The sequence below is a fragment of the Anarhichas minor genome, unplaced genomic scaffold (assembly GCF_050575085.1).
Source record: "Anarhichas minor isolate MPS153535 unplaced genomic scaffold, ASM5057508v1 ptg000074l, whole genome shotgun sequence".
NCBI lineage: Eukaryota > Metazoa > Chordata > Actinopteri > Perciformes > Anarhichadidae > Anarhichas > Anarhichas minor.
The window spans coordinates 3,731,472-3,875,650 of NW_027466520.1; the positions used below are offsets into that span (position 1 = coordinate 3,731,472).

The window sequence follows — 144,179 nt, forward strand, 5'->3', positions numbered from 1 at the left end:
TGGGCACAGCGCGAGGAGATACACCCCCTGCTCCCCGGTTACAATGATTGCATCAGCAGCGTGACACTGTATAATGAGCACAGCCGCGGTCCACTGCTCAGAAGAATACAGTAAATACACTCCCTCTCCATTGTGTTCGGTGCTGAGCAGCTGCATGTTACCACTGCTGACGCCTGCACAGCGGCTAATTACAAGTTAGCAGTTGTATATATATATTTGATTATATATATTTATATTGTGGGGGGGGATCAAATTGTGTTGTTGCTTTTGAAATCAAAATATATACACGAGCCAGTGTTTGTTTTCTGGACCGTGCTTCACATTCTGCATTCAGAATATGGCCTTTGTGCTCAATTATCTTATTCAATAAGTAATGCATTTTAATATCAGCAAATGCTTTTAGCTAAGCAAATAATGATAGTGACGTATAATAAACTAATATTAAAGGAAATTGGTACCACGGGATCATTGAGTAATAGACCACTAATTAAGCTTAAAGGCATTATAAAACATACGATAATTGAGAGATGAAAAAGTATTAGATATTAATGATGTGATACTATGAATCCTTCCATTTCATAACTGCAATATTAAGTGGACACGAGCATGTTTTTCTTCTCATTACCAATCTTGTACTCAAGAACAATCAATTGATCTACTGTATTAGATTTGTTTTTAGTACTCATAATTAATGTAAATGATAAAGAAGGAAATACATTTACAGCATGGCTCTAGTTTTTGAAGTGCTACTTTAAAGATCAGATCAAAACTCATGAAAACAAAATACAAGATATATATTTGAATCAATAGGAGATATCAGTTAATAGGAGCTGAAATGCTGTTAATCATCAGAGAAGGATGAAGTTCTCTGAACTGTCTCCGTTATAATCTGTGCCAAATCGCTTTGACAGTGAAGCTGTTTATCAATGTGACACGATGACAACAAAACTCACTTCATGAAACCGTTTAGTTATTTTTAGCACAGCAGGGTACAAAATAAATACAAATTTCAATAAAATGACAACAATAACAATGTGAGGAGAGATATGCATTTCATTAGAACTCTCTAAGAGCACGTAAGCGCTCCGTAAAAGAGGATACATGTGTTCTCCTTGCGGGGATTTAGAAACAGTTTTTGCAGTCCTGTAAAACATCATTAAAGGAAGTTTGACTACTTAATGTCAGTCTGCTCAGTCGGTACCTTACACAGTTACTACCTTTGCTGTTCAGGGCTGCACTCAGCTACTTGTTGTTGCCCTCCACCTCCACGCGGACTTTCAGGTCAAGCAAATAAAATCCTTTTATTTATTTATTTTTTGAAATGCTACGTAAACTTTTAGACTTTGGCGCGATAGCGATTGACTGATCCGCCCATGGCTTCAAGCATTCATCATGAAGCCATTTTTCAGTCTGTCCGTGCTCTGTGGAAAACACCTGCTGATTATCAATGAACCAATCACAAGCAGGGGAACGTTTTTAGTTGGTTCAGTTTGTGTTGCTAAAAAAAAAATGTGGTCTGTGTTGCCAAAGCAGCGCTGGATGTTTTGAAAGTTGTAGCATTGTGAGTTAGCCTCGACCTCAATATGCGTCGTTAAATATCTACATATAATGATAAAGCATTTGCTTGTCCTGCAGTTTAATCTGCTACTGTACCTATCATTTGTGATATATCATATAACAGCAATCCTCCTATTTTACAATATGTTCATCCAAAATTAGACATCCTCCATTAACTGGGAACGTTTGATTGCTGGAAAATCCATTTTAAAAAGTAGCGCCTTCCACCAGCTGAGGCTTTGTTGAGTGCTGTGTGTATCCAAAAGTGTCAAGTCAGTGAGGTAATATAAAACAAGACGTTATCAACCTAAAAAAAGTGTCCATGAACACAGATTTAGCTTTATGTTGCTAAATGTTTTTCCATGATGCCCAGATAAAGTCGAAACTCCTACTTTTCAAAGCTGAAGCTTAGCATCTTATGGCACCACAAAGGTCTCAGGTTTTTCACTTTGCATCTGTCAGAACGATCGGTTCTGTCTGTCCTGGGACTCCGGGGCCAACTTAGTGACTGTAAATCTTTTAAATGGCTGGCATCCTCCTCGGGTTGTCAGGAGGCTCAAATAAAAACACCTTCACTTCACACAGAGTCCGTTGTATTATATATTGAAAAGCACCTTGGAAATAGAACTCCTCGCGTTGGACTTTATAATGTGCTGTGCTATTTTCCAGCTGCTGCTGCTGCTATTGTTAGGCTTCTTTCTTTATTAGTGTTATTTGTGTTTGGTCGAGAGAGATTCTGCTGTCACTGTCAGTCATCAGCAGAAGGCACAATGGGTCCTGACAGATGAAAGAAGCAAATGAATTCCGATATTAGAATCTGAAGTGTTACCATCTTGGCGTGAGCGGGCTGCATTCTTGGAATCTGCTCATTGCGTCGGAAATGCGTCCAAATCTGGAAGATGAGCAAATCAACAACAACAAAAAATGAACAGGGAACTAGTTTGTTTGTTATTTTTTTATTCAATCATTCTACGGCACATAAATAGCATCAGCATGTTTCTCAAAGCCGTGTGATGTCGAAGTGGGAAGTTTTTCAGATATTTCAAATATTCCCTTTAAATGATTTCCTCTAGTGTTGCTTTTGTGAGGAAACAGTTTGAAGATGATTTGACATATTCAAACATCCTGGCACAGGAATGATTTTGTTATGCTTTATATCAACAGATACAAATTCCCCTCATTTTGTTGGGCAAGAAGAACAAGAAGAAAAGTGGAAAATGTCTCTTTTTGGACTTCATCCTTCCTTCATTCTGCTTAGCGATGATGTTCCCGGTTAAGGCGATGCAGCTGATGTGGGAGGCCGGACGTAGCTTTGTGAGGCTGAAGCTGCCGTTTCCGTTGTCACCAGGTTCCTTGTTGCAGCCGATGAGGTGGCAAGTGAAGGCAGCGAGGCTTTCACTTTCTTTTAAATAGAAAGTCTTGATAGTTTTGCGTGGAGATTTAACAGGAATATAAATCAATTCAAACATTCAAATGTGTCCTTCATGTTGTCTGAGAAAGACCAGTACGATGACGTGAATAACTACCGTATTTCCGAATGATGGAATAGTAAAACCACTTATACTCAAAGCGGTAATTTCATCAAGATATAAAGCCTTGAGCTGATTCCCTCAGAAATGAATACAAAAAATTATTATAAAGGGCTTTGCTTTGGACTGTGTAGGTTCAAACCTAATAATACAAGCCTAGAATAGAGCGGCTTCAATTTGATTTAAGTCTGAATACGCTTTTTCTTTCATTCTTCCTCATTGAATGTCAATTCAGTCTTCATTTTCCATCTGTACTAAATCAGTGTTAAAAAAAGAAACTGTCCTTGAACTGTTGAGCTTTCTACCTTTGTGGTGCAACTGTTTGTTTTCTTAAGTTAGCAGGTATAATCATGAAATCCCATGATATCTACTTCATTAATTATGGATTACTTGTCTACTTCTACATAAAATGTGAATTGTTTATTCGCTTTCTTGTGGTCACCGGCAGGAATGGGCTGTGCCCCCCCTGTTTTTATGCTAAGCTAAGCTAATAGGCACCTGGCTCTTGCTTCACATCTAGTATACAAACATGAGTAGTATTGATCTTTTCTTCTCAGTCACTGCAAAAATAAAAGAAAATAGGTGAATTTCCCAAATGTCAAACTATTCCTTTAGGCCTTATTGAACACATAAATTCCCCTCGCAAAAAGTTAATGGGGGCCGACAGGCAGCCTGTGCAGACAACAATCAAGTGACATTATCACAGAAGCCATCAAAATGCGTTTGTGGCAGAATCGAAACCTTAGTAATTTAGTGTATGGTGGGCATTAGATTGTTTTTTTCATAAATCCATTAAAGTGGAGTGAAGAATGAAAAAAGATATAATAACACGGCAGCATCTGCAGTAACTCAAATCTGCATTCAGTCTCAATAATGGAATTTGAAAGAAAGCCCTTGGGAGATTAGGGATTCCCCTTTGCCAACAGATGTTTGTGAAATGAAAGAGTTTCAGAGAGAGGAGGCCAGGGGGGGGGGGGCAGGGCAAGAAAACAAGCAAAGTGTAATCTTGAGATGGAGGGAGAATGTTTGGATTCTCCCCGCATTTGCGCGGTGGGGGCAAGAGGACAATGGATGAGGCTGATTTCTACATTCTAAATGTGCAAAGCAGAGGAGCGCTGCATCAGGATCAGGACTTAACAATGTCGCCTCGCTTTTTATCTCGCCGCCACACTCTCCAACGGACCTGCTGGAATTGACTCGCAGTCTGTTATTCCCAAACGCCCGCATCACAAACAGCTCCCTCTCATTCAAGTGCGGCTCCATTGCTACTCGAAATATGCTCGAAATTCAAGTATACATTGCTATTATATTACTTGGCTTGTGTGACACTTGCATCATAATTTAGTTTACACAGGGCTTGCCATTTTATCACAGTTAAACTTGTTTTTTTTACGGCAATAAAATGCCAGTAAAGTTCACTTTGCGATAACCCTGGAAGGCCAACTCTGACCTTCAGCTATGATAAAACATCACGCAACACAGGAATCTGAGAAAGAAATGACTTCAAGATGGGGAGATACAATCTTCCATTCGCCCTCTGCACAAATTCAACTAAAAGAACACTTGTTAAAGACCTCCACTTTATTGGACCCGAGCTGTCACATCTGATAAAGCTCACTGTAACAAGAGTGGGCGACCCAGGGACAGCAAGGAGACCGGTGAGATTGGTTGGTGCCAAACTTGTGTGACACCAAAATGCACCTTTTAACCAGATGATCATTTCCAAGCTGAAAAAAAAAGAAAGAAGTTCCAGCCTCAAAGGCAGCAGAGCCCGAACTTGAACAATATTATAGCTCTTTAAAATCAGCTCCAGACGACAGACTTTGCTGCAATCTGGGAGCAACATTCGCCTGGAACACCTTGGACTTTAATGATGGCCATGAAACCGCAAATGAGCAAGTGAAGTCTTCCAGTGTGGAATCAGGAATGAACACATTAGCGTGCGCTGACAGATGAGTCTTAATTGTTACCTCTGGCAAATGGGACTTCACACAAGAGAACAAAAGCTCTCCTCTCAGCGCCCTGCTTGATGCAATGTGACGATGACCTTGCTGCAATGCACCCTCCGCAAGATCCTTAAGAGTTTATCTTGACAGACTCCCGAAGACTGTCTCTCAGGTGTCGCACTGATAGACCAATTCATTTAACTCTGTCACGATCCGGGGCTTTAGAGGCGGCTGCTTGATGAATCCCTATTGTTCCTCTGCCTGTCTGGCTTTTTGCACTCCTTGAGGGGAATCTACATTACTGTTTCAATAGGCTAGACTATTACCACGTAAAAAAGAAAAGAAAAGCGGCGCCATTTCCAACGAACATTGTCTTCCTTGTCCATTGTGCGATACCATGGTAACAATGACAATACACACTTACTGGATGAATGAAACGTTGCTCGCTTGAAATCCTCAGAGCTTATTGATTAAATAAGTTTGTGTTATGTCTACATGTACCATCAGCTGATCAAACACAGAAACCTTAAGTCTGTTTATATATTTTTTTACCATATTGCATTGATTAAATGTACCGCCATTTAGCTTGCTGCCACTAAACTTCATAGTGAAATGAACTTCATCGTTAAATGACAAAATTGATATCTCTTATGTCCATACGCTAAATGTAGAGCTACAGCCAGGAGAAGGTTAGTATAAAGACAGGAAACGGGAGGAAACAGCTAGCCTGGCCTATCTTTTGAAGTACCATTGTCTGTTTAAGGTAAAGAAGGAAAATGGCACGCCATGCCGGTTAATGACAACGGATGGCCTGCACTCCAAATATGCCTGTGGTGAGGACTGGTTTTCTGGTCCTGTCTGACTTTCTTACGAGCTCCTCTCTTGTTTCGGTTGGGCTGAATCTGAGAAGGTTTCCTTATGATGCGCTCTCTCTGGTCTCGAAGCAAAACAGATTTTTGCTCCAGTTCCGCTTCGGCTCCCACGTGTAAGGAACGTAAAGCGACGTCCAAATGATGTAAATACTGCCGCAACACAGCTTGGCTACTGGTTCTTCTACACAATGATACAGAAAAAATATAAAAGATTAAAGATTATACATTTCTGTCTTGTTTGGCGATATGTATCGTTATATCGCCCAGCCCTATCTTGTTTGATTAAACTGCACAAAAACCTGAACTCTTACACATCACTGCTTCCAGTCAAGAAATACAACTTTACCCAGCGTTTGCTGTTTTCCCTTGTTTCCAGACTTTGTGCTAAGCTACCATCCAGCGGCGGGTTAGTGTAGCTTAACATAGACAACAAAGACTGGAAGCAGGGAGCGCATGGAGTTATCCTCGCCCTGTCCAAAGGAAACAAAATCCACCTTCCAACTCCTCTGAAGCTCATGAATTATGTCATATATGGGTTCTTGTTTCCCTCCGTCTTTATACTAAGTTAAGCTAACTAGCTGCTACCTATAGCTTCATATTTACCCTGCAAACATGAGAGTGGTGTCAATCTTCTCATCTATCCCTCAGCAGGAAACCGAAAAAGCCTATTCCAAATATTGCCAAGCTAATCCTTCATCTGTTGTCTTCTTTACCTTCTCACCACATTGAATGCAGGAGCATGACAGAGGAAATCAAAATAACCTGCAAGAGGATTCTTGTAGCAGAAGACATTAACCAACTGTGCAAAGAAGGTGTGAGAAGAGTAACAGTGGGGAATTTGTATTCTCTGCTTTATTTTTACATTTCTAACAAAGGTATAACTTAAAAAAGGTAGAGGAAGTGTTCCTCCAAACACACACAGGGCATGTTAGATGCTCAGGTGGGTGAAAACTGTTAACTCCAATACTCTCGGACCATATTAGAGCTAAACAATAGAGATTGCCCTCTTGCCCGGGGCAAGTTAATTGCCATGCCGGCTAGTAAATCTAGCAACTCGCATGATCGGGCATGTGGTTAAGAAATAATCAAACGCATCGTTTTTTCTTGAGCTGATAATGGAAGTAGCTAAGGAGTGAACCAGCTTGCTTCCCCCCTCATCTCTGTTGAGAGTTGCACGTTCACGGTACTGATCAGGTAAAAGAAATGGCGGCGGGTAAAGACAACGTTTTGACCTGAAGCGCAAGCAAGCGTTTAAATTATCCTGTAAACAGGAGTTTAGTTGGGTGGCATTAGAAGATGTAGGCGAAAGTCCAGATTAATTGAATGAATAGAGACCAAACATGGCAATTAACAAAGGTCTTTGTTACCATTTGATGTAATTTGTCTGTTGAAGGGCAAGTCAAAATATACTTAGGGTAAGTAGATTTCTGATATAAATGTTAAACCCTGCTCATGATGGTGGTAAACTTCACACAGAATTGCTTTATATGAAAGGATACCAGAGGGACGAGAGAAATACAAGATCTAAAGCCCTGGTATGCCCTGGTATGTCCCTGCTGTTTGAAATTTCCAGACAGAATTTCCAGACTTTCCTCACTCTGTCACCGACCCTTCCGCGTAATACGTCAACGAAATCGCCACAAGTGGTTGCATCTGACTGTGCACACTCATTCCGAGCAGCTGGACAACCTCATTGCCAGGCGGGGCGTGTGAGAGTGGTGTGGAGTGGTGTCGCCTGGTTCAGGAGTAGGCATGTGGGTGTTAGATGAGCCATTGATCCTTCCCAGCAGGCTTTTCCACCAGGCGATTCCTTCCGCCCGCACGGCCCCCTCCCCCATTCCATTGACTTTCTGCCATGACGTTCCGCTGTCACAGCAGAACATTTAATGATCCTCTGATGGAGTAACATCACATTTATCATTTGCCGGCAGATGTGACAGGGCGGAATGTGAGGGGCGAGCATAGGCCAAAGCTAAAAACAAACAATACAAGCCGGGTAGAGGAGCTGCACTCTGACTGACAGTGGAAGTAATGCAGGATAAAGTCCCCAAAATGACTGCGCCAAAGATGTCTTCGGCAGGAACCCAAAGAAACGACAGCGAGGAATTACATTTTGAGGGGAAAAAGTCGGATCAAGGCCTTTACTTGATGGTGACGTCTCCTTTTGCTTTCCCAGTTGGCCTGTAGAAAAGCGACATTCGGCATTGAGAGTATGTAGCATATATTTTAGCCTAGAGGAATGGATTAGATGATGTGTTTATCTGCTATAACCTACGCTGCAATTTTCTGCCTTGTCTCTGTAGTGTAAAGTAAAAAAGTGTGAAAACAAGTATGGAAGCTCATCTGAAGAAGCCTTGAAGACTAGCACACTTCAATGCCAAGAACATTGGTTCTTTATTTCCACAACGATAATTACCTTTTTGCCCACAGTAGGACACGCTAACCCGATGTACCAAATAGTTTGTTACACAGAACCATCTGAGAAGCAGTAAAGGTTTCGAGTACCGATACCCAGCCCTAGTTCTAATACAACTGATGCTATTGCAACAGCAATCTAATTTATGTAATTGTAATCTTTTCGGAAAGACAGCAACATATTTGTAATTATTCGTACCTTATGGCAAATATGTATGTAAGATACATTAAGTTACTTCTTTGTGTAAAAAACATTGTCAGTTTGTCCCGGCTTGTTACGGTACCACTGCAGATATATCAACAGTCGGTATCTGTATTTTACAAAAAGCTTCAATATAATAATTTCATGACCTGATCATCATGATATGAGGATCATGAAATGTAGGCTATGCTCTGTGTGGGAAGCACGTCAAATATGATAACAGCTTTCAGGTGCCGTAAACTTCCATTGGAATGGTATTGAACGAATCACTCAGTTGGTATCCGTATCACTTTAAAGGTACTGGCATTGTTGGCGTCGTTATATTTTAATACCCAGTATCAGAACTAGAGAGTATGTCTTCATTGAACAAAAGGCTAGAACGCCACAGAAAGCTTTTCTCGATAGAAAACATGTTTTCACTCTTTCTTCTCCCAACTGGCTTCACTGAGAGTTTGATTGACCGACGGCTCATCCAATCACCTGCCACATATTGTTTTATAAGTGCCTGCCCTTTTCCAAACTGTTTCTCAGACACTTCTGTGTAACAAACCATCTGGCGCATCAGGTTAGCTCTGAATATCAGAAATAAAAGTCTTGTATTCTGAAGCGATTCGCATACTATTTGGCGAGTACAAAAACATCCTAAGTGCGCTCTCGCCTCAAGCAACCTATCTGACTTACATCCGAAGTGAAAAATCTGCACCGTAAGGTAAAACGGCAACTATAAGGTCGAATAATTATGCATCCCTGCATGTGGCACACCGCTGCACAAAAAGCTGTCTAACAAATTTTGGCTGTGAAAAAAAAAAAAAAAAAAAAGAAGTAGAAGAAAAACAATGTCGAAGGACACTGAAAGAGATGTGTTAATTTACAAAAGGCTTGAGGAAGAGTTAATTAAGCCGGCTGTAGGAATGGGAGAAAGTGCTGAGTCCTGGAGACACAAAATATTTATTCATCAGCCCATTAAAGTTTAATTCCCTTTTTCCCCCCTATTTCTAAAATGGAGGGAGAATGGAGGAAAGCTTTGAACATTTGACCTTATATGTAAAAGTGTCGGGTGAGTCTGAGCCTCGGGGGTTGTTTTAATCATTAAAAATCAGCAGCTTTTGGAGCGGACTTACATATTATTCAAATCATATTATTGCAGCATTTGATTATTCCCTTTTCCTGTAAAATTATGATCACGCTTTGGGTGAGAAAACAGATATGTCACAGCGTAGCAGGTAACCTCTCCTGGAGAATCAATAATCGCAGACAGAACAATGACAGATTACAGTGTCAAGCGGGCGGCGTGTCTGAATCCCGCTCCAAGTCGCCACCGTGTCACACGTTAACACTTCACTGTACCGTCGGCGGCGCTCCTTCAATCTCCGTCTGATGAAAGGATGCGACTCCGGCTGAGGAGGAAACAGTCGCGTTCTTGATTTGTCTGCGGCCTAATTATATGGCAACAAACGAGTTGCCAATCATGAGAATATATTGTCTGGTTTTATCTCAGGAACTCATCAAGTCAACCCAATTAAAAGCTGCAATGAGAGAGACATCGGCAGTGAACGGGGCTTTCATTCAGTTAATTCATGATTGCCAATTAAAATAGAATAGCGTGCAAAGTTGTAAAGCTGTCAGGAGGGCCAAGCTAAATTACCCTTTTCCACTTTGAATGATGGATGTGTTCATTGCTCTCCCTTATCTTATTTATTCTCTGGGCAGAGGAGGGAGGGTGACGGTGGGGGCACAAGCAGGAACAGTTTAAAGAGTGTGTCGCTAATGAAGAAGGTTCCTGCTTTTGGAAACCCCAAATCTGCCAGGGCCAGATTGTTTTGCTTTTCTAGAAAAAAACCTTAATGAAATCACGTACAGTACTAGATCCATGCAGATTGCCCAATTTTCTCTCATGATCACTTATAGAAACGAAATCAAAAGCATGCAGATTACATTGAAAGTCAGTATTGATGGTGATATTTTAAGAGCATACATTGACAGCATGAATCAAGTTCTTTTGCAGAAAGTCTAAAAAGTCGGTTTGTGTGTCAGCACAGCGGTTTAAATGCCATTTAAATGTGTCCACAACAGTTAAAGTGAAGGCAACTTATCCTGGTTGTGTCTCCTGCACCATTAGCCACTGGTGCCATACTATTGATGGCCTAATTAAAATGTGTCAGGCTGAAATATGTCACTTTTCTTTTTTTTAAGTCTGAAATTGATAGCTCACATTAATTTTCACTTTCTCACAATGACCTTTAATTTCGCTCGCCGAATGCAGGCTTGTGTCTACACCGGCACACCCTCCCCGTTCCCGCTCCTGAAACAATATGTCAAACGTCTTTGACAACACGCGTAGGAAGCCCACCGTTCGTCTCAAAGCTCAAATTGAAGCCGCTCTTGGGTTTCAAATAACCACGGGAAAATGATATGCCAACGCCTCCCTGTAGAGTCCTGGTGTCCAACATTTTCTTTCTAACAACTAATCACTGATCTCAGCCCAGTCCCCTTTTTTTGCAATTTTCTCACTTTTGCTCTTTCCCGGGTAGCCCAGCCTTTATATTCCCCCCGTTGGGATTCTGTCTTTGTGAAAGCAAAACAACCCCTGCGTCCAGAAGAGTCGCTGTGATGAGGTTTCCCCTGAAACAACCAGGAAGAAAGTGATAGTTTCCATTTGGAGTTTGTTCTCATCCTCAGGAGACGTGCTCCACAGGTCAAGGTCTTTGCAACAGATTAAAAGAGAGTGTCACCCGGCCGGGGAATCAATGGCTTAGCGTCGGAAATGAAAGCTGTGACTGACGTGGGCGACCACATCAGCTCCTGTCACCGTGTGTTCCAGTCTTCAGTATTCTCTTCATCCTGGCAGCTGCCGGGCCGTCAGAGTGTGTGAGTGTGTGAGTGTGTGAGTGTGTGGGGGGCCCTGTCAGCTGTAGCCGGCGTGGCCCCGGCACACTCCTGAACCATGGAAAGCCCACTGGGGGCCTTTCTAGAAAAGTGTTACGGGGCTTCAGACACTCACACCATCAGCTCAATCAACTTGTGTCACTCTGGACTGAGCTCTGCTGCTGCCGCCCCGGTGCAGAACTTTTCTCATTTCAAACGGGGGGTTTTGTCCCTCACATGAGAAATCAAAGTGTTTGAAGTTGGAAACAGAAAAAAAAAAAAAAAGTGAGTTTTAAAGTGGGAAATGGGACAGAAAGCATTATTTTGTGCAGACTTTTTTTTCTGGTCACATTGTTAATCAACGGAGCTCATTGTCGCTTAATCTTTATTTCATATACTGATTGCACCCACTTTTCAGACAATGGATTTAATTGTCATCCTACTCGTTGTACTTGCTCGTCTGTATGTGCACGGAATCTCATACATTTAGATGTGTACATTTGTTCCAGCTGACAAACAATTGAGAGTTCAAATGCGTTTTTTTGTTCAAACTAAAATCCATGACTTGTGTGTTAATTGCATTCCTAATTAACTTTTTGAAATTCTTAGTATTTGTTTTGAAATGTGTCCTTGTTCCTAGACAGAAGTAGACTGAAGCAGGTTTTTTCATTTTGCGTTGAGTCGGCCGGCTGTAATGACGAGCTAGCTCGCTAACTGCTGACATTAGCTCCATGACATAAAATAATGACAAAATAAAAGGATCCTAAATTTGCACTTGACATTAATATGCTGAAAAACCGGGACTTAACAGAACACGTAAATATAGAAACATTATTCTCATATTAAAATGCAGAGCCATGCAGTTAGTGCTAGCATTATTCATTTAATCAGGATAAATGTAAGATCACGCTGTGGGCTTTTTAAAATGTAGCATACTTCATAAAAAATGTATGAAGCGCTCTTTGGCCTTGGAAGTTGTCCGGATGTGTTAACTTCTGCAGCTTTTATTAGAGCAGTGTACGCTGATTAATCCATTCATGTCACTTTTGCTCCTGCGATTTGGCTAAAACGAGACCGCAAACTCTAAGCACAGCTCCTACCACGGCCCCGTGCACACTGCTCCAACAAGTGCCTATGTAGTTACAGTTGCTCAGCTATAATTCGACGGTAGCTGTTTGGTTGAGGTGTTCATCTAAAACCAGTGGCCTCATGGGAAATCAACAAATTGCAAAGTAAAGTTTTGGCAATTTCATCCTTGATTCTCAAGCAGCACAGGTAGTTTCATAATTGCGCTGATACCCCTGAAAGTTTATTCCATTATGAGGATGCATTAACGCGGCATCATTTTAACAAATTGAGGTATTCCACACCTGACAGCATATATTTGTCCTTGTTTTCCCATTTTCAACACGCTCCGCTCCCCCTCTAAAGACTATTTTTACTTCGTGCCTAAAACGACGCCCCACTTAATATTCACTTTCTGTGTTCAAGAAAAAAAAAGAAAGAAATATTGGTAATGTATTTTGTTCTGCTCTCCCTCCACCCACTGACTCAGCAAGAGTTCTTGGCTCACACAATCCCATTCACATAAAGACAGAAAGAACATTTAATCGGTAGAATAGCAACTCCAGGAGTTAATAAGAGGATTTGAAATATGCCCAATGAGAAGAAGAAGACCTGACTTTCCCACCGTCATTCATTACCCAGGATATTCAGCCAGCCCGGCTCCTCACGCGTGTTTGTGTATTCCCATTTGACACTTGTTGGTTGATCGAGTTCATGAGATTATCTCTGTTCATTTCCTTTTCTTGAGATTGGGGGGACTCTCGTACATCACTGGCGGGACGGCTCGGGGCACCGCGGGGGCACCGCATTCAGCCTGACAGGACTGCATTTGATTTTCAGGATCAGGACGCAAACGCCAGCTGGGCTGTTTGGCCAGGCTGTTTGGCCGGGCTGCTTGTCTTCACCTGTGGCTCGCGGGGTGAAGAATAAGAAGGGCGCTGCTCGTTTCCTCGTTACATGGTGGCCAGGAAACACGGGGGCTCGTTGAAGCACACAGAATGCAGATGCTTGTGGTGTGGAGGGAAAAAAGGGATGTGGAAAGAAGAGCAGCAAGCAGATGAAGAGGGGAGGGGGGGGGGGGGGGGATAACAAGCTCTTTGCCAGCCAGGCAGCCATGAGTGCCATTGCTCTGCTGGAGTGAATGCAACAGGCCGTGTTTTTCAGTCTGACTACTGGAGCATGTGAGCACGTATCTTCGCCGCCATGGGAGAGGAGACTGTCATGACAAAGCCAATGCCTTTGCCTTTTTTTTTTTTTGTCTTTTGCTATCCCTTCCTGCTCCTCGTCTGTGTCTCTGTCTCATCCTGTCCTCATTTCTGTCTTGTTTGTGCTTGCTCCCTGTTCGGGTCTTCCTTTTTCTTTCTCATTGTGTGTAACACAAGGTGACATTATTTTCCCTCTTTTCAAAATGGAAAGAAAAGCATCTGGGTGATATGCGGTCTAGGCTTGCTGTCAAAAGCTCGGAACATTTGCCACATTTCAAGGAAATCCTAATTGAAAAGCCCGGCTCTGCAGGTGCAGGAAACAAACACGAATGTGTAAACTAGAAATGAATGCTGATGCGATCTGATATGCAACCTCAAGACGTTTCTTTAAATGATGCAGTGTCTAAATGTGAAGGGACGTTTTCGAAAGAGGATCCCGCACAAGAATGGCTTAAGAGGCTACTGTTTGGTTGCATAATTCCTCACAAAATCTATGTTTTGTGTGCGCTGCAGATATGAAAGGCTGAATTTGTAAGTTGTAGCTCCTTTGCGCATGGTGGTAGCTGTAGTCACCTTGGATTCATAGCAGTCACAATGGATAAAAGGAATCCTTTTAAGTTTAAAACCAAAAACAAACAACTTCACAAACTACTCTCTGCAGCAAACTCCACTTGTCTGCCCTTCATCTTGAATGCTTAATGCTCATAGCTAGAACTAATACCGTACGACTAAATACACTTTGATCACAATGCACAGGGACGACTCTCTCAGGGCTAAACTAGAAGCTACCTTCTGCTCTTCCATTGATCTGAACAGCTCACACATTTTGCTTCTGACGCAGTGGTCACATTCATATCGGTCAGGAAAAGGTTGCGACGTTTCCCCTTTTTCGATTGGGAATCTCTTTCTGGACTGCTGTTGTTAGCCTGCTAGCCCTGATGGCGCCTGCAGTTTAAGCAACGCTAACCTACGCTATTTTACAGTTCTGCCTACTTTTCACAACCCTAAATAAGTAAATATATTCTGGCAAAGTTCGGTCTGACCACAACGCGATTTGTGCAACACCACACTAAAGCTAATGAGTGAGAGTGAGCTAGAATAGGCTTATGTGTGAGACAAAAGCACCATATATAGCTAAATGTTGGTTAGCAACGATTTAAGCTGCCTGTACAAACCAAGCTATGCTTAACAAGTGTGTCGTTCTGGTATTTGCAAAATTGCAGTTAAGGTTAAACCTGCAAGAGAACTTTTACTAACTGAAATAGAATATAAAGCTTAAACTTGACTTATTAGTTATTTTGGCTAATGTTTTCATGGCTGGGATCAGACCTGCGGTGTTGTTTTTTTGCGCTGAATTAGTGTTAGTGAAGCTCCACTAACTGAAGGTTTTTCTTTAGTCTCTCCGGACTCTGTTTGGATTTTATTAACCCGGTAGTGGTGAAATACTGCTCCCTGTTTCTATGCAGCATGTGGCCAAATCTTACACATTGCACCTTTAAGCCTATTTTAGCTCATGATTCGGTTTTACATCTTGTAAATTCCAATTTCATCCCCATCATTTCACCAAAAAAAAGCCCTAGTAAAAACCCACTGTGCCGCACACAAAACTGGGAACTGACAAAGCCAGCGAATAGCTAAGAAAGTCAATCAGCAACTAAACAGCTAATTATTTCCATAAATAGTTAGTGGAGGCAAAACCAGAGCTAAAAGAACTTTGAACATCTGTCGTTTATTTGCCATCAGAAATACTCGGAGTAAATCTTACATTGTATGTCCTCTGGATGTGTAAATCATATTAACAACCATCGCTCAGAATTTAGGATGTCCTGTTGTCTTGGAGACAATAAAAATAGCACCTGGACATAAAGATACAGCGTCTTTGACAATTCGGTGACAGTAGAGAAACCTATCATAAGAAATGAAAGGATTCAATTTATGCACCACGGTTAACAACTTGTCAGCCTTATCGGAAAGGTGGAAGAGCACGATGTTAAACCTTTAGAGTGAAGCCAGCGGCTAGTGAGACGAGAACACAGACACAGAGCCTTGTGAAAGTTGTCAAAGCTGCCGTAGAAGAGCATTATTATGTCCATAGTATACTCCTGTGGATGAAGAACTGCTTTTACTCCGCACCTCTGTGAATATGTAGCTCCTGTACCACTGATTCATCACACGGACATGCAAACCATCAACACAATGATATCTCACTCGTCATTATTAAACGCCTGAAGGATGATCGGTGATTAATTTGTAGCGCTCATATTCAAACAGACTTGACCAACGGCCACACAATTGAGAATGAAATGAAAAGATTATTGGTACTATTTAAATTTACTACGAGAAAACAATGAAAAAATAACTTTAAGTTAAGTCTGGGACAGTTGATTTGACAATAAGCAAACCCTCTTCACCATTTATATTTTAGAATACTTACTTTTTATTTGTGGAGCTTTTCAGTTTTCCTTTTTGTTTGGTCAGTGGAGAAAAAGAACGACAGCCATCAGTCAAAAGCATTTCTTGAGTTTTAACCCAAAGTTTCAAGAGTGGTACGTACAGTACAGTATATTCTCATGGTTGTGTTGACAAGGAGGATCTCATCTGACAGCCTTATTTCCCTTTTGCAGAGATTTCGTAGGTGCAGAACCGAGTGTGAATTGAGAGCACAGCCCGAGCTGCCACGGCTCGGTGACACACAGACCACTGAGCAAGTCGGTGTGTCATTAGGATTCGGATCAGGAAGCTGTCTCAGTCGACACAAACCGAGGTGAATGAACATGTCTGTCTGCAGTGAGACGCTTCTCTTTCAGAACCTGCTGTGACTCGTCTGGGGGGGAAATTGCTGAGAGTGACCTCTGTACTTGTCTGTTATCTATCTCAAGTATTTACCTAATTTGTTTTTTTTTTCTTCTCTCTTTTAAGGGTTTTCTGTCTTGATCGTCTCGAGAAAGAATGAATGTCACTCTACTTGTAGATGTGATTTGCAGAAGGGATATTGCCTGACGGGATGTGAGAGATGCCACGAATTCATGATAAACTTTCAGAAACATTGATTATTCGCACAGATGCAGAAGATTGTCCTTGAAGAATGGCCGTCTCTGCAGCGTCGGCAGCCACTGTCACCGACCACCAAGTCATAATTTTGCTTGCATGCAAAAATTGCATCTGCAAGCATGACAACATTGCCAACACAGTGTATATCAATGACGATTAAGACAATTTATATATTGAAGGTGCAAATCGAGGTACTGGGCGCTGCAGAATCTCTTTGTGAGGAAATATTAGAAATATATATAAATACTTAAAAAGGGAGTAGGGATGAAGAAAAAAAACCTGTTACATTAAATTATTCGAAGACAAGTTCTAAGCTGCAACTCAGCAAGATTGCCATTCCTCCCCCGTAATCTTCTTAACCCCCAGGGGAACAGGAGATATGGGCTGAATTAGTGTAATCTGAATGAGGGTTTCTTGAATATGGCCGTTTCAGCCAGTGAGGGGTTTGTATCCGCCTTCAGCTTCAGTGGCCTGACAGACAATGCGGATATGACCATCTGAATCGATACCGCCAATCCCCCATGATTAGGTCATCCATTAGTTCACTTGATCTTTCGACCCTCTTACATAGCATTAGATGAAAATGTAATCGCTCAATACTTGCTGGATGATTAGTCCAAATCCCTGCGTTTGGAAGAGGAGCAGCAGGAATGTTTAGATGCATCGTATGCAAATGAGTCAGGCTTTTGTATTTTGGTCATGGTGCCGGAGTCAGGGGGGACGTCAACTACTCGGCCTTGTCCCTTGAACATCAAGGCCCCCTCTGATCCCGGGCTCTCCGCAGCCTCGCCAACACCGTGTAGAGAAATGCATGTCCACATACTGCCACGTGCAATGCAAAATCCCGCACTAGCCAAGCCTCCTCCGAGAGAAACGCTGCGCCTGAAAGTGTCTGAGCCCAAAAATGAATCAAGAATTAGAATAAAATAAAATAAAACAATTAAGTGGGCATGTTAACTTGTGTGCAAGTGTCTCGGTGCGATTATGGAGAAGAGAAGGAGTCTGAGATGAATTAGAACAACCACTAAATGAAATTCAGTTTGATGATGAATCAGGATCCCACTGTCAAGATCACGATGTGAAAAAGGTCACCAGCTGTGAATCATTGCTCCACCGGCACTAAAGAACACGAAGGCCAACGCAGTGCAGTGAATTCTATTGTCATGAACCTAAAAACTTGAATCTAAATTAATTAAACTGCAAGTTTAAGGACATTATTTTTAAATGTGGGTTTTCTTATCTGCATCCCCATAATGAGAACAACCAGATCATGTGTGGCTGTTTCAACAGTATTCTACTTGTGCTCGCTGTGCCTGCCTGTGTGTTTCAGTGCTTTGTCTCTGCTGTGCTGTTCAGAAAGAAACACATGTTATGACAGCTTTTTAGCTGTGAGCACCGTGACATGTTTTCTTTAAATGTCCACTGGGGAAATCAATACCCTGTTTACAGCTGAAATTGGCCAGTCAATGTTACAATCATCTGTTTCCATCTGTTTCCAATTACAGTGAGAGGCAGACGCTGGCATTATTATAATTATGTCAATTGTCTTTCAGCAGGTCAGAGACTGACCACCAATTAACATTACTTTCCTTGCTCTTGAGAATATCAATCCATATTTATTACATTTCATAATTAGAGATAAAAATGACAATTTGATTAAAAATATATACATAAATAGAGTCAGCTGTAACACTGAGCTTTACTGAGTGTGTGAAGTGAGCAGAGAGATCTTGACAGTTAGACAAAAGTAATGGAGAAACAGTTCAAATAGTTAACTTTAATGTAATAGATAAACCGTTTTTTAACTAGTTAGCTAAACTAGCGGATGAATGGTGGATATTGCTATAGTTTAAAACTAATGGATGCACAGTTGGAAATTGTTTGCCAGAAGTAGCTCGTGGATAAATGTTTAAAACGTATCGAGATAAATGGTTGAGATTGTTAGCTAACAGTAGCCTAATGGTTAAACCAAAGAATTAGAATGACTGAGTGCTCAGCTTTGTGTATTGACCATAGAACACACAACAAGTTGCAAAGACAACAGTACACATAAATATGGCCGCCGTTCTGACCATCTGACCATCTAGCTTAATGATTGAATGGGAATATACCTGTTCCTCTCTCATTCTATTTCCATGGGATAAACAGTCAAGATAGCCAAACAGCATAGACGGCACTGTTTGCTAAAAGTAAAGGATTAAGTGTTGAAATAGTTAAACGTAACCTAATGGATATACGGTTAAAATAGATAAACATATAACTAAAAGTAATGGATGAACAGAATAGTGGTTGAAATAAATAACTTAAACATTACATAGGCCTAAACAGTTAAAAATGGTTAGCTAAGTCTATTGCATAAATAGTTTAAACAGCTCAATGTAATGTAAAAAGTATCGCATTAGCTAAAAATAGTCCAGCTTCAGCCATTCCAAGTGATAGACCAAACCACCCAAACATTGATGGTTAAACTGTATGACAACATTATTGTAGGCAATAATAATAAAAAAATCAATATCACCTCTCCCCAGCTCATCTGAATGCATAAGGGCCATAATGTTAATACTGAATCCAGCTCCTGAGATTGAGTGTATATTATAGTGGCAAATATTATGCAAAAATCTAAACTTGATTGTCCTTGGAGGTCATATTTTATTAACACTTCGATAGGCTGCTACAGTAACCCTTCACTGTTTTTCTTGTTAGCCTGTGAACAAAAAGACCCATCAAGCAGTGTGTCACAGGGGAGCAGATAACAGTAGGCCCGGTGAGCGGAGGTCAGAGCATCCTGATGCGCGGAGGGAGCGGAGGGGAGGGGAGGGGGGGCTGGAGAATTAATGGAGGCACGGCAGCTAAATGCCGGGGCCGGCCGCGGGATCCGGGAGGGAGCGTGACGCAGGGCCACATCACCTCGGGCATCTCCTGACCGCGAGTGATTGATGGGGAAGAGCTGACAAGCCGAGCTCCCAATGTCACTCTCCAATTAAATAACTCTCACCGCTGAACTGCAGCCTCCATCCCCCCCCCCCCCCCCCCCCCCCTCCCACCACCACTGTGTTCACCCCCTCTGCGATACACCTCCCTCTTCTCCTTCCCTTTCACCTCTCCTTCTATTATCACACACCCACTCTCCCTCTGCACTCTGTCTCCCTTTAAGTTGAGTTCTTATATCAGTCTGGCTTTCCCCACTTTTATCTTCTTGGCATTATGCTCCTTTTACGCTCCCTTTGCCTCCAACAACATTATTCTTCCTCTGCCCCCCCAATCCATTGTACTGTAGCTTATTCCTGTCCATTGTCCCCTGTGTCTAATTTCATCTTTGCTAACTGCTCTTCCAGGTATGACAGACAGAGGCTGCTCTTTCTATTAGTTTGGGTCAGTGCTCCTTTTCCTAAATGACAGAAGGAGCTGCGCATTTGTAATGTATTCCGTCTCTCTAGAAAAGAAATATTACATAAAAACACACAGGGAAGCAGAATGCTTGGAGGACAAGTCATCAGTATACTCTGTTTAAAGTGAAATGCAATGTTTGTTTGTGTGAGAAAAGGTGTAAATAATGTCAAATGTAATATATGTATAAATGAGAGTTCAAGCTCTTTGCACTGGCGAGGCTGGAGAAGAATAGTGTTATATTCTGTGCAAATGTCTGTGTTATTAATTGGAGACGCCGGCGCAACACCGTATGTTTACTGTCGCTAATTAGGAATGTAACTAATACTGGTTTGGTTTCAAAGGTCTGTGAGCTCAGAGGTCCAGTCGTTTAGAGAGGCCAGCCTCATGCTGCATTCTTCTGTCACCACTGGAGCTCAGTTTGCTTCTAATTGGACATAAATCCAAACCTCTGAATAGAAATGAGCGCCCAGATATCTTTGTGGAAATGCACTTAAAAAAAGTAAATTTGGGAAGTGTGTATTATGCAAGTGAAATGAAGGAAAAGTGTGTTTCTGTCATCAAAATGTAATGTAATTATTTTATTTTGACTTGCAATTTGCAGGATTTAATTCATTCGCATTGTGAAGGGTGGTGGTGGTGGGGGGGGGGGGGGGGGGGGGGGTGTTCAGTCCTTCTCATTGGCTGAAGCTGTCAAGAAATTTGTATTGGTTTGTTTTTCCCACCAGCGAGGCAATGATTTAACAGTACACATGCCATCTGCTGTCAATAACCTGGCAGGTTTGGAAATTCGGAGCCTCGTTGTCTCTGCCAGAAACGCTGCGTGCGTTTGTTTGGCTCCCTCCCGGCCAACTTATTCTGGTCAAACTATTTAGATAGGCTCCTTCCACTACAGTCAGCGACGATTTGACTCAGATGAGAGCGTTTCGCGCGGCGCTCTGACTCTTCCTCGCTGCTGCGCGTCCCCTGACGCCTGTGTAAGAGAGCGATAGATAGATACATGCCCGAACCCTGCAGCTGGGGTTCCCTGCACGGAGGCAGCACTGCGCAGGATAGAGAGAGAGAGAGAGATAGAGAGCGAGAGAAAAGGAGGGAGGGAGAGTGATAGAGAAATAGAGAGAGGGATGTGGTAAGTCTGGTCCCTCTCTCCGAAGGAAAGCATTTACGCGCGATCCAGTAGCCGATCTCCAGCAGCCTTGCTCTGCCACCGGGACTATTTTCATCATGACAACTTTTAAACTATTTATTTTGACATAAGCTGTTTTTGTCTGTGTGTTGTGTGAAGAGAGAGAGAGAGAGAGAGAGAGAGAGAGAGAGAGAGAGAGAGAGAGAGAGAGGAAGAGAGAGGGAAAACACCCACAACTTTTAGCACCAGACACCATCTGTGCGCGGCTGTGAAGTTATTCCATTTCCTCCTGTCGGTGAGTAATTCCATTAGATCTCTCAGCGCAGTGAGGACAGTTCCAATCATGTGCCGACTTTTTTGTTGTTGTGTTGTTTACATTCCCATAATGCATCTCAGTTAATTTATGGTCTACTTATGTATTCTGGGCATTTTTTTTGTCCCGTCTGTAATTAGTATTCCGTGGACACAGGTTTCCTGCGGCGACGATCTCACTGTTGGTTTCCGTGCTGCTTGATTCCCATCATGCGCTTGTTTGCCTCTGTCCTCTCCCGCTTTGTTTCTCCAAACCCCCGAAGTTGTTAAGATGTTTAATCGATCTGTGTTAATGATGCGAGCTGTGCTTTAGTTTTTCTTCTTCTATCGGACAACCCGTCTCTCATCGAGTCGGGAACAGGTGCGCCCTGCGAACTTTTTCTGCGTCGTGCAGGTGTTGACAGCGAATGCGCAATGATTGATAGTTAACAGGAGGGTCAAAGCAATCAGGTCACAAGGCCGAGCGGAGGGATACCTGCTGATTTACACTGCAAAGAGTGCGTGTCAAAGAGTCACGGAGTCACGGAGTGCAGAACTGGGCTGCAAGATATCAGTTTTTAATGAGAAGTGGGGAAAAAAACTGCAAGCAGGGGAAATAAAAAGTTATATCATATACTCAATCAAAGTAAGGATTTTCTAAATGAGAAAATCTGCCCTATTTCAGATTAATATACCTCCACCTGTTTCAAGGGAATTCATTAATATGATAACTGCAGTGGGAATAAAAGGAAGACATGTTCCTCTTGTTTATGGACCAAAAAATGGATCAATACACAATGAGATGACCAAGAATGATGGATATTTATTACAATGCAAGTTTATTTTGAAGCAAAATGCATCAAGTTATAAGAGATCTCCGACTGCGGAGCGACAAATGTGTTTTGGTTGCCTGTGAGCCCTGCAGTCCCCACAGTGAGAGGCTATACAGTGTGATAGTAATTTGCACAACCCATCAGCAGCATTTATAATTGATATGATCATGTCGCTGTGAGGTCAGGGAGGGATTTGTTTGTGTCTGTGCATGTGTGGAACTTAAGTTCTCAGTTGAATGACTTTATACGAATCATTATCTCAAATATATTCATTATTCATTAAGGTTTTTTTTGCCTTTTATTACGGGGAACATGAATTCAAATTCAAGGTAGGATTCATAAGGTGTCGCACCTCTGCCTCTTTTCATTTATCAATTATCCAACTGCTGTTTGGTGGACAGACCGGTGCTTCATAGTGCAGCTCAAGCATCTTTTTCAAGAGTGATTTAACAAAAGAAAAGGCAAGTGGTCATGTGTATCAAACTGTAAAAACCCAATTATTGAACTCTTTACGGATGCTGCGTTGTGTCTTGCCCACAGTGTCAGTCAGCCTCAAATCTGCTAGCGAAGGATGCAGGGAGGAATTCAAATGAATGCGAGATGAGCTATTAGAAATCCTTTAATGGGGGAACCAACCGGGTTCAAGCTCCGGCGTCAGCGAGAGTCTCGCCCGTCTGTACTGAAGGTGTCCTTGACGACCCACCAGCTACAGGCTTGTTGTGGCTCCGTCGATGAACTTGTGCTCTGATCTTCCCCTGGAGGAGCAGGAGAAAATCAGTGAAGAGCCACATTGTTGAACACTGTTCATCTGCTGCCTTTAGCTTTTCTTTTCATTGCAAACAGAGCTCTCACTAAAAAGTTGTGATCCACATACTGGTTGACTTTATGCCATACCATCAAACAGCCGTCGCGAAGTGTCTGAAACCATAATGAAGTTAAGTTCACAGCGGTTTGTGTTGTATGATCTGGCCCGTGAGTGAAGACACTCGAATGATTGAGGGGAATATGGATCAGAGCAAGCGTGTGATTGGTTGCCGAGCGCCCCAGCACTGGTAATCCTGTTGTGAGGCTGGCAAATGGGATTAGAACACTGTGTAAGAGAAACAGAGCCGGGGGATGACGGGGAGGCTTTACGTTCACGGCTTTATCTCACATTTTCACTTAATTTGGCGTCTTCGCGAATGACACAATGAGTCTGTGTCTCCGCAGGGAGTCAAACATTGGGCTCTGACTGTTTTTTTAAAAGGCTGGTATAGACTGAGTCTGCCAGAATATGATATTGTGCATTGATATTTGTTAATGTTAATTAAAGGCCACAGCATGTAGAGCATTTGGCGCCAACATATTGCCAGTGCTTTAATGCAGGACCCATCAGAAGGCTAAAACTGCCTTTAATAGGCGGTTTGATATGTGCCTCTGTTTTTTTTTTCTTAAACATGAGTGCCAGTTCTTCTTCTTTACATATTTCCTGTTTTGTAGCTCCACAGTCAGTCATTATACTTTAAGACATCAGGCCTGGTTGACACTCCTGTACAGTATGAAAAAACGACTGAGTGAGATAATCCAAGTTTTTTTTTTTTTTTTTGGGGGGGTCCAAAGTTTTCTTTTTCTGCTTCGTTGTCACTTCAGTGTGCCCGAGTCAAGCGTTTTCACATCAACGCTGCGTTACGTTCCACTCTGCTTACTGTCAATCACCTGACACCTACAGGAAGGAGAGGAGGGGGAAAACAGTCGAGAGAAGATGCGCTTCATAAAGCACTCTCGTCACATGCGTCTCTTTGTATTTTGTTTGTGAGTAGAGCAACTCATTTCAAGCTAGATTTGACGCTACGCGCTTGTAATCTTTAAAAATGATCAACAATAGAGATGTATTGGAAAAATGGATTTCTCCGCAGCATGAATTGCTGAATAATTTGGACAAATCACCTCGACAGCAAATCGGTAAAAGCTCATTTAATAACAAGCCAATATCTGCTGCACCCAGAGCTACATTAGTGTTATCTCCAGCCTCTATCTGACTCCCATCTCTTCGAGTGTTCAGGGTTTAGCGGAATGAGAAGCATTAACCTGGGCGCCGGGCTCGTACTGACCCTGCGCCGATTTTTCCCCCACAATACCACCGCTGCAACCTGCCTTCACAGCTGCCCTGCAGACAGATCTGCTCCACTTTCCACCTCTACCATTAAATTGTCATGCAGAGGCAGTGACTTTGAATGTGTGTGTGTGTCCACAGTCATGTGTTGCAGCCCTAGCGTGCATTCAGTTTTCTAGTCCATGTTAGAGCAGATCAGGGTGGATGTTTCCACAGATTTATGGCTTCCGGGATAAAGTTGGGATACAGTTTGTGTGCTTTCTGCCCTTTTGACTGGAAAGCGGAGGAGGGGGGGAGACAAATAATTCAAGATGCCTCCATTAACAATTTGAACTTGCAATGTTTGGGGTGCTCCTCTGCAAACACCGAGGTGTCTGCAAAGGTGTCAATCACGCCGATGGTATTCATATCCGCGTTGATTATTAGCACCGGATAATTACTTTCGCTACAGCAAATTAGAAATATAGCAAATCGCTTCCACAGGATGTGGTGGTGTGCTGTTTTTATTTTGCTACGGGGAACAGAGACAAAGTAAAATGAGAAGCGAAGAATCTGTGTGGGAAGAAAGAGGTCACTTTATGCCAAAGCAATTACCTTCCTAGTCCAGGGCCCTGCCAATACTCAGCGTAGAGGAGAGAGAAAGAGAGGTCAGCGAGGAAATAAATATGTGTGGTCAAGCGCTCAGCTTTCTTTCTTTTTTTAAACGACTGCTTTTAGAAGACCTCCTGAAGTTTAAATGCCATTTCTGAATCAGTAACATCCCAAAGATGTAGCTTCAAATGTGCCTGCCAGCTCTCCCATGTTTTCATATTCCTCCTTCAAAAACAATACATTGAGGGAAGTCACTGTTACTCGTCAAATTAGATGGATAATACCAGCGATATTACATTAGGAAGTTTATGTAAGTGCTCAACTGCTCGGGACTTCCTGGATGTGTTGTGACATGAAGAACATTATCTGTCAGGAGCTGATTCTTCTCCAGCGCTCTGACAGGGCTTCATGTCCTGGCATCTTGGGGGATCTGTCACGGCATGACGACGGCAGGGAGACAGATCCCCTCGCGTGAGTCCGGGCCCGGGACGAACAGACTGCTCGGAGTAGAGGTCAGGAGCGCTCGGGCCATCATGCTGCTGACAGCTCAGATTTATTTTTAATCTCGGGCCGATGAGAGCCCGCCGCGCAGGTCATGTGGCTTGTTAGTTTTGAGCGGCGCGCTCCCGCCGCCGTTACGCCGCGCTCTTACACAAAGAGAGAAAACGTGACAAAATAACGACCTTGGTGAGGTGAAGCCCGGATAATAGGGAGCCAGATGAATGCCGTTGATTGTTATTCCACGCAGCCACTGTTGTTTCAGCCGCTGTGAAATCATTGTCATCCCCCCCCCCCCCCCCCCTCCATCTTACCCTCATTAACATCTCGACCTCGGACAATTTTTCTTCGCCCTGCGTGTAGGTGAAGGACGCCGTGTTGATTGCACGGACAATATTCACTGTCTATTCATTTTTTGACCAATCTTCTCAGGATTGGTGAAAAAACGTCATTATCATTGCATCAGCAAGCACATTACTTGCTGTCTAAAGTGACTGCGGTCACAGAGGCGATATTGCTGACGGTACTTTCTCTCTTCTCTCCTCTATGTCTTTGTCTCTCTCTTTTTGTCCCCCCCCCCCCCCCCCCCCTCTCTCTTCCCTCTCTCTCTCTGTTCTGATAGGTGCCAATTATACAGCCTGTGTGTTGAAGCCATGCCCGGTCGCCCCTGACCCTGTTACCCAGCTTTAATGTCAACTGCCTGGCTCCTAAGTGGAGGGAATTACCCCACTTCTAGTCTCCAATCAGGAAAAAAAGAAGAGCAACACGGCAAAATGCAGAGCTTGACTCTTTTTCAACCCATGCGCTCTTTTCTTGGTCTGACTGCTCTTGCTCTGTGGTGAAACACAAGATCAGGACTGTGTGGATAAAACCTTGAGGGTTTTGACATTTCATTTCTTGCTGTCTATTTGTTCTTTTACATTTTTTTTCCGCTCCTCTTCTGGCCTCGGTGCTTTTTGGAGGGGGCCCAGATGATGGGGTGGTGTTGCTCAGGCATATGCGGAGCCCTGGCTCTCCTGGCACTCCTGTGTCCCCTGCGGGAGAGGGGCTGCTGGGGGCTGAATCCCAGCTCTGGGGATCTGGAGAAGTCCCCGCACTCTGACCCAGACCCCTGGGAGGCCCTGCACAGGCACAAACGCAGCTGGGTATGGAACCAGTTCTTCGTATTGGAGGAGTACACAGGAAATGATCCACTTTATGTCGGCAAGGTAAGCGATCTGTGACTATTAATGTTTCAGTACAAGCACGGCTTCACAATGTGTTGTTACACGCACATAAAATAACAAAAAAAAGAAAAAGAAACCCTCATGATAAACGGATTCACACATATCCTATTTTCTGCAGGTCTGGCACCAGGTTTAGTGCACCTGTACAGCGATACACATATCAATAAGCTCTTACCATAATGACCTGCAAAATCTGGGACACAGCAGTGGTTTACAGAGTTGTACATATTCCCAATGCCCTATATAAAATGTAAAACAAATGAAATATGAACAGACAGTGTAGGAAGGTATTCTGCATTTTTCCCCCCAGCCAGGCTGAAGTATGTGCTCGTATAAATGTGCAGTTTTAGTTTAGATGCCGGTGTACAACATGACAGGGTCATTTGCATTGTAATCAGCCCCTGGAAAAAAGGTACAGTATTCTATACAGGTGTTCTACCAGATAGATCAAAGTAATGCATGTTTTGGCAGATAAATAGGTTTGAAACCTTCCCAGTGTCACAAATGGCGCTAGTTAACGTGAGGACGCAGCGACAAAGTGACTAATCATGTATTCATGAGATATGTTAACACCGCTTTTCTGTTATGGATCACATTTTCTCAGGTGAAACAAAATGTATGCACACCAGTTGAAGAAGTATTCAGATATCTGAAAATGACTATTAATTATAATATATGTTGTGTAAGCAGCATTTTACTCTTATATGAGCTGTTTTACGCTGCTTTCTATACTGCTGGGCTGCTGAGGAGGCTGTCGTCCTTTGTTGTCAATCAGCAAAATAAACTAGAGCTGTCAGATCAATGTAGTGACAGAACTATAAAGTAGCATAAAATGGAAATACTGAAGTAAAAATACAAACACACCTCTAAATGTGTTTTAGTACAGAACTTGATTAAAAATACTCGTAGTGAAGTAGATGTACAAGACAGTATAAATTTAAAAGAGTCAAGTAGAATGTACTTAAGTACAGAACCTGAATATAAGTACTAAGTTACAGTCCACTACTGGAAGTAACTTTGCTATACCTCTTAAAAATCTAAAGTAAAAAGCACAATTTTTCCTTCTGAAATGTAGTTAAGTAGCTGAAATGATATTATGAAATTGAACTGTTGAAGTAAACTGCAGGTACCTCAAATGTGCTTAAATACAGAACCTGAATAGGTACCAAGTAATGGTCCACTACTGGAAGTAACTAGTTACTAAAGCGGATAAAGAATTGTCATGGCAAAAGTAAAAAGTAAAATTTTTCCTTCTGAAAGTTGTTACTTTCCATCACTGAAAGTAACTAGTAACTAAAGTTTCCCTCTGAAATGTAGAGGAGTAGAAGTATAAAGCAGAAGAAAATGGAAATACTCATGCAGGCACAAGTACCTCAAAATGTACTGCACTGTTACTTTCTGATCTAAATATCCAAATCACATCAACTTTTAAGATTTCTTCTTTTAATCAAATATAAATTGTTGAAGTTGCTCATTGTAAACTTGCTGGTTTACATCACAGTGTTTGGTGTACACAAAGCTTTCAGCACCGCTCTGTCAGTGGACAGCTCCTGCATAGTAAAACGGCTCCAGTGTGTGCCGCGCGGGCCAGATGGGTCTCGGATTGGTCTCCAGATCCCTGTTATCTCTGGTCTTATTATTAAATTAGTTTTCATCTTTCCGCTCATCTGCAGGATAATCATTCTCATCTGCATGTATTTGCCGGGGTGTGCTCTCACAAGCCCATTTTACTTGCCGTCTCTGCACTGGATTAGCGTCTCCAGCTGGAATTCGGATACATTTGACTGCCCTATTGTTCTCCTCTATTTTTTCGCCGGAGGGATGCTGGAGGAAAGCAAACCAGAGCGCGTGCATTTTGTGACACTGCTGGAGTTCAGCTAAAGGTCACTTCTTGTCCAGGCGTCCACAGTATCTTAAAAACCCCCTCTTGTCTGATCTGTGTGTCCCCAGATATCCACTCTAGCTGACTTGTGGCGAGAGTATTTCTTTGCTCGTGAACATCTGTTTTCTGATTTGGATGTTGTGTCCTTGTCCTGTGTGTGCCATTTGAAAGTTGCAAGAGAGAGGCCAGTACATTTTAAGTGTTTAATATCTTTTACACATGCTTTTTCTTGTCGGTAAATCCCGCAGGACACAAACATGCTGATTATTTATTCATATATGTGTAGAGACCTGCTTATCCACGAGGAATATATGCATTTCTAACCTCTTTTCTAACAGCAATTCTCTCCATTTTTGTCAACACATGTATTGATTGATTTTTTGTTTTGTATTTGTGTGTTTGTATTGGTGGTGGCCCTAGCAGTCTAGGGCGAAGACAACCTGTATAAAGCCACACCGGCAACATCTTTACATCTGACCTCATGCCCAAGCTCCGATCTAACCCTTTCAGAAATATGGAAAATCGGATTCATTTAGTCCCCCGCTGGCAGAGCAGACTGCCTGGGCGCTTGAGGGGCTGTCACGTTATTTGTTCCCTAAGATCGTAGTTGTCACATGGTGGGTGTTTGTTTCGGTATCACAAGGGCACGCCGCCGCCGCTGCAAAGTCTGGGCGGGACACCCTGACCTCGTGACTCAGTGTGAGCGACGTGGAAGGTCCTGCCATGTCAGGAGAATGACCTTACTAGAAATGAATTTTTTTATGTCGCTTCTGCGAAAACAGAAAAATAAAAACCATGCAACCAAAGCTTCTCACTCGGCTCTCAAATATCCAGCCGGTTATAGGCAAAAACACCAGAGTGACATAAACGGTAATTGCTTTAGTCAGATGTGTGCGGGTATCTAATATGACAAACAATAGGACTCTGTGTCCAAACAATGGCACAGTTGCTGCACAATTTGGTCATTTGTTTGGCTGGAAGCAAAGGGAAATATGATACAGTTGGTAGGAAATGGGAAGTCATCACTTTGGCCTGGCTACTCCCTTTGCATCTGCAGTCTGCTTGGCTTTAATGCATTCTGTCAGATTCTGAATTTCACAACCAAATGTCCTATTATGCCTTGGCACTCTGCCTCGGCTAACTGTACTGGCCTGGAATCAGCTGCAGTCACATCAAGCCATCGGAAACATACATTAAAGAACAAAACTGCACAGCCTCCCTGCTGCAAATTGGCCACGCACATATTTAAACAAGCGCAAACGCCGGAGCGACTCATCCACTTAACAAACACTTACTTGTAAACATGATGTGATTAACATTTTCTGCCGGGTGTTCATGTGATTCAATATTTGCAAGTGTTGAAACGCACCAATCTGTAGCTTCTGCTGAATAAGCAACGTTAGCAGGCGTGCAATTATTGTAACACATGATTGGATCTTTGTTTTGTTAATGCACCGACTTCCCTCTCTTTACCCTTTGGAACATCCCCTCTTCTATTCAATAACTTTTGTTCCTTTTTTTTTTTTTTTTTTCATGGATCAGTTTCAATTCAAGATGACTGGAGAATGCCTTTGAGGTACAAGCACACAGACAAAGCCCTTATGCTGAATCTCACTTTATTTATAGATATTTCTTCAAAGTTGGCAATCCGGCTAACCATCAGAGTACTAGTTGGATTTATATCACCTTATAATTCAGGCCACATTCAGGCTCACACTCACAGAAGAAACAAACCTCAAATGGCAAACATCTCTTGATGGTAGAATCTCTTATAGCTTGTCGTCAAGCGAGACTGCAGAAAGGAAATTACTTATCTCACATAGGAAACAGGAAATTTCCCTTTTCCTCTTTGCAACCAGTGCCACTGTTTGATCTGATTTATTGCAACAGCGATTACGCATTTTCACGAGTGTGCATCATGAGTCATTTGTGACCTGGCAGCAAGGGCCTGGTGTCGTGCATGACAGTAATTCAGTTTAATAATCACACAATTTGCATCATGGGCATCAGGGATAATCCCACAGGTAATTACAATGGAGCCAACATAGCATGTTACTATGCGAGCTACTTCATTAGCATTCCACTAGACGCTCGCTGTCAAATGGGTTGGAATCATAGAGCACAGGGCGCCGCCGCAAAGGTCAGTCTCAGTAGCGTCGACTCACACTCGCTGGTGCCGCAAACACAGCGGTGCAGCTGGGGAGCGGCGAGAGCAGCATGTTGAGTCGGAGAGGAGGGTGATTCAAGCTGACAGAGGGGACATCGTACACACGGCACCCAGAGACAAGAGCTCACAGAGGGGGGAGCTCATGAGACATCCTGGGGGCCTCTGGGATGGTGGGAAAGCCTTTATCAGAGCCAGGGAATCAAAGTGGATGAAAACAGCAGTGTAAACTAGACTGGAGGGTAGTTATCGGCGGGGTAGGGGAAAGGACAGGGGAGGAACATTGTTTACACTTTCTCTCACATATAGGGGCCAAGACTGGGATCAACATCAGCAGAGCAATTTATAGATGTCCAGCAAAAAGGTCAGGACAAAGTCAAGACAGTGTTGTATGACGTAGTGTAAACGCTCAATAAACTGTATATTTCTCCAGAAAAAAATATGAATTCCAATAATTGCAAAGGAGTGTGTTAAAAAGATCAAATTAAGCTATCGGCTCAGATACAACTGCACAAGTCTCTGTAAATATTTCTTCCACTTCATGTGGATGGCACATTCAAGATGCTAGAATTGTTTTTGATTGTATTGTTATTTTTACAACAAATGTATGGGTTCGCCAAGTTTACACAGTTGGACACATTCATCTTAGCGTGTGAGCAACCATATTCTGTTAACCCCACCAAGCCAAAAACAAGCCAGTTCAACACTTTAACCAAACAAAACACAGCCACAAACAGTTTATAAGAGGTTTTAGTGACGACAGGGGTTTTACATTTTATCTTTATTTTATCTATTTCAGAAAACTGTAAAATCTCAAATTTGAGGGTTGCGTGCCAACTAAATGTTGAATTCATCGCACATTTAGGGTGTTTTGTTTAACTATTGATTGTATGGACTAAATGATCATACAAATATGGTCATGTGCATGGCTAGCCAACAGAAACAGTATTGTTTAGCTGCATCTTGTTTTTTGAGAGGCACTTATTGCAATATTCCCGGCCGATTTCAAGTGTTTTTAAATCTGCCCCGACAATTGAGATTTGTGCCAATTTCCATTTTCTTCAAAATTGACAGCAAACACTATCATTTAAAAAAAAATAAAAAATGTCATGGAAAATTGAAATCCAATTGTATGTTCATAATAAAACATTGACTATTAAATTAACTTTCTCCCAAACTGCACCAATTACAGGACAGAACAAAAGGATGTTCCTCTACGGCTTATTGTTGGCAGGTATTATACGACATGGTCATGGCCAATCAGTTGACCTTTGACCGGTGGGACCGATCAAGAGCTGCGTCTCTATTTTCAAGGCTGTCTAAATTTAGCCATGCAAGAGACTGATTTGACCTCCAGTCAGGTGGACGTTGGGTGGAGCTTTTAGACATATACTGTACATACATGATCACCAAACTGTTTTGTAAGGATGATAATGGTGACAGTGTGCCTGCGCTAATACCTTTAACAATTGTCGCGAGAGAGTGAGAGAAATGTCATCCAAGCACAATTTGTACCTGCCTACGCAGTCCTGAGAAAAGTCTAATCAGAGAACATCAGTAAAAACACCTGCGTGGGTAGACTGTGGGTCGGCAGCTGCTTTGACCCATAAACTCTGAAGGCAAATTTGCTCCAGTGGGTAGCTTGCACACTCTAAATTTGATAAATCTCTCGAATAAAAGTGCTGTTCTCCAGACACAGTGCATGAAATGAGCTACAGCCCAGCATTTTCTCCTTTGTTTACAACATGTTTCTAAAAAAAAAAAAGACCTGTGCAAGTCAAAGTAGGCAAGCGACAAAGGAGTCATTTTTGAAAAAGGAGTGTTGGTCTTGTACCGTGATTTACGCTACATGTGTTTTCATTCATCACAGAAGCAGTTTGTCTTTTTGGCAAACTTGAGTTGTTATTTAGAGCTTGGATTTACTCCCTCTCCCCTTGTCTCACCTCCCTCCCGCCTTCAATTCTTCAAATTTATGGAGGTGTGTTTACGGCTCCGTAAAAACAAATGTCCGTCATTGTGGCATTTAGGTGGATGTACTGTGTGAGATGAATACTCTTTCTTGTCGCTGGTAATACTGTAACTTAATTAAATAGTAAGGAATATTGCGGGCAAGAGGGAGTTGGGAGATAGATTGGAGTTGTTTTTCATTTCACGTTTTCTGTCTGAATCCTCTTTTATATGCTTTTCTTGTCTGCGTATGGGGAAGTTTCCTGAAGTGCTGATCTATTGGATTATCCACATCCCCAACAGGTCTGACCTTGAATAATTCAAGAGAGGTCCTCCACCTGTGCCGAGAATATAGACATACATACCATGAATACACAAAAGTTACGTTTTTAGATCTCTCCATTTTTTGGCTCTACAAAATGGATAACAGGTGGCCCGGAGACTATTGTGTTTGGTATATTGGGGGTATCAAGCACTCTTCTTCATTTCAATGAATAATGTAAGCATGGCAGGGCTTAACAGCAGCTCATGTATAACAAAGAAGTCCGTTAAATGTCTGCTACTTGTTCCTCCTAGAAGGTTTTGTGGTTTAAATAAGAGGTTGGAAGACCATTTACCTTTTGTGATATACGTATTTATTATTGGTTAGAGAACAGAAATTAAAATACACGATTTGAGAGGCACAAGACAAAGATGTTGCTCAGGCGTCGGTGTGCAGAGGCTACTTGACTTTTTTCCTCAATGACATTACAAAAGGGCGGTCATTTTTCATGCTCTGACTAATTACATTTCATATCTGTAAGAAATTAAAGCAGGTTGATCTGAGTGTATCTGGAATTGGTTTTCATACAGCCTGAAACACCACCAGACAGAATCATAAATGTTTCCTTAAAGGATCGTTGCAGCAATATTGAGTTTCCTCACCTCTCTATTATTTCTCCTTCAAAGAATCAAGCTTTTTTTTTTTTAGATTGGTTGGTTCTGTATTACCCTCTGTTGCTTAAGGGACCCCAGGTTAACGCCTATCAAACCTCCATCGACTCTTACAAACATCGAAGCGCCGTAGTAATCCGATTGTTCTCCACTTTTAGCCGTAGTCTAATTTCTGAGACATCCATCTAAGTGAGAAACCTGGTGTCATTTTTCATGTTAAGGGAAGAAGAATAATTTGATTAACAGGTTGATTTGTGAAGGGGAAACCAACTTACTTGGTATATTATAACCTCATCTGGGTTCCTTGGATTTGTTGCATGTGATGCTTCGGTCGAAAATACCACTGAAGGAACACTAATGATTCCCAAGGAAGGGTACTTGTATCGAAGGAGAAGACGGACAGATTGATAATTGGAAAATCTGGGCAGAAATTATGATTTGGTAGAACACAGTTTATAATAATTACGTATATGTGATTATGAATAAAGTTAGACGTATAAGTTGGTGTGCGGCTGATCTTTAGTGTATATATTGTCACAACAACCAATTAACTCCCCAGTAAACTCTAACCTCAGTTACACCTTAACACCTTAAGGCCACATAATGCAATAGAAAGCTAGCAAGTGAGCTGGTCAAAGTTGAGGTGGTTTCTACAGGAGTAAGTCATGTTAGATGAGAGGAAACATGATTCCCCAGAAAATTTGACGCCATCCAGTTATTGATTTGTGCTATGCACATGTTGAGGTTGTTTAATTGATTGGTGTCATTAGTGTCAAAGGAAAGATATAATTGTGTATTGTCAGCATAGAGATGGTAACTGTGTTTTTTTAATGATATGATCAAGTGGTAGCATGTAAATGCAAAATGCATGGACCTGAGACATCATGTCTGTGGAACTCCATATCGGTGCATCCCCGGGTAGCATGCGAACGTAACCAAACAAAACAAAACTGAGGCTGATGGGGAATATCATTAGTTTTGCAGTTATAAACCAAAGTATCGAACATTATTTTGATGCAATGATGGCGCGAGATGAAAAGTCAGAGAGCCACCAAGGTTATTACAGTTCATCATCCATTAGTTGTTGAGATATTTCAGCCTGGACCAAAGTGGAGGTCTATCCCTGGAGACGTGCTGTTGACATTGTTAAAATGATTTTAACAAAATCCACTTTTGTAATTGATATTGAGATTTGACAGAGATTTGAGGGTACAAAAACACAGTACTACCTTATCTCTGATAACAATGAACTGGTTGTTTGTTTGATTTATATCAATGGTAGACAGTCTTAATGATAATTTGCCATTCACTCTATTGTTTTGTCTTTACAATAGTGCACTAAGGGTTGATTCTGATGTCTGACTGTTTTTTTGGAAATGGTAGGAGAAGAAATACAAAAAACGAGTTCTCAGACTTTCTCGCCTTAACTTGATTACGGTCAGTGATCTGCTTGTGTGTGCGCATGTAAACGTGTTCAAATTCCAGCTCTACTAGAGTAACCTGAAGCGTCTTCTCCTCCTCCGTCCCCAACACACACACACACGCACACACACACACTCTTTATACAACCCAACCCCCACACCCTCTACGAGACATTTACCATCCAATGGATATATGTTAAAATGGAGGGTGCATTAGCCACCTCTCGCTGTAATTAAATTCAGTCGTAATGAATCATAGCCCCTAATCCTAAAACTGGCTTTATTTCCACGGGGAGCAGAAATGACCTACATGTACTGGAAAAGCTCTTAGTATAGCCTTTCTACTACAGCTTTCTTACTTGGCGTTTGCTCTGAAAGCATGGCAAACACACACAAACCTCACTTTGAGCTGTGTTGAAAGTAAATGTGGTGTGCTTATTTCCATATCAGTGCTCTTCATTTATATATAAATATATATATTCATCACACAAGGTGTCGCTAACATAATCAGGTAACGGCTTCAAAAGATTCATAGGATGTCATGTCAAGTATTTCTTAATAATGTGGTCAAATCCCTTTTTTTCTTTCTACTTTTTATGTTCTGGTTCCAGCTAACGTTTCGTGACTTGGAAAGCGATCGGCTGTGCAGCGGCTCATTGCTCTGTGGAGAAAGAATCCATGCATAGTAACACCAGGCAATTAAGGTTTTGTATGGGCCAGTCATCGGACTAATGTTGGCGATTCACAATGGTGCCTCGGTACCTTTTGCTCTTGGAAGTGTATTTTATCATTTGCAGACCATGTTGGTAGCGGCCCAAGATCTCTGTCACCGGTTCATTGTGTGAAAAACATAGGCTTGGCAGCAGGAGTGCACAGAGATAAAGCCTACTTTGTTTTTCTGTTTTGAACGGCCACGGATAGAAAATAAATAGTGCACTTGGTCACGTTAATCATGATTTCTATCTTTGACTCGCATGTTTTGAGTCATTGTGTAGAATACATTACAGTCTTTTTTTCTTTTAATTGCATATAGTCACTAATTGCATTGTAGAATGTGAAAAACAATTATTCAAGCTTTTATTCTTTGCTAATAATGGGCCTCAACTATGAATCATGTGGTACTGGAAGACAAACTTATGTATATATATATATATATATATATATATATATATATATATATATATTATACAGTCTATGTGTGGCGCCAGAGGAAAAGTCAGGGGATCTCCAAAGTCACGAGGATTTATTGTCTGGGAGTCTGAACGACTGAAGCAACATTTGTGCCAATCAATCCGAGAGTTGAGATTTTTCAGTCTGAACCAAAGTGGTTGACTGGAGAAATCTTAGACAAGGAATCAAACCTGTCATTTGTTCTAAAAGGTATTTCACTCAAAGCCTGAGCTTGGCAACCAAATGATCTAGTAAATAATCAGAATGCAAAAAAAGTGACCTTTGCCGCTCGCTCTCTTCATCTGAGGAACAGGCTTGCCTGTAAAAACATAATTGCCCTATTTAGATTTCGGTTGCTTCAATGAACAGAACTAACCCCCTCATTACCGACTCCGCATGACTGATTTTGGAAATTCGATCCAGTCATGATCAAACTGTCGGAGCCTCGGGGCTGATTCATGGAATTCAGAACCACAATAACCATATTGGAAAGAGCTGGTGGCTGAATCAAATCGCTTTCTTTTCATTCCCTTAGCCCAAAGCCTTCATTCAATTTCAGGGACAACAGGGATAAGTGAATCTTGGGTGGTGCAGTAATGTTGTGTTGTGTAGTAAATAATTGTTCTTTCTCATAGTGGACTGTAGTTTTTTTTATGCCAATGACAAAGCAAGGACATTTTCTTTTATATGGTTATAGCCAAAAACCTGTCTGTGATCCCTTTCTTCTTCATTTTCCTTTCCTTTTCTTCCCACTTTATGTAATTGATTCCACTAAAACACCTATAAAAGTCACTACTTTTATAACAATTTCCAAACTACCTGTAATAAACTTTACTTCCTGCCAATAGGACCTTAGCCTTATGATTGGTCAGGGTCTATTTAAAAAGTATATTAAAGCTGCAAAACAAATTATTTCCCCTCCAATCCGACACAATTTGATTCCGTTTCATTCTATTTTTGTCTTTCCAGCAGATATCGCTCTGACACAGCCTGAAGTCAGTTAAATTTAGTGGCTCCAGAGAGGTTTGAGGGATTCTTGTGAAGATATCCCGTTCTTGGAACCAAGCCCATTCATTTTCTATGGAGGAGATGAGTTCATAGTCTGACAGTGTTAAATTATGCCGAGAGGCTAAGGCTATGCAAAGACTATGTGATGATTCAAAGATGGATTAGGCTATGATCTAAAGTTATTGAATTTGGCTGCTGATATCCCTCACGATGAAGAATGGAGGCAGGAGAGTGATTTGCTCTTTTTCTTGGTGCAATACTAAATATATTCACTACTGGAGGGATTGTGTACACATCAAAAATCTTCCTTCCCAAAGGCCCTCTCATGTTGAGGTTTAATAAGGTATTTTATTGTTTGAAGTAGTACTGCTTGTTTGACTTGTTTATAATCCCTTTGGATCGTAGCCGCACTGTCAGTAGTGTAAAAGAGATGGCATTATCCTCGTGTTCTCTTTTCTTTCTCACCAACACGGCGTCTTTGGTCACATCATATAATCCAGGTGGGCTTTTTCATTCTTTCCCCACAGAATTAAAGGAAGGCTTGAATTACAGGGCTCAGGATTCGTATTATATACTTTAATGCCAGTGGTGGGCGATGGGCATGTGATGGTATGTACACAGAGAAGGGAAGGGAAATTGGAAAGCTGGGGCAAAGTAAACATTTTTTACTGTTACTGACTTGTGTAGGTCCGGGAAATAGCAAGTAATAATCAAGTAAAGAAGCTCACGTAACACGGCTGCAGTCCTCGATCGTCTCACGGTGGACTGTGTGTTAGCCACACTGGATTTGGTTGGTGGTCAGTTGCTCCTTGCTCCGTGTTCTTTCAGTCAAACACGAATTTCTGAATACATTTCTTTTCTCCAAATCCCTGCAACTGGAAGAATGCTGGCCACCTTCAGTACCGGGTCAACAAATAAATAGATGAACTCAGAACCACTTTTACGAATAACATCAACGCCCTTGTGACTTCGCTGAGGAATCTTGTCTCCTCAGGTAGTAATTTATTTTACTATGAGTGCTCATTTCAAGGTCCTCAGTTTGACAATTTTTAGAAGTTACCAAACTGAAATGTAAAAGATATTTTCTAGGTTCCAGAGGTTGAAGTGTTGGATTCTTGTGGAGCTGTCGGTTGTAAAGGTTCTGGTACTGAGTTCTATCAGAATGTGTTTTATTCACATTCAGTGCCAGTGGTGGACGATGGACAATATTATATTGTAATATTTTCATAATTGATGAATTGCTTTTCTTTGTTTTGCATGATAGTAAACTCAGTATTGTTGGTGTTAGTTTTAGCAAAACATTTTTTTGTGAAATCTCAAATTGTAATTTGCATTTTTCTACTTTTTTTATGGATTGAAATAAAGGAAATAATCATACCATTGATCAATAATAAAATCATTTAATTGTAGCCCTAAGAATATAACAATTACAGCGGTGATAGACAAATCACAGCTAATATACAAATAACATAGAAAAGTACTCTCTCGACTGGTCGGAGGGCTGGTTCCCACATGGCCATCTGACATGAACGTTGGTGTAGATACAAGCAGAGTTGGACTTCTTTGAGTCAAAGTCCAGCAGAGCAATGTGTCAAAAACTTGAAATAGGCTGAGTACACATATCATACTTTACTGAAAATACTTCACCTCTCAAATAAAACCTTTAACAGCAGCATTACATGATGAAGATAACATTGTATAACGCTGAAATGGCAAAAGTTGAATTAATTAGTGGATCGACAGAATCATTCTTTGCAACTACTTTGTTAAACGATTAATCGCTCGTAAATATGAATCCATAAATGCTTTTTTTTCAGCCTCTCAAGTAGGAAGATTCCCTGCTTTTCATATATCATAAAGTGAGATATCTTTGGGCTTTGGTTGGGCAAAACAAGACATTTGAATACTCTCCTTGGACATTTTTCATCAGCGTCTGACATTTCCTCGTTTAGAGGCGTCTGCGATTAATTTAATTAAGAATTGACAGATTAATCTATAATAAAAATAAGCGTTAGTTGCAGCCTTTACAAATATTTGTTCAAAAAATACAAATACAAAAAGTCTAAGATGAAAATAAGTCTTCACAGAGTTGAATGCATATCTGGTTGTTTCCTGAGAGACATTGTCCTTGAGACAATTTGTTTTGTGTCAGAAAAAAAATCCAATTATATGCACACAAAGGCCTTTAGCAGGCAAATTGAAGGTATTTAAAAAGAGAGAACAAAAGTGGCGTTGTCTTTATTAACCGATGTTCTTTATTTGTAAACTGTGGAAAAGATTGACTTCAGCATTTTTCACACCTCCAACAGTCTTCCATTTGGAGAAAGGATGGCACAGCATGATGTAGTGCAGTAGTTATTCAGGAGACTGGCATCAACACACACTGGAATGGTTTAGTGTGGACACGCGTCAGCCGGTGTTGACTGTGTGCTACAGTAAGCTTTCATCATAATTAGCTGTGGACTGTAATGCAAATGGGTAAATGCTTTGTGGGGTCATTCACGTCTGTTTTATTGTTTTATTTTCCTATATATGATCACAACTCTATACTTTACATGGCATTCCATCAATTAAAGTAGATCATATAAAGCTGTCTGCTTACCAGGAGGTCCTGGAGCAAGCCTTGAGTACACTGGCCACATGCAGATGTGTACATGGATTTAAAAATGTGTGGTTTCTGTTCTTATGATTTTTACTATCCTTCATGAGACACACGCTTATGATACGCTAATGTTATTACATGTAACCCGTATTCTTTTTTTCTCACCACACACACTAGATTTAAAATTCCTGAATTTATTTACATCTGTCTCGAGCTTGATTGTCTCGATCTACACCCTCCATGGATATTGATCGAGACAGGATTTAATGCAAAAACACCACCGCACACGTAGATTTAATTCACAGATTCTAGTTTTTTTGTTTTTTTAAAGGTCTAAAACATTGTCAAGAGACTCTGATACTGGCAAAAATAAAATCAATAGACCAGAGTGCACCCACAAGACATGTTGAGTTTGGTCTCAAAACACTTCAGCTCTCGCACTTACTGCAGAGATGTATTTACAGTATCAGGACTGCTCTCTCCACCTACACATAAAATCCATACAAGCTGCCTCTGGTATGTTCGTGCATCTTGGGAAATGTAGGCACTCATTTAGTGAAGTAGAGGAAGACAAACTGAGATTAAATGGGGAAAAAAAAGTTGTTCTCCAGCACTCGCGCTGATCGTTAATGAAGGCCTGTAGACATATAGAGCGAGACTTTCTATTTGACTCCTGTGTCGGCTAAATAACATTATTATAAGCGGACAAATCTGATCTGAATCTACGCTGTTGAAATGGGTTTTCTGCATACAAATGTGATGGTTGTTGAGATGCAAACATGTTGCACTTTATGACCTGATTCATATTTATTTGTCAAACACAATTATTACATTTATTACAGGCGGATTGCATCTGATTTCCGAACGGATAATACACTGAACTCGCCCACGTGGTATTCGGCGCTTAGGAATGATATCTTGTTGAAAATGAGTTGTGCTTATCGCACTGTGATTGGGCGATCTCTAGCGCTCTGTTTAAGTGTGTTAGGCCCAAACAAATTCCCAGGATGTACTGCGGTGTTCAGAATCAGACCAGGTGACTGCCTTCGAGGATTTTAGCAACAGAAAAATCGCTTTAGTTTCAGAGGGCTGACAAAACAAGATTATGTAAATGACCACCCAAAACCATTGTAATAACATTGTAATAACTAAATAAAAGCTTTACCAATCAGTTGAAATATTCATTTATTCTAAACAAAGCATGACCGACACTGACCGACAGGCTAATACCGACATCGACATGTCACATCGACAGAAGAATTCTTTTGTTATATTTCTGTAAACACGTGGACATTGCGTTTGTCCACGAAAATAATTAAATGAGGAACGTTTTGTATTTTATTCAGATAGTGTACTTTAAAACTGTACTGTACTAAAAAACAGTTTGGCAGAAACACAAAAAAATTGTGGTCTGTTTGTTAAAGATTTAAACAAATGTTTGGCCAAACTTTTGCTGACTGTTCATCTCTTGGCTTCGGGGTCTCTTCAGCAGACTGTGGCACATACAACAGAGATGTCATGCTGACTCTTGCGCTGTCTGGGGTACCTCAGGCAGCGACACGGCGACGGGTACAACACATCGGTTTCCCACCAAGCGGCAGGCAAAATCAAAGCTGACTTGTTCTTGACAGTGAGATTCCCAAATGTCATGTGAGCAAAAGATTGAACAGTAGCCCACAATACCACATTATTCACAAAGGAAACATACATGCTGCTCGGATATCCGGGGGTGTTCTGCACTGCTCAGTGTTTCCTCTCAATGTAGTGGCCAGATTTTCAGGTTCAACTGTATGTTAACAAACGAACAGCAGGCTGCATGAAAATGTTGTTAGATGAGTGTAAGCTAACAAGACAAAGAGTCTAATGCCCTGGTCATTTGGGGTGGATGGAAGTGATGGGAAAGAGTCCCATGTTAATGACTTGACTGAGCGTTCACATTGACGAGATGAGAGTCGATAATGTGATGATTCAAATTCTGTGCATTGACAGACCCATACCCATTAAATTAGGGTTTCATTTTGTTGACCGACGGCTTTGGCTGGTGTGAAGTTTCCATATCTGTCGTGTTTTTTTTGGTGTTCGAGCATCAGAAAGGTTAAAGCTGGATAAAGCAAAGCTTCAGAAACATGCAAGTTTCACAGTCGTTATTATAAATTGGAAGTTTTTGTGGTAGAAATCTGAAATTTAGATCGAGAACCAAGTTGTTTTTCAAGAGTTTATTATTGTATTTGTAAATGGGCTCCGATCATACAGAGATCAATGGCCTCCACAGAACAAGAGCACGGTATTAAAGGTACACCTTTGCTCTGAAGGATGTAGGTGTTGTATGCTGGTATGTAATCTGCTTAGAGACAGACTGTTAAAAAAAGGAAGGGAAGATGCTGCCTGCTCAGAAACCGTCCGTTACTAAAAGGTCAGTTACAGGTTAAAAGAGTTGAAGGCGAGGTGACTGTTCAGAAAAACAAGTCTATATAAATACAAAGTATAAATCCTGTAGTTAGCAGACGTGCAAAAGGCCACAGTGAAAATGGCATCAGGGTTTACAGGGTATACAATTTCAAAAAACAATTGACATTTCTTTCACATTTACTAAGATGTGATATGCTAGCCCATTCACAAGTCTAAAACGTAATTACTTTAACTTTGGTTTGTCATGAATTTAGTAAAAAAACGCTTGTAGAGTTCACGGTGACCAACCGCTCATACGGCTCAAAAAAGCTTGGGGCCGAATAACCTCAGGCCACCCTCGTCAAGTGGCAAATTTAGTTGCAATCCATCCAATAATAATTTATGTTTTAGTCTGGAACAAGGTGGTGGACCAACTAACTGACCACCCCTAAACACATTACACTACAATGGCTAAAAACACACAGATGCATATAAACACCACAATGTACTTTTTTCATCTTCCACAACCATTTGTGATGCTGTGTCTTGGTGCAATCCCAAACCTTAAGAAGCATTAAGATTGAAAGCCGCCCTAGTGATTTGCACATGTCTAAGTAAATCCAGATATAATTGTTTGCACCTGTTCCTCAGCTGATGTGACTGAATTATATATTGCTCTTTGAACACACCAGTGTCAGCCTTATTGGCCCAGAGAGTAGAGAAGCTCATCAGAAAACCTCTTCACGCTTTAGCTATGACTTTTACTAAAGGCCACTTTCAATAAATGTCAGGCTGCAAACATTGGTAAACAGTTTTAGCCCTGATCAAATTCCCGAGGGGTGGTATACATGGTGAGGTTGCCATGTCTGCACGATTACAAGGGTTCCACTTCGGAAAACGGCACATTAAACAAATGGAGCATTTCCCACTGGTGCCGACGCTATTTATTGCCAACACTGAGGAGGCCTGCCCTTTCGCTTCACGTCCCTACTCATCCAAACGTTGAGCCCCTCCCCTTCCCATCCCATCACTGGTGACGACTTGTTTCACTCCAGTTACAAAGTGCAGCTTTATTAGAGAGTCGACGGCCGACAGGAAGTGAGGGGGGAGAGATGGAAGATGACGTACAATAAATGTCCCAGCCCGAACCTTGCTTTTTTACGACTACATAGCCAATGTCCTAAACCCCGGGAAACAGTTTTTGTGTGTTAGAGTCATAAATGGTTAAGTAATGTCGGTCTCCAGTTCTTGAAAGAGCCTGATTTATGGGTAATAATAAGGCGGTTATCATTCTCCTGATCCACATCTCCAATATTTGGATTGTCCATTGTCCTTGTCGGTCATCTTCATCCGTGTATTGTAGGTGAATGTTGCCTGAGAAGAGATTATTGATGTCACTGTCACCAGGCGGTCACCTCCGAGTGCTCGCAGCGATGAGTACTCTTCGCTGAACAGGTTTTTAATCAAAATAATGTGTGTCAAACACCATCCAAACCTGTTTGCTGCGGAGAGCTTGAGTGCGTGTGAATAACTAAAGTAAACAAACAACGGCAATTATGCTTCCCGAAGCATAACGTAAAAAAAATGAATGCCGTGAAAACAGTATTTGTCAGAATCACCGAAGAAAACGCGAGAAGTAGAGGAATTTATGGTGAGAATACCGTATGTGATATTTTACTGTTATATAAATTTTTCTTATTTTGTCGATGGTATTTTTTTTTGTAAAGGCGCATGAACACAGGGACACATATGTTTTTATATTTCATTTTCCACAGCTGGATATCTGTTGACTGTGCTCCATAGAGCATGCGTATACATTGTCATAGACAAAACGCTGCCACACAATGTGGTCTGATTGACGTTATTGGCACAATGGGACACACAGGGTGCATTATAAGAATGGGAACTGATGAATACATGAATAGTTAAGGGCGTTGCTCTCTACATCTTAACAAGAAAAAATATTCTATAGCCATGCTAGCAGCTTTGTGAATGCTTAAAGCACAGTGTGCATGCTGACGTGCTCACGATGACGACGCTAATGCCATCAGACAATTCATTGACTACGTATGTTTATTTTTGTTGATATGGGGGATAACCATGTTCTGAGTTACTTGAGCCCCATTCTTTAAGCTTATATTTGTTGACAATTTGGCAAATTGGCACCTTTAAAAGTCATGCAGAAATAGCTATTAACACTCTTTTTTTAATGTACCTGTGCATTTAGAGACAACTATCACAGGGTTACTTTGATACTGAAGAACACTTAATTTGCGATGGACTAAGACTCTACAGCCATGACAACTTTCTTGGCGATTCATCCGATGCGTGCTGATATTTCTGTGTGATGTGACGGACAGATCTGTGATTATCAGCTTGAAGTGCTGGCCTGAAATGCCTTCCCAGGCGGTTGCACACCGCTTCACAGTTTAATAAACCTGACTTTGACGACTCATGAGCGCCGTTTGAACTCAAACCGCCTGGCCGGGTTTAAATGAGCAAAGTTACCTTTCACACAAAGACACATAGACATCCCCAACAAGTAGGTAACAAGGCCTTTGTAACTGCAGTTGTTTTATTATCATTTTTACAAACGAAGTAGAGTGGATACCACTACACGGTAGAGTGGAAACACCCCTTCCTATTTTGGCAAGTTTCAAGGCGTGTAAACAAACTGCCAGGGCCTTTTTATAATATGACAGCCAATGGTGAGTGGCTGCAAGACAGATGGAAAGCAGCCACTTTGGAAAGGCCTGTCACTTTTGTTGGCAGAGTGGTGCTCTTTCTAAAGTTGTACAACATTTTAACTTTATAGACGTCACCACACAAAGTGCACTGCGGTTTTTGTGAGCGGACTAAGTTCCCCTTACGCAGCTGACACAATAGGATAACAATATAATGATAGAGTAGTTTGTAGTGGTTTTGAAGTCCTTGCGGAGCTGTGTTGATTCTTTGTCTGCCGAACATCTTTTATCTTTTGACCTTTTTTTTTTATTGTCTGCACGATAGAAAATGTTTTCTCTAGAGAGCCAAGAAGAAAACAAGGATCACCTTACTTTGTCACATTTAAAAGTGTAGTACTCAAACTAAATCATAAAAGCAAAATCACCATGAGGCTCATACACCCCTCAAACCTGTCGCCTTTCAGCAACAATCGCCATTTTTAGTGTCCACCAGGTCATTCACGTTTATCGTGTAGATCCAAAGAATCTTTTTTTTAAACTTGAAATTAGCTTTTATTTCTGTAGCGGACATTAACATGCATTGTTGTTCATGTCATCTTTGGATTTGTCATACTTGTCATGTTTGAAGGCTAAAGTGCGGCACTTTATTTGCTCAGGCTAAAATCAATCAATGTGACATAGCAGCGTAAATAACGTTGCAGTCTGTTTATAGCGAGGCAGGGACAAAAAGAGACGCAATGCATTAACCGAAGCCTGCGCATGTACACATTCATGGTTTGTCTTTGTGTTTTTGTAACTGCTCTCAATAGGACTATGTGTTATTTAATGAGAAAATCAACTTGTGTTTTACTTTAATTGTGTCAACTGGACTCCTTTTATAATAGTGACATTTTTAAATCCTGTTGAAACACAAATGAAATATATTATCCGAGCACATTTGAAAGCAGATACGTTTATTAAAGTGCTGTGCAGATGTCACAGATTGGTACATTTCAGTAGGAATTCATAACGTTGATATACTATTTGTGATAAATGAACAAAAAGTATCCATAATCCACGACCTAGGGGTATTGTCAGTGGTGATTTTGGAGAAACACATTGTTTCAGTGGATTCAGAAGGTTGTGACACTGGATGAGCCAGAGTTTGAGTCTGGGACCAGAGTTGAACAGTATGTCAAGTGATATTTATAGCCCACCGTGGCCTCTTATTCTGTACTGTATGTCCTGTTCTCATCGCTAGCAGCTCTTTTTGTCACTTTTTGCATGTAGTTTTGCAACTATGTCATTGATAAGCCCCCGGCAATGTCACCCGAACAAAACTTCTACTGTTTTATTGCAGCGTACTTTGCAAATAAAGTTATTAAAACGCTGAGCTTGAGTTCTCCATTCTCAGTCCCTGCAGAACACCGGCTGTCTCGTCCACACAATTCGTCTGATTGGTCCGTCTCACTGCCAATCAACACATCAATGACCTCATAAGCTCTGATGAGCTATGATGCTTGCTCGTAGCTCTACCCCGTGCGTTTTCATGGAAAAAATGTTTGTTTTCACCTCTTTTTCACCAATTATCGTTGATTCTGGGGATGTCGTAACCTCAAAGTTTCTGTCACTTTCACTAAAAATCTCACAGACGTCACAGATTAGACGGATCAAATTCGGACAAAATGTATTTTGCAACATTTTTTTCCGACAAACCCGAATTCTACGTATCAAATATATACTCATCTTCAAATAGTCCAGGTGATTCTGATAAAGAACATGCGCAATACATCCATATTTGAAGCTCGAGAGAGACTTTGAGAGGCTGATGGAGGTATAGTGTTAAATTCAGTTTGCTTCTTTAGCATCTTGTAGTCGGTGCTTCATTTACACTGATATAAACTTCCACCTTATGTTCAGTAATTTAGTTAATTTCAGTAAACAAGTTAACTGCTTGTTTATCCAGTTTTGTTATTTTTCTACATTTTAACCTGCGGAAAAACAAGTATTATAGCTCCAGCATGCAAAGACGCTTTCTTTTACTGACGCCACCTGCTATAGAAATACGGTTTCCTCCTTCCTGTTCATGTTCTGGTTGTGATTCATCCTTCAATAGGCTGTCAGCTGTAGCCTGTACTCACTTGCACATGAAAAAAAGCAAACAGTCGTCACACCGATAGCATCTAAGGAGCCTTATTGTGACAAAAGAGCTTTGATTCCCTCACCCGTGATACTTTGAAAGGGATGCCTATTCCTGTCTTCCATTTATGTGCATCTCTGTGAGGAGGGCAGCTGAATGCTACACACCCACACACACACACACACACACATAGAAAGACATAGACGGACAGCAAAATAAAAAATAAGTGAAAGCTTGCCCTGATTGCTAGCTTGATTACTTTCATTGATGTGGATGACAAATCTGCACGGTGGCAAAGCTGGCACGGCACACACGGCACCGGGGCACCAGATTGACAGACCTGGGAAGCTCTCCAGCATGTCTTTAATTAACACGCGTGTGTCAAAGGCTACATCGAACACCGTCGTGTTGTGCAAAAGTACATCAAAGTTAACTTTTGTTGTCACATTTGAAAAGTATTTAAGAGCTCATGTTGGACAGATAATCAGCTTTAACGTGATAGATGCTGCATCTCTCGCTGTTAAACAGGTAGTTGTTCGTGTGTTTCTGCCTGTATATGCAGCATGTGTAGCATTTAAAATAAATCAATCAAAGTGTCATACATACTTATGCAATGTTTCTCACAGTACATTTATAAAAACCAGGAGCAGATTACAGCAGAGACACTTTCAATTCATTGAGAACAACAAAAGTCATAAATCACTCACACAAACATTTACATTGAAGTACTGGAACATTTAGAATATATACTAATTAAATGATATATTATTTGAGACAAAGTTAGAAATCTTGAACACATGGAAATTAATTCATTATTTCAGGGTTCCTTCAAGCTATTTCATGGATCATTAACTCTCTTAAATCTTTATATGTACAAAAGAAGATGGGACTCACTTTCCACTTCACCTAAATCACAAAGCTCACAGAGGTTTGGTGATACTTCATTATTTGTAGCATTCATACCGGCACTGATACAGCTGCTTAATACTTCTGCATATCATAAATGTAATTTTTCCATTTCTGACTTATACTTTTAAAGCCTGTATATCTGCTTCCTTTCCAAGTTTTAACCTTAACTTGACCACAACATCTACAAATACATTTTGAATAGACATAAATACAATTTAACATTATCTGCTGCAATTGCTTTCTGGCTGGTGAGAACAGCAGCTCAAGATATCTTCTGATGGATTTCCACCGGTCAGACATCTTTTTAAGATATCTATAATGACTTCACAGAAAGCATGTTTTATAATGTATTATTTATTATACTGATGGGATTCACATTTCAGATATCCACACTGCACTAATTCAATTTCAGATCTTTTTAATTACATTTTGACTCGTAAGAATTAATGATTTGAGTTGTATTGAGGATCTGAAGAGGGATATGTGAGAGAATATCTTAAATTGAAATTATGACTCGTCAAAACTAGATGTATCTATTTTATTCTCCAAACACCGCAAAGGTTAATTATTAATATTTATGATTTTGACTTTGCGGATATGTTTTTAAATATTTAAAAAGGTGTGCACTGTTAGTTATTTCTTCTCAGCCTTTTTATTTATTTATTTGTTGGCCCTGTAACTTTCACCAACACGACACACTGGCTGCTCCATTATTTCCTGTCAGATCTGATTGTTCCGGTTCGTCAAAACAGAGGCTCTTGAATGCATCACGGGCAGCTCTGAGTGCATTATGTTTAAGGGTTATATAAAGCGCATTGCATTGTGTAAATACACGTAACTGACATTCACATCCATGTTGATTTAATGTGAAAACGCTGAAGGAAACATAAACGACTCATTTAATAAAGAACTTGGATTTTAAAAATGTCTATACTATTGTTTTGCCTTTGAGATCTTGACTACAATTGTTCAAGCCCATTTCTTTCTCGCCACATGGAAACGGAGCCGTTATCTCTTCGGTGTTATGACTCAGCCAGCAGGTGCAGATATGAGCTGCGGCTGTCGGATGGAGACAAAGTGTATAAATGGCCGTCACAATTCAGAAAATCATTTCTGACTTTGATTGAAAGCCGATTGTCGTACGTGAACAGTCGCCCTCGTCGGAGAGAGAGGGAGCCGTGAACCCATGTCCCTTATCCTCGCTGAAAACTGCCTCTCTGCATTTTCATATTTATTCTCTAAAAAAAGCTATCAGCGCTTCCTTTGTACCTGCTGTCAAGCCATCACACACATCTGTTTGTGTAGATTTAACTATTAAACTGCCTTTTTCACTCATTTTGATCAATCAGCTTATTTGGGACAGAAAATAGAATATCTAGCGTTTCTCTTGATGACTATTCAACATATTTTTACTCTTTAAAGTGACACTTCAGCTATATTTCAATAGCGTCACTACAATGCACACACTGTTACCTGTTTCTAGTGCTTTACCTTCAACCGCTCTCATTGCTTACACTTCAAGAGGCTATTCAACCGCTAACCGGGTCTCCAACTTAAAACTAAAAATGCTCTCAGTGATTAAACTGACTGCTTTTATTTCTAACAGTTCAACTGACACCTCAACTCCTTTCAGTGCTTAAACAACAGCTGACACTTCAAAATGCTTTCAGTGTTTTAATAAGTTATTCTACCGTAACTGCAAGCGCCGTAGAATATTTCACAGGCAAATAATTAACGTTTTAAGACATTTTAAGTTGTTCACACGTTAGTGGAAACAAGAAAACATTTTTACATTTTTGAATATTGCATCAAATGCAACTCAGGCACATACTGCAGAATCAGAATGGATGCAGATCACTCTATTACCTACTTAATTAACTATCCATTGCTGTTCATTTTGTGTAATATTCTAAAAACACATGGAGGTTAGCAAAATATCTGCTTATCTCTAGTAACGACAGGAGACTTTGGTTCCATGTTGGAGTAGAGCTAAAGAAAAGGTCAGTATACCCTTATTCACTTTCTAATTATCTTATCCGGGACAGAAAATAGAATTTCACCTTTTTTAAATTGTGCAATACATTTTAAAAAGTGTGCTCGCTCTGTTCTGTGACACGTTAACTACTTTAAACTTATGTTTCAACTGCGGCCGCGATACTTTGTGTAAACTGAATTGACATTTTAACTTCTCCAGACAGGAACATCTAACTGCAGAAATAACCGTCAATTGAATGTGAAATATCTTCTAATTTGCTCTTTAGGGCGGCGTAATTCTTAGCATGGGCAGACTGCCTCACTTCAAATGACACATAAACCTCAGATACTTTAGGGAGTTTAGCTAAAAAGGAAAATGTTACCCTCCACCAGCATCCGATATCTTTGTGCTTGAGAAGGTTTTCATCTGGCAGAGTAAATAACTTACAGTTTATTCTGGGAAAATAGACTGATTAACTGCAAATGAGTCCAAAAACAATACTGCTGCTCAGAAAAATACATGAAGCTTTGTTGGAGAGAATTCTGCGTGTCAGTAAATCTCTAAAATTGCTTCACAAATTGCGGAGAGGTTTATGCTTTTCATAAACTGTCTTTATGCTGGAATCCACCTCAAATCAAAGACTCCATGTCATATCGCACTAATCCAAAAAGTACACGCAATCATGGTATTTATTTAGTGTTTAGGTGATTGAATACGACAATAATGCAAATTTTCTAAAACAAAGTCTCAAAGTGCTTTGCAACTCAATAGAATCCGACAACCAGCACACCAACACACACTGTCAAAAGCTTTAAGATTTAACATTAAGAACCTAAAAGATAATGGAGAGGGGACCTATCAGTCAAACACAAAGACATAATTCATTCAATTTAGGGAGTATGAGTACAAGGCCATGTGTGTACAGATCCCATGCATCTGCACACCACTGTGTGACAGCTAACAGTTTAGCTTCTCCATGGCGATCGCTAATTCCCCAGCTCCCAAGGTGAAATGAAAGAAGGGAGGCTGAGTGGCTGAGCCTCTCTCAGAGAGCACAGCACCATGGCTACTCACCAGAACATGGCCGAGTGAATAGATGAAAAGCCAAGCATGTCAGTAACAGCTGCACCGAAGCGCCCCCCCCCCCCCACACTCTACATTTTCGGCTCTTTTATGTGGCAGAATGACCCTTCTTACCCCCGCCTGCTCTCCTTCTTTATGTGCGCTCCATGTATGTTTTATTGTGTCACTCCCGTAATGACGTTTATTCGCTGGCAAATTTATGGTTTCTGTTGGATATAATAACGTGATACAGTTTGTGATTTACACTGAGGGAAGGCTGATTATGTGCAGGTTTCTTGTGCAACGTCGGGAAAACAATGTCAGAGTGCAGTCGCCCATGCTTCAGATTTTATTTTTAGGTTGTTTGTGCAACATGCCTTGCTCGTAGAGACCCCGTTAAGCCCCGACGTTGAGCTGCTCTGTGAAACATCTCGAGGGCGATTGTTGATGAAGGGCTCTTGAGCAGCAGCAGAGGCTGTTTCGCTGTACCGGATCCAGTATTGCTCACAGGTTGCCTGTAGGTATGGACTTTTGTATCCATTTTGGATTGTGCACAGTCCATTGAATAGGGGAATTTGTACTCTCCTCAAGGGAAGTGCGAATACAAAGCTTGAAACATACATCTTGGGGTTTGAGCATTTGTATTTTCAAATGTATTTATACTTTTCTACTTGCTGTGTTGCACAGAGCCACGCCAAATGGGCGTAAAGAGGAACTAAATGGAATTACACACTTTCCAACATGATTTCTCATGTAGCGTAGAATTGCAAAAATGAAAATTCAAATGCAAGAACAATTTGAGCACATTGTGCAGCAGTGCTTAGTGATAGGACAAGCCTGCTTCTGTGAGTTGTTATGGGCTCTTTTATGCCTTTTTACCCCTCTCCCTCGCTACAAGGTAAACAAGCAAACACAAAGCTAACATGCTGGTCCCTGGAGGACTGCCTGCATACAAAGTGATGATAAGTGTCAGCACTGATTTCAGAAGGGTTCGTGTTCAGATTCTACCCCTCCCTCTCAATCCCTCGGAGTGCCTTTGAGCTACACCGCCGCGCTGCATGCTGTGTTACACCCACCTCAAGGGAAGCAGAGAAAAGAATTACAGAGGAGTCTTTGCATTTTTTTTGCAAGTGAAGCAACTATGGTGCTGAGTAAAAGTAATACGAGTTGAAACTTCAAATACCACCTGAAAATGAGCAGTGACGGTTTTTAAAATGGGTTAGATTAATGAGAGAGAGAGAAGTATTTGACCAGGGTATACTTCTAATAAGCCCTACACACATTTTCATGCAGCCCTCGGTGTTGATGAGATTTAGAGATGGAATACGTGGTGACATGTTGCTGCGCTGCTAGGCAGAGAAGGAGAAACGGAGCAAAGAGTCCGCTGAAAAGACCACATGGTGTGCTTGACCTATGACCCAGCTTGCTTGCTTTGTGACCTGTCGGCTTTGTCCACGGTATTTGCCGGAAATCAACGGCCACGGATGGCTTCCTCGAGATTAAATGTTGACTTTCTCCACGACTTGACAGTTTACCTCAAGTTTGCTCCTGACAGCAGGAGACAGCGAACAAACACGGCACGCTCCGTAAGAGAGGCAACATATGCAGGCTGAGGCTCGAGGACACAAGCAGTGCAATCATCACGGCCCAAACGCAGCATCCATCAAGCGGGCTGATGGATTCCATTAATAAAAGACCTTTGGTGTTGTATCCACTGTTCAGCATGTACTCCTTCAGTGCCACCAATATATTGTTGACCTAATCATTCCACCTCCCCTGCAGCGCAGGCTCCGAACCTGAAAATACCATTGTTATTTATCCCATAATGAGATGTTGACATTTACAGACAAATTGAAGGAAGAGTTTCAACAATATTACCGTGGGAGTGCGTTGTAAAAGTAAAAATAAATGCCTCATAATTGGCTTTTGTCATTGCGCGACACAATAAACAACAAGAGAGGCCAACTACTTCACTGGAAACAACGCGGAAATACTCTGTTCCATTTTGATGGTCAAAAAAAATAATCATATTGATTTAAAAAATTACAATTTCCTTTCGGACCTTCTCCACCAACACGCTCCCACCCGCAACCTCCGATCCGCCGACGCCCACCTCCTTACCCTTTATGTTTTTGTTTGTTTATAATGTCGTCTATCTGCCTTGTTTATGTTATTGCATTTACTGTTTCTGTTTTTACCACGTAAAGTGCCTTTGAGTACCTTTTACTGTGTGTAGAAGTCTGGCCTTTACCCTGACAGTTTTTCTCCAGCGATAGTTGGCTACTGACCTCAACAAGGGATCAAGCAGTGTTAGGAATACAGCGAAGATCTCCTGAACCCAAATGATGATGTTTCGGCGTACTCGTTCTAAACCTTAGCCGTCTCCCTGCGCGGCGTTTGTTATTTTCATGGACATAATCTTGAAGCACAGCCAGGGAGTAGTGTAGGATGTCCTATCTCTTAAAACCTGGACTAGCTATCGGGTCTCAACTGCAACAGAAGTATTTTTCCTGAAAGTGTTTCGTAATGCTGCTTTGAGAATCTGAAGCCTGTTTTAAAATCTTTGCCTTAAATTTAAAGATAAATGTTTCCTGAGGAATCATTTTATATTTACATTTGTAGGAAAATGCCATTTACCAAATAATCATTGATACAAACACATTTTGTGCTTTTAACATTGGCTGAAGTTGGGTTTTATATAAGATGAGCTAATTATTACCAGATGTTTTGTTGGTAAATTGCGTCTTTGATCCTTTCTATCAAGTGGCATTACAGTAAGTTGCACCATTCTATTTCATTTCCTTTTGTGGAGCAAAATGCAAATCATGTTGGAGAGTTTCTGTCCCAAAATATCCTGTCATGAACCAACGTGAGAGCTGCGTTTACAATCCCAGCAGAGGTTCCAGTGTTCGTAGTGTTTGACCCTTAATAGGGACTCAAAATCTCTTTCTTGTGTGTCCTCCAACTTAATTGAAGAGCGATACTAAATCGCTGAAGAAGCTTTTTACACTGTGGACATTGTTGGTGTACTTGATACTCCTCATAAATCATGAAATAATTATCTGAAAAGAGCCACTTTAACAAACAGACAGGTTGATATACTCACACCGGTCCTTACCTGACTTTATAGGTTTCGAAGCAGTCAGATGCAAAACACTTGGAAGATTGAAGACACTGTTGAGGAGTAGAAATTACAGGTTCAATTGAAGCTTTTTTTTATATCTGCACACTTTTAACACCAACTATTGAGAATCAGAGAGAGAGAAAAACCCCACTAAAAGCTTGCTCTGCATGCTGTTAATTGAGGTGTTTTGTCATGTTGGAGGTGATGGAGTAAAGACATAAATACGCACTCTGCTAAATGCTGACAGTTGAAAATGGACCATCTGTCCATCTTTACACAGCAACAACAGCCTCCCTCTAAGCTATATGGCAGCTCCTGTGATCGCTTTGATGTTGAGACATTGAAGGGGTCGGTGGCCATCATACAGCTCCGACTTCAAACAGGATTATTCAGGGTTGGTTACTTGTCATGGTAATTTCAATGCTCCAACAGCTCCAAGTGTTCTTTCTTTAGAGTTGCTCAAGGATTATTTGTGTTGGGGTCGTACTTTGAGGAGGGGTCTTAAAAGTCATCTTGAAACTCACGACTTGTTCTTCTGAGATTAAAAACGCTGCCATAAGAAGACGGTTGTTGTCAGTGCGCCGAGTTCAATGATACAAATGTAGCTTGTCTGACTTCTTTGTAGACCTTTATGTCTGTTTGTCAAACATTAAAACAATTCCTGTTAATATTTTACTTACTCCAAGAAACACAGCTCAGATTTCACAGTGTAAGCCCACATGCTTTGAGCTGAAAAGATTTGATTTGAAGATTTGCATTCGACTGTTATTTGGTGCGCCGATCATTTCAGACAAGGGTGTTTAATGTGGCCGTTAAAAAGGACTGAACTGACTTTTGATTATCAGGGGGCAAAAACCTGCAGAATCGTTTTTTGCTTGATGGAAACAAGAGGGAACTGTTGAAAATATCTCAACTTTAATCATCAGATGTTATGTCAAAAAGGTACGTCATTTGAGAAATTGCACAAGAGAACATTTGGGTCTACCAAACCATCTGTGCACCTTTTATTCCAAAGGGCAGAAAATGAATGAAAAGAAGCACAACATGCAACACTGAGACTTCATTCACTGCTGTGTAAAAGGCTTTTTGAATCTGTGGGCGAAAAGGAAGTATCGACGTCAGTGTAATTTAAGTAAATATGCCAAAGACAGGGTCAATATAGGGTCTCTTCAGGCACTTCCAAGTGCACCTTTTATAAAAGCTTTACATTAAATCTTTGGCAAAATGTTTTTGACGTGTTTCCCGAGGAAACATTTTATCTAGAAGTTCCAAATTACAGGTTTCTGGACAGAAAGATGCTATTGAGATGCATTTGGTGAATCATCATTTGTTATTTCTGGAGGTTTTATTGGAAAACTGCTAGTTTGATCATCTGTAATGACTATTACATTAGTAAGCAAGTCCCAGTGGCATTGCAGTAAGTGGCACCATTTTCATTTTATTCCGTTATTTTGTAGCAAAATGAATTCATGCATAAATGCGGCACGCTTTGATCTGATTCAGATGTTTGTCCAACATGATGTGTATTTGCTTGTATTGTGTGTGTGTGTGTGTGTGTGTGTGTGTGTGTGTGTGTGTGTTTGTGTGCTTGCTGTACATATCAGCAGTGAAGTTCACATATTTTAAACAAGATTTACATATTTTAGTAAAACTTAATATGAGATATTTATACATTGCATTAAATAAAATAAGCGATATGCAATGTTCTAAAATACATTCAAGTTCAAATTAAAATTTTTCTCCAGTAGATTCCTTATGTGGTCGCCTTAATCTGATGTTATTTTGTCCCTTCAGCTACACTCAGATGTGGACAAAGGGGACTTCAAGGTGAAGTATGTGTTAACTGGGGAAGGCTCCAGCTCCATCTTCACCATTGATGAGAACACAGGGGACATCCACGCCACCAAGCGCCTTGATCGGGAGGCACAGGCCTACTACACCCTCCAAGCTCAAGCTGTGGACCGAATCACCAATATACCCGTGGAGCCCAGGTCTGAATTCGTGGTCAAGGTCCAGGACATCAACGATAATGAGCCAAAGTTTCTAGATGGACCGTACTTGGCAGGAGTACCAGAGATGTCACCCTTAGGTAAGCCATTAGGCTTAGATATAATCCCATATCGTTCCCTCTTGTATATCTTCCCCTTCTCCATTCATTTACTTTCTCTCACGTTCTCTTTGACTCGCCCTCGCTCCGACGTCTGCATTTGATAATTTTCCACCTCGCTGAATTTGTCTTCATCTCTCTCAGTCTTTAGGTCATGGGGGGAATCGGGAAGTTTGCAATATTAATTTGAATCCAGCGTGTTCGCTTTGTAACACTCAATATGCACTAATCACATTGGGCCAAATTTAAACTGCATGAGCATGTTCTCGTGCATGAATTGAGCTCAACATCAATGGAGGTCCAGGTTCAACTACTTGGATTTTGGCATCTAGAGGATGCAGGTTTATTGTCTTCTTTGTTCTTTTCACTAATTCTGTATGCTGATAAATAAGCACTAAGTAGTACTTTTCACCTCTTGAGGTCTTTGAGCTTTTAAAAAACCTTCAGTTGAGTTTTTGAAAGTGTGTTGTTGTGCAAACATCGTACTGTTTGTACCAAGGTAATTCATTCATGTGGCACATTTAGAAATTCAAAGAGCTCCACAAAAGATATTGAAAGTAAAATAATAGAAGGAAAAACCAAATCAGTATTTGAAGCTGGCAAAATCTAATTACAAGCAATGATGAACAGATACCTTTTGTAGAGCAGTGGCTGAAGGCAGCTCCATGATTTCAGTTATGTATAACAAAAAGCAGTGGGCTAGGTCTTTAAATATTTAACAATATTATTTATCAGTTCCATTTGATTTATTGAATTGAGACAGACAAAATATGTAATAAGCAACACTTGAAATTACTTGCATTTAGCTATCAGACATTTTTTATCTACCTTCTATTCAGCATCGTTCCGGTTCACCCTTCCCTAAGCCCCGCCCTCTGCTGCTACTCTATCAAACTGTCCGAGCTACCATGGAGCCCATACTGTCACGAACTGCTCTCACTCCCTGAATAAATATTATCTATTTTTTGGAAAAAAATATTTCAGACAGAAGGGTCTACAATATGCGCCTGAAGGATATATCCAGGATGTCAAACTGATTGAGCAGTGAAAACAGGTTAAAGAGATAAAGACGGAAGCTAAAGCGTAGAGATCACAGTGTGAAAGTGAACCACCTCATTACCTGGCAATCAAGACAGACAACAATGAAATGAAGCAGCAACACTGTTCCTGTAATGGGTAGGTCTTCATCCACTGATGCTATCATTACAAAGTAAAAGAAGTCAGATGATCACCAAAGTCACAACAAATGAACCTCAAAGTTATTATAATTTATCCTTGTACCTTGAATGCCGGAACAACATTTCATCGTAATCTATCCAATATTTGTGACCATATCTCAGTCAGGATCAAGTGTTGCACCGACCGACCACAATTGCCACTTACAGAGCAACTCTGCTAGCACGGTTAAAAACATTATATAGCTGTCGTAAGGACTCAGCAGCTCAAATTTCATTTATCACATTAGCATTTATCACTGCATATATTTCTTTTATCTGTCTGTTTTAAATGCAGTCCTGGAGGAAGCCATCGTATCAGACGCTGCCTTTAATGTACTGCTACTTGCTGCATGGTCAAGATTTCCTCTAAGGTTTAGAACGGGGTCACGCTCCAGCTCAAAATGCTGGTAAATGCAAATGAGCCACAACAACATCCTGAGGCTTTTCAGCTTAGCAGGTGTGTACGAAATAGAGAGGGTGACCTCCATATTGATACGCCATGGTGTATGCGCTCTTTATATTGAACTCAACATAGCACCTATCATATTAGTTTAACAAAGGTTGTTTGGGTTATTTTTAAAGGTTTGTTGTGTCTTTCTTATGGATTTCCCAGGTTACCAATACATGCTAGTTAAACTCTACCTTTTGGTCAAGAAGAAATGTTTGGTGCTGAGCATAAAATGCTGCCAAAATGCTATTTTGTGGTTTCTTTAAGTAAGCCTGATGTACCTACATTTACATATTTATCGCCTCACATATGCCAGCACAGACCTCTAGGCTTAGGAATGCTGATGAGTGACGCATGTGTAAAAAACTGACTCGAGCAAACTTTAAGGTCTGAATCACGCTTGAAGGCCACGGGCATGTTTTCCACAAATTGGGCTCAGAGTTCATACTGCCCGCTACTTACAGGGAACACTCTGCTGAAAAATGTCTCTGAATAATGTCTTATCCGGAAAAATACATTTCTATCCGTCCATTAGACACAGCAGCACAGGCATCCTTAACTTCCTCCAGCTCCTCCCAAGGGTTCTCAAGGCGCTCAGGCATGCTGGGAGCTGTGGTCCAATCACAAGTGAGCTATGAGTGGTGGGATGGAGGCAGGATTGAACTTGGGAGTCAATTGACAGAAAAAAGGCTTATATGTGGTATGTTGCATTTCATTTAAATTTGTAAATGTACAAACACAATTTTAAACATTTAAAGAATTCAAGAATTTCTAAAAATGTATCGACGATCATAACTCTTACTGTAATTTAAAAGGAGAGAATAAAAGTGTGTTAGTGGGCCTGTGGAAACTGGGGGAACACGGAGAGTGATGTTTGCATTTTAATGAATTTCTTTGAATAAATAAAGAGAGCTTGTTTGAGCTAAACCGGGTGTTCAATTGCTTTTTAAACTTGCAATAATGATTAATTCGATTTTCTTAGCACACCTCATGCAACACTAACAAGCTGTGGAAACAACACTGACATACTATCACCTTTTAAGTTGATGTCAGAAGTGTTAGCATCTACTTGCGAACACGGAGCAACATTAGCTTTTCACTTTGAGTTGTATTTCTGTACACCTGACAAGTGTTTGTCCAATATTCACTCTCTTTTACCGTAGCTCTGTTTGTGGACTCTTTAGCTGCTAAATGCTCCACTGATATTCACCAGCTATAGTCGCTAACCGTGTCTGTCTGCGGGTTGCTGCTGAGCAGGTAGTGTTCAGTAGGTTTTTTAGATGTTATTTTTGCTGAAAACAGCAGCTGGGAGCAACCCTTTAAAATCAGTGAGAGTGAAGCGCAACAGTAAAGTTGCGGGCCAGTAAAACAAAAACAATGAAAGACGCCATAAAGCTCTGTAACACTGAGGGAAGCTGCAGAGGAGAACTTCTTGCAGGTTAATCACCAAGCACGACCCCTTTCACATGCATGTCAATATTAAACAATTATTCATTAAATTTCATGGTTTTACCAGCATGGTAGATTAAAGCACACTGCACTTCTGCACACCAATAAACACAATGAACTAAAAAGGTCATTCTGCATATCGGCGCTTTGCACCATACAGATGGAAATGAGTGAAAACAAAAGGTGTTATGGCTTTCTTGCAACCTTCAAAGAGAAAATGAACATTTGGGCAGGCGCACGGTGGCAGTGGGAGTCGTTCCAAGGGAAGCAGTGCTTTGCTTACTACACAGGCAGGGAGATCTCTGAAGGATTACACAGCCGACTGTCAACGGGGGGGTACAGAGCTCCGGCTTAAGGAACCAGAGGATTAGAGTACAAGGGCTCGGAGTCTCGTGTCCAACCCGAGATAAGACAGCGCCTCGGTACATCAACCACAGAGGAGGACTGCGTTCGCACCACGAGCGCCGAGACGCAGGGTCACCCTCGCCACTTTATTTACTCTGCCAGCTCCTGTGAAGGTCTTCATCGCAAGTTGAGCGAACAATTGCACCGCCTCCCTTTGTAAATATCTGCTCACATAGCAATCATCAATGCAGCAAAGAGCATGCACCTCCTGTCCTCAATAATTCCTTTATAGATGTCTTTAAATCATTAATGGTCACAGCTCTGCACCGCTGATGAATGACTTCAATTTAGAGGAAATCATGAATTTAATTAATTAAAGTAATTAGAGGCAGCGCTCGTCCATACACACGGAGACCTTTTGGCCCGGGGATCTCCGAAGGCTTTTGTCTTAATCACGGGCGGGGGTGTCAAATAAAAGACAAGTGGGCTTGAGGACAGTTCGAGGTGTGACAGTCGCGAGGCTTGGCTCTCTCCCCCATACTGCAAAGCGAAGGAGCCATAGGAGCAGTTTGAGGGCTCATTACAGGCATAGAGGATGTAATGTCAACCCAAGGCCACACAGCTCTTGAATTTACTACTCGCCAGTCCTATATCCAGCTGTCAGGGTTCCTGTCTGATTCATGAGAGCGGAGATCAAAGATGGGACAGTCGTTTTAATAATGGTAGTGAAAAAGGGGTTCCGGTTTAGGGAAAGATGACCCAAATTGTTAAGTTTTCATGTTGATTCCTTTTTGCATTGTGTGTTCCTAATATACACTGAGTGGCGGCTTTATTAGGTGCACCTGCAGTCCAATACAACTTCTATTTTTACATCGTGTTTATTACTGAGATCCTAGTTAAATGTGGTGTTGTAACTAAGTTAATTTACTGTACTGCACCTAATTACAAATGTAAGGGGCCTGGTACCTTTTATCCTACTTTATACTTCTACTGGACAACATCTCAGAGGTAAATATTGTACTTTTTTCTTGACTACATTTGTGTCTCAGCTTTAGTTACTTATCCAAACCCTTCCTGTCCTGTGAAAACCATGCCAGGGAACATTTTATTGCACAATTACAGCTTTTACTTTTCATATGTTTAGTGTATTTTGCTGATAATACTTGCAAGGTTTAGAACGCAGGACTTTTACTTGTAGTGGAGTATTTTCACAGAGCAGTATTGATACGTTTACTACAATAAAGGATCCGACTACTCCTTCCACCTCAGGGTGTACTTGGCCGCATTATATTGAAGGTTGTTTCAATTTCTCTTTTATTTTCCTTTTGCCATTGAACTGAACATTATAGGCGTCATAAAAGTGGACTTTATGGCAGAACAGTTGTATTTGATTGCATTAGATTGTACACGTGTACCTAATAAAGTGGCCACAGAGTGTATACCTTGGATGTTAAAACACACTTGGCAGTTGCAAATATAAGCGAATTGAACTCTAAACCCTGTTGATCTGAAGCAACGGGGAGCAGATGTGAATACTCATGAAGGCATCGCAGAATTAGTCGGCATGAACGGAATCTTTTAATATTCATAAAATAGATTATTTATTTTTTGCTCTCCTTTATTGATATGCTTGTATTTCTATATGCAGAAGATGGCCCCTCATTTGAGGACGCGTGCCATTTACATTGTGCACTCAGAAATGCATATTGACAGTTGGACGCGGCCTGTTTATGTAAGAGGCTGAAGAATACCTGTCTCCCATTCACGTTTGAGCATGCCACATTTATTTTCATTACTGGCAGATGACAGTTGCTCACCCACGATGCGGAATTGATTAGGAAACCTGTTTTTGTGCACAGCTGCAGGGGAATAAATAAAAAAAATGTGAAGATCAGCTCCATCACGTCAGTGAAGACGGACGGACATTGAAGGGACGTGGACGGGGCAAACTGAGTAGCAGATGACAGCCTCATGGAGCAGAAAGAATCTATTCAAATTTCAAATGTTTTGTTTTTTGTTTTTTACAACCAGCTCACTCGGATGGGATTACCTGTCATTCTGACAATATGTTTGAATATGATGTTTGTTGGACAACCTTGTAGGAAGAGCCTTTAAAAGCTGTGCTCCATACGAGTCCGTATTGAATCTTAATTTACAGCCTTCGTCTGCAGAGCACTCTGTGAAGGGATTTTAACTATCAACCCTTAATAGAGATTTTTCCCATCGCCCGAGTTCTCTTTCATAGAGCCATCCTTTGACCTTGGTGTTTTAAACTACCTGTAATATACGCTGTCATGACTAAGAGGTGATGATATAATCTAGGTGTCCTTCTACAGCCGGCCTGGTGATAACTTCTCCAGCTTCTCTCCAAGCTGTTTCTATTATATTGTTCAGGCCAGAGCCTGTTAATTGTGCTTCATGGCCAGAATGGAGGACTTTAATCTTCAATTTCCATGATCACTTTCATTCTGTAAAAAACACCTCATGTTAGAAAGTGAGATTTTTATTAGGATGTTTTCGTCAAAGTAAAATATCACCAACTTGCCAGACAGCACTTTCTGTCAGATGCTACAATATTATAGCTCGGTATATGTGCAGCTACCCATTAAAGTGAAATATTCGAGCAGCTATTCATGTGTCAAACTGGGAAAGGCACGTTTTTTTATTTTTTCATGTTCAAGGTTATTTCATCAATGGCTTTTGTTGATGATTTCACCACTGCAAAGTCTTCGGTAGGCGTCAGCTTTAAGGCCATCGGTGACGTACAGTCTACCACCAAACAATAGCTCTGAACCATAATAATATATTATCAGATGGATATCAAAGCTCTGGCATTAAAAATCTGTAGCCATTAAATGAGCCCAGTTGGGGGAACAAGGCTAATTCATAGCGTTATGGTACGGAACACCGACCTATTGAAATTGATTGGCAATGATTGGGCGTCTGATTATGTTTTCTCAGCGTAATCTTCAAACGCTTCTCTGCATTTACCTTCCAAGCCCACGGCTGTCAGCTCATAGTCACGTCAACCGTGTTCAGCCGGTATGTTTAAAAAGAAAAATACATAAGGAGTCATGTCTGATGTCTTCTCTGCCTCAGAGGAAGAGTGGGAGAGGACAATACTGTACTGCACGCAGAAACAGTTGTCAGTTGTCAGCAGAGTTCACAGTCGAGTTTGAAAACAAATTTCCTTCTTGTAAGCTGGGAGGAAGTTTGGGGATTCGGGGCTCTAAAGGGCACTAAAACAAAATCAGACTTTATATCTTGGGTTTTATAACTTTATCAGCAGTGCTCCACTGTATAATGTCAGTTTTTATATGTTGCTGAGACTTATGGGATATAACTGTACAGCAATGATTTCTTTACAGAGTACAAATGTTATATTTTCTTTCAGACGATCTCATTCCGTGTCAATCAAACCGACCGACGTTAACTGGGGCTTAAGGCAGCGGATGGTGTTGTGTTAGCAGTATAGCTAACTGATGTGTGCAATATATAATACTGATTAACACATGAATTGGTACTTATTAGTGGGACTAATTAATGAATTGGTTTCTTTATCTAACAGCCAAAATCACCCATTGAAAGCCTCTTAAGTGGCTGGCCTTTGTACCCTTATACTATACTTAGTTTGTCAGTTTAGGGCTTTTTAAATTAAGAGGTTTTTAATGGGCTTGGTTTTCACCTTTTTAGATTAATGCAGAAATTACAGGATCTGTGCACTCCATACCTAATACCTTTATCCATGTTTTCATGGGTAGATTAAGTATTCATTTCTGGTAATATAAGGGATTATCTGTTATACCGTATGGATTCCAGGCTCAGTATGTCCTTTTTGCATCGATAACTGGCATTGTTTTGGTTGAATTAAATTCCCCCCCTTTCCCCCTTTTCATTTCACTAAGAGCCGTATCCATCCATCTAATCCAGGAGATCTTCCTTGCACTGTGTACCAGCACCAGAATTTCACAGAGCATCCAAAACAAACGACACTGAAGATGTGTGCAGCAGAACTGCTATCCTTGGCTCTCGCTTTCACATTTTATTTTGTTTACCTAGTTACATTCTCCTCTCTGCAGATCAACATCTTCTCCAGAAGCAGTTTGCGGATCCTGAAATCAGTAACTGAATGGGCTACCATCTGTGCATGCATGCTAGCAATGATTTTTACTGGAAAATTATACAGTGAGTGTGAAGAAAAAAGCCCTTATTAGTGAAACACAAAGACACACTGTCGTCCCATGACATCGTTGGAGGACAAGTTCAAACTCTTTGACTCAGTGTGATATGAGATGCATAATAATTCTTTGGGTGGGGGTAAAGTGCCAGTTTAACAGAGCTCAGAACACTTTTGGCTGCTGAATTTAAATCAACAGATTGAAGTTACCGAAAAACCTGCTGCTGACTGATCTGCGGGAGGGAAATGGAAACAATGGCATTGAAATGATCTCCAAAGGCTCGGAGTTACACTTTAATCCTGCTGCAGCATCCCTGCAAATGATTGCGAAAAAACCCACAAAAGTGTTATTTGTTTCGCAGCGTTTGAGGCCGAGAGCCAGTACACAGCTCATGTCAGATCTTTTGGTGGTGAAGGAGTGCTTTAAACTCCGGCATTTGTATGAAAATGAAACTCCAAACAAAACTAAAGTAAACAACAAAAGAATGTGTGTTATGACTAATGACAAATGAGATTATTTACCGCCTCAGAAGTTTCATTTTCATTGCTTTCTCCCTTTTTCCCCCTCTCTTTCAAGTAGAATTGGTCACACGCTCTGATGATACGATGACTGTTTCCACATTTAGCTCTGTTTGACTTGGCTTCTGGATGCTGTCTTGGAAATTAACGAAGGGTTGTCTCCCCACAGGAACCATGGTAGTGCAAGTGGCAGCCACAGATGCGGATGACCCAACATATGGGAACAGTGCCAGGGTGGTTTACAGCATCATCCACGGACAGCCGTACTTCTCAGTGGAGCCCAAGACAGGTAGGAACAACGCTTGTCAGACAAAATGGTGGTGATTTAATGCACAGATGTGGCCACCGTGACTCATTTAAATTAGTTTATTGGATTGTCTTTGATAGATTAATGTACGTATCTTTAATGTTGCAGGATTTTTTTACAGACTGCTTTGTAGCTTAACCTATAATAATATATATTATATTTGTGCATTATATTTTGTATTAATAATCTGAATCTGTATCTAGAACTCGTTTTAACAAAATGATATTAGGTGGAGGAGTTTATAAATGAACACATTATTGAAATACTCAACTAAAGTACCTGGAACCTTAAAATTAGTACATTTACTAACTGCATCGATGCGGACAATGAAAACACTGTTAATACTTTCATTTTGCAGTCAACAAGCACTGAGTTTCAAAGAATGCAGCTAAACGACCAAATCAGCAATCGGAAAACAGTGAAAAACCAAACCCTGAGAAAGAAGGGCTGAAATAAACTGCAAGATAAGATGTGAGGTAGTTTGTTGACTTGTGGGGCGTTTCATCCCGAGAAGTGCAGCAGCAGTCCTCGCTACATCTTCATAGCTGGCTCATTAGCCACTGCCCTGCCGAGGCTTTGGCTACTTCATGCAAAGCACTCTTGCAAAGAAAACAGAAAAATATGGGCCATCCCATAAGGCTTCATCCTCCGCTTCGGGAGCAACACACAGACACGCGCAGGATTTTTTTATGAATGTAGTTCATGAACTGGTGAGAGCCACTGCAATGCAGGGATTAATGTCGGTTATTTTTTCACACAGAAATATGAGGGAAGACTCGACAACAAATACGCCGCGGTGACCCGTGAGGTTCACTGTAAACATTCAATGAGCCTAACCACCGGAAGAAAATAAAGCCTTTCGAGAAAAATGATTATATCACAAGAAAGGAAATGACTTCAAACTGTGTCGGTATAATGGATGTGGTGTCTGAGGAGGAAAAGATGTTGTGAGCATCAAGATTTCAGCACACTTAGCTGCGAAGTCACAGAATTTCTATGTTGTTTTTCACTTTCTGGAGACATTCGACTAATGAAGCCTCCCGCTGAAGCTTTCATTAGGAAACATTTCTGTGTTTCCGTGTTTTGGGGGCGAACATTTACATGTTTTACTCCCTCTAAATGAAAAAAAGTTCCTCATGGATACTCTTTAAGCTCCCACGGGTCCACTGGGACTTCTCTAAAGGATGTGAATCTTTGATTTTAAGTGATTCTTGATGGCTGCTTGAAGCTAAAACTTCTGTGGGCTAATTAATGTGATAAAAATGCTGTGATCACCTTCATTAAGATGAGTTTGGTTTGGAACGTGTGACTTATTTGTTTAATGTTTTTCTGAGTTCCTTAACTAATTCTGCTGGTGATCAAGCAGCTGAACATCCATAGATGTTGGTTAATCTGGACCTTTGTTATGAGTGAAGACAGAAAGTAGGTGGTTATTAGAGCATATAAGGCCAGATGGCTATCTACACTAGCCTACACTTTCCTTTGTAGAGAAGTTTGTAAGATCTTAAATCATTTATAAGTCATTTCTTTTTGAACATTTCCAAGACTTTCATCTTTACTGATCCGTTGCTGGGAACATGTTGCTGAAGCAGCCCGACCCCACAAATTCAGCGTATTTGTCCCAATGAACAGATTTGGTCTCTACCATTTCCTGAAGGAAATATCTTGATCTTTAGCGGCTACAGGCAGAAAATACAGGCAGAGGGCAGATCCAGATACCTCCTCCCACTTCTAGTGGGTCATAAGTGATGATTGAGAAGGATTCTTTACATTGTTTAATATACCCTTTTATTTAGAAAACTCTATCGTATCCACTTTCAAGAACTGAAACCAAATGTTCTAAAGTTGGAGCAGATGACCTGAAAGATAAACCTCTGAGGATGTCTTATTTAAAACACTGGGGCATTCAATTTCCCCTGATAAGACGCCACATATTCCCAGTATTGGCCCAAATGTAATGCTAACGCTGGGTATAGACATCTTCTTCCGGCCGTGGAAACTGCTTTAACAGTTTACAATACAAATAGGTCAAATTGTCAGCTCCCTGCTGCAGAGGCTACACAGGCCAATGAGGTCTGATTCGTGGCTCCAAGGTGTCTTTGAGCAAGACAGTGGAACCCCAACTTGCTACCAATGTGTGGAAAGAAATGCTGTCTTCTAAGTGTGTTTTTTTTTATAGGTTCAAGACTGCAAAGTTGCTTTAAGCGTAAAACTTGAAGCTCACAGATAAATCCCAGCTTGGTACTCTTTCTGTAGGACCATGGCTGGTTTATTAACCTGTCAAACCAGAGGCACACACACACACACACACACCTAAATGTGCACCCAGACACAGCCCTTGGGTCCCCGCCAGCGCCTCGCTTTCTGCCGCCCATCTCTTCCTGACCACGGCTGATTATACTTGGCTCTCTTTCCCTCTTAGAAGACTCACGGTTACGAGATGCAATGTTGGTGTCAGAACTGAACAGCACGGACGGCTGTCAGCGAGGTACGACTCCGTGTGGGACTAGATGCCGGGGAAGCATGACGACATGTTGTTTGACAAGAGTAACCTTAACACCACCCGAGTGTAAAAACACGGCTTATGGAACAGTGACTTGTGCGACAAGGGGGAAATCCTGCAGGCTTTTATAGCAGCATTGTTACTGTCTGGAGGTCTCTGTTGGTTTGTGGAAGTTATTTTGATAGATTTCTTTTTAGATCCCCTATATTGCTGCCTGGAAAAAGTACGAGACACAACTGTAATTATTATAGATGTATTAGGAAGTGTTCACATGGTTAGCTTTGTCCTCATCTTAATTTAGTTACCTTTCAGGAAGAACTTCCTTGGGGAAACATTTTATGCTATTAACAAGCACTCTGCTGTTTTCCTCTTAAAAACATCCTGTTGTGTCATCAACTTTTAACTCCGTAGCCCCTTTCACAAACTTTCCAACTTTTGTATTTATTTGTCTATTTGTGGGTTTTTTATTTTACCTTTTCTGAAAAAGCACAGCACTTATCAAATATGATTTAATTATCCAAAAGCAACTCGTCTCACTTTCTGCTACTTCTTATTTCAAAATTAAATTAGAATGATCTCATGAAGAACTAAAAAAGGAGCCTCATTTATCAAGTTGTGTCCAAGCAGTAATTGTCTAAACCAGGGACTGCCAGAAACTTGACCACTTGCCTCGGGCTCTTCAGTGATCTTTAACAAAGTTTGCGAGAACACTTGAACCGATCGACGAGTCTCGAGTTAGACTTCATGACACCAATACCAATTAGAGCGAGAGCAGGCATTTATTTAAGTGATGCTCCAACAGCAAGTCTGCCCCATAAACTCTCCATTATACTCTCATATCATGTTTTTCTTAGAGCCATTCAGCTCAATGACCAGAGCTCATTCTTTCACAGCCTCTGTTGCTGAAGTGTTTTTCATTAAGCTAAGTGGGTTCTTTAAATATTTGATATTTCAAACGATTTTAATGGGTTATGATTGCTTACTGTAAGTGACCTGTATTCTCCTACAGTAGAACTATGACCAGGCCCAAGTTAATTAATCCGCATTTCTGTTCAAGCCCGACTCAAGCCCGGTTAAAAAACCTGAATTTTCACTGTAAAAAGGTATATAGACTATATAAAAACCCCGCTCACACAAGTCGGAAACAATCCAAGACAGCCATCTTTGGAATCTAATCTACAAATGGTATAATACTATTCACTAACGAGCCCGTTTGAAACCTGTTCTGACAACGTTATCTTCACTTCAGCCGTCTCTCCTCTTCTCCGCTGTTTGGAGAGATGGTCTGGTTGGGTGTGGCAGAGAGAACATAGGATTCCTGTGAGGAGAAACCAGCCAAGTATAAAAAGATCCCAAACGTTTCCTCATCAAGCAGACTTAGAATATCCTTACAAAATAAAACTTAACCAGTAAATTATGATATCTATACTTTAGTGTCTCCTATTGTCTACCTGGCAGTATATAGATGACTCAAAATGAGCTCCACCTTTACCAGCTGCAACATTAAATTGATGAACACATTCATGCTCCACTTATTAGAATGCAGTAATGTTTTGACTCTGAAATGGATAGTTCGGCATAAAGAGTTATTTTATTTTGGTAACTTTAGCTAACATTAACTGCCACAAGCTACTGGTGATACCTGAAGAAGGCAATGAAAACAACTCAGTGTATTGAATTGATATTTTTTTTTCTTGACATAGCCTCGCTCTAAAAGGCATTACAATCCCCACAGGTGTTCAATATAGTGTCTGGCTTCTGCATTGGCTGTGAAAGGGACCACATTGTTGGTGTTAACTGTTCGTTTTTAACATATTGTCAATACCATGTATCTTACAGAATACTCTCTGGGGGTGAGACACCAGCTTTCTAGACAGCAGAGCAGGATTGAGTGTTGTGGGATGAGCGTTCTTCTGTCTTTGCAAGTTACTAATTAGTCCCATTTGCAGCACACGCCTGGGCCATAGCAGAGGGTGACTTTGACAAAGTGCCTGGGCTGGAATACACTCTGAGCTCCCACACTGCAATACTGCACTAGCGATTAAGTGGCAGAGGGCTCATGGTCAGGGAGGGGGATGATGCGCGGGACCCGGTCTTAGGTGGGTATAGCATCCTGTCTAACAAGTCTCTCTACTCCGGTTGTTAATCCCAAATTGAATCTACAAGGTGCCCTTGGGGAAAAGTACTTAATCCTGAATATCTCCAATAACTTCCAAGCAATATGTAATGTCGGCAAAATACATAAATTGCTGCACCTGAAGGTGCTAAGTTAAGACAGCATTTTGTAATATATATTGATTGATTCCTTATAGTTTAGTTTGAAGGTGAAGCTAAAATGATAAATGCTGTTAAGGACTGCGTTCTAATTGATGGCAGGCTCAAGGAGGTTTGAACAGCTGCCTTCAGCCACGTACACCTTGGCGTTATGGCAAGTCCTTTAGAGACAATTATCCGCGCACATTAGCCCCGCTAAGCATGCACGCCTGCTCACGAGCCTCAAATGGCTGGAATAACAAGAGAAGAGTTTTGTTAGTCGAAAAATGCCAGGTGCCTGAATGAGAGGATTAATTACACTCTGAAGGGGGTATTTAAGATGTGACACGGCATGCCTCTCGGAGCGACACGAGTATGACATCTGAATGTGACAGGCACTCAGGTGAGAGAAGCCGGGACGGACCGGGCTTTGTCTCTTCTCAGCTTGGGAATCTAATTAAACTGAATACGCTCAAATAAAGGGAAAGGCCAGGTCCAATCCTTGGGTAATCATCAAGTGTGAAAATCTGACGCAGAGGTCAGGAGGAGCCGGGTTAGCTGCGATCAGCCCGTGGTATTTTTTAAAACCACGTGCGCTTTTCTTTTACCCTCTTCTTTAAAAGTGCGCTTTGTTCCGAGGCCGTACGAGACTCTTGTGGCGGCGACTGCACTAAATCGAGAAAACGTTACAGCTTAAGGCAGGATATAAATCTGGCTGTCTCCTGTAATATAGAGAGGGAGATGCAATTTTTCAATTCTAATCACAAACAACAACACACCACCTGGATGTTTGCACGCATGAACACACTCCCTTTCAGCGCAACATTACAAACGAATGGATCCTGTGGTCTGTAATATGTCTCTATAACACTTGGGTCCTTTGTGTTGTGGCCCTTTCACACTGAGCAGATATGGTGACCCGTGATTAGAGCATGATGCTTGAATGTCACTCGGTAATAAACTACCTGGTCTGGAGGTTTTATTCCCAGTTTGTATGGCCTGTTTTCCGTGTTATAGGATCTATTCTTTGTAAGTGGACCGCCTGAGGGCTCAGCAAATCACATACTGCACCCTTCATGTTTAAGTGTTCATCACCTTCATCAGCACCTCTCATCGCACGCGGAGCCAGAGGGTTCCTCCGAAGTCTGCACTTTTATTTCCTCTTCCCAAGACAAATGTCAAGTATCTGGGCTTTAGCAGGGAGCGTGGCCCACCCGTCTGCCGCCAGTGGTGTGGAGACAGCTAGATAAATGCACGGCTACAATGCGTCTGGCTTGCACCGGAGGCAAGGAGTCACGGCGCAATGCGAGGCCGTGCCGAGATAGCGACAGAAGCATTTTAATCATCGCCTCTCCCCAGGAATGACACCAGCGCCACACGGGGTAACAGAGAGAGAGAGCGGGGGGGGGGGCTGGCAGCCAGCAGACAAACAACAGTCTCGCAACATCGGCGTGTGGATTAGCAGTGTCGCTCGGTGAGAAGTATGTGTGCTTCTGGCCAGGCGGGGGGAGAAACATGTCTCGTGTTTTAGCTTGCTGGAATCAGGATTCATGGCATCATTAACCACGGCCAATATCTCCCAGGCTCCAACACACCAAGCTGATATTAAATAAGTATATCAATTGTGTGTGTGAAGCCTATCTATGGTTTAGTGAGAGCATTCATTTGTCTCACTGCTGGCTGCACAAGCTCAACATCTTTTTCCTAGTTTATTTCACCTTTTTGGAGCCTTTTTGGAGCCATCTATAGCATGTTATTATAATCCAACCATTATCCAGCTTCCTCCTCAGCAATGCCTCACCCGCATGTTACCCGAGATTCCTCTTTCAAGTCCAGACATGCACGCTTTGTCCCTATGGCCGTGTGGGATGGAATAAAGAAGAGAGAAGTTTTGTTCTGTCTGTGTCAGACTAGCATTATGAGAGCCTTGCCGGATTGAAGGCTTGAAGTAAGTTTTCTGATGCAACTCAAGTAAACAGGGTTCACAGGTGTCGCAGCAGCAGACACCAGGGCAGTGGTGGTGCTCTTTAATTGGCTACAAGGTTACACTGTGGGAAAAGCCTCAGAGAAGTGGTCAAAGGACGGATGGAGGACGGATGCAGGGGATGAATGGAGCAGATGGGTGAATATCACAGCACAGAGATAGAGGTCTAAATTCTCAGCATAAAAGCACTAAAAAGAAAGGAACAGACGACATGTTTTGACTTTGTCGTTGGGGCTTAACCAAAGGAGAGAAAGGGAGCCTTGTTCTTCCCCACTACTGCGTGACAACATCCCACTCTTCATTATTTGTAGCAGGACTGAAATGGCATGTTTTGCAGAGCAAACAGCAAAAGATCATTGCTTTATTGACCACCGTCATCCCAATGCGAGCCCACTGGCAGGGACTTTGGAGAGAAGAAAGCGGACAGCTCACTATAATTTAGCTAACTGAGCCATTTAGTTACAGCAGCCAATAACCGTTTTCAGCTGGAGGGACTGTAATGACATTAATATAGGATGGCAGAGAGAGAAAATTAAACACTTAATGGAATTGTTTATTTTTCAAGTACACCAGCGGTTGACGGTCAAAAGGCATCTTCATTTTTCTCTTGAAGTCTTTTGACCCACTTTACTTGATTTGTTTGTCCTTCCTCCTCTGATCCTGGATCGAGCTTAATTGCAAATAGTATGTGAGTGTGTGTGTGTTTAAGAGAGTGTGTGTGCTTGTACTTTTCCAATGATAACCTGATTTTAAACGTTTAGAGATACTCGAGTTTAAACAAGAATGAGGGTTGAAGGTTAGGCATGCAGTCGGCCTGTGGAGGAAAGGTTTGTGTATGGCACATTATTCTTTAACCCCCAGCACCCATATAAAACCAGCACCTTCAGAGTCAAAACAGAGCACACAAACAGACTATACACAGTGCTAATATGGGCGGACCTGAGCGAGTTAAGGCTGTTTATCAGAAATCTGTCTCTTGGTGATTCCAAATCTAAAAACAACACAGTCTACACCGTGTTTTAATGCATCCCCGAGAGATTGGACCTCAATTATATGTCAAATTTCTGGGTAATTTAAAGGATTATGAAAGAATCTTCAGGTACTAACTCCAAGCAAGAGCTGCGCTTTGATCTTCTTCATCAGGCCGTGAATGCGATAACGCAACAAAAAAATGATTCATTTATATCCAGGAACCGTGTGCTTTGGCTTTGTGTTTCCTAATGAGTAATCTTCCATGTTCTGTATGCGTCTTTAATAAGTGCCATTTAATGAATGAAACACATTGTGTGGTAAGTCATTAACTTTGAAAGCAACGGTGATTGCTTTTGAGGGATTAGGACATTTCTTCTTTGCATTTAAATGCGTGTTGTGTGGGTCATTTTTCTGGAATAATCATCTTTGCAGTCCATAGATAAAGTTGAGATTGGAAAAACGCCATTGGTGAAAAGATTCTTTTTCGACAAGCTTTTTTGTATTTTGTGCACGTGTGCCATAGCGTAACAGTAGCTGTTTCATACAGCAGCTCAGGTACAGACAGAGAAATGCCACTCATTTGATGCCACTGTTGTCACATCTCTGGCGTTTATTTTTCTGATGACAGATCAATCACGACAGGAGGAAAGACAGATAATAACTCCCCTGGCGGCAAAAATGTCCCCTTGCATGTGCTCTCTTTTCTGACAGCGTCTTAACATTAACCTCATCAGATGTCACTCCTCCTAAACCGTTTGGAGTGACAGCACATTTGAGGGCACGGAAGAGTCACAACTCATTGCTTTTTGTGTAAAGAAGCTACCAGCCGAGCTGGACATCAACCCATTAACCTCAAATCATGTATTCTTGTAATCACTGTTTGGTTGATGTGCCCATGTGACCATCCATTTTTTGACATGTATAGAGCATTCCAGTGCTCGAGTGGTCTGTCAACTCGCTTGGTACGGGCAGGTAGATGTAGCTTTTTATGCTTTTGTATTAAAAACCAATACTTTTGGTGAATGGAGGCATTGAAAGCTGTGTGGCGAAACACATTTCTGACCACAATCGAAAGAAGAACAACTAGCAAAATACGGATGAATATAACTGAAGCATATTATTATAATTAGTGATTTCCATTGTGGAAAGATTGAGGAGCTCAACTACCGTATTTTCCGCACTATAAAGCGCACCGGATTATAAGGCGCACCTTCAATGAATGGCCTATTTTAGAACTGTTTTTATATATAGGGCGCACCGGATTATAAGGCGCATAGAATAGAATAGCGTCGTAAGCGTGTCTCTTGAAAGGTGCCATTTTGGGGTCTTTATACACACACAAGTGGTGTTGGACTAGGAGTAAGCACAGTACCGGTGTTTACCGCGGTGCGGCTTTGTAGTTTACCAGTCGTACTGAAACATTTTGACAGAGCGCCGTGTACAACCAGTATGGATCAACCAATTAACCAATTGATCCATATATAAGGCGCTCCGGATTACAAGGCGCACTGTCGTTTTTTGAGAAAATGAAAGGCTTTTAAGTGCGCCTTATAGTGCGGAAAATACGGTAATTTGAAAAAAATGAATTTTTCACGATTTCACTACTGACTTAAATCACAGTTATTCAAACAATAATAAGCTATTGCTGATTCTTTTTAACATTTCTTCGAGAACATATGTGTATATCAGGGCTGACAAGTTTTTGTATTTAGTCTGGGAGATTTTGTATGGGTGAAATCAGTGCATTTTATGAGAAGGCCTTGCATGAAATGACCCACAGCAGGTGTCGGGGTCATCGCTACTCAACCCACAGGGTCTTTGTTTTAAAAGGTCCAGCACAATGTTACAGCACCTATAGATGAAAAGCCAAGTCAATGATGAATACATGCGGTTGATCAGCATACTTGCCGACCTCCAGACATCATAGCTTTAATGATGCCGATCAATCATTCTGAAGCGTGGAAACATCCTTTGATTTAGCGTCTTGCTCAATTGGTATCTGGAGAAAATTGTGGTTTAAGATGCGTTTCTATTTGACAATTCCTATTTGATGAAATGGATTCCTAAGATGACACATGCTGTTATAGTTGCATGGACAGAAATTCATTTGCAAACATGAATAGAACCAAAAATATATACATTCATGACAACATTATTAAAGGCTATCCACTTTCAAAATCAAAATCAGTTCAAAAGAACACACATGGAACATGTGGATGAAGGGTTACTTGAGCTGATCTATAGGGACGGTATGTCTGACTCTCTGCCTCTCTCTCTCTCTCTTCAGGTGTCATTAGAACAGCTCTGCCCAACATGGACCGGGAGACGAGGGATCAGTATGTGCTCGTCATCCAGGCCAAAGATATGGTCGGCCAGATGGGCGGCCTCTCCGGCACCACCACCGTCACTGTCACGCTTACCGATGTCAACGACAACCCGCCTCGGTTTAGTCACAGTAAGACTCCTGTTCCTGTTGTCCTTACATGGTCAATTAAAGTTTGACATGCACAGTACATGCCATGTTCTCAACAGCTACTCAGCAATCAGCAGTAAAGCCATCAGCTCCTTGGTTCATTTGCATGTTTTCTTTGTTCCAGCTGAATGGGGCTTAAAGATCTATTATCGTCGGAAAGCCACTTGAACTCACAGAACCAAATGAGGACAGATACTCTGTATGTAATGGATGGTGGTACAAAAATGCCTGGGCTGTTATTCCACCCTTGAAAGGAAATCATTGGAAAAAATTTTATTTGCTCTATTACTCTGCAACAACCCTTTTCCTGTGTGGTAGAATAAAGTTGAACAGAAAATACTGTTAGAAGTGAAATACCCTCATTAAAGCTTCACCATTAAACCTCATCTCATTCGCTGAGGTTTTGTCTGCCGTCCAGACACGATCCTCTCTTTATCTTTGCAACCTCCCTGCATTTATATTTTTAACAAACAGTTGGACTTTTACAATTAAATTAAAAAGCAGCCTTCCTGCAAGGTGTGCACCTCTGTGCTTTGCTCTTCATCAGAGCTGGGGGCTGCTTCGGCGTTCGATACTGGGATCAATCGGGCTCCGTTTTTTTTTTTGTTGTCAGCCTATTTCACGGGCTGCAAATGGTTTCCAGGCCGAGCTTTAAGATTCAAAGGCATGCAGTGCTTCTCATGATAATCCGAAGCGCCGGCAATCGGTTTACCGCTGATACCCCAACCACTGTCTGGCTGGTGCACTCACCACTCGCTATGAAGCAGAGTAAATTTCCCCCCCCCCCGGGGGGGGGGGGGAAACTGCACAACAAGTCATCAATGCAGTTTTAACCCAGTGCTGTCATGATGGGAAGAAAGAGACATTGGAAGAATTTGAGTTTTTGCTCCTGCTGTTGCGCTCACAGGGTCATGGGTCAGAATCAATAGACCATTATGGAGCATCAGAGCTGATATAGAGTCCAGTACCTTTAGCTGGTCCTTGGAAGAAACGAAAGAAGAGAAGCCAAGGTTAGCGTGCATGAGCGGGCAGGGTGGGGTGGGGGATGGGAAAAGAGGTAGGTGCACGGGGCAAATCGGAGGGAGGAAAGCAATTCTTCGGTCTTTTAAAGAGCTGCTATTCCACGGCAAATTAAAAAGCCATTATAAAGATTACATGGCGGCAAACAATGTCAGGCAGATTAGCATTTAGACGGTGGCTGAGGGAGACACTGTGAGGAACACAGAAAGGTCTGGTAATGAGCTCTGCCATGGTGATTGGGGAGATTATGATTATGAATATGATTCCCTTCTTTATTCTTATAAGAGTACTTTAAATCCAAAGGGTCAGAGAAAAGCCAAGGGAACACAATGGAGAGTTTTTGAGTAATAGAATCTTCAAGTGGACATTTCATCCCATGAAAGATACGGAAAGGATCTTAGCATTACTCTTTTCTCCTTTGTTTTTCTTACTTTGTCTTTTTTGGTCCAACGGATAATCATAACTCATTACATGCAGGCAGCATTGGGAGAGCTTTATATGTTACTAAATATTCTCTCCCAGCTGTAACACCTACAGAAATATGACAACTGAAATTGGTCTTTGCTTTCTTAATTGTATATCCAACCTATATATTGCATCATCCACCGCCTATGCTGCGGTATGAAGTGGAAGCAAAGTGCTTTATTCCACGTGTGTCACAATTGCTGCCTGTCTGTGTTATGCAACATGAATTTATTGAGGAGCCACGCAGCCGAATCAAAGCTGAAGGAGGTATAAAAAAAAAGAGAAGCTGAGCTGCTTGAAGGTGAGTTGGTGGGGAAATAAGCGCATCCATTACCAGCATCCGCTCCTGTCCTTCCTCTTCCAGAAAGCTATCAGTACACGGTGCAGGAGTCGCTGCCGGTGCAATCTATGGTGGCCAGAATCAAAGCGGCTGACGCAGATATCGGCTCCAACGCAGAGATGGACTACAGGATCATGGACGGCGACGGGCCTGGCATGTTCAACATAACAACAGACGAGAACACACAAGATGGGGTCATTATTCTCCTGAAGGTACTGCATATGAAGCCGGATGAGAAACAAAGACAGCCTCTGGTTCTGTCAGAAACCAAAGCCTTGTACAGTGACTCTCTGCACATAAATGGTGCCACACTTTCCCCCCTGAAAGTCAGTGAGACATAAGGCACTGGGCTGTTGGGTAGAACCCTGTACTTGAGCAGCTGGTGTGGCTTGGAGTATTGATTGAACTGGCTTGACTATTCCACACACAGTTAACTCTAATATTTTTCTACTTGCAAATACTTATAAAGAGATATCAAAATGCTACTTTTTCTTTTCGTCCAGAAGCTAATGTGTTAGTTACTACAGTACACTTCAATGTGTAGCCAACCCACGGATATGAATGATTCCTAAAGCTCAATGTGAAATATTAAAGCATGTGAAGACTCCTAAACCCACAATAAATTGATCCTATTAACAAGTATTTCCTGTGCAGCCTGACATAGCTGAATCCTCTGTGCCATACATCAAAAACACATCAATGAGCCGCACTGTCGCACGGGGCGATGTGCTCCTTCATTACCATGAACCTGGGGACTCTAACTTATTTTGAGTCAATCCTGCATACAACGTCCTGCAGCTGTAAATATTTACTCGAGCACCAAATGTGTATTAATCCACTGCTGATAATAGCCCCCCAACAAACACAAACATACTATTTACTCCTGTTTGAGTAACATTTGTCTATGAACTAGAGTGCGCTGCTGTTTCAGGAACTTACTTAGCATTTTTATTTCAGAAAGAAACTACATATTTGTGACTAAATGTTTGAAGTATTTAGGAGGACTGACTGGGCATAGGGCTGAGTGCACAGACAGGGTGGGGGAGTCAGAAAGTATTAAGAGACTGCAGCTTTGTTGATTTTGGTCTTTTCATGGGATTTGGCACCATGAGAAATACATCTGAGTAACCCCAGCGTTGTACATTTTCCTATTTGGATCTGTGGTGTATTGGATCGTACACTAGCATTGTAGCAAGATTGTAGTTCCTGCACAATAATTTATTTTTTCTTTGGTTATAATAAACAGAATAAAATGATAATAAAACAATTTCAAGTGCTTATTTACTGGAGGAAAAGCACAATTCTCCTCTCCTCACCTTGTTCCAAGATGTCTCCTGCACCTTTGGATTAGGTGATAATCACTAATGACAAATCAGCATTGAGTATCTCCAACACCTTGGACACAGCGCAGCATAGAGATCACTGTAAGGACCGATGACGGGAGCAGAGACTTTAACAGTTAAAAACACTCCTCTCACCATGGGAACCAAGATTTCTATAAATAATATCATTGATATCTGCCTACATAAATTAAATATAACATCTCAAGTTAAATGTGTAACCAAAGCCACTTATTCATTCACGCACACTGTAAGAAAAGTCAGTGAATTTTACAGTGAAAAACTGTTAAATCACAACAGTAAGAGACCGTAAATTGTAAATCGGTTATATTCAGTTTATCTGACAGTGAAACACCGTAAATCTATATATCAGCCAAAACAATAATTTGTGCATGTATTTATTGTATAAAATACATTTGGTTACTGTTAAATGTACGGACCACTGTGCTGCCAATGGAGATATGACGCATTATACATTTAACAGGCAGCCTCGTATGTTTTGCATTTATTATTCGTATAAAATACATTTTGTCACTGTTAAATGTACTAAACATTGTACTGATAACGGAAATACACCGTAATATGAAAGAAAAATCCATACCGTAATTTTTGCATTTATTTCTTTTAAAAAATACATTTGGTTACTGTTAAATGTACGGACCACTGTGCTGCCAATGGAGATATGACGCATTATACATTTAACAGGCAGCCTCGTATGTTTTGCATTTATTATTCGTATAAAATACATTTTGTCACTGTTAAATGTACTAAACATTGTACTGATAACGGAAATACACCGTAATATGAAAGAAAAATCCATACCGTAATTTTTGCATTTATTTCTTTTAAAAACCACATTTGGTTACTGTTAAATGTACGGACCACTGTGCTGCCAATGGAGATATGACGCATTATACATTTAACAGGCAGCCTCGTATGTTTTGCATTTATTATTCGTATAAAATACATTTTGTCACTGTTAAATGTACTAAACATTGTACTGATGACGGAAATACACCGTAATATGAAAAAAATCAATACCGTAATTTTTGCATTTATTACTTTTTAAAAATACATTTGGTTAATGTTAAATGTACGGCCCATTGTGCTGCCAATGGAGGTAAAACGCATCATATATTCAACAGCCAGCCCCGTATTTTTTGCATTTATTATTTGTAAAAACATCAGTTTGTCACTGTTAAATGTACTAAACATTGTACTGGTAACGGAAATACACCATAATATGAACAAAAATCCATACCGTGATTTTTCCATTGATTACTTTTAAAAAATACATTTGGTTACTGTAAAATGTACGGACCATTGCGCTGCCAATGGAGGTAAAACGCATCATATATTTAACAGCCAGCCCCGTATTTTTTGCATTTATTATTCGTAAAAAAATCAGTTTGTCACTGTTAAATGTACTAAACATTGTACTGGTAACGGTAATACACCGTAATATGAACAAACATCCATACCGTGATTTTTGCATTTATTACTTTTAAAAAATACATTTGGTTACTGTTAAATGTACGGCCCATTGTGCTGCCAATGGAGGTAAAACGCATCATATATTCAACAGCCAGCCCCGTATTTTTTGCATTTATTATTTGTAAAAACATCAGTTTGTCACTGTTAAATGTACTAAACATTGTACTGGTAACGGAAATACACCATAATATGAACAAAAATCCATACCGTGATTTTTCCATTGATTACTTTTAAAAAATACATTTGGTTACTGTAAAATGTACGGACCATTGCGCTGCCAATGGAGGTAAAACGCATCATATATTTAACAGCCAGCCCCGTATTTTTTGCATTTATTATTCGTAAAAGAATCAGTTTGTCACTGTTAAATGTACTAAACATTGTACTGGTAACGGAAATACACCATAATATGAACAAAAATCCATACCGTGATTTTTGCATTTATTACTTTTAAAAAATACATTTGGTTACTGTTAAATGTACGGACCATTGCGCTGCCAATGGAGGTAAAACGCATCATATATTCAACAGCCAGCCCCGTATTTTTTGCATTTATTATTTGTAAAAACATCAGTTTGTCACTGTTAAATGTACTAAACATTGTACTGGTAACGGAAATACACCATAATATGAACAAAAATCCATACCGTGATTTTTGCATTGATTACTTTTAAAAAATACATTTGGTTACTGTAAAATGTACGGACCATTGCGCTGCCAATGGAGGTAAAACGCATCATATATTTAACAGCCAGCCCCGTATTTTTTGCATTTATTATTCGTAAAAGAATCAGTTTGTCACTGTTAAATGTACTAAACATTGTACTGGTAACGGAAATACACCGTAATATGAACAGAAATCCATACCGTGATTTTTGCATTTATTACTTTTAAAAAATATATTTGTTTACTGTTAAATGTACGGACCATTGTACTGATTACAGATATACACCATAATATAGCTAACAGCCAACTCTGCAACTTCTGCAAATATTATCTATTACCCATATCCCTGGTGGAGGCCGCTAAGGTATTCAAAAAGCTCCTTGCTGGCAAGGCGACGGGGGTGGATGAATTCGAACTTTGCCCATTCATTAAGTGGTTTGAAAATCAATGGAAAATTCCAAACACTTTTTGCATAGTGAACTATGGATTTTTGACCATATTCGGCCTAAATACGCCCAGAAAACAATGGACTAGGAGGCTGAAATTTTCAGTCAATCGACCTCTGCCCATTCATTAAGTGGGATGAAAATCAATGGGAAATTCCAAACACTTTTCCCATAGTGAACTATGGATTTTTGACCTAATTCGGCCCAATTACCCATAGGAAACAATGGGCTAGGACCCTGACATTTTCACAGTCAATCGACCTTTGGCCAGAGATCAAGTGGTATGAAAATCTATCGGTAATTCCAAACACTTTTCCCATAGTGAACTATGGATTTTTGACCTAATTCGGCCTAATTACCCATAGGAAACAATGGGCTAGGACCCTGACATTTTCACAGTCAATCGACCTTTGGCCAGAGATCAAGTGGTATGAAAATCAATCGGTAATTCCAAACACTTTTCCCATAGTGAACTATGGATTTTTTACCCAATTCGGCCTACATACCCATAGAAAACAATGGGCTAGGACCCTGAAACTTTCACAGTCATTCCACCTTTTCCCACAGATTAAATGGTGCGAAAATCAGTTGAAAATTGACTGTTTATTTCACCCAACAGAAAGGATTCTAACCCAATGGTACTTATGATCCGAAATGGCCTTCACCAGTCTTTTCTCTCAATTTTTACACTTTAAATCAAAGTAGAAATTTGAATCCTTTTCCTGTTAAAAGAGGGGCTAGTGAATATGAATTCCCCCAAATTTTACGGTCGTAGCTGCAAGTTAAGGTACCCAAACACAGCCCCAAAGGTCAAAATTGAGGCATATAGCCTTATTTTTCGGCTTTTTTTGGCAAGTGAGAAACGGGCCATTAAATCTTAGTGAAAGGTTGAAACTGCCTGAATTTTGTATTAATCATTCCCCTGTAATAACGTAATGCAGGATCTAAAGCAAGATCTCTGCAGACCCTTGGGAAAGCTAACTTATGTTAGCAGCATGCTAATGACTTGAATCCAATTGAGCCTTTAAGAGGGTCCTCTTTTGTCCATCATATGTGAATATTAGGACAATAAGCCATTTACAAGTGTTTTCAAATGCACCCAACAGAGATGATTCGAACCAGATGGCACCAGTTTTCACCAGTCTTTTCTCTAACTTTTTATACTCTAAATCAGGGTAGAGATTTGACTCCTTTTCTCCTTCAAAGAGGGGCTCGTCACCATTACCTACCTATAATCTGGACTTCGTAGCTGCAAGTTAAGGTCCCCAAAAACAGCCCCAAAGGGCTTAATTGATGCCTTATTCCCTGAGTGGATTTTTTGACATATGCAAGAATGGCCATAATCTCTCAAATATGGGTCCCAGAACCCACAGATTCTGGACACACATTGTGGACTAGGCCTACAATGAGGTCACCTGAACAGAATCCCTCTAGATTATCTAGAAAAGATTTTTGCCTGTATGACACTCAGACCTCAGCATGGTGTACACGTCCTTAAGGCGTACACCCTGTTGTACTCTTGGTGAGATCAGACCAACTTTTACTTCTAAAGATGTCAGAGCCCTGCTTTTTTAATATGTTGTAGACTTGTTTGAAAACTCCAGAGTTACCTCTTCTTGTGGACAGTCGTAAACGCATACGTTTAGAAACGATGATATAAACACCCACGTTGTCTTTACTAGCAGCTGTTGTTCAGTTAAAGTCTGCATTTCTGCAGAGGAAGCAGCTGTTATTGGAGCGATTAGCGAGCAGCGTGTCCAGCGACGTTAGCAGACCTACGGAGCGGCCCCGTCTGAAGTCACGTTAACCTAATTCATGATATAGATTAGACCACATGGGATCACCTTTCGGTTTGTTTTTTTCCACATGGAACTATACATTCTGCCATTTCTCCTCGACTCTTTCCGCTTTGAGTCACTCAGCAGTGATTGTCAGAGCTAGCTGCACCACAAACAAACAGTCGGTTTGGACACCTGCATTTACTTTGACAGTCTTTTATGTTACAAACACTGAAGCGCATTCAAAAAACATTTGTTTTTTTGTCGATCATTACAGGCTTACATTTATGATTGTATTCAGAGCTGAACTCAAAACATTCGAGGCTTAAGACCTGGCAAAATGATCTTGCTACGCCACTGGTACACGCAGGAAATATTGTCTAACTCGTGCACGCAGTGTCTCATGGTCACAGAAAGCACAGCCGCGGCAACTAGAGTCCTGCTAGTACCCTCGACGTGCGTGAAGGTGCGAGGGCCCGATCAATGTTGCTTGCATTCATTATTTGTAAAAAAGACATTTTGTCAAGGTTAAATGCACTAACCATTGTGCTGTTTTTGTAAATACACTATAATATATAAAATATAACACTGCAGTTTTTGCAGGTTCTATTAGTAAAAAGAAATACATTTTGTCACGGTTAAATGTACGAACCATTGTGCTAATAATGTAAATATACCATAAGATAAATTTGAAGGCCAACACTGTAATTTTTGAAAGACATTGTCAGTTTCAACAGTCAGAACTAATATTTAACCAACAAACAAAACAATAAGTGCTAGATGCAAACTAGTCTGCTTATTCAAAGCAGTAGAGTAACCTTCCATAAGTTTTCCTTGTTTTGTAATCCTTTTTTGCAGAGCATAAGTTGCATCTCACCCCATGCCCCACCTCTCTTTTGATCTCTGTTGGTTAGTATTTTGTAACATTGCAGGTGCTTGCAGGTGCAGATCTCGCGACAGTTTCAAGGCACCCTGTGACATCTATTCCTAATGTGTGTGCAGTGCACCCTATATGATCATACTGTTTCACTGTTTAGCGATTCCCCCATGACACTTTAAGACCAACAGGTGCCTGTCTCAGTGAATAACCTGACCAAATGTGGTGGGAACACAGAGAGACAGACAGACAGAGAGAGAGAGAGAGTGAGAGAGAGAGAGGGACGGACGGACGGAGGCGGCAGTGATCAGACCTACACAACAATTTAAAAAAAGCAACGGTTGGAGGCTGAACTTTTGAACTCATTTCAGCGCCTTTTCTGCGCGCTCAGGCAGCACGTTACTGATGATCAACGGCCTGACTCCTGGAAACACAACACTTCTTCTGAAGGTGAGCATGTCAGCTAGCTAACGTTACATTTGAATTTGAGGCTTTGTTTTCTGCAGTTTTGTGTCGCCCTTGCAAAAACGAGTCATTCAACGTTAATAGTAAGTTCACTTAGCTATCTAAATGAGTTGAGAGTTTACTTTTCGTGGATGTAACGTGGGTTATGGGTTTCTGTGTTAAACATTAGCTAGCTTACTTTACCAAAGGTTTGCTAGGAAAATGTTTAGTTGTCATTTCTGTGGCAAGTCAGTTAAAGCTAAAACATCGAGGGGTTATGTGCTTCATTGCAAACTTCATAGTAATGAACTACGTTGTTTATTTAAGTGCGTTGAAGCTGGTTGCAAGCAGACCTTTGTTAGATATGGAGCTATAAGGCTCATTTCTACCAGAGGCATAATGGTAACCTATCAGCTAACGTTACAGCTAAGCTAACGTTACAGCTAACGTTACTGTTGGGACGGCTGTTAACTTTACCGCTTATAAACTGTCTGTTAACGTTACCGCTTATAAACTGTCTGTTAACGTTACCGCTTATAAACTGTCTGTTAACGTTACTGCTTATAAACTGTCTATTAACGTTACCGCTTATAAACTGTCTGTTAACGTTACTGCTTATAAACTGTCTGTTAACTTTACCGCTTATAAACTGTCTGTTAACGTTACCGCTTATAAACTGTCTGTTAACGTTACTGCTTATAAACTCTGTTAACGTTACCGCTTATAAACTGTCTGTTAACGTTACCGCTCATAAATGTGCTATGGCGTTATGTGAAAGCACATGTCCAGACACAAAGTAGCTAATTATTAAAGTGAGTGGATGGTCAAATGTTTTCACGGTCAGATCTTCATTTACCGCCCACATGCCACGGAGACACAAATAGCAGACAGCAGTATTAGTGACATGTACAGAGAATCTGCTTCTCCTCAGTCATCAGCTGTTCCAACTGAATCACATGACTGTGGCCCTCACCTGCATGACTCAGAAAATGTTATAGAGACCAGCACAGATAAAGGTGATATGGATATTTCTGAAAACTTCAGTGATCTTTTTCTCTGTTTATTCTACTTGAAATTGCAGGGACAGTTTCTACTACCTTCTTGGACCAAACTAACTTCACTGTTTAAAAATGACACACCAATATCAGATGAGGACATCAGCAAAGTTTGTGAGTCTTTGAGAATTTGATCTTTTCTCTGCATGTCATAGAGGGCCAATGAGGACAGCATACTCAAGAGCTCAGTCTTTCAAAAAAGGGTTCAACTATGTGGAGCCTAAGAAAATGTTTTTAGGACGAGATGAGAACAGGACTGATATGTTTTCATATTATGTGCCTGTGAAAGAGACTTTAACCCTTTAGGCTCTGCAAAGACAATACATAAAATATTAGCTGTCTATGTATCTGATGATAATTTGCCAGTTCATGTAAGGTCTGACACAAACCACATGTCACTTGTTTTATTGTGTAGAGAGAAAGATTTCAAAACATTTGTGTTCTCTGAATTGCTAACAGACTTGAAGGATTTGGAGGAGAACGGGATCGTAGTATCAGATGAAACAGTAGTCAAAATAACCTTATATTGCATTGCAATTTGGGCTCTCATGGCATTGGTGCCTTCACTGAAAATTTCAGTCACTCGCAATATTTCTGTAGGTACTGCCTAATAATCCGATCTGAATTTCAGGGTGACGATCCAAATCTGTGCGGAGCAGAGCGCACCATTGACAGCTACAACTCTGCTGTTGATCGCCTCCAGACCCAAGATAAACCAGATGTGGAAGGAGTAAAGTTCAAGTCAGTATTCAATTCTTTGAAATACTTGAATGTCTGTCAAAAGAAAGACAATTTGTTCCATTGCTTTTGTGAAACTTCTAGGTCGAAGGCAGGTGGCATTGCTAAGAAGAATCTCCTTTAAAGTAAGTAAATTGTACACATATCTAACAAATATCTGAACATTTTAATTGGTACAAGAGCAGTTTGTGCAGATAATTAAGACAATTTACTCTAATCTTGCAACATTGAATTAATTTGCTCCTGCCACCTTTCAGACATTGCATTCAAACTCTAGTGGTTGTGGACTTGGATGGGAACAACTTGCTGGCTTTTATGACAACCAGGAAAACGGTGGGATTTTAATCCATTTAAATGCCCAAAGCAAGCAGTTGTTTTTTTTACTTTTAAAGATGATTTTTTTGTCATTCGTGTTTTATTGGACAGCAGAAGTAGAGAGACAGGAACCACAGTGGAGTGAGAGGGGATGATCTGCAACACATGGCCCAACGGGAATCAAACCTTTGTTGCTGCGATAACAATATGTGGTACGGGCTAAACCAGGTGAGGCACTGTTTTTATTTTTGAGTGTGAATTTAGCCATTTCATTTTAATTTGCAACCTTTGCATTGAAAAGAGTAAAAGTTGATGCTTGACATGATTTCATCTTTCACTTAAGAGGATGTATGTCCACCCCTTGTCTTTTTTCCCCCTTATCTTTCCAAAATCCACCCAAAAGGGGTTTGCACCTGTGTCTTTGCACCCAAGTGGGCCCTACAGTGCACTCTTATGTTTATTTGATGGTAAATGCTGGGGGTCATTGTTTCCTATTGAACTGGGTCTCCGCCATACAGTTTGATTTTTGTTAACGAGAAGGCAGTTATATTAGCTATTGTACACTGAATAGCTCAGTTATTCAAATGCAATACAACTCAACAACAGGATACAGCTTACTGTATTCTAGTTTCTCTATTTATTTTGCAACAGTAATGTAATTGATTTTAGAGATATTTAAAAGGTCTTAAAAGTCATTGAATTAAAAAAATTAAAACAAAAAATGTAGAATTGATGGAATTAATAAGATGTGCAGATACCCTGGTTGTATCAAACATGATGATTGTCTTTACACTGTGTGCACAATTAATAGGCAAGTTGTATTTTTGAGTATTAATTGTATTGAACAACTACAGAGCTCTCGGTCAATCCAAAATGTTATAAACCTCAAACCTGAATATTTAATAAAGTAAAAGTGAGGTTTTGGCTTTCTTAGGAGAATATATATGTGTGCACAATTATTGGGCAACTATTAGTGTGCACAATTATTAGACAGCTTCTTTTCCTCAGGCAAAATGGGCCACAAAAGAGATTTAACTGACTGAAAAGTCAAAAATTGTATAAAAAAAATAAATAAATAAAAGTCTTTCAGAGGGATACAGCACTCTTGAAATTGCTAAGATATTGAGGCTTGAACACAGAACCATCAAACGTTTTGTTGCAAATAGTCAACAGGGAAAGTAAACGTGTTGAGAAAAAAAGATGCAAATTAACTGCCAAAGATTTGAGAAGAATCAAACTTGAAGCTACCAGGAACCCATTATCCTCCAGTAGTCATATTCCAGAACTGCAACCTACCTGGAGTGCCCAGAAGTACACGGTGTTCAGTGGTCATAGACATGGCCGCCGTAAGGAAGGCTGAAACCCGACCACCACTGAACAAGACACATCAAGACTGGGCCAAGAAATATCGGAAGACAGATTTTTCAAAGGTTTTATGGACTGATGAGATGAGAGTGACTCTTGACGGTCCAGATGGATGGGCCCGTGGCTGGATCAGTAACGGGCACAGAGCTCCACTTCGACTCAGACGCCAGCAAGTTGGAGGTGGGGTCCTGGTATGGGCTGGTATTATTAAAGATGAGCTAGTTGGACCTTTTCAGGTTGAAGATGGACTCAAAATCAACTCCCAAACCTACTGCCAGTTTTTAGAAGACACTTTCTTCAAGTAGTGGTACAAGAAAAGGTCTGCAACTTTCAAGAAGACCATGATTTGTATGCAGGACAATGCTCCATTGCCCTGCATACAAGTACTCCACTGCATGGCTAGCCAGTAAAGGCCTTAAAGATGAAAGAATGATGACATGGCCCCCTTCCTCACCTGACCTAAACCCTATTGAGATCTTGTGGGCCCTTCTTAAACGGGAGATTTACGGTGAAGGAAAACAGTCCACCTGGGAGGCTGTGGTTGATCGTCAACAGATCAAGAAAGTGACAGAATCCATGAATTGAAGGCTTATTACTGAAAAGAAGGGGGGCTCTAGTGTCACAGATTATTTTATTTTTTTTAAATATCAATAACGTTTATTTGTAAATTTTGAGTTGTTTGTTTATTTTTCTCACTTTAACAGATAAAAATAAACAAGTGAGATGGGAACATTTTTCATTTAGTTGCATAATAATTGTGCACACTAATAGTTGCCCAATAATTGTGCACACATAGATATTCTCCTAAGAAAGCCAAAACCTCACTTTTACTTTATTAAATATTCAGGTTTGAGGTTTATTAACATTTTGGATTGACCGAGAGCACTGTCGTTCAATAATAAAATTAATCCTCAAAAATACAACTTGCCTAATAATTGTGCACACAGTGTATTGTTTGGAGGCATCTGTGTATTTAGGCTGCCTGTCGACAGAAATTAAACACATGCTGATGATGCCTTAGTGCTGAAATGTGTAGTTTTTTTACCATTCGACCTGATAGTTATTATTTTTTATTAAGTATAAAGTGCTGGTTTCTTCTAGGTCATTGGAGCTCAGTTTAACAGCAGAAGGCAGTAAATGTTTCTGTGTAGGCATCATGTTGAAGCACTGCATCAATCTAACTTTGCCTTTGTTTCTGTTTTTGGGTGCAGAGAGGATCATTCCAGTCCACAGTGAATACCTGATGGTCAACATACGAGTCCTCAAGCAGAACTGGTGAAAATACACGCTTCATGTTCCAGCTTCCTGAACTTCATGTCCATGTGAGACGCTATACCATGTTGAGTGCCCTCTTCAGTCAAGTCTGGACTCAGTGACTCATTACTCTTGATCAACTCAGGGCAAGTGGCTAATCCTTTCATGTTTATTCATGGTTATCCTTCATATATATATGGACACATGCTGTTTCTTCAAGATCTCAACACTGCTTTGTGAGTATATTGTACAAGATATTGTATCAGTTCAACCTGTTTTTCACAGAGAATGTTAGTTTCTTAAGGTATATCAATGATGATCTGTACCTTGATTTACAATCTGCTTTATTTGATATTTCCTTTGTAATTTACAATAATCAGAAGTTGACTGAAATCTATGCCAACCAATTGTATTACGTTCTATGTTGTACCGTATTTTTGTACCGTGATGTCTTATACATTGTCACTATATTTTTTACGGTAAAGTTCTGGCAACCACAGCTGCCGGTAATTTACCGTTAAGTTGCATTTTTCAATAAAATGCCGTAATGTATCATACAGTTGTACTGTGTTTTTTACTGAGAAAAACTGTAATTAGCTTCACAATATAGTTGCTGTTTATAAGGTTATTTACCGTAAACACGTTTATAACATGGCTGTTATTTCTAAAGCAAATTACCGTAAACAGGTTTATGAAATCTCTGTTTTTTTATAGTAATTTACCGTAAACAAAAAACAGTTCTCAACTGTGAAATCTACGGTTGCAAAAAATATATACCGTGATGTATTATACATTCTCACTTTATTTTTTACGGTGAATTTCTGGCAACCACAGCTGCCGGTAATTTACCGTTAAATTGCATATTACCGTAAACAGGTTTATGAAATCTCTTGTTTTTTATAGTAATTTACCGTAAACAAAAAACAGTTCTCAACTGTGAAATCTACGGTTGCAAAAAATATATACCGTGATGTATTATACATTCTCACTTTATTTTTTACGGTGAAGTTCTGGCAACCACAGCTGCCGGTAATTTACCGTTAAATTGCATATTACCTTAAACAGGTTTATGAAATCTCTGTTTTTTATAGTAATTTACCGTAAACAAAAAACTGTTCTCAACTGTGAAATCTACGGTTGCAAAAAAGATATACCGTGATGTATTATACATTCTCACTTTATTTTTTACGGTGAAGTTCTGGCAACCACAGCTGCCGGTAATTTACCGTATATTACACAGAATTTTTTTTACAGTGCAGGAAATCCGTTGCATATTCTTGCCTCACTTTCTGAGGCTCCAGCGCTCATGGCTCACACTTTACATTTCATGCTTTCAGAGGACTTGAAACGGGCTCCTCGGGCCACATGGATGTGACAGTTCATTGCTGCAGCTCTTTTGTGGGTGAGGGGAGAGCCATTGTCGGACACTAGCAAATGTTTGTTTTGCCACAAACTCAAGACAGTTACAACATCGGAGAGAGTCGCTGATAATCAAAGTGTCAAATCAACGTTCTTCTGCAGTATGTTATTCGTCGCAATGGGGAGTTCGATAAGCCAGACAATGATAAAAAGCATTTATTTCTCTATGCTTTTCACCATGTTGTGTGCCTTTCTTAAAATCAATAGTATTGCTTCACGGCACAAAGCAACTATAATCCATCAGCAAATGACTTTAAGTATGACTTTCCATCCACATCCTTAATAGGGATCAATATCTCAACATTGTATGAATGATTCACAGACGTACATACGTATATAAACTGTTCTTTTACCCTTGACTGACTATAAATGTGGAGTACTCATAGCAGTGTAGCCTTCAAGTACATTTCCAACAAAGAACAACTCAGCGTTTTCTGCCACCTCTCTTATTTTGATAAGTAAAGTGAACATCTCTCACATATGTTGTGTATTCTGTCTCCCCCCCCCCCCCCCCAGCCTCTAGACTTTGAAACAAAGAGCACCTTCTCTCTAAGAATCGAGGCCACGAACAGGAATATTGACACCAACTTCTTGAGCGTGGGCCCATTTAGTGACACGACATCAGTCAGGGTGACAGTGGAAGATGTGAACGAGCCACCCGTCTTTTCCACACCGCTTAGCAAGATGGTTGTTTCGGAAGATGCCAGGGTGGGCACCTCCATCGGGAGGGTCTCTGCCCATGACCCGGACACCTCCAACAACGCCATCAGGTAAAAATGTGCCCAACTGCCATTTCCACATGTGGAACATCTGTTCTCGTGTAACTTTTTCAGTCATAATTCACTTTTCAGAAAAGTGTACCAACACATTTTCCAGAGCTGTTTGTTAAAGAACAAATGTGCTCTTAGAATCCCAAATGAAGCACCCGAATCAAGTAATGAATGTGTTCATATTCTATTCAACTACTCCACATAATCTGCAAACGCAGAATTCATAGACCCCTTGAAAGTCCCCCCATGTGGCTGTCGCAAACACAATGCCAGATGGTGGGAAGGCCGAGGAGTGCAACATTTGCAAAAAGGGAAATGCCATCTTAAACAAGAGAAGGGCATTCCTTCAGGAGGGTCAAGGCTCAACACTTGCGTCGTGGCATTTGTGAGTCAAAACAAGCACTCATATTGCCAATCTGTGCGTTGTCACTTGAGATCCCCCTACTATTTTGCATTAATTGAATGAATATGGTGGTATTCATGCTTGGTCTGTTAGGATTGTAAGTAATCGTAATCAGAAAATCAAATTACTGCACCATTGTTGCTGTAAATTGCCTCTTTTTGCTCCTGCGACTGCTATCGGCGTCTGCAATATATTTCACTACATCTGTTGAAATTAAAATTATTGTGGAACTAATGCAGCCACAAGAGTCAAATTACATTGCAATAATACCCTTTGGATGTAGGCTAATTGAAGTTGTAATTTTCTCTAGAAATACGAGTTGCTGCGCATTGAAAGGGTGTTGTGTGCTGAGGGCCAAGAAGCAGAGAGACCTCAATTTGATCAACATATAATAGGGTTTTGTTTCATGCTATGAAGGTCCAAGTTTCTGCTGCAATTCTGAATTTCAAGTGAGCTTGAAATTCATGAGTACTTTATAAATAGGAAAACATCTTATACGTTATATAAAATATAAGAACAATTCATTGATGGTTGATTAAAGCTCTCTCTGTATCAATCGAACATCTTCAGAGTGATTTCTGTACAGTTTGATAGAAGAAATAAATAATCTTTGAAGAACTACTAAAATGTCATCAATCAATCAATACCTCCATCCAAAAGCATTTTTTAAAAGGTATGTCGGCTGTGTATATGGTTGTGTATTTTTGTCTAGGTACTCCATTGACAGAAACACCGACTTGGAGCGCTTCTTTAACGTGGACGCTCTAAGTGGGGTCATCACCACAGCCAAGCCTCTGGACCGAGAGGCCAACTTGGTCCATAACCTCACCATCTTCGCCATCGAGAGCCGTGAGTTTGCTTACAGCATTGCATTCTCAAATCCACCGAACCAGCCAGAGTTGACCGTTCACCACTAAAGCCCCCGAGTGGGTTTGTGGTTGGAGTGAAACTCACCATTTTAAGAGTTTGTAAGAAAATAAAAACAAGTATGTAAGCTAAGCAGTAAAACAGGGTTCTGATAGCATGAAATAACAGTTTGATCATACATTTTTCTTTAGAGTACTTAATGTACTAGCACTAACAAGCTCAACACTGCAACACTAGAGTTATGCTCTTTGTTTATTTACATGTCCAAATTGAGCTCAATTCTGTACATCATGCATGTAGCCATCAAGTACAGATATTATTTATTTATTTACAAGATTCTCATTTCAAAAGGAGTTGAAACTGTCAACAGTGCTCTCAACCAACTAATGGATCTCAAGTTAGCTCATTTAGCTAGCTGCAGCAGCTAATTTGCTTGCAGCAGTTGTCAGTTCGGCCGGCAAAATCGATGGTTCCTGGCTAGAAACGAGAAGCCTGTTTTTTTCTAAGCCTTTTGGAAATTAGACAAAAAATCCTCAAAAATGACTGAGACATTTGAGCGGTAAATCTGCCACCAGGGCTTAGCGAATGGTCAGATACTTGTTAGGATCTAAGGTTTCATATACTTTGTCATTGTGACGCTACTGTATCTGTCCTGTTATCATCCTCATGATGTCCTATAGCCTTCTGTGCAGAGGGCAATACAGTTGCTGGGGTTGTTGTAGGGCTGTCGGGGAATGTTAATTCACGTACAGGACAGTCGACCTCCATGTGTCCATGAGCTGGGGGGACGAGATGCTGACTAAGAGTGGGCGATCTCACCCACGGGTGAACTATGTTAATGTGATGTGAAGAAGTGCCGCCTGCCTTTTTTGATTATCTCTCAATGGCTCGAAGGACACGAGTGCCTTTTTTTTCTCCCCGTATCATTCCACTTCCATCATGCAAACACAATGGACAACAATCCACAGCGCATGATCCGCAGAGCTCTCTCGACAGCTCCGTCACATTAGTATAAGTTAAAAGAGAAGACCAGCCTGTCAGCCTGGCGGTTCCTCTGCTTTAGCATCTTCTCACTGAACACTGTATGAGAAGTATTCATTTTTCTTCAAAAACATTTTTCATCATTCTTTGCTTCAAAGATTTGTTTTTATTTACGTCAAACGGCACACAGACACACCACTCGGTTGATTCCCGAGTGTGAGCGCTTGCCTGATATAGCAACAAAGAGAAGGCAGCATATAATAATAGCCATATGAAATGGCACAACAGTCCCTCATGCATGAGGTACTGGCTTCTGACTCATAGTGACATTGGGAGCTGTTTCCAGCTGAAAACATCTTTGGGTTTACGGACTGGCTACATAATCCACTGCCCTGTATGCCTGATCACAGTATTTATAGTAAATAGGTTTCTCTCTAACTGAAGAGAGTGCAGGGACTCATCCCTGGATTCAGGGATGTTGTGCATGTCGAGCTGCAGTCACTCACATTTCATCCGCTCTGGCCAGACCGCGGCAATGACAAGAAGCCTGTGGCCCGAGGCTCCGCGCGTCCTTTTTATCACCATCAAATCAGCCGGCCCCCGAATGTCAGCGCGTCATCTCTGGCCGGCATTGGCGGCGACGCCAGGCCTAATCATCATCTTGCACTCAGACGCAGCCATCAGTGTGTGTCAGGCAGACAGAGGCGTGAAGCCCACAGTGCAAGATGGCTCGTCCGCACACGCAGCCTTTCCCCGACAACAAGCCGGCACCGAGTGTAATCACTTTGGCTGATCCACGGCAGAGGACGCCAGCTGTTGGAGGTACACTATTTCATTACAGCAGCAGTTTTTCCCCCTCCTCCTTTGCGATTAATTAAAACACATGAGAAAGATCAATATTCCATAAAATGGCCAAGTGCATCAGGGCAAAGGATTAAAGTGTTCTAAAGAAAATTTGCTGAAAGCTCTGACACGAACAGGGATTCTCTTCTCTCTCTCTCTTTTTTCCCTTCAGAGGACCCAACCCAAATTGGAAAAGGCGTCGCTCTCATCACTGTGCTGGACATAAATGATAATGCTCCGGTCTTTGCCATAGACTATGAAACCATCCTCTGTGAAAACGCCATGCCAGGACAGGTAAGACCCAGAAATGTCCCTGCAGTCTGTCCAGCTTCCCTTCCTTTTCTCTCCCCATGCTCGCTTGAAGTTTGACTCACAAAGACAACCTGCTGACTCTCAAAGCCATTAAAACTCTTTCTTGTTCCTCAAAACAAGTCCACTGCGCACATATCCACTTCACAGCTCGAGGTCATCCCAGGGAGGCGGCATCATTAGTATGAGACACATCCTTAAGATTTAATAGCAGGTATTGTAGGTGTTATCATCCATTGGAGATGTAACTCTCATTCCATACTGTCAAAGCCGACTGAATTAATGACAGTGCTTGACTCTGCCTGTGGTCCTAATCCACAATAATATCCCGACGTAATGTGATACCTCATGATGGGAAGGATGGCTGCACTGCCGTGGTTTGACTTTCCGTTCTGAGGCTTTGTGTAATTAAACGATCACCACAGAGGGGCAGCGAGGCAGAGGAGGCATCACAAAATCACGAAATAGGGACCCAGAGAGATTCGAGGGCTTTAAGACGATGTGATCCAGGAAAAGAAGGAGGGGAAAGAAGCTGCAGCCATGCGTGGCATTTTCCCCCGTGTTAGCATTCGGCTTCATTGTTGCTAAATGACTTGTGTGTCTGCGGCGGCGATTCGTCTGTTCTTGGCATTTGGAAAATACAATCAGAGGCGAAGTGTAAAGGAGGCGTGTAGACCTGGATAAGTACAATTGATCAGAATGATGCATTGTATTGGATTATGGCTATTAGGCCCTTTTAAATATGCTATTTGCATTTATATATCTCAGAGTTGTTTGTCACCGTGCTCACGGGAGGGTGAACAAATTTCATTTGCAATAATGGGAGACCATATTTCATGTCTGCATTTTTTTTTCTGTGTGCATGATGCTTGACCACAACGTGGAGCCTCACAGGTGAAGCTTTCTGGGATTTGCTTTGTTGTATTTTTCTCTTTGTCTAACAAAAAAAAAACTTAATGAAGTTCATACAATTCAGCCTACCTCGAGGTGCTTTGAGATATTGCTAAATCTATATTTAATTAATCACATTCTAGCCTTAGGGTGCAGAGTATTTGCTGAAATAAACATTGTCTCTACATTAGTTGCCATCATTATTGAAGAAAGCGTTTCTACCACAGCTGAATGTCTATCTTTGGGTAATGATGCTGCCACTTATCTTGGGATGAGTGTTGTTGCTCAGTAATATCAAATTTAGAGCATCCTATAGCAACCATCTATCATCCATCAATACAACCTGGCTTTCAAATTCAACAGATCATTTGTACATTTCTCCCCACTAGCATCTGATAAATAATGGCGCAGAGCCTATGACAATACCGAAACAAAGTAATTCCCCAACAATTCAAACCGGCCCCCGAGGACATAGCAACAGCCATGGCCCATGACAGCATCATCAGCAGGAAAAAGGTACAGCATATCTGTAATTACTCAGCTGAAGCAGACAGATTGCTTACTCAATGCCAGTGGTAGCTGAGCTGCGAGGTAGCCCCTAGGTGTAGCTATACGAGCCACTCTGCTGCAAAGTGAGGAGCTGTTGGTGACGGAGACCTCTGTCCTCATCCACACCGGCGAGGTTTTGCTGCAATCAAATTCTCTCCATGTAGTCCTGAAGTGGTGCAGTCGTCGCACGAGCTGCTGTAGCTACGAGCTAGTTTTTTTTAACATGCTAATAGTTTGTGTGTCTGTGGTTGTGGGTGGATTGTTTTTAACCTCCTTTATATTCAACTCAAGAGAAATGTTCCAAAGAATATCTGACTGATGAATATTGACAATTGAAATAGCTGCAGCGGGTATTTAGTTAGCTTAAAATGTATTTAGCTGGTAAGGTAGTTAGTTAGTTAGTAACTCGACTTGGATCTACCACTCATAGCTCAAAAAACTGAATTTTAATGAGAAATAAATTCTGGGAAGTAATTATAAAATACAAACAAGCACTGGGTAAAAATATCATCTCTCACTGTCTCTGTCGCTCTGTGTTTGATGTTATCACATGGTGGGGAGACACTTCTTTGTGTGAATTAACGACATTTGAAATGTGTTTTATATTAATTGCTTACATCTGCGTGATCATGTGTGTCGATACATATTATAAAACATTGTTAAAAAATATGGAGGATTGCTGAGATCGGATTTGCTGAGTGGAAAAAAAAGAATACATATTAAATGACATGATCAATACAAAAAGCACAAAAACACAATATTTCAAAGATTTCATGTGAATGTTATACATTGATACGTGATTTTCAGATATTTCACGTGTGTAATTTCCCAAAACCAATGTTTTTTTATTGTGAGTTTTTATTCCTATAATCACAATAAAGCTCAAAAACCACATCTGACTTCATGACGTGTGTTTTACGTGTAATATATTTTGTACATTTCACCCGTGAAATCATAGGCCAATATCATGAAAATGTATAATGTACAGTTAAGGAAATAAAATGTAAATTTGTGTTTCACTCGTGATGTGCGCTTCCTCATCTCCTTCACCTTATTGCTCCTTCAGACAAGATGTGCTCTTATTTTAATTTTTCTCTTATCCAATTTCTATTAAATCCCACTCAAATACAGCCTTGTGTTTAGGCATCACTGAAGTGCACCAGCGGGATTGCACCTTCAGTCTGAATAATGACGGCAGGCAGAATGGAAATTTCATGATGAAATTTACACCCCAAAAACGCATTCAGAGCAAAGGGAAGGAGAGAGGTTGACATTTCAATGCAGAACCCAGTTTGAATTACAACTAGGTGTCGGCTGTCTGTTAGCAGACAGACTGGTTGGACTCGTAAACCTGTCAGATTCCTAATTAATTAAAATGCTCCTGTTGTGTACTGTATGTCCGGCTGTAGCGCCGAACAGTGGGCTGTACTAACTGTGTTTGCTTCCCTGTAAAGTGTTGTTAGAAATCTCAGGCCGCCCACTGGCTGTCACGCCCATTGCTTATTCACAGCTGCGACAAAGATGAAATAACAACATTTGCCAGTTGGGGCCGGGGTTGACTCTGTGGCTCTGTAGCACAGATTAACAGGGAGTGCAGGGATGGAATAACCTGCCATTTTTCAGGCCTAATTAAGGCAGTCTCGTGGCACTGGCTCTCTCCAGAGATGCCACTTGTTACGGATCATCGGTGCGTCTGTCTTCTGCCATAATACTAATTGATATTATGATGGGGTGGACAGGGCCGGGGCAGTAGGGATGGCAGGGAGGGTGGGGGGAAGGGGGGGGGGGGGGGTCACGTTGTACAATCACTTCAGTGTAACCATTACATACATGAGTGGACTTGGCATTCTGCTGCCCCCAATCTGCTCCACTACCCCTCCCTGAACTCCTGCAGCCTCCCCGAGGAGGCCCAGCATCCTCCCGAGGTTCATGAATGTTGGGTAGTCCGGAACAGGAGTTTTCAAACTGGGAAACAGGGGAGAGACGTGAGGCAAAGATACTTTGTTATGAGATTTTCTAAATATGTTCTAAAAAATGTATCCAGTCGGGAGTTGTGGACATCCATGCACTGCAAACATTATACCTTCTGTTTGCGTTCCCCAAAGTGTTATAGGAACTATAGTTCCAAAAGAGCATGATTATCCCACAAATAAAACTAAGACAAAGAATTATTGTAAGGAGTTAAAAAAAAAAAAGCCTTTATATTGAAATATTGTTTATGCCCCATCAACATGGTTCTACCTGGAACACTGACATTATGACTTTGTGTACATGTACTTGCCCTGTGTTACAAACATGTGGATATACTTTGAAAACTCTTAGTCAAGAACATTTAAAGTGTCTTCTCCCCCCCACTTTTCCCAAATCCAAACTTTACTCGACACCTCTAAACTACTGCCTCGGCTGTCAACATCAGTCACACAAACACAAGAAACATCTTCACACCTCCAGTCTTCATTCAAATTATCAGTTTATTATGAGTGTTGCATCAAGGTGGGAGATGAAAACAGATATGTCAAGACGCAGAGGGACGTGGAAGAGATTAGTGCGTGGCAAGCGTACTGTCTGTTCTATAAAAAGACAGAGCATGGAGAAAATGTAATCTCAGATCTCACCAGGAGATCACTTTAGCCTCGGCGGCTTCGGCTCGTCGGGACGAGGCCAACGAAACACGTATTAGGACGAATCACAGCAAATGATTCGGCCAATCAATGTGAAATGAGAGAACCGGCTTATTTGTTGAATTGTACATATCGACTGCCATCACAGAGTATTTGTGTGAATGTGTATGTGTATGTGTATGTGTGTAGGTGTGTGTGTGATGACAGCAGGGTGACATGTGTGCGCGGGTGCTGTTGATTCGTTGGTGCACAAAGTTATGGGTGTCACACGGGTGATGTTTGGGTCGTCGATGTCATAGGAAAGGTGTGAAAAATGCAGGATCACCTCTCCCTTCCCTTCCTTCCTTCCTTTCGTCAACACAACCCCCCCGGGGGGGGGGGCAGCTGCCGCCATGGCAACAACTGCCACCTATTTGATGCGATGCTTATTTATACTCTTAGTTCAACTTTTTAAGTGGCTGGCTTGATTTCGACGTGTGACTCATCAGGTTGACTATATCTGATAACTACAGTCTTATTACAGACAATATCAACACGCTGCAGATTTTTAGAGGAGTAAAGGAGTCGGTTTTAAAATGCAGCGTATTTACTCTGCTGGTGTCAAAGAGTGGAAAGTATTATTCAAGCTCGTTATCTCTCAGATTTGTTCACACACCAAAGCCTCTCTGTCTAGCCATTCTACATTAGCTGGCATTTCTTTCCTCATTATAGAGGCCACATTTCTAGCTGTCTCTCCAGCGAACGTCGCAGTCCTACGTCGCACCACAGCTTTACGGAGGCTTTGTGTCAAAGGTGCAAGGGATTATGGTCATAGTAGTTCACTGAGATACTTCAGGTGTTTGGGATTGATTAAATCACGGATGTTCGAACTCCATACCGTTGAAAACACACACATTTTAATTGGCAGGATTTGATGTTTGTGGAAGTTTTGAGTGAGCAGTCAGTGTTTGCTTTGTGAAGGTTCAGCTCAATCATCCAGGTGGTACGTAGTCTGGAGAAATGTGTGACCAAATTGCCAGACTGAAGTCTTCAATCAAAGATGATGGAATCAGTAGTTGGCATTGGATTAAAGACGGAATTGTTTTTTGATTGTAGTTGAAGCTCATTTGCGGGACTCTTGATATCGGTATGATGCCTGAACTTTCATACCGATGCCTTGTGGTGGAGAATATATACGTAAACAGTTATTTTTCATTTAACAGGATATGTTAAACAGCTCATTGCATATTCTTTAAACTTTGCCTGATTAAAATATCTTAAGTGTCTAATTTTTACTGTTTTATTTTAGGAAATGTCTGATCGGAAACAAATAAACGGCACATCTGTCCAAGCATTCAATCTCAAATGTGACACTTGACACGTTTTAATACTCAACACTATGAACACATTCCAGTTCAGAGTTTGTTCTTTTTTTGTTGTTTGCAAGCTACTTTGTACTTTCCCATAACATGGTATTACGGGAATTTAGTTCCGTAAATACTGACATACAGTAACTTTCAGCAGACGCTCCGTGCCTCTTAAATGCCCACTTCTGTCAAAATCCATCCTCCAGTTTGTAACTCAAGCTTTCTGTCAATCCAGATCATCACAACACAACTGTTTCACTGAGCTGAGTAGCCCTGCTCTTGGCAAGAAAACTTAAAAAAACATATTCAAAAACAAAAACAATATGGAAAGGAAATATCCCTCTTTGGTTGATTGCATGCCAGTGATAAGGGTTCGCAGGTTGACATTAGAGTCAATAATTCATCGATTTGTACATCATTATAAGATCATTTTAAACTCCCACATATTACTTAAAAATCCGGTATTGTAGGTAATGCTTTGTTTTAAGACGAAGCAAGTCAAACATTTAGGGAATCGCTGTTTTAAGACGCTGTTTATACCCAGAAAAGTTTTTTACAATTTTAAATTGTTTTGGCTTTTTTTGCCTGTACTGAGTGTCCAAAGGCTTTCAACACACAGTAGATGTCCCTACATTTGAGATAAAAGCAGAAAATATAATGCCAGTCACTGCAAGATGACAATCTTTGCACTACCGATGAATGTGTATGGAAGTGTGTGTGTGTATAGCCCTGTTGTTTGCACATTCTCCTCCTCCTCCTCCTCCTCCTCCTCCTTCTTCAAAGCGACAAACAGAGACACCTTTGTCCTTTTTATATCCTTTTTGATCTGATCTGTGCAGCCGATGTGTGAACTCAAAAAATACCTCTAATTCGGTGATTCATGGGCCTCCTCAGTCTTGCCTTGCGACAGGCACCAGTCTGCCGCCGCCGTTAATGTCTTTCCGCCAGAATTTATGTCGACATCCATGCCTCTCTCCTCCTGTCTGCTACTCAACCCATTAGAGAATTCCCCACCAAAGGTTCTCAGGAATGCCTTGCATCAGAGCCCCACTAATGAAAGGCATTATACATTACAAAGTGTTTGATTTAAGGATGATTTACAGTCCTTTCCCTCAGCAGAGGGAAATAGAAACCTTACCAGAGATAAGCTCCCGAATCCATCTGCAATATTCAAAGGACATCAAAGGGTTGAGATTGTGTATAGGATTCATCGTCAGTGTAAGAGCCACAAAGCGAGGTTTCTATCAGATTTCCATAACAGAGTGAGAGGCATGTGAGTTATTATGATCCCAGAATCAATGGCAGCTTTCATGATATGTAGTCGGGCATGCACACACTGCATGTTTATGTGCTCAGTGGTTGTGGCACCGATGTGGTGCCGACACAAACATCAATTCTGTCTGTATACCCAGATATCCCCAAACGTTCTTGAGCTGGAGCAGATAACCTCTTTGCATTTCTGCTTCCAGTATGAATTCCCCTTGCGCTGCAATACCAAACAGAAAAAAAAACAGACTTTATGATTACTTTGGCTGATGAAATAGCAACTATTTTAATTTTGTTAAGAAACAAGAGTAAAATATTCATGAATTTTTCACCCCGCCTGCCAGTTTTAATAATTGGCAGGATGTCGTTTGCCACCTACACCAACCCCTAATACCTGACAGCTTGTAACCAGCAGCAGTTAATCACAGCTGACAACTGATAATCCATGTCTCAGCGCTGATGGATCATTTGCTTTTTATTTTTATTTTTTTCTTCCTCGCCGCTTGTTATTTAAAAATTTTTTTTTCAGAATTTTGTTTTTGCCTTGATGTTTGTCGCAGAGCTGCTTGTTGCTGGGAGATGTGATAATTTAGTGTGAATTGCTTCTAAGAATCTCTTGGATCACGTCCACGGGTGTGAGTTCCTAGATTGCCTACAAAAGGATTCAGGAGGTTTGATCTAAATTTATAAGGACACTGCTGCAGTAACTCCCACTTTGATGGCCGTCGTGGTGGCTATCATTTCTCGTCCATATGGCGTGTTTGTGTGTGATATGCTCCTCCTGTACAGCATGTACCGAGTGGGATTTTTCTTTTCCCCCCTTCTTACTGCATCTAAGTGCTGCTGCACAGAATAAATAAAAGCGTTTTTTAATTTATTTATTTGCAAAAAGAGCGCACTTGATTTTCAGACAGCACGTTTTGTATGCGTGAAAATAATCATTACAGCACATGCTGGTGGGTGTAAATAAATTGGATTATTTGGTAATTTTGATTTCCTGCATTATTTATAGATGTCAACACTGCTATACAATAAAAGGGAGGAAGATTCTCTGCAGTCCGGAGTTCAGAGGCAAAATAAAGTGGGCCGAAAACAAATAGCATCCACTTGTTAACTCAAAGATATGAATGCTTGTCTTGCATCGCCTCGAGCAACAGCAGTTCTTATCATGAGTCATTTTCATACTTGCATGAATGAAGTGGGAATGTCTGACTGCATAACATATGCAGGAGCAGCAACAACAGTCAGACGACTAACCTGACATTTAGTATATGTCGGGTTAAAAATGGTGATCAATCCAGGCAGGTGCATGTGACTGTGCGTTAGTGATGAGGGTAAGAAGAATGTGTGTAATATTCATTAACCCTTTAATAGTCTTCGCAAGTGGAGGAGCACATTTTGAGGTGCATGTGATATTTTGTTGGAAAGCTAGTGAACCAAATGAAAACGTCTCAAGCACTTGGTTGAAGTGAGTTAAAATGTATATGAAATGATAATTCCCAGAGTTTCACAACAGTTTTCGGAACCAGACCTTGATGATAATATAGTCACTACTGAGGTAAATCCAAAAAAATAAATGTTTCTTGTCATTGCCCAAAGGAACTGTGTAATGCAAAAAAAATAAAATCCATCGGGGTTTTTTCTGGGTTGGGCTATTAATTCACAACATGGATGTTATGGTCTGAGGTGTGGGGACAAAGAGAATAGTTGCTGGACAATAATTTGCTTCAGAAGAAATCACTTCCCAAAAGAAAACACTTCGTCCCTAAGAGGTTGCCAAGCTCTTGCCAAATAAGCACTTACTGCACTTGAAGAGATAAATGACACAAAACCACAGCCAAACATTATAAAACAAATCCTTTCCATCAATCACAATCAAGTTGATTTTCTCTAGTTCACTCACACCATTGCTCGGCTTTTTAAGAAAGATTTACAGTTCCATATAAATAACTTTATGACGGACTGAAAAGTGATGCAAATACAATGCTTTCCTTAAACTGATAGTTCTTACCGCATGCACACATTGAACAATTCACAGCTTCAGTTAACACCTAATCTGCCAGTGAGATCCAATAAAGATCAGCAAGATAAGTAATCTTGAATGTCTTGTTGTTTTACCTGCTGTCCTCAGGTGATCCAGACCATCAGCGCAGTCGATAAGGATGAACCTCTGAGCGGCCACCGCTTTTATTTCGCCCTTGCTGCACCTGTGGCCGGCAACCTCAACTTCACCCTGCGTGATAACAAAGGTGTGACAACCCGTCTGTGTTATTGCTGAAAACATACCTGGTGTTACTGCTGTTTTGTGATCATCTGTGTTTAAAATGTAGACATTTTCATATGTTGCAGAACAATTCACACAGAAATCTGCAAGTCCAGGGAATCTACAAAAGTCCTCAAAAGCATTGAATTCAATATCACCAAAAAAAAAAAAAAGACCATAAAGATATCAAAAAGTAAAATATTGAATTATTTTCTCTGGCCTGTTGTTGGCAGTAATGTTAGTTTAGCTGAAGCCACAGTATGAAGCTTCAGTCGTCTTAGCTTGACAAATCAAGTCAATGTTTTTCAAGGTAAAAGTATTTTTAGTGGACTTTTGTATTCATTTTGCTGCAGAAACCCTGGAGTCAGTCACCAATTAAAAGATTATACTACAGGTCTACCACCTTGTCAAAGACCCACGCGTCAGATCAACCCTGTTGCATTCAGCTGCTAAATCAAAGGCTCCCTTGAGAAAATTGCCAGTGGCCTTCGGCCTCTACAGATAAAGGGTGTTGGTCAAGTTAGGTACGGTCTATTTGCTGCTTACTTCCCTTCGAATTGAGCCTGGCAGCAAAGCAATTGATACTTTGGCCATTGCTCACTCTGGCTCTCTCTATATCTGCCCCGGATCTGGTCACAATCTACTCTGCAATCTGACTCAGGAGAAGAAGTTACAGACTAACTGGTGCCCCCCCGGCGTGCCTGGCCGTGCCAAATGAAACCATAATTCTGCCATGACAATGCCCTCACTGCCCTTTTCTGTAATTCTTTATCAAAACTGAATGCAAAAACAAACTTTCCGCAGCAACTGGAGTGCTTGAATCCACGACAGCAGGATCTCTATGTACTAGATCACAGAATAACTCTAACCTTAACGCACCGGCTGGAAGCTGCCTTTGTACCATAATGATTTGCTCACCACCTCCACGCAAGGTAGTGGATGAATGAAGAAAATGAGCTCCTCATATAGGAAAATTCTGCATATAGCTTTAAAAATACATAATAATGCTGCCAGACTCCATCACAATCCCCACTGATTTATGCTTTTGTGTAGAGCCGATGCACTGTGAGGTAAATGCCCTGTCTGTTTTTTCCACTGCTGTAATGGCATATTGTTCTCCTCTGGCTGCCTCTTTGTCTCTCATACGCTGAGATTTCATATACATTTTTTTTACCATCAAACCAAAGCTGTTATTAGCCAACAGGTGGTCAGAACCAGGCAGAGACGCCACAGTGTGTCATATAATGAATTGTGTTAATGACACCATCTGTTGGCATTCCTGCTTTTAATACTGTAAAATCATTTCAAACTGCACCAAAGCACAGCAATCATTGCAGAATAGACGTTGAACCTCCTGCTAGTCATACACATGCAGTTCATTGTTCATTTGATGCCATTTGAACTTAACAAATTTGCAAATTAAACACAGCTGTCTATTACAAGTGTGATCAATGTATGTTCTTCTTCTACTTTGCAGACAACACGGCTTCAATACTGACGAAGCGGGGTGGTTTCAGGAGACGGGAGCAGGCTATGTATCGGCTGCCGGTGTTGATCGTGGACAGTGGAAGTCCTGCGTTAAGCAGCACGAACACACTCTCTGTGCGGGTGTGTGACTGTGACTCTGACGGCGTGGCCTTGTCTTGTGGAGCTGTGGCTTACACTGCGACTGGCCTGAGCACCGGCGCCCTCATGGCTATTTTAGGGTGCATCATCACGCTTCTGGGTAAGATCTATATGACCTCGGTGTCGGAGGTAACGACAACTTGTGTGTTGTTTTTTTTGATGTAGCTGAAGAGGTTGTTATAAAGTGATCTTTACTGTAGAGGTGATCTTTTTGCAGCTTTGGTCGCTACTCCTATCTGATACCAAGACATTTTACTCAACAATTTTATTGTAGTTGCTCACCAAAATAACTTGGTGTTTGTTCACAACTTGTCTCGTCATGGTGTTGCTTATATTACCTGGCAGTGGTGGAAGAAGCATTTCGATCCTTTACTTATACAAATACCACAATGTTATAATAATAATATTCTATTATTGGTTATTATTTAATCTTACTGATGCTTTAGAATTGTGCTGTTGTATTTTGTTGAGTTGGAATTAATGCCAAGTATGTTATATGCAGTATGTTAGTTTATTCTTATAACAAAGTACAACATTCTAGTTGAGGTATGAAGTAGTACGTAGTGTAATACTCATGTATAGCAGTATACTTTCAGCTTAAAATGTGTTTGTTGCCAAGTCAATTAGCCTAACAGCTGAAATGACAGACGACAAGCGAAACCAAATCACTGAATGTTAGAAAGCAGCAGCAGCAGAAAGCACGACACAAACATTGTTATGCATATGAAATATGACCGGCAGCAGCAGGGATGGCAGAAAGTTTTTTGCATCAGAGTTATAGATAGTAAGCAAATGGACTTTACAGAGGCAGCATCACATTAGGGACCGTGCAAAAAATGCTTGTGGAGAAGCGGCGGGAAGGTTTTATTTGATTTTATTTCTATTTAAAAGTAAGTAGCTCCCAATAGTCTTAATAATATTTCTTTGGACCTTCCCCTCGATTTGAAATTAAAAAACAAAAGAAATGAATAATAAACAAGCAATACCCTCCATTCTGATGTCTTAGAAGGTTGTATTAATGACAAACACAACACAATGGTGGATGTTTAAATATTCAGGCCATTCACTATCTTTGAATATTATAAAATATAATAAATTATGATGATATATGAAATGGCCTGATATGTGAGTCAGATGACAATTCTTTTTGCAATACATCTCACATGGGGGGAATGAATCTGTGATGGGAGCCCTACCCAAAACATACTCTTTATAGGCCTTCTGTGACCCCCCCTCTCACTATAGTGTTTGTACAGACTCTTAGCAAATCAAAAGACCGGGCGGGTCATTAGCAGCTTATATCGACTGTAACATAACAAACCTTTCCAGTTGTCTGCCTGAAGTGGCTCGCAGGCTTTGCTGCAGCGGGATATATATTTAAGCCAACAATCTTTTCCGTTCAGATTTAAATTCCGATTTGGTAAGTGGTGGTAATGTTAGATTTGTGCTGCACTCCCAAACACTGCTTACCTCCAGTATTTTACAAGCCATTCAGACTTATCTTCGCTATTATACATTCTGCAGGCGATTGAATGTGTGTGAGAAGCTTTGCTGAAACGGAGTTGCATTTTGAGGTCTTGCACATGTCAAACCTGGAGGGAGATATCTTGCCCTCACATTTCCTCTCTGGTAAATACATGTGACCTAGGTCAGCCGGCTCTGAATAGCAGCCTGGCTGTTTACAAGTAGAATACCACTGACATCCTGCCAACAGGATCAATTAAGTAGAGTCGGTAAACCGGGGTTTTGGTGGAGTATTTTTAGTGAGTGTTTAGCCGGACCCAGCAGATGATAAAGTATATTCTGTGGGTCTGATGGACTATGTGGTCTGCCAAGGTATTAATTAAACGTAAGGGTCTTGTAAGTATGTATACTTTATGTTTAAGTCTGCAGCAGCTTTTTATTAAAACTTGCCAGTTAATATTGTGTGCCATTTATGTGACAGTGCTCCTCCTGCACTTGAGCACACTATTCTGGGAAAAAACAAAGTGTAATTTTATTGTGGGAAAGCAGTGCCTGCAGGCAGCCTGAGTCAGTGATGAGATTTTAGATCATTTCTCCTCCTAAAAAGAGCTCTCGTGGTTCTTTCCTCCAGATACCTTTCAGTGTATTTTATAAACTTGATTGTAGTATTTCAGGTCATAGAGAAAAGTATTGTTTGGAGTGCTGCATTTCAAGGACAGGCACTCCCCCCTGCTTCTGTTACCTAGTGAAACACAGATATCAGTAAAGACACTTGTAAATGAGGATTCATTAACATACCCTTAAAGATGATGCTGCACTGAGCCGTCGGCTCTGTTATTGCTCATAAAACCCGCAGGCAAAGCGTTACCACCTCAGGGCAGAGACGTACTTTAACGCTTAGGTGATCTTCATTGAAAGCTGTGGAGCATCTAAACAGCATATACAATAACCGAAATGAGTTCTTTGATGGGGTCAACGTTGCTTTTTTATTCCAGTCCCCTTGAAGTTCGCCTTCCTTTCATTGCAACAGAGCAACACTCTTGATAAATGAAAACTTCAAAAGAGCAACAGGGGGAAATATGTGGCGGTGAAACCCTGAACACAGCATCGCTAATGAAAGCTGGCTCTGTACTTCAGGGCATGGCCCCAGGCCACGGGCTCAGAACTAATGGCCTCCAGTTTAATATACCACCAAGTCGCCTTGTCTCTGTGTTTGTGTGTGTGTCCTTAGCTGTCCCCATCAGTCTGTTTTGCTCAATTGGATCAGCCTCTTTCCTTCTTTTCTCTGTTTCCTCTTTGTGCATACCCCCCCCCCCCCCCCCCTTGTAATAACAGCCCATCTGTGATCATTTATTATGATCTTTCTTGATGCTCTTCCATCAAGACCTCTTTCAATCTGTAGGTAGCAATTGCTGCTGTGATTGTGTGATTGTATCCTCTTGGATGTGACACAAGCCGAAATAAGACCCAAACTGCCGCCGTCCTCAGATGCTCTGAAATAACGGTGGAAGAAATATTCACATCTGTTACTCAAGGAAAAGTAGTAATACCTCAGTACAAGCATACTTTGTAATACTGTAAGTAAAAGCCGTGCATTTAAAAGCTTACTTGTAGTTAATTAATAATATCTCTTAACTGTTGGTAATGGTGGAGCTGATTTGAATTACTTTATATACTGCTGGGTAGCTTAACATATGTATACAGTATATCATGAATTATTAGTTGATTTATATTTTATATTAATAATCTGAATTGACAAAGTAATTAAAGCTGTCAAATACATATAATGAAATAGAAATTACAAATCAACTGAAGTGGAAGTATAAAGTAGCATAAAATGGAAATTCTCAACGAAGAACCTTCAAATTGTGCTTCAGTACCCACTCTTCAATCGGCTTCTTTTTCTTTCCTCCATCACACACTCCTACCTGTCGTCAGTCTAATAACTGCAATACAATGCAGCGATTGGAGGGCTCTCCAGAGTGCCACTCCTCTTCTCGTCTCCAGGATCCATCACTTGGGTTTGAGAGATTCAATCACAGCAGTTCATACAAAGTGTGCAGTTTCCGCCTGCCTGCCTTTAAACCGCACAGAGCCGCGTGCACACATGGCTTTGCCTCTACACGCTCATAAGCTAAGTGGTCATTAATCATAGGTTGATATTTTTAGATTTAATTACAGAGCTTGTCCTCTACTCTTTGCTGGGTACAACTATGTTTTTTTTTGTTGTTGCTTTTTTTTGTTTTTGGTAAATTTAATTTAAAACATTTTTTAATGATACAATCACTTTGGGATGATGCACCCAAACTACTGAGACAATCATTATCTTGTTAAGATCCAGTGGCTTTTCCCCCCCAGTACATGTCAGGTATGGCTCAATCCTCCAGAGGGCCAATTAGGACATTACGTAGCACTCTAAATCTCCAGACAGTTATTTATGTCTGAGTATTGCTTATCAGACTCATTCTATAAATCTTCATGTCTATACAACTGCCTCTTATTTTACTGTCTGTGTCCCATATTTGCCCCTCCATCTGTGTTTCTATTTATGAGTCTGTATTCAGACTCATTTATTTTTTCCAGATCTAAACTTTAAGCTCCACTGTGCACATTGTAACCTACGGATTCGTGTCTTCAAACTGTGCAATTATTTGCTATCACGCTGGTTGACATGCTAAAAATAAAGGCAGAATAGAAAATCTTAAGTCAATTAAGAGCAGATTTGTCTTCTTAATGACATCCTGGCAGAAGCTTAAAAAGACCTCTTGTAAGTGAGTCGGGAGGAAAAAAACAGCTTGCAGAAGGATACATAGAACAAAATAAAAACAGAAAAAGAGAGACGTGCAGGCCCATAATCCGGACGGATACGCAAGTGTGACAGATAACATCAGCGACAACAAAGAAAGCATAAAAGCTGTTTGAATCATGCAGCAAACATACAGCGGCGCTGATAAAGAAGCCAATAACATGGAGGATTTGTGTTTGCAGATTGTGATTGTTTCTATGCCCTTCGTCAAGTTGTGGTGCAGAATGCATTTTGTTGCAATGTCATCCATACAGAAGAGTGATGTCTGTCATGTTGATGAGGACGCTTGAGACCTCTGTCTAGACACCTTTATTTTCTTTGCCGGCTCTCTTCCGTGCTTCTTGTTGTTCTCGTAGTTACACATTCTAAGTCAGTAAGTCAGGTAACTAGAGCTAAACAAAGGCCAGTTGCAACTTTATTTAGGTTATTTATTATGGGGTGAAAAAACATTTACTGGTTCCAGCTTCTCAAATGTGAGGATTTACTGCCTTTCCCTGTTTTATGTCAATGTAAAGTAAATATCTTTAAGTTTTGGACTGTTTGCCAGACACGGAAATAATCATTTATTGTGGCTCTGAATTCAACATATTTATTTTGGTTTATTAGCTGTTATTTTCTTTGTGCACTAACAGCAAAACATACCACAAGGGACTCACTGCTTTTGTTTTGAAGGGCGCTTTACCAGGTTACGTTTTGTTACATTCAGTTGGCTCATGTGGGACAGCCTTTCTTTGGTGCAGTTGACACTGTATCCAGCTATAGCATGGGAATATGATGTGTGCAGTACCTCGATCATTGCATCATTGCATGTAATATAACTTATATGTACTTGTTGTTGTAGGACCAGCAGTTGAGAAAAGACTGCTTTGAATCTTCCTAAATAGGCACAAAGATTGCAGATTCTATAAATTACATATACTTTGATCTGTATGTGAAAAATATTCTGTCCGGCTTTGTGAATAACTTGGCTATGACCCCCCCGTGCTGTTTTTACGTGTACAGCGGATACTGGACAGCTGGTTAATTAATCTCCCAGCAAATCAAGCTGTTAGTCAGAAGCTAAACTGTAGCAGCATGATCTGTCCAGTCACATAAAGAGTTATGAACGGCCTCACAGGAGAAATTGACTGTACAGTCATTTTTCAATAACATGCATTTGACAAATTATACGTATTGATTGTTTGATTTGAAATACTTTTCAGCAGCGGTGTAGCCAAGGGAGTTTCATTCACTTTCAAATGTTGCTAAATGCTGATTGTGCATGGAGGAATATGACATCATTGCGTACCAACTGAGTCCCGCCCATTTCAAACAAGTTAGCAGAGCTCAGAGAAAAACACAAATACAGAAATATCTCATGACCAAATCATTTGGCCAAAACTGTCCAACTTTTTGCAGAAAATGTTGCATTCACGGAGGATTTTTTTCATAAAACGTTAACTGAGAAAATAGGGTTTTTTTAGGTCCTTTAATGCTTTATTTTTGACGATCTTCCCAGCAGACAGCTGCTGACTGATACCTCTCTTAGAAATTGAACTGCAGCATAGAGACACAAAATGAATGAATCATCAGTCCCAGTTTCACCTGAATCACGGAGCACATGGAGAGAAGAAGTACTGTAATGAGACAGTGCATTCAACGATGCATGCTGGTAAGGAAAGGGCAGCTCAGTAAACTCACCTTGTTCAATATCGATTGTGCCGAGTAGATCATTTAAACAATTCAATTTCAGCAAAAAGCCTTTGTACTCGAATTTGATCTCCTTTTCTAAATGTAGTGTACATCATCAGTAAATGTGTTATGAAGAGTCGTAGCTTGTGTGCACGTGTGTGTGTGTATGTTTGCTCAACTGTCGGCGCTGGAAATCATTTCTTACAGGACCCTTGGTACCTGACACAGACTCACTATTTGTATGCCCAGCCATCCACCTGCTCATCCTAGTAGGATGTGATTGGATGTTGGCCCGTTTCCAGGCTGTGAAGCATCAAGGCTGCCTTCTAGGCATTAAACCCTAAAGAGCTTTGCTGGAAAGCACTTAGAATATTCTATTTCAATGTGCCACTTTGTAATTCACTTTGGAGAAGCCCTACTGAATCGAATAGAATTTAGAATGACTCCAGTTCCTAAAATTAAAGGAAACAATCTTCCACAGAAATGTTTGGCGTCCTGTCTTAAAGTGTCATGGATATTAGCAGTGGTAGACTGGAGGAACCATTCCAAGTATTTTACAAAAAAACTGCTGCAAGGTACAAATAGCCAACAGAGCTACCCATTCATCTCCTGCAGCCTTTCCATGTGACACTTTCCTCCCTTCCATCTCTCCCATTTGCTCCCTTATTAGAGGATGTGAAGTGGTGTTTGAATTCGGTTCCTGGGCCTCTTTCTCGGCTGCCTGCAGTAGCTCGACGTCGAGAAGGAAAAGAAATATGGGCCCACGGAGCGATATTTCACTGGCACCAGCTTGACATTGATGGATAGAGGATCATTAGACATTTGCCAGTTTGCTTGGGCGTGGAGTTATTTTCAGCAATAATGTATGGCAGAGGGAACAGGGGATGGAGGAGGGCTCCTGGTAAGATCTCAGGAGGACAAAGACTCCAGTATGGCGGAGTTTTGTACAAGTCTTGAAGCAAAATGTAGGTGGTGGAAACCACAGAGGGGCACAATAGATTACATTGCAGGTTTAGTTTTGTAAACTATAATTGGATTCATAGTGCAGTGGTTTTCCAACCAGTTTAGTCAGATGTTCCCCCACAGCCCTGCTAGATGAACTCAAATACCCCTTCACTGACACCCCTGTCATGTTTCAAATGTGTTCATTTGAATTGACTTTAAACAGGGAGTTATTTAACCCTGGCCATTTCATGAAAGTGGGTAATGTTAGCTGCAATAACATCTCTCTACAGTTTAACTGTCAATGTTTGAGTGGTTTAAGTTTGCATTTGTACCACTACCATTTAGAGAGACTGAAGCTGGGTGTTTCAACCATAAATATGCTTTTGGTAATAATTTTCAATTATTTACTCTTTCAATTTCAACAGATTATACATTACTTTGGTCTCTATTTCACCTTTAGCCATTGCTTTTACATTCATACATACATATGTATATATATATATATATATATCCACCAGCGCTCCCTGGTGTGGCATCTCTGTCAGACTGTATTCAGCTCCATAAAAAAAACATTTCCCTGCATCCTTTCAGCTGACTGGCACAAAAAATATGCACGTTGTCAGTTAATATTGACTCTGACATCTCTTCTCCCTTTCGCTGCAGTGATGGTTCTGCTAATTGTGACAATGCGTCGGAGGAGGAAGGAGCCTCTGATTCTTGAGGAAGAGAGGGACATAAGGGAGAACATCGTCCGCTACGACGACGAGGGCGGGGGAGAGGAGGACACGGAGGCCTTCGACATGGTAACCCTCCGCAACCTAAATGTCATCAGAGACCCCAATATTCGGCGAGACGTAACACCAGATACTCCCACCTTCTTTCATTACTCATCAGTTACTCGTCCGTCCTATAAATCCCTGCCGGACAACGTTGTGTTTCGAGAGTTTATTTGGGAGCGACTTAAGGATGCTGATGTGGACCCGTCAGCTCCCCCGTATGACTCTCTGCAGACATATGCTTTTGAAGGCAGCGGCTCTGTTGCAGAGTCACTAAGCTCTTTGGAGTCGCTAAGTACAGACTCAGATCAGAACTATGACTATCTCAGCAACTGGGGACCACGCTTCAAAAAGCTGGCTGACCTGTACGGCAACAGCGACGGCACCAGTGTCTTCTCATAGCCCCTAAATGTCTCTCTTAACATTTCTCGGACTTAAAAAAAAAAGAAGAAAAAAAACGAGTAATTTATTGTCAGAGAAAATGATTTTGTCTGCCTTAGTGCACTGGAGGAAAAGATTCAAAGACAACAAACGAGAGATTGAAAGAAAACACTTTGACTTCAAAAGGTTTTTGGTTTGTTTACCTCCTCGTGTGGATTTTTCAAAAGCGTGCGATGGTGAGTTTTGACACCGATTTCAAAAGTGGCTTGACTGAGGAGGAGACCTTGTGTGCAAAAGACATTAAAGGTTTCAGATCTTGGGCTCCAGTCCAACCATTGACTGCAGAATGCATACATGTCGGAGCCTTTTTACGGAGAGGCACCTGTCCTTTCATTCCAGCGATGGACATGGGCCCAGCTCTCTTGCTTTGATGCATTCCTTTGCTATCTTTGTGCTAAAAAAAAAAAAAAAATGTTTCTCATGAAATGCTAATCAACAGTCACTTGACTGGTCATATGAAATTTGACAACAACTTTTTGTGGGTTTTACTTTCTTCTCCTTTTTTTGTGGTTGTGGATCAAGGTAAAGATAAGGTGTTTTTCATGAACATTTTCCACATTATTCATGGACTCATACCTCTCAACACTATATGAAAAGTTCAGCTGCACTCATACAGCTTAAACTAGTAATTGATGTGCTAAGGAAGTGAAGACATGCTGTGCAAATAACAAAAAGAATGACACGTCTTTGATGTCTCTACTGGGTGAAACAGGAAAGTATAATTTCTCTTATTCTCCCAACAATACATTTTGCAGATGTTGCAATGTAGTGTTTGTCTGAGTCTGTTTTTTCTTCTGCCTTTTAATTGACAAGTCCAATGTATGATTTCTGAGCTATAAAATGTCAGGATTTGGTCGTTCTGCTTTTGTACAAGGCGGGGGGGTGGGGGGGGGGGGGGGGGGGATCTAGGGAACGTCTGCGACAAGAGAAAGCTTTGTTGAGGGTCCTTGTTGTGCTTGATGGCAAGATTCACGTCACCTAGATTCTAGAAAAACTGATTTGTTTCTGAAGTGACATTAACTCGAAGTTTGTAATTAAATGATTTTGCCTCTGTAGTTTGCAGATTTAAGCATATATTGTCATTCAGAAATGAAATCAATAATGTCCGTGGGTTGTTTGTTAAATGATGGCAAAAGGACACTGTATGATATTTTTTTCCCAGCTTAAACAAATGAATTGGGTGTCAACATGTACAACCGATATGTATTATTTATTTTGAAGAAGCAGAATTGTGCAAATGATGTTTTTATCCTTTTTGCTGAAAATAAAATTGACATTCAGTTCCTTAAAAGACTAAAGGGATTTATTTGAGTTCATCTGAGTAAATAGTAAATAAAGGGTATTTAATAAACTACAACCAGAATCAACACAGGAATAATCAATGAATTAAAAACAAATGCTGCCTTACTCAAGGATCCAGAGAGGTGGAGGGAGGGGTAGAAAATATTTATTATTTTCATTCATAGATTTTTTTGTACGTGTGATACCGTCGGCTATCTGAGGAGCTTTGCAGATTAGCAAAGCCTGCGTCATGAAGTCAAAAGATGCTCCTTTGAAGATATGTTCAAATGCTGCATCTCATGAATGTACGGTAGGAATAACACTGTCAATGTCAAAAGAAATGATAAAAAGTCAATGTATAGTTTGTTGAAAAAAGCCATAACAAAGTCATAGAACAGTGTCAAAAAAAGTTATATGAAAAGTGATATGAAAAGTGATAGTATAGTATGTCAAAAAAAGTTATATAAAAAGTCAATGAATAGTATGTCGAAAAAAAGCCATAGAAAACTCAGAACAGTCGAAAAAAGTTAAATAAAAAGTCATAAGAGTCATGTCGAAAGAAAGTTGTAAAAATAATCATTGTATAGTATGTCAAAAAAGGCATAAAAAAGTCAGAGAACAGTATGTCAAAAAAGTCACAGCATAGTATGTCGAAAATAGTAATTAAAAAAGTCACAGCATAGTATGTCGAAAATAGTAATTAAAAAAGTCACAGCATAGTATGTCGAAAATAGTAATTAAAAAAGTCATAGTATAGTGTTTCATAAAAGTTAATTGTCATTAAAAGTCTTAGTATGCTTCGACAAAAATAATTCCTACTTTAGTATTCCATAAATAATATTTTTGACAAAATAATGCTTCATGTCAATTGTTTACAAAAGTCTGAAAATAAATAATAAAAAATGTCATAACAACTCAAAATAAAGTAAAATGACAAATAAGTCATACTATAGCATTCCATGTCCTGAAAAGTCATGGTATAGTATGGCATTTAAATGTCATGAAAACTCATAGTGTGTCATTAAAAAAATAATAAGTCATTGTATAGCATGCCACTATACAGTCGTAAACATTTTGTAAAAAGTCATAGTATAGTATCTCATACTAAAGTGATAGTACAGTTTGTCATGGAAATGCCATAAAAAGTATCTTTATAGTTCCATAAAGAAGTCATGGTATAATATGTCATAAAATAGTTAAAGTATAGTATGTCACAAAAATAAATAAAAAAGTCTGAAGTAAAAGTCATAAAAAAGTAATTAGCAGTGCTTGAAAAATGTCATAAAAAGTCAAAGTATAGTTTGATATTAAAATGGTGTTAAAAAATCATTGTATAACATGTCTTGAAAAAATATAATATAGTATGGGAAACAATATCGTAATAATCTTGATTTGAGTTTAGCCTAATTTTCAACAGCACTCACAGTTCACAAATACAACTGAGAGTATAATTCACAGTGATGCAAGGGCTTGCAATGAACTTGTTATGCATCTTTGCTCGGTAAATATGTCGTCTCCTCCTTAAAGGTATTGACATAGTTTCCAAAAGCTTTGAACCTGGCAAAAACAAAACATCAGAGATGTTTTAAGTGTGAGTCAGGAGTAACCAAGGTCACGGTGTGTACTCATTAGGATGCAGTTCAGACGAAGCTAAAGGAAGAGATGTGTAGAGTGGTTTCTGTTACATATTCACAGGTACCGGACATGAAAGCCTCTTACATACCAAATTCAAACAACACTTGTAAAAGCCAGACATAGCAAATAGAGGGCTCTTGTGGAAACTCTTGTAGTGGAAATGGACGAAGTTGCAATCATTGCATGTTGACACTTTCCAAGAGAGTCAACTTTTAAGTTTCAATTTAATTAAAGACAATGTTCCATTGGAGAGAAGAAACAACACGTTCCTCCTCTTACAGATCAAGACGTTGAATTCATGAGCAATAAAACGCATCGTTGCTCAGTAAATAGACTCTACCACTGCTGCTTGGTCTGGAATGACCAGTAGCTTACGGTTGCTTCAGTTATCTAGTGTTAGGAAACTTAAGTAGAGAGTACATAAAGTATAAAATAAAAGAGATGCTGACGGTTCTCTCAATTGGTTCCCTCAACAAAAAGCCAAAATAACTGTGTGAGTGCAGTGTAAATGCAATCGCAGATGTGAAAGGGTAACATTAGGCTATAAACAAAACTACACCACAGTTGCATGACTTCAGTTCTCCACCACTAAGCTTAAGACAAGCGTTCATTGTGATGACTTTGTATATTGTGTCATTTAGCCGCTTGTTAGCAACCATCTTTTTTAATTAAAGACACGTAAAAGCTTCAAATTTCACGAAAAGGGGGTATGTACTGATGTATTTTAATCAGTCTCTCTTAAATAATCTGGGGCTTTGCCATGTGATGGTACCATGCCTTATAGATAATTCAAATCAAATAGTAAAAATGAATTCTAGAATGAACAGCTAATGGTAATAATCTCAGTGGAGAGTTTGGACAAGCTGGAGTCAATTAACCTATAATAAACCTGAGAAAAAGTTACATTACAGTCATCTAATGGGGAGATTACCAAGGTATGTTAGTCTCACTTTAAAAATGCTATGGTATATTTCACTTATGCTACTGTGTTAATACTTTAGCATCTGAACAATAGCTTAGCATTTAGCATCATTCATAATTATCTTTGCAGCCATAGTGGTGATTCAGCAACAGCTACATAGCCTCACTTTAAACTCTGCTATACTATGAAACTCAAATACAACTCTCCTCTATTTCCTCCAAAGCCATGGGTTTTATAGACAATGATTACTAGAAATAATACCAATACAGATTTTAGTGATATCATGGCAAGATACAGCTGGTATATCACGTAGAGTTCATGAGATGTCTTTTGTCGAAGCAGATAGACTTGAACACAGACACCTGATGTCATCTCTCGCACTGATAACGGCTGCGACAAGGTGATGATTTTGATTGACCAGCTGTCAATCAAAATCAGCAGAAAGTGTCTTAAATAGCTGCTGCCTGGGGGGTACTTATGAGCAATCAGGGACCCGCCTGCTATCAGGAGCTCAATCTGGACCTCGGCTGATTACTCGTGTTGGCCTCGGCTCTGGAGGCCCTGGGCGGCGGACAGACACTTCACTCAACTCTTATCATAACCGTGCATCATCAACGGATCGCCCTGACAAAGAGGCGTCCAGTTTCAGAAACTCTCAAATTTGTCGAACTTCTTTAATTGTGTTTTTAAAATTTAAATTTTGAGTTTTAAATTGTAAGGAAAAGAAGATAATGATGTTTGTGGTTGTGCCAGTATACAATGCATTAACTAATATATATATACTATGACTTTTTAAATGACTTTTCGACACGCTATACCACAAACAAGACATTTAACTCATGTATTAGATACCCTCCTCTCTAGCACAGAGACTGAGGAATGGGTTGAAATACAACACTAACTCTAAGCCAACTGGGGACTAAGTCCTCGCATATTAATGCATGTGGGTGAATATTTATTTCTGCGATTACCCAGCGTGAACCAAAACACCAAAGAAAGTCTCCGGTTTTCTCGCTCTCGTGCAGAACAAAAATTTAAATAAATAATGTGCTGGGGGTGCATGTCAGTGGCAGAGAAATGGAGCCCCTGCACCGTCATCAGCTGGACGCGTCCTCACTGGTCCTTTGAAAAAGAGAAAAGGGGGGAAAAGGAAGATCAAAAGCCTTCGCAGCACCATGTTTTATTCTCTGTTTGTCTCAGCAGTGCTCACAGTTTGCCTGCAAGAGAAATGTCAGACCTGAGGTTTGTGTGCTCTATAGTCCCACACAAATTAGACTGGTCGCAGACCTGGGCAATATAAATAATTCTCTTGAGATGTGTGTGGGAATATGAATGCAACAAGCTTGCTCCTGAGGCGCCTGGGGAATGCAAGGAGTGGAAAAGTAGGTCAAAGTGGCAAGATTAGGGTAATAGGGTGTAAAAACGGAGAAATTTAGGATAATAACTGGAAAATAACTGGAAATGGATCCATCAATGATACATTGATGGCCAAGGAAAATGGCCAGAGTGATAAAGTAGCCAGTGGAGGAAAATGTTGATATACATTTTCAGATAAATATGAAATGTGAACGTCAGGATGCACAAATCGTTTAGCTTTCAAAAGCTGCTATTTTGTTTGTCTCAGAAGGGTCAGAAACAACGAGATCATTTTGAGAACTCAAAATCTCCTCCAGTTAGAGTTGAGGGTTTATACAACTTCATACCCGTTATCTGCACATCCAATTTAGCCATAGACATACAATTCTTTCAGTCATGCATAATACTATTTCCAGTCTACTATTTCTTGGTCCAAGGAAGCCCCCATAAAATTATGATTATTTACAAACGATATTTACATATAAAAAGCATGAAGAAGCACCACAGGCCATGCTGAACACAGAGAAGGTGAGGAGCTGGGATTCAGAGCATAGGGTTGTTGGGTGCAGGTGGTGCTGAAGTGTGTGTGTGTGTGTGTGTGTGTGTGGATGAGGGGCCCAATTTGGGAAAATGTTGTCCCCTGTCCATAAATCCTAATGGCTGGCCTGGACTGTTAAATCCAGATTGTATTTGATCCGAGTTCTACTAACTTTTTTTACTTTGACTTTTTGTCAAGCTTTGAAAACTCACCCTGAAAGAAAATCTTATCACATCATCCAATTTCTTTGCCTTGGATAGTTGAAAGAACATCTTTCGGAGCAATGTCTCATTCAAAATACAAAAGGAGCGAGTGGACAGTGCGCTCCCTGCAAAAAAAACAATCCCGGTTATTTACTTTTTTTTGAGGGGCGTTATTTGAATTCTCTAATTCTCATTTAAACATGTGAGCGCAGATACCAACATGCTTAGAGCATCAGTACAATGATGAATTAAAGTCATTAGAAAATGATGCACTGGAGCCCTCTCCAGCGATGATTGGCAAAAACATGTCAGGGCAACATCAGCATTAATGAGCCATAATCGACATAGGCCTAATTAGCGGTACTTTGTACTTTTACGTAGGTTTATCATCATTAGCCAAGCCTGGCTTGATACAGCATAGAATATGTGGGCGGCATAAGTGTTTGTTTATCATGTAGACACGGAAAATAGTTACATGCTACAATAGCCTCGGTGGAAGGGGGTGTTTCTGTAGGCTTACATCTGCCATCAGGAGGGGCTTCAGGGCCAATTAGATCTCACAAGACTCTGCAAAGTGTGCAGGGAAACCGCAAGATTTAGTGTAGGTGTTTTAAAAAAAAAAATGTATTAGTCTTCAGATGAATTATCCATTCCAATCAGAATGATTAATAAATCATCCATCAATGGGACTATTACAGCCCATCAACAAAGGTTTAACACCACTTCTGTGCATTTTAGTACCACCATTGTGTTTAAATCTATCAGTCCGACGGCCTCTACTGACTCTACTGCGGAAGATGCCTCTCTCTCTGCCGATCTTAGTGTGTTTGTCTGACATAATTAATGAAAATATTCATCACTCATGTCTTCTGCCGTCCACAAATTTACATATTTTTACATGAAGCAACTAAGCACACAGTCTACACCCTGCTTAATAATTCACTGGCTGTTTTCCCTTTCTATTGTCATTTCAAGGTGGGAGCATGCCGGGTTTATTTTTCCAATAAAACCGAATGGCACAATGAGAGGGTGGAATTATCCTGGTTGTATTTAATTGAGTTTGACCAGGTCCCTGCTCAGTGTCGGTCTAATCTCCCCCACAGCACTGTAGTCTCTCTCCCAGGGAGACAGGGGAGGCCGATAAACTTTGAAGCTCGCGCTGAGAACCTGCTTGCTGCACCCTCTGCATTATTCATGATGCAGGGACTAGAGCATCTTCAAATGGCCTGTCATTTCCTTTTACCCTCCATCACAATGGCCATATGCTGCACACACTAGAGGTGGGGATGGGGGAAAGCAATCTCCAGCTAAGCCTAGCCAAACAGGAACACATACATACTAACAGATACATTCACCGTTAAACCCACACAAGGGGATATGTACAAGGAGGGAAGCTTGGGAATTCAAAAATCCGCTGTGGCATATTTCAATCTTGTGCCATTCAAAACTAACCTCCTCCCACAGCTTCCGCCCCACGCAGCTATACTGCTGCTAAAGTAAACATGATGATATTCCCGTAGTCCTGCCAAACTTGAGGGCTGGAAAAGTTACGAACAAAGGGAACAAGCAAAAGTTTTCTGCATTATTGTTAAAGAAAGTTTCGTGACATTCTTGGTAAGTAAGAAGCGGTGTAATTGCTCTCACAGGAAACCGAAAGATGTAAATCTCGCACAGTGAGGTGCAGTTAATTTTTGGTGTTGTTTTTGCGAAACAAAGTGTGGAGGCGTAATCGTTGTTTGAGCATCAGTCGCATGGGCTCCGGTTCCTCAATTCTTTTCTCAGATCCATGACATTTTGTCAGCCACCCCGGAGTCCTTTCTGCCAATGTTCCGCAAGTTATTTATATTTACAGAGTTTGTTTGCGTGACAAAATCACACAAGGCACGTCCCTCAGAGGTAATTGGGATTGCCGTCATTTAGCCTCCCTAATGTCTGCCATTCAGCATTAACATATCATTAGCTCTTTCTGGGACCGTTCACTCAGAAAATTAGAGGTCTCCATAGACCCCCGGCTCCATCAATATGGCAAAAACCAGTTGACACCTTCTCTTTGTCGTTCTCTGGAGAAAGAAGCAGCATGAAGGGAGGAGTGGGAGTAAGAATGTATTTCAGGTGATTACGTTCATTTGTAAAACTTTGTATTTGCCGTTGCAGTTGATGGAATATAACAAAGACGACAATTGACGCTTTTTTCCCCCTGACCTTCACCTTGAAGTAAAGACCGCGCAGACAGATTGTAGAACGTGATAAAATTACATATATGGTTCCCGAGGGCTGACTTGGATTCTCCTAAAATAACATCAGCCTTAGAGTGATTCGTTTAAATGCTATAGTAAAAACCCTGTCCTTGTTGAATGGTGGAGATGAACTGCGCTGCCTTGATAGCTAATGACAAAACATCTGGTGGATTGTTCGTACGCTGTGATGGAATGGCTGTAGCTCCCGCATTTAGTCTTAGTAAATACCTTGTTTTGACATCTATAATGACGTGAAGTCTAACTTGTTTTTGTTGTTGTCTCACACATTAATAGCTGCTCTAAAGTGACGCCGTTCTTCTCCAGGATAATTAGAGGTTAAAATTGAAACACAAATAAGCAACGTCACAGATAACTCTGACAGTCTAATAACAGAACGGTGCTCAGTGATTAAATTATTGTCCATTTAATCTTTTTCTCTTATGGCTCCTGCACATTTATTATTTTGAGGAGTAGAAGAAGCAGTACCAGAGAAAGTGGTACTCGTACTGTATACTGGGATACAAAGAGACATCCTAATCATATGTGCATACAATTTCATTGATATATGATATATTTCACTAAACATATTGAGAAACATGAGTATGAGACAAATCAATCCTTGAATCTTTAACAGTACAATAAATACCAACATGTGTCCGTCTAATTTGAGTTTATGTCATTTAGGATCCAATTAAACATTAATATGTATTTATTATCGTACTATGATACATTTGATGAAAACATGAGTTGGAAAACTGTTCAGAAGGCAAGAATTTGACTAATCAAGCAAGTTTATATATGAATATAAATAATATATAAATACAAATCCTTCATTACATTATTCCGAACATCATATCAATAACCTAGTATAATAATGTGGCGACTAAATCTTGTCTGTGTCCTCATACCACCTGTCCTCTCTAAAAATATTTGCCAGACTAATCAGTAACATTAGCAAGTTGCAGGCCCAGTGGTGTTGTTATTACCTTGCATTGCTATTATCATGAACCAGATACCAAACGCAATCAGAAAGAAAAGTTTCAGCCGCTTGGGGCTTCTAGTATCAATCAAATACGGAAGGTGTCCTCTAGGTTGTGACATAGCTGGCAGCTAAATAAAGCTATCTGGCCGGGGGAAGAGTTTGGGCTCCTGATGGGCGTACCAACACATGCGAGACACAGAGTAAATATTTCCTGTGGATGGCCATTAGAAAGTCACTGTTCAGTGGTTAAAGGCTGTCTAATCCCCGCTGGTATGTGTTTCAAATTCAGCAGACTGAAGGAAGCTGATCCAATTCCCTGCATCCTGCAGGACACAGATCTGCATTTCCTCTGCACTTTGATGAAACAGCCGCCAAGCTGTCCGCCTCCATTAACAGCCCCTCTGATTTTAAACTGTGGTCTGACAACTGTGTGTGTGTGTGTGTGTGTGTGTGTGTGTGTGTGTGTGTTGGTGCCTCTGCTTGCATGTGTGTCTGTTAGTTCATATAATAAATATGTTTGAGTGCCTGTGATGTATGTCTTGGGATGTGTATGTTTATATTGCGTCATAGCAGGGAGCTTCAAGGTATCATGACGGGGACACAATCTGTTTATTTTCAGAGGATCTGGAAAGAAACAACACATATATGTTTTGCTTGACATTACGGCCTGTAACTCTTCCCAATTTGCAATGTAATTATTTGAACTAACAGTGTTGCAGTAGAGTACATGTATGTGTTACACACTTGTAGGTACAACGGAACAGGATGTGAAGTGATGTTGGGGAAAAAAGGGGTGACAATCTGGGAATTTAAAATGTATTTATACTGTAAGTACTTCTTAAATTCACATTTATCACTCTGTTAGGTTTTCATATTTTGAGTTTTGCTGTCATTTGCTGTCACTCTAGTTTCTTTCCTCTCTCCTCTCCTCTCCTCTCCTCTGGTCTCTGTGTTTCACAGAGGGCATATAGCTCTGCACACACACTCCATGTGTGCAGAGCCAAGACACGACTTGGCAATCCACTAACTTGTTCCTCTCGCTACCAATACTAGCTTCTCTGTTTTAACAATGTTGGACTTGCAGGCTGAAACGCATGCAGACTGAAATTCAACGAAAAGTGTTGTTATGTCTGGAGATGCAGTGACTTAAACCAAGTAGGATGCCATACATTGCGATGCATCGAGAATCGTTGTGCATTCAAATCGTTGACGGGTGAATCGTGGGGCCAGCAAAGCTTCACACCCCAAGTAATAAATCCATTTTCATGTATTTAGATACTCACACACTTGCAAACGTAGAGTGTCTCTTTCTAAAGGTTTCTACTAATTTGAGAGTAATTTCTTTGTTAATTTAGGAGTAAATCTGCTGTTAACCAGCAACAAAGTCGCAGTTAGACAGCAGCGTTTCAACCTGCAGTTAAAGATTGAAGCTTAACTAGCAGCAGGAGGTGCATTAAAACACAACATGGCAATATTCTTTATTGTTCTGTGCTGTCAACTTGTAATACAGGTGTTATAAAACAAGAGACCAAGGGCAGTGTAGTGTAAACCAGCCCTTGTGCTTTTTTCACTGTAATATTTTCCAGGTCACATCCTTCCAACACTATCAGCACGAACATGGCTGGTGGCTCGCATGCTCAGACTTCTGGGTCTGCTAAATGCCACACAGGCTTGTCATAGTTATGCAGAACAATGATCCACACAGCTTGAAGGGCAGGATAAAAAAGCAGTGCATATTTTTGTTCCACCTCCTTGATGACGTGTATACACAGGATGGTTAACTACGATAAATTGGCCAGAAATTGGCCAATGAGTTCAGACGTGCTTGTAATGTGGCTTAAATTGCATGCCCTTTCAGGCGGAGGAACAAACCTCCTCAATGTCAGTGCTCTCTCCCACATGTTGAGGGCTTAGTTTGCCATGCAGTACAAGATCCCCGGGCCTGTTTAGTATTCACCCACTTGAGTTTCCTAAAGGTTACCAAACCTAATTAGACATTTATGCAGGATCTTCAAAGGTCCCTCCGTTATTAATGATGTGCTACTTCTGAGGACTGCATCGACGGCCTTTTTTCTGACTTGTAGAGCACCTCACAATATGCGCATACACAATAGAGACACGCAGACATCCAAAATAAAGAAGAGACTGTTGGCTGGTTGGTAGTGATTACTAAAATTGCTTGCATGGAGTACAAAACATCAGTGCACTCACACTGTAGACATTATTGTGAAAGTGTGTTGTTGTATTCACCTGTCTGAACGTTATTAGCGAGTCCTGTGCACCTTGAAGTTCTCCAACATCTCCTCCAGGTTCAACTTCTCTGCTCGTTCATTCTAAATGCAAAATATAACCAGTCCACCACTCTGTCCCAGTAAAACCACCCTCCAGTCCACCACTCTGTCCCAGTTAAACCACCCTCCACTCAGCCTCTCTGCCCCACTAAGGAGTCTACTCAGCCTCTCTGCCCCACTATAACCAGTCCACTCAGCCTCTCTGTCCCACTATAACCAGTCCACTCAGCCTCTCTGTCCCACTATAACCAGTCCACTCAGCCTCTCTGTCCCACTATAACCAGTCCACTCAGCCTCAATCAATTGACTGATTGGATCATTTTTACCACCAATAAACTACAATTGACATTCTAACTCATGCATAATAAGGAACAGAAACAATTTTAATAAGTCTGTTTTGCATTCTTCTCAGGCAGAAGTTAAAGATCGTCCAAAGTAAATGTCAGATGTAAAGACTTAAATAAAATTAAAATTAAAAATAAAAACGGTGACATAGCCTCACTTTGCCCTTTAACATGATTAGCTAAATTTGACTGGCAAATTATTTTGCAATTATGCAGCCACGTTTACATCTACTCTCAGTGGTGGCCTAGGTAAATGTAGTTGACAAGACACCCCAAATAAAATCCAATATCCATTTATTATTCATATTTGGACTTTAATCAATTATGAATGACAGCTAATTAGTGGTGTGCAGGGGCCATCACTCTATTCAGTGTCAAAGTCTACTAAATGTACTGTATGTCATGTATGGACATTGACAAAAAACCTCTCACCACTCTACAGATTTGGGTGTCTTTTTGCTGAGGAGACTTCACTAATCATCTGTGAAAAGTGCGTGCGGTTTGAGTACATGCACGCGCCCTCTTGTGTGTGTGTGTGTGTTTATGTGTGAACATGTGCATGTGTTTGATAATAATAAAGCAAGTGAAAATGAAGAGGCGCTAAACTGTGTAAGTCATTTCTCATTTCCTTGCTTCAGTGCCTGTCAGAAGAAAGCCCGGCATTTTGAATGATGGCTCCGACAACAAAAAGTGAACAACAAACCCTGTGGCTCTGAGGAGAGCAATGGAGGAAGAAAAAAAAGAAGAGAGGAAGAAAGAAAGAAAGTGTGCAAACTTCAATGACAAATACACCGTTTTTAAAAAATGACCAAACTAACAAACAAACAAAGCAAAATCCCAATATCAACGCTTTGATAATACCACTGAACATGCCCGGAAAGTGAAACAAAATAGAGAAAAACAAAAATCACCTGTACAGTTGGCACTCATAGAGTTTTGGAAGGACCTTTCAAGGGTCTGATTTAATGTGAGAGCATCAATCCTTTAGATGCACGGGGCCTTGACAGCAAGTGAAAGTAATCTCTTCTTTATTAATGGGACTTTTCACTTTGGACCCAAGGCCTCTGGTATTCCAGAATAGTAGATTCATAGCACAGACCTAAGGAAAGAACAATATGAAATCAGATCAAGTGGATGTGTTACGTATGATAAGCGGAAAGTATTTCTTTCTAAAGAAGCCTCTTCGAGAAGGAGAAGAAGAAAAAATGATGAGATGGAAGAAGCCAATCTCTGAAAAAAGCTTATTGTGTATTTTGATTAAATGAAAAAGTCTGATGGCATGTGTGGAGAGGGAAACCCTTTCTTCTGATGAGTAGGAACAAAAGAAAACAGTATTTTGTTGCTTCAGTTTAAAATCAATTTCATTTGTGTTCTGGTTCAGGTTGACTAATTACAATGGTCTTGCCTTGTTTTTTGAGAAAACAAATGTTACGATATGGTAACCCAAGGTCTTTAACCACAGATGGCGCCCTGTATTGGATTCTATGGGTGATACTCTCCTCCAATCACAAGCATGCATTTGCAGACTGATTTGCATAAGTGTAGCTGGGCAATCAGGACTAGTAATGTATAATGACCAATATATAAGGCAGCACACACCACTGTCGGCGCCTCCTTCATAGAGAGCAACATGTTTATAGAACTACGGTTACAATAATGTAACCTTTGTCCTAACTCACACACTCCACCCTCTACTGGACCAGGGGTACAGTAGGAGCAAGCCCAATGAATGCATGCCCTGCCATGCAGTAACATCCACCCAACCCAGTGGGAGCAGCAAAGCTGTCTCTATTTGCTCTATAAAATTGAATATTGATGGCTTAATACGCATCATCAAAGATAAAAACAAACAAACATCTTAGGTATTCTTATTAAGAGCTGAACACTCAAGAACTCAAGTTAATCTGCTTAATCAGGAGTGTGTGGGTGTTTTTTGCTGAGATGTGATGGACAGTAACCACACATCCCACCAACTGTCAGCTGAGTCCTGCCCACGTCAAACCAGTGACAAGAACACAGAGAAAAAACAAGAAATACTAAAATCTTTAATGTAAAAATAACCAAAGATGTTTTAAATGTGTTTATGTAGGAAATCATCAGTAAGAAACTGTTTGAGATTATAAGTATTCATGGCCTTTAATTAACCGAAAACCAACTGGCTCAGCTGAGACAGCTCATTTATTTATATGTTTTATCAGAGTGCAAGGTTAGTTAGCTGCTACAAAAAGTGCATCTCAACCAATACAAGTCAAACAGGAAATTACAGAACCACATAAGTGCCAAGCGCACTTTGTCAGTGATAATGATGGCTGTGATGGGGCTTGAAGCCGAGGCTTTGTAGTTGAAGGATGACCTCTCTACCGTTCATAACGCCACTCTATTGCCTCTTGTGCAGCTTGCTGTTCGGTTTTCACGAGGCAGGGTGAATTGCAATCTGATTTGTCAAAGGAAATGGCAGGACATGCTTTTTTATGTTCATTTTATGCTGTAGTCAAAATGATGATTGGTGATTAGCAACAGGCTCACTAACTCTACGATCACAGAATCACAGTCTGTTCTGCTTTCCTCTAATTTCAGGAAGAAGTCACACGAATCGGGCTGGTGCTTGCAAAATGGTTGCTTCCTAAATTAACATCATGATGAGTATGATATTTTAAAGCTGGTAATGCCTAACCTTAAGTGTATGCGGGCGGCATTGTGGTGTGTTTAATTAGGGCTAACAATGTCACGGCAGTAATTCACGCAGTATTTTGTATATTCACATTTAGTTTGGATTCTATGTGGGTCTTGGTGATAAGTACATTATCAGACATACCTTTTAAATCAGATGGAAACTTAGTTTCCAAAGTTATTTAAAGAGACTTCATGTTTCCACACTGCCTCCTGCTGGCCAGGAGGAAATACTCACAGTATATTATACAGAAGCATTGTAGCTCTGTAGATCATTGACCATTATGGTTCATATTAGAATATTCCTCTCACAGTAATAACTATCCTGGAAATGACAACATAAACAAAAGTTTGCCAAATCAGTTTCCAGCCTAATCACAACGTTGGCCAATTCAATAAAAACAGCCTAAATCTTAACCTTGCCGCAAACCCGTGTCAAATAGTAAAACCAATAAATGTGCAATAGATAACACTTCCTAAGCATACAAAACTTCATATCTGCATCAAATAACCAAACATAAAATGTTAGATGAATAGGCTATACATAAATTGCCATGTCAATGTCAATGTCAGTAGGTCAATCTGACAAATTAATAAAACTAATGTCAATCAAACATTTATTTTCAAAATTAAACGAGACAGCAATATGAGAGAATGGACACAAGGAGGTTTACTGATTTTAGTATCTGTGTTTTTGACCATAAAATGACAGCTGGTTAATATTGTTTCCACAATATTGTCAAAACCCCGCCAAATGTTGACAAAAGCATCACAAATTTCATAGACCAGCTATATTCCCCGGCCCAGCTTTATCAAATGTAGCCCAATTGTGCAGAAACCAGTCACTCGTTCTTTTGATATTTGATAATCTATTTAATTTGTAAGGGACAATGTACAACAAATGTACAACCATTTTATGTATTCTAGTTAGCTTAGCTTAAAGCTAATTTTCATCCGAGGATCCAACAGTTAGTGTGTCGGTCCAGTCCAGCTACAATATACTGAAATGGAAATTAGATTTTCTATTGTTTGCAACTGACTAATTTTTGTACAAGAACCCTGTAAAATAAATACCATACAATAACATGCTAAAAGATTGAGGCTAAAGGTGCATGTCCCAGGATAACAGTTAGCATCCTTCCTCACAGCGAGAAAATACTACACACTGGACGCTCTAGTTGTGAACCTGCACAAGCTACTGTAACGTCACTTAGTGTGCTTATTGGCCTTGGAAGTTACCTTTTTTGTAAGGTAGTTAATGATTACAGCTTACATTTAACTATATGAACACACTGTCTAATCCATTCCTTACAATTTGGCTCTTTTGTTTTTACTATTTTGAAAACGGTGAAAATAAAACACACCACCCTCTAAACTTAATATCTTGAGTATTACTCTTACTGCACTTTAGCATGTGGAGAACAGACCTGCCAAACTCAGCTGCTATGCTATGATTGAATCACTGTCGGGGGGAGGGTTTTAGCAAATAGTCAGTTTGTAATATAAACCGTTTATTTAGCCAGATCCATCAACCCGAAACAAAATTCAGCTTGAGCCCAAATTGTCTTGATAATAATCGAGTTGCCTCCGGCATGATATGAAACTATCAACTGTCTTGTAAACGAGGCCGCATATTATCCCCCAAACAGCCACCGATTAGCCTCTGCTGAGCAACAAAACAAGTTTCTAAAGTATTTGCCCAGCATTATTAATTTATTTTCAAAGTCTGACAATCCCCAGGTCTGATCACGATGAGGAAAAGCTCATTAACGGACCAGAGTGGCGAAAGGCTCACATGAAACAACATGCAGGAAATGTATTCCGTAAATCCCAAAATATTAAAGTTTGCATAATCTTTTAACACATTTGCTTGTCGGATTTGACACCAGCACACATGCTGGGGTGATAACAGCCTCATGTGTGCAGGCTCATGCGTTTGAGATGACTCACAGTTTGCTTCGATATTATTGAATGGTGGGAGTCGTTTAGGCTTCAGTCTCTGTAATGTTCCTGCTCAATTGTTTGCAATTTGACATTAATGGGATATGTGGCGAATCAACAAAGGATTGTAATATATAAACATACACATTATTCACATATCATCAACCAGTCAACTTATCTTCATCTTTCCAAGCATCTTACTGTAGTAGCAGAGACATAAGACATAGGGGCCTAATTTATGGAGCTCTCTAATTTGGTTCTAAAATCCTTCTCATTGTACACTTTTTAAAATAGTTTTTACCCCTTTTCTCATATTATTCAGGGTCATACCATTAATTAAAAATGATGGATATATGGACAATATATCTTATATTAAAAATACTACACATATTGGCCATATGCACTGAGGTGTAACATCAACTCAATTCCTCTATCATTGAGTTTTGTTGGATGAAAACTATTAGAGACACTAATAAACTATTGTGACGTTCACAATCACGTCCGTGTCTTTATCTTCATACTCTTTAATTACATTCACATTACCAAATTGCACATGAATGATCTGATCAGCCAAACCTTGAGGCATACATGTTGTTGTTAACGATTTCCCCCCCCTTTTTTTTTAAATATAAAAATAAGTCTCAAAATCCTTTCAGGCATCTTTTCAATCAACTCACTGTCTGCCAAATGAGAGTCCCCTCTCAAAGACCCTCCAGTGAGCATTGTGGTGCTTTGTGATGAGTTTGGCACTGGGTTTGAAAAGAAGAGCTGAATCTATAACCCATTCACAGGACAGAGACAGTTGACGGAGCGAAATCCTTCGCATTGCTGTAATGGGTATAATTACACAAAGAAAGGAGCTGTTAGGTTAAATTACCCGTGATATTCACCGTGGGTAATGACAGAAATTCAGAAGGTTAAATGACACCAGCAGCTGAATGACTTTTGACATGAAGGTACTTTTTGAAAAGGGAATTATAACGGAGCATTTGTGGGCAAATTCAATACCCTCCATGTTGGACTGTGAAGATTGGGTTGAAAGAACTTTAAAAAGACCTTTTTTTTTGAGAGCATCTGTGTCTTTAGAAACCACCGTGAGCCGATGATTTACTCTAAAAAGAACTGGCCGGACAGATTGTTTCCAACAGTGAAAGCTATTTGAAGCTCACTTTGAGTTGCACTGATGTCTGGAAAATGTCCTGCTGAGTGGCGCACCTATCATACAAGTAACCACGGCAGCAAAGGAAAAGCTGAACAGATTCAAGCAATTAGTTGTTTCCCTCATATTGTCTCTTTACCTCGAGGCTTTTCCAACTACTTTCCAAATAGGTGTGTAAATATATTTGTGTTGACTTTTTCCTCCAGTGAGAACTACACTCTCTCTGGTCTAAAAGTCGACCTTTGCGGACAATTAGTGGACGAGAAGGAGAAGGGGGCTGGACCTGAGCCCCATGCAATTACCTCAAGTCACCCCGCGAGCGGCCACCCACACAACAGACGCGATCGTGTTTGCCAATAATACTGTAAATGGCCAAGAAGAAAGAAGAGAGCCAGGCGCTGTATACATTATTTTTTTCACAGCGCTACAGCTGTTGTGTTTCTCAAGTTTCACTCTCTTTATACATTTCAAATGAAGCCCTTTTCTCTTCTCTCAGTCATACTTTGCTGGAGTTTTGCTGCCAGTCACCCATGCGATGTCTCTCCGCTGCTGATTGGCTTACATGAGTCATGTGATCTGCTCTCTCGTGACTCAACAAAAAGCAGAAAGTCATATCATACAGCATTATACATGTTAAAGAGTTCATATTTAATGGAAACCCCCTTCTGTATGTGAACTCTAATTTCTGTGCAAAAAAAGGCTAATCAGGAAACAAAATCTCTATCTAATAAAATATGTTGCCATACATTTGAGGTATGCGTTAATTTATATAATTTCATACTGTAAAATACAAACACTGTACAGTACAAACTGTTCTGAGCAAAAATACAAAATATAAAACATGATAAAAAAGTTAATAATATTACAAATAGTATCAGAATTGTACATTTCACAGGTCAGTAATACTGTATGTGTTATACAATGAGGGTAATAATATCACACTTTAATAACCAATAATTGAAGCATGAATCACATTGTTGCACTCTTTGGGAACCCCCCCTTGCATATTGTACTCTCACCCAGCTCATTGTGGTCTAATCTACCTTTTTGGTGTATCCACTTTCTTCTAAGATGGTTTTTCTAGTTGTATTTCAGATTGTGAGGTACATATATCTGCCAAAGTGACTTAATACCAGCTTGTGACTCAACGACTGGGCGTAGACTAATCTGTGCACTCACTATAGTGATGAATTGTCAGAGTGAGGGTAGCAAGAAAAGAGTGTACAGTAGAGGAGTATCATGTCTCATGTCTTGTGGGTGGATCTCATCATAGGCTATTGGCACTGCTGTACATGCAACAAGTACTTAAACAACACAATAGGTTGTTCGTCAATGCCCTAAAGATCAACTCATGTGACTGATTAGAAACGATCCACCTTTTGATTAAAGTTTGCTTAAATTAAGTCAAGAAGTACTTGGTAAAGGCTGCATTAATCAAGAATGGATCAAATGACAATGTGCAATGTTAAGCGGCCTCTCGTAGTGATGAACCAACAAAGACTTGTCACCACCTTTGCATTTCCCCTCGTCTTGAGGAGTGCTTTAGCCTTTTTAAACTAATTGTTTTGGTTTTCCAGCCAACAAAGACAGCTCTCAACAGAGTTTTATTTTCAGCTGCAGCAGGAAGATGTTTTCAGGATAGAATTCGAGTAAACCCTATGTGCGCCCAGTGCAACACAACAGACAGACAAGCTTAACATAGTGATGCAGCTTCCAGCTAAGAAGCCATGTAACTTTTCTCAGGGGCTGGTGAAGAACAAAACAGAGCTAGAAGGAGAGCCAATATTGGACTCTGACTTAAAATGATTTCCTATATTCTTACACATCTGTTTCAACTGGATGTGTAGTAACGCAGTCACCGTAACAACTTCATACTGTGATAATACTGTGTCTTCAACTTGGGAAAGGAACATGGTTATGGTTGGACAACACAAACATTCACTTTTGGTGGAACCGGGGATGCAATCTGCAGTTTCTGGAGAGTAAATAACACGCTTGTACCCTCAACATGTTGTCAGGTCATGCTAAACCCACGCAGCCAATATTTGCACAACCATAAAAGGTCGCTTGTCAGGAAGAACACAATAAAAATAGAGCAAACAAAAACGGGTCCAAATATGCCAAGCATACGTGAAATTATTACTATTGTGGATTGATTTTACCTTTAAAGAAAATGCTCAATATTTTGTCAAATACACAGAGACGCTCAGAGTAGTTTGAGAATGAGATACCAATCTCATGTCTGTATGATAAATATGGAGCTACAGCCAGCAGCTAGACAGAAGAAAGAAAGAAAATCGCCGACCAACACCTCTCAATCTTCCAAAGGAAGAGTCGGGCTAACTGTAAAACTGTCACTCTGTCTCCAGTCTTAATGCTAAGCTAACAGGATGCTATAGCATTATATTTACCGTGCCTACATAAGAGTGGTATCGTCCCCTCTAACTATGGGTAAGAAAGAGAACAAATATATTTACCAAATTGTTGAAACGTTCCTTCAAGTAGAACTTCGTGTCACTGATGGGTGCTCATTTTAAATGCACTGAACCGGTCCATCATACAGTTGGGTACGTTTTCCGGTCCGGTCTGGTGTACAAGCCTAAACCGGCTGAACCGATATGACACGTTCTGGAAAATTAAAAGCCGACATCAGCAACCTGTGCCGACGGCATCACAGGCGCTAAATACAGCTTGTATTGCATTAGTAATAAGTAATATGACAACTCGATTAACATAACATCATGTTTGCTTATAAATGGACTAATGGAGCCTCTGCCGAGCCAAGGCTGGCAACATGAAGGGGATCAGATGTCTGTAGAGGTGGGAGGCGGAAAGAGTCGCACGTCGTGTTTGTTCAGTAGTAAATGTGTGTGTTTTTGGGGGGTGCTGAGACGAGACCTGGCAGCGTTGGTCTCAAATAAAACTAAAAACGTGCCAATGTGGCAACATTATGAATTTAAAGCCGACGAAAGAGGTGAGCAGAAAAACACAAACAAGGCAAAAAGGCCTCATGGACTCGCTCTGTCTCATTATGTTCATCTCAGGGAGCGGCTGCTGAGTCAAGTGCAACGCCTAGAGGTGATATTATGGTAATATATAGGTGAGATTAGATAAACAGCCATTAAAGGAGAAGAAGAAGAGCACCTCAGAAGATGGTGTCTTCCTCTCCTCCCCCATACCACGGGGTGAGTTTAACCATGAAGGGTCTGGGATTACAAACAGGTTGCTCATATTCAAGCTCCAAAGCAGATGACTCCAGTGAGCTCAGGGATCCTGTGGGAGACCCCGACCCCTCGTATGCATAGGTTCTGAAGCAGTCGAATGGGGGAACGTAAGGATCCTGATCCGCCTCTGCCAGCCTGTCCAGAATAAACTGCCGGAAGACCTCGTCGTCCGGCCCGATGAGGTGGGATTCTCTGAGAGACATCCGTATGCTTGCCCTGACATCCTCCCTCCGCAGCCTCCTCTCCCTCCTCCTCGGGTGGTGTCGCAGCGGGACAACAGGCTGGCAGAAGCCCAGGTCTGCTCCCCCACCCCCCGGCTCTCCGTAATATAGCACCTTCTGCGACACCGTCTCAGGCAGCTCCAGATCCATCACCTCCACCTCCAATCCCTCCTGCTGCTTACGCCTGTGCCTCCTCACCATGAGCATTAGGACTGACAGCACTGCAGACACAACACAGCAGGAGATCATTACCGTTAAACACCAGGGCATGAGCTTAGTGAGATAAAAAGCATCTAGGGTGCCTGATGGAGCATAGCACGAACTCGTGCACCGAAAATAATGGCAGCCAGATTTGTTTTTCAGTAACTTATTGTGGATGCGGAAAATCTAAATGAACGCAAATTAGGCGATAACGTTTTTAATTTCAGCTCACACATAAAAGAAGACTTCTTTATTTGCTCCATGCGGCACAGAATGCTAGAAGATTTTATTCTGCCGTGTTTTCATCGGGTATTGTGCTCATCTGACAGAATGTTAGCATAGCAGGTATTGTCATTAATCTTTCATGTGATGGGCACAGAGGGGACACAAAGCAGCCGAGGTCATAATAAAGCTCTTCACTATGCAAACCCATCAATGTCCCAGGATGGCATTGCTACTGATGTATTGCAACCAGTATGCTCATTACCTGACATCATCGCCCTGCAAGCTTTCAGCATTTACAAAGTGTGTGTTAAAGGCACGCTGGTGAGTTTTTAAAAAGGGAATCAAATGAAAGAGCAAATTTGTTAATGAAAAATCCTGCTGTTTACCACACGTTTATGTACTTGCCAAAATGATGTGAGGCGGAGCTGCTCTAGCTCAACAGATCTGCTGAAAAAGAACGACTTTTTTACAAAAAAATATCCAACATCAAACATCCATCCATCCATCAAACAATCCATCCATCAAACATCCATCCATCCATCCATCAAACTATACAGACTTTTGGGGAGTTTGATCCTCGGTTACCTTAATATTTAAGGACAATAAGTGAATTAATCATAGCTGTCTGGCAATTATTCAAAGTTGTCAATGTGTTCTATCTTCTGAAAATCTCAGTCTATATTGTTAGTGAATCCTTTTGTGAGGCCACCGTGCAGAAACAATCAGCTCGCCAGTACACTTCACTTCTTTTGTGTAAACAAAACAGACTTGAAAAAAAGCCTCTCACGTCTCTCTTGTCAATCACACTGAGGTCTGGAGAAACTCTTGCCAAAAAATATTATATATTGATGTATTCTGTAATATTTTTGACTTGACTTCTACTAGATGTTGTCAGTTGTGGGGCTCTACATTTAGACATCTTTCATTAAAATAAACAACATTTCCAGCCTTAAACTTGTTATTTTCTCATCTTTATGTTTCTCATGTGGGGCGGCTGTGGCTGAGCGGGTGGTCCTTTAACCACAAAATAAAAGGTTCAATCCCCAGCCAGCTTCTCCTCTCTGCATGTCAAAGTGTTCTGGAGTGAAACACTGAACCCCAAAGTGGTCCCTGGGTGATTCACAGCAGCCCACTCACCCAAAAAGAACCTGTGTATTCCTTTATATACGTACATCCTTATTATATCAAAGATGGATATTCTGGACTTGGATGGAATGTGAATACAAAATAAATCCGTGCTTTCTTACCGCCGAGTGTGACGAGGCAGACCACTAGCCCTAACAAGGTTTGCAGGCTGACCCCCATGGACAGGGCGAGGGCCTCCACCCCCCCTGTGGGACAATGGCCGGCAGGCTGGCAGCTGCATACGCTGATGGTCAAAGTGCTGGTGCTGGAGAGAGCTGGAGAGCCGCTGTCTGTCACCACAACGGGCAGGAGGTACTGGGTTCGATCTTTGCGTGTAAAAGTGCTCCTTCGTGCCACGATGCTGGCTGTGTTGTCTAAAAATGAAGCAAACAGAGGTGCACATTTTAAATGTCCTAAAAGAAACATGAGTACTGCTTCCACTGTACGCGTTGGTATTTTGGAATTCAGCTGACACACGTAATGCGATCCCAGCTCTCTGAAAGGCAGGAGAACCTTGTCAAAAATGGGTTTTATTTAATGTGTGATTCATTATTAATTTCCTGGTTGCTGACTGGACTGCTGTGCTTGCATGGCCAACCACCAGCACAGTTCACCTGCATGCATTTCATTCAGACTTATCCGATACAATCAAATATCCCTCTGCTGCTCACTTGATATCTGCTGCCCGTTTTCATTATAAACTTTGAGAAGAGGTTGAGCACAAGGCAAACACTCTTCCAATTCACATACTCAAGGGGCTGTCAAACACACAAAAACACAAGGATTTCATTCCAAAATGGCAAAAACACTTACGGGTAACATAGTGTTCATTTAAATTCAAATTCTTGCAATCATAACAATATGCCGTAATTTTGCCTTTGTCACACAGTTGTACCACTGCTCATACAGGTTGCGGTTAAGCCGCAGCTCATTCCTCCAGCCACCAAATGGGACTTTAAGAATAGCTTCATCTGGTTTCATGTAGTCCCTTGTGTCCCACAGCTTAAAGCCTCCAAACAGAAAATGTTAGTAATTTACTGGATGAAATTTCCTGCAGCAACACATTTAGTTCATGCTGAGTGTGTCACTGCAGCAGTGCTGTTAGCTTAGCACAAAGACCAGAAACACATACGAATTATATTATATACGAATTACATACGAATGCATTGTTTCCAAACAGTGGTTATTGATACTTTCACTCAAGGCAGAGATCCAAACATGTCTTCCAGCATTGCTACATGATTATAACCTTGATTGTCTCTGATAGTGAAGTTTGGATTGATGTGCTTCTCAGAGACCATGGAGAAGTAGAAGTGGTGTCCCTCCACAGGGGCGTCCAGGTCGACAGCACTGAGCAGCTGAATGAGCTGAGAGACACAAAGACACATCTCTGAGAAAATATAAGCAGATTTTATTTGTATTTCGACTGACAATGTTGTGGATGTATTATGGTATTGAGCTGTTCAATACTAAGATGGCTCCTTGTGTGTCATTCAAGGTTTAAAAATAGTACATTGATGCAATACAATATGTCCACTTCATGTAAATTCTCAATGATCCTATACAGTGAATCATGAATATCAGTGGATCATAATATACATACTTCTCCCGCCTGTGTTCCCTCACAGATGAATGGCTGGTAATCTCTCGCCAGCCTTGGCACATTGTCGTTTATGTCCAGCACTTTGATGAACACCACCACGGAGGAGGATAAATGGTTCAGCGCTGCAGTAGTGAAGATAGACATTTGCTGGAGTCAACTGGGTTGCGTGTATCATAAATGCTTTCTAAAAGCTCTGTCAAAATAATACTTAAGACTGATGACTGCTTCTTCTTTTAGAAACATGACTCAAAAAAAAGGGCGACGCCGTTTCTCTTCAAATGAAGACAAAATGAACATCAAAAAAAACTGTGAAAAAGCAAATTCTTCTAAGAAAATTCACTTAAAGCTGCTGAAGCTGGACAATTCAACCATTCATTGATTACTCTCAGCTAAGAATTTCAATTATTTATCAACAACGTATAAATAACTATTTCAATCTTTCACTTATTACTTTTAGATAATAACTGTTTATCCCATTACTTTTAGCTAACTATTCAGCCTGTTCTCATTAACTGTTGGTCCTTATGCCTACAAAAAGCAATGCACCATAAATCGTATATAACCCACGTAATCTGTTGTGAGCCAGGACATGAAGGAATGCCTCTAAGGAAGTCAGGAGACGTGATATAAAACCTGACAAAGTCTACATGGGGGACAGGATGGACAGACAGGACACAGGACTTTCACCCAGGAGACCGCTGCTCTTGTCGCCAGGAAACCACAAGTCTAATCTTAATTTTAATAACTTTTGTTATGTAACTTGCATCGTTATCTTAACTACAATCACGATCTTTTCCTACACCTAACCAAGTCGGTTTGTTGCCTAAACTTAATCAAGCCTGTGCAGTCTCACTGATCGCTCGTGCTGCTGGACATTCGAAGGACAACGTACAGCACGTTGAACTATTAAGACCATTTATTCATTCATCACTTTTAGCTATTGCAATAAATTCTATATCGTTTAGTTAGCCGCACTCTCAATCTCAACATGTCTTGTTTACAGCTGAATACATTTTCTCTTGACCAAACCGTAGCTTATATTTTTCGAGTTAATTAACTGCATAATCTGTCCACATTAAATCAGACAACCGCTGTGCCCCCTGGTGTACTTCTGGCTGTGAACCACTGCTCTAGACAAAGACGTGTCATCAACACATTGCTGTTAATATATTCTGAACAGGTTTCATGACTGAATGAAAGATAAATGTGCCATTAGATGGCTATATCACCAAGATGCTATTGAGCAAAACACGGACAGTCTCTTTACTTGTTTCCTTGGCTTCAACAGTCACATTGTGCCAGTTTGTAGTCTCCCGGTCCAAAGCTTTAGCGACAGTTATAGTTCCATTGTTTGGGTCTATTTTGAAAGCTTTTGTGTTATCACTCCTTTTGTCAATCGAATATCTGGAAGAGAAACCACAGAGACACACATTTAGCAGTCGAGGTTGCTTTCTGGGCCAACAAAACATTGTGATACCACGGGGAGATTAATTAGGCAAACTGCTCATTTTCTTAAATCTGTTGACAGATATCCAACAAAGAGAGCACGCGCACCAGCTAGTGTGACAACACTGAAGACAAAGCATCTCACACAGATGGCATGGACACAAGTTTATGTATTCTTTCAGTTATCTAAATTTAATACTTATTTTAACCTGACAACAGACCATATATATTTGTGTTCAGTGAGGAAATGTGATTTAAAAACAGTGAGGCAGGGAATCTTGTAAATATAAGGGAACTTTGTTCAGTCTTTTTGGAATGAATAATAAATAAATAAAAAGATGTCACATGTGGTGCAGCTGCAGTGACAGAACACACATCACCGTGTCTTGTTTAGTGGGTGACAAGTTAGTGCCAGCGATTTATTTATGTTAAAATACATAATGTAAAATAAACATTAAATAAAAAGCATCATCCACAGACCAAGCAGAATTGTTCATGTAAGACATACTGCAGAGGTCTTTCACACTACCATACCTTTAGGACTCATGTGATTATAACACCATGGTGAATTAGGGTAACAAGGAGTGAAACACACTGACTAATGAATCATTTCTCTGAGCCACTTTTCTAATAACAACACGGAAAATAAGCCAATTTGACCAAAGCAAACTCAATCATATTTAGAAGAACTGTGGAAACCCCTTAAATGTCAGCCTGAATTTATTAATCAATGAGACACTGTCTCCAAAGGGACAGTAATACACGCTAGGCTGAGGATGATATGCAGCACCTGCCACTCTTAAGCTCTGCTGAGATGGACTACAGGCACCAGTACTGCTGATGTCTCCTCTGCAACGTGCCCCAGTTGCAAATGACTGCAAATCTCAATTCCATATGCCACGGCGTATGGTGCTTTATTACATCCCTACGTCCTAGCCACGTCGCTTTGTGATAATACCACGGCAATAGATAGAAAAAGCCTGTGAGGTATGAAAAAAAAAAAAAGAATCGTCATGATTTATTCAGCGGGGCTCATTTCCTACTAATGTAATGTGAGATAAATACGACCATGTACAGAGTATCCAGAGATCAAGGGTAAAAATGGATGCACCGAGCCAGTAACGCTTTCTGAAATGGAATGACTTTTCCGCCGTGTGGAGGAAGCTGTCTAGGGACGTTACGCCCCCACCAGCTTGGGCATCTGCCTCGTCATTATCATACTTGCAGTTGGGTGGCAGGTGCCATTCTTCCCGGTTTAGATGGTTCACATTACTGTACCTGATGGGATTGTTGACTGTGTCAGTGTCTCTGGCACTAACACTGCCAACCGCAGTTCCTACAGCTGCATTTTCAGGGATTTTCCACTCGTAGGCCACTGAGAGGAAGACAGGCGGCTCATCCACGTCCTCCACGACAATCTTGAGCGTTGTCCGGTCCCTGAACTCCTCTAGAGTCAGAAAACGAGTGTCCACGTGATCATTGACCGCCTCTGCGGCCATGACAAAACGTCTTTTGGTTTCATAGTCCAAAGGCTGGGAGAAAAAGAAATACCTTTTAAACAATTCATATTAATACAGAGGCTCCTATAGGCAGAGAACACCTGGTCCATTATCATTAAGCAGGCTTAAAGAGTAACAGCTTCCCAAATATGCTTTGCCAACTTGAATTTAAGACAGATGATTATTCCTGAGGGAGCAGGACACGACTCTGACTGGACGTTAAAATTGTTTAGTCAATGTCAATAAGTTCCCAGCTGTGAACATGCGCTTAAATAATGCTGCGTTTAATAGATTTTTTTAACATTATGATCCCGGTAATAAGAAAACAGCATGAAAACCATTATTGCATTTCCAAAATGATTCAGAGACGGAGTCGATAATGTGTTTGTTATTTCGTTATCACGCCATCTAAATTGAATTCTCCTGTGCGATGAAGAAGTATACGATACGTGGGAGAACAAAAACACAGAGCACAAGTCTGAGAGGAAAGCAAGAGTAATCTGAGAGTATATTTAGGACCGTCAGGTGATGGGATGTAACAAAGTATATTTACTCAAGTACCTTTAATTCAGTTATAAGAAAAATATGAACCAACAAATATAATATAATGCATTATTAGGGATTCAATTAACCAGCAGTGTATAAGGTGAATGAATTTAGCCCCACCTTTGACAGCTGCAACATTAAACATCGATGCATCAATACTTATAATTCAGTTGTATGATTATTACTTATAATAACAATTCTGAAATGGGTCATTCTGCATAGTGGGTCATGAGCACTCTTACTTTGGTACTTTAAGAATACTTTGATGCTAATACGTTTGTGCTTCAGTAAAATATTGAATGCAGGACTTTTACTTGTAACAGAGTATTTCTACACAGTAGTATGGCTACTTTGACTAAAGAGACCTCAGTGTTTGTGCTAAGCTAAGCTATCTGGCTGTAGCCTTATATCTAACGAAAAGACTTGAGAGTAAAGTCTTGGCAAGAAAGTGAAAAAGCGTTTTTTTCCCCAAAATGTCCAAGCTTGCTTCAAGGCTGTAACACAAAAACACTTTAGAAAAAAGTTATACTTCAGCTCTCATTTTTAAAGGTACCTGCTCCCACAGACTCGCTCTATTCAACTATTTTGCCAGTAAGTAGACAAATGTGGCGGCTTTTTCACTGCTAAAATTAGAGACATTTCACATTGTCCCAAGAGGCATACAGTCCTCGTCCCTCTACACAACTAACTGTACAGTGATCCCTCTTCTAATGTGTCAATTAGATACAAACTGGCTAATTTCAGGGCTAACATGCAATCAACAAAGCAAGCGATTTACATTCTCCATGCTCAAGCTGAAGCATATAGCATTCACTAGTTTATTGTGCACATTGGCTCAGATTACGCTGCTATATGTTCGTGACCTGGAAAGGAGTCAATATTGCTGCCAGGTGTGTGGCTCTGTGTGGCTGTTGGGTGCCTGTGCCAGGATCTTACACTGTTGTGTCTGGTCGGCTTTGATGCTGCTGCTGCTGTTGTGTCTGCCAGCTGTCTTGTGTGCGCGCAAAGTGCCAGGATATGTTGCCGTGCCCTCTATCAGCCGAAATGATTTTTAAAAATTTAGTTCGCGTTGGTGTCTGTAATGTTAATTAAATCCCTAACGCCGGAGATTAAAAAGGAGTTTTTGTAGAAATAATGTCTCAGAACCTAACGGCCCCTGTGCCCACTGATACTTTGATTTCTGTCTGCACTACTGCCCTTCAAACATCAGATTAAATAAAGCCATATAAAATTCATATATTAGACAAAGTGATAATGTAGTGTATGTATTCACCTTGGCTAGCAGGACCACTCCCTCCTGCGTCACTGGATCTGTTTTGATGACAAAAGTGGAGCTTTCCTCCAGGTCATCCTCCAGACTGTAGGTCATCCTGGCATTGATGCCAGTGTCTCCATCCTGTGCCATAATCCTGCCCACTGTGGTGCCCACTGCTGCATTTTCAGGGACGGCAAAGGCGTACAGGTCTGAAGAAACAAGGATGTTTTAAAAGATTAGCCGGAGAACGTTGGAATAGGATTTTAAAAAGGAATTCAAAATCTTGATGATGTGAAATTGGTGCTTTTGCAGCATGTAATGCAAGCTCACTTTCGGTGAAAAACGACAAATTTAAAAAAGTTTCTGTACTAAAACATCGCCTACGGAGCTTGACAGAAAGTTGTTAGTAGCTAGTCAAGAGAGTATAGTGTGTAAAGTGATAAGAAGGGAGAACATTGTGGTGGAGGGTCAATTTGTGTGAGTCACAGATAAGTTGTGGCAACTCCACAAAATCCCAGCAACTCTCTAATAAGCAGATGAGAAAATGCGATTGTGTCTTTGAGTGACTCTATTTGGACGGCTGCCACAACTGGGAGGAACTCAACAGCAACCAGCTGCTCCGGAAAAACAAAAAAAAAGAATCCCTGATAATAATTACCAATTATGTTACAAAACAGAGGGCGCAGTTCAACGTGAAGTGCGGTCATGCAATATTTATAAGGCCTTTTGACTCAACGCTGAATCCGAGGGATACAATAGCACTGGCAATGAATGTGAATGTGACATTAATAGTTAAAGGTATCATCCTTGCTGTCTCATTTCTACAAAATAGATTTTTTCCCAGGGCATTCATTTAGTTTATCACGGAGAAGCCTAGGTTTGTTTCTAAAGGTCATGACAAATGTCCTTTCATGTGTGAATGATTAAATTCATCCAGTGGGCGACGCGTGCGCACGTGCACGAGCAGATGAACATCCCCATCTCCTTTCTCCCATCTCGCTCACTCTCTCTCTCTCTCTCTCACTCTCTCTCTCTCTCTCTCTCTCTCTCTCCGTCACATTCTTAGACCGTCTCCTTTTAATTTCAGCTGCCGGCTGAATAACAAGACGTGCACAGCCGCATGCAGCGCCGGCAGCATAAACCCACCCACCCGAACCGGAGAAGTGTGATCAAATAAATGCCTCTTAGGTGCAATATTAAACATGTCCTCGCAGTCTGCAACGCTTTGTGCTCTTTCATTGATTCCCGGAGTGTGTATGGCCTGGTGTTTGCATCACTGTGACTCATAGAAGTGACTCACGATGCTGGAAAGTGGGTCCGTTGTCGTTGACATCAGTCAGGCTGACGGTGACGGTGGTGGAGGAGGAGTAGCCGCCGCTGAGACCGAGCATATCCTTCACCTGCACCACCACCAGGTACTGCTCTCTGGCCTCGCGGTCCATGTTTTGCCATGACGTTACAACCTTCCCTGCAGGTGGAGGAGACAGACAGAGAGGAGGTATACAAGAGGTTCATAGGATGCCATCGAGCGTATCTGTGGGTGGTTTTCTGTGTTTTGTTTTATTCAAAATGTGAGTAAACTTTGCCTCAAGCAGTCTTCAGTAAAACTGCACCACTATAAATTGAAAATCTGCAAACTTCATTAATATCAAGAGGGCTTTTAAATGACTAATGCTTCCTCCGTTTGGCCAAAGTGGAGACTGTGGGCAACAGTAAACAGAACAATTAGAATCAAGACAATTAGATGCTATTTTTGCCTAAGACGTCAGCATTTAAACTAGTTATTCATCTAATCTTGTGTTTAGATTACATCATTTTTTCAGCAGCCATTAACTATCTTATAGTCAGTCATTATTTGTATTGGTAAAACACCTGCCTTACCCACCTGGTCAGTTTTTGTCTTTTTTAAGGATAACAATATTTGTCAGTGTGTCTTTCATTATGTTGTCTGTCCGTCTCAAGTCTATTCATTCCTAAAAAAAAATCCTTTTTTAGAAGATGTTACACAAAAAGGACTAAATAGTGTATTTGTTGGGGACTATAGTTTTATCAGAGGGTTATTACAGATTTGATGTAATAAATATTCATCAAGGCTGTGAAGTGTGAAGGGAAGGAACAGCGATCAGGTATAAAACCTTCTGGTCTGAAAAGTGAAGCCAAAGGGGAGGAGCCTTAAACTTGCATTCTTTGCAATAGACAAAAAGAAGTCTGATTGTATAGAAGTCTATGAGGAAATATATATCGGACTTTGGAAACAGTATTTGCTCCTAGGATCAATTCATTGGTGGTTTTGGTCTTTATAACGTATCTCCAGGCTTTTGCTTAACTGAAGCCATGAGCAGAACTAACTTATATTGACTGCTGCCCACTCCTCGATGAACAGTTGGTTCCCCAAAAAAAGTTAGATTTACCCTTTTACACATTGCATTCATTTGCATGTTAAAACTTTTCTGGCATCAATAATGCCATTCCCCAAGTCTTGACAGCAGAGGTCAACAATGTGTGTGGGAAGTGCTGCAACTGACCTC

General features: G+C 40.7%; 2 protein-coding genes and 1 long non-coding RNA gene across 8 annotated transcripts in view; 2 read left to right on the forward strand and 1 right to left on the reverse strand.

Annotated features, from left to right (window-relative positions):
* Positions 1-26,360: 26,360 nt before the first annotated feature.
* On the forward strand, positions 26,361-112,886 carry LOC142937625 (cadherin-7-like). 4 transcript variants are annotated; one of them, XM_076080653.1, is made up of 11 exons: positions 26,361-26,733; positions 55,934-56,228; positions 64,571-64,690; positions 74,708-74,886; positions 76,766-76,930; positions 90,426-90,679; positions 91,795-91,931; positions 93,946-94,067; positions 102,887-103,004; positions 104,496-104,744; positions 112,194-112,886. In XM_076080653.1, the coding sequence occupies exons 1-11, from the start codon at positions 26,497-26,499 to the stop codon at positions 112,706-112,708; spliced, it is 2,391 nt and encodes a 796-aa protein (XP_075936768.1). In that variant the 5' UTR covers positions 26,361-26,496; the 3' UTR covers positions 112,709-112,886. The 4 variants fall into 4 exon arrangements, with proteins under 4 accessions (XP_075936768.1, XP_075936767.1, XP_075936769.1 ...); XM_076080652.1 differs by having other exon boundaries at positions 74,708-74,875; positions 76,743-76,930; XM_076080654.1 differs by having other exon boundaries at positions 74,708-74,875; positions 76,743-76,930; positions 93,970-94,067.
* Positions 84,433-88,801, forward strand: LOC142937627 (uncharacterized). Of its 3 annotated transcripts, XR_012949425.1 has the most exons (6): positions 84,433-84,932; positions 85,450-85,559; positions 85,641-85,681; positions 85,814-85,889; positions 85,986-86,099; positions 88,448-88,801. It is a non-coding gene; the product is annotated as an uncharacterized LOC142937627 (long non-coding RNA). The 3 variants fall into 3 exon arrangements; XR_012949424.1 differs by lacking the exon at positions 88,448-88,801 and having other exon boundaries at positions 84,479-84,932; positions 85,983-86,884; XR_012949423.1 differs by lacking the exon at positions 88,448-88,801 and having other exon boundaries at positions 84,482-84,932; positions 85,986-86,884.
* A 20,565-nt stretch (positions 112,887-133,451) lies between the features above and the next one.
* The window catches only part of cdh19 (cadherin 19, type 2), a 13,407-nt gene continuing 2,679 nt past the window's right edge, over positions 133,452-144,179 (reverse strand). Inside the window, exons 4-11 of the mRNA XM_076080399.1 lie at positions 142,952-143,119; positions 141,670-141,860; positions 139,630-139,883; positions 138,173-138,309; positions 136,906-137,027; positions 136,552-136,669; positions 135,425-135,676; positions 133,452-133,972 (exon numbers count right to left, since the gene is read on the reverse strand). Coding sequence (XP_075936514.1) covers positions 133,452-133,972; positions 135,425-135,676; positions 136,552-136,669; positions 136,906-137,027; positions 138,173-138,309; positions 139,630-139,883; positions 141,670-141,860; positions 142,952-143,119 — 1,763 coding nt within the window. The remainder of the gene's footprint in view (positions 133,973-135,424; positions 135,677-136,551; positions 136,670-136,905; positions 137,028-138,172; positions 138,310-139,629; positions 139,884-141,669; positions 141,861-142,951; positions 143,120-144,179) is intronic.

Bases quoted from the DNA above. Each gene is read 5' to 3' on its own strand.
- LOC142937625 (XM_076080652.1), top strand. From the start codon at position 26,497: ATGATGGGGTGGTGTTGCTCAGGCATATGCGGAGCCCTGGCTCTCCTG. The intron at 56,229-64,570 runs GTAAGCCATTAG...GTCTCCCCACAG, and splicing joins ACCAGAGATGTCACCCTTAG to GAACCATGGTAGTGCAAGTG. The intron at 74,876-76,742 runs GTAAGACTCCTG...TTCCTCTTCCAG, and splicing joins CCCGCCTCGGTTTAGTCACA to AAAGCTATCAGTACACGGTG.